This window comes from Carassius auratus, chromosome 7 (assembly GCF_003368295.1).
Source record: "Carassius auratus strain Wakin chromosome 7, ASM336829v1, whole genome shotgun sequence".
In the NCBI taxonomy this organism is placed as follows: domain Eukaryota; kingdom Metazoa; phylum Chordata; class Actinopteri; order Cypriniformes; family Cyprinidae; genus Carassius; species Carassius auratus.
In genome coordinates this window covers 23,265,072-23,375,679 of record NC_039249.1, presented here as the reverse complement: position 1 = coordinate 23,375,679, position 110,608 = coordinate 23,265,072, and the positions used below count along the sequence as shown (strand labels likewise).

Sequence of the window (110,608 nt, the reverse complement as noted above, 5' to 3'; positions counted from 1 at the left end):
GAAGGTCAACATGTGTCACAATGAAGCAGGTTAAATAGTTTATTATGGGCTTTCTATGCAACATTTAAACTGTAATATAATGAAACATACACACACGTAAACTTTAAACTATTAAAATTTCCCGAAGCCTGTTAGAACCAGCCAACAGACTGGGGGAAAAGGTTTACGACAGTACTGGATGTAAACCGGGAATTTTCATCATGAAACAATAAATAAAACAGCAAAATGTGACATGTGAAACATCACTTTTTACCCGACCTGCAATTTATAGAAATACTTTTCACTGTGTTTCCTTGTTACACAACAGCTTTAGTAAAGTATTATGGTAATAAGGTAAATCAGTAGCCTATATTAAAGTATTAGAATAAAAAAAAAAAAAAATAATAATAATAATAAATGTGACAATTTACTCCACTCTTTCTTCTATTGATGACAATCATTTTAAAACCTCCATAAAACATTTAAAAAACAATTCCAATGAAAAGTTATTTGAAAGAGGCCCATTTTTATCTGTATTCACATAAGAAAAACAGTGAGATGAGGGCATTTAAGTTTAACAAGACCATAATAGTTATTTTTAGTAATGGAAGGATGTACACAATTGTGATGAAGATGGTGAAGTTTAAGTGTCCCTCTATACCAGCTGTCCTGCTTTCTACATTCATCTCAGTTTTGTCAGCTTTTTGTGTAGCAGACGCAGCCCTTTTTGAAAAAGGAACATCAAAGAAAACCTGCAAAAGACCAGGACAAAAAATACAAATAAATCCTATACACACAAGAGTTAGTTAATACAAAAATTTAATGGCCATCAAATTCACTTAGAAGTTGCTGCTATAGAAGGTGCTCTGCCCATTTTTGTTGATTAATCCTATTCTAGGCACGGAACGTGTTATTTTGTTGTTTCCTGCTGATTAATGCAAAGCTAAGCCTCGCTTTGATCCGGTCTTAGTTGCTTCATGAGGATCTTTTGGCGGTTAGAGGCAGGAATCAAACCAGGTCCGTCTGACTGCTCTGTGGGCTGCATGAGTCATATCAGTCCAATTACCACATGTATTATTGCCTGTCAGAAACTTCCCCTCAGCACGGTTACCTGTTTATTAATACGACCACTGTTGGGGTAGTTTTGCTCACCACTCACATCAAATGAGCTCTTTTTTCATCTTCTTCCAAGAACAAATATTCAAAGTATGTGCAGGCAGATAGTTCATATGCATAAGGACGCATGTCAGTGGTTTAACACCAGCAAAACATTTAGCTTTTCAGTCATAATTCGCATAACATTTCTCCACACTGCTAAAAAATGAGATCCTGAGGGTGTCATTCCTGTCAAAACAGTGTAGACCATTTTTGAGAAGATGATTACTTGATAGGACAGGACTGCCACAGGGTGTCGAATCCAGACCAAGTGTGAGAATGGCTGAAAGCAACAAAACCTAAAATACACACTGACATTTGCAGTAAACTTCTCATAAGCATTTTCATGCTGTTGTGCATGCAGACTTCATTCACAATTTGACTGGTCAGCTTGTAAATGGTAGCTTGCTGCAATCTTTCAGAGTGGTTTTGCCACCCTCTAATAAGGTTTAGCTCTGGTTTTAGTTGAGGACATAACATATCTTCTGCCAAATAGCCACAACAAAGGAAGTCTGACATATTTTAATATTAAGTTCTCACTTTTAAGTTTCCTTTAAGATTACTGGCCTCTAGAAACTAGCTTCCTGAGCCACTAAAGGAGGTTGTTTGTATATGCAGTGAAGAAGAAGAAGATGGGTTTTGTCCTTTGAAGGCAAATCTCAAAGAATATGCAGGAGTGTTGTGTGGGAGAGCTCAGAATTCATTATCTTCCTGACTTATTCAAGTATTCTTCCAAACTCTAAGATCTTGGCACATTTGTTTTGGTTCAGAGATGTTTGTTTTCTCCTTTGGCTGGCGTGTCAGTGAGCTCCCACCCTTTTTCTACCTTATGAATCCTCCTGAGAGAGTCAAATTACCGGAAAGACCCTGCGTTGGAATTGATTTCGTGTGGGTGTGTGATTTCCCTTTTCCCTCAGGTGATCAAGTTAAGCGCATTACGGCCTGATTGCCTCTCTAATGTCGAAAAATGATAAGTGAATTAAGACCTGACATACTTGTGTCACATCAGCTTGGTGGATTCATTCTTAAGACTCTCCAGCCAGTCTTCAGCAGTTGTTATGATGATCTGAATGCTTAAAAATAGATTGGAAGGAGAAGAAAAAAATGGAAATAAAAATAAAAATAGTATTATAAACTATGTTATAACAAATTTCTGCATTAATAGTGGTGATTTTTCAATGATGCTTTCTGCAGGTTGCATCGTCACGTCAGTAGGTGGCGGCAAGTGTTTTAATAAGTATTTAACCAGTTCATTCATAATACTGATTTAATCAGGAATGATAGAATTAATTGGGACTATTTCAGACTAAGTGTATCACATCAATCATCACATTCAAGAACTTACGTAGTCCGAAATTTTGAGATTTCTAGTGTATGTTGTTAATTTGGCACCACTGTAAAATGAGCTGCACATTGTTTTGGTGCAGAGATCAGAATGTGTCTTTTGTACAGTGTTGCAATTTCTTTTTATGACTTAATTAGAAGCATCATATTTACTCAATTATTTTATCTGTTACATAGGGACTACTGAACAGACATTGAACAGGTCAGACATTTTAAAGTGTAAAGTATTAACTAATTATCTAAACATCAAAATAAAACTCAGTAAAAACTTTGAACTATGATGACACTGAATCATTCCCTCAACAAGTAATCCAAAAACATTGATCCCTTCAGTACCGACACACCACTGTGTAACTACATTGTTGGTGAAGCAAAACTAGACGATGTACTTTATCTAAAATTGCAATTACTCAATATTAAACTCTTGTTTATCGAGCCGAATAAAACTAAAATCACACTCACAACCCATGCTAAGGCAGTCAGAGCAATGATTAAATTCAGAAGAATATTCTTTAATCAAATCTGGTTTATGAAGGATAATAAAAAAACATGAAGTTTTAGAGCTTCAGCATAGCAACAGGGGGCTTGATAACCCAGAGAGAGGAAATATCTGCATCTGAACTGTCAATTACTCAGAGGGCTGTAACACTTTACCACAGCGCCAGAGGTCCCTTGTTAGTGCTAGACCCAACAACACAGACTCCCCATTATGACACGGGGAGGGAGTCAACACTCAGACCCAAAACACAAGCCAAACAGTCACGCTTCAGACAGCCTTTAGATCCTTAAACCCAAAATGGAGCTGATAAATGGGACTCAAGTCAGTTAATCAAGCTGTGAAGTGGCCAGTGGGTGATGCTTAGATGTCAGCTTGGTGAGAGACACAGAATCAGGTCACTTCACTGTGCAGCAAAGATTATCTTATGTGTCAGTGACGGCCACACTCCAGTCCACTGCTTGCGTCAGTCATTAGGCTAACAGCAGAAGCTTTGCCTGTTAGTGTGTTTCCTTAACAGATGCATCCATCAATGTCCTGGGCATCCTACAAGACAATCCACTATCACTACAATGCAAATCACTATAGCCATTATTATGCAAGCTGTTACAGCAGCAAGAGCCTATTTGTACCGGAACTGACCCATCTCACCTCTATCAGAAACACTCTCTAGAGAGCAAATGAGATGGTCAAGCACAAAGCAAAAGAGCAATTCGATTGTTTCTGGGTCTGGATGAGGCAAAGAATGATAAATAAGAGCCAAACAAGAGGAGCAGATGTGAACGAGCTTGTTTGATTGCAAAGTCTGTATTTGTCCTGACATACCTTAGGAGAAGATTAAAGGGAAAAAGTACACAGAGCAAAGCTAAGGGTACGAAACGCTTCTTTAAATAACACTGTGCAACGTTCTGTTCTTGCAGGTTTGGTAGGGGATCTTGAGCTCATATGTAATCATCTGTCTTTTAATCATTTTTAATCATTTTTTCAAGTTGATGAATAATTAAACTCTTCCATTTACATCTTTGCTTCTGAGGGATCAAAACAGCAGTGTGTAGCCCTTGAAGAATTAACAAGCATTGCTGACTTTAATGGGATTGACATTTGTCTTTTTAAAATGTTAGTTTTTTATTGACGTTGTCACATGCATATTGCATTGGTTTTATTTGTTCTACCAAATTGTCCTCGTTTCACTTCAAATACAGAAAGGGAAAGCTTTTCTACATCCATACTTTTTCTGCTCGGGGCAAAAAGTATGTGTTTGATATATTCACAAAATTGTTAAAAAGGCTGTCCGCACATACCGGGGTCCGCAGTCTGAGTTGTTGTGCGTCATTGTGAGGTAATTAGGGGTCTTTGAAAAATCTGCCTCTACTCGTTCCTGCCTACAAAGCTTTATTTGTTCTGATGAGGAGTTGCTTATCTCCGTAATTGCACTGTATAGCTATCGTGTGTGTGGCATTAAGCTTTATAATATTGCTTAACGACTCCACTTCCATTCCACCCACTCTCTTCAAATCCATTTTTAGACAAAAGCTTCACATCTTTAAGCTAACGCCAACATAACAGAATAAATCGGGCTGAGGGGGACAGAAAATGCCAAGAAATTCAAAGGAAGAACTTTGGGTGACTTCTGTGGTAAATATTAATAGAGGAATTCTTCTCTCCAAGAACACTGCTGTGTCAGAGACCTTTTAAAAGTCAAACTTGCTTGAAAAATAAACTATATAGAGTATATAATATATAGAGAGTTTTATAATAAAAATTATTCTAATTATTGACATTTTTATAAAGACCTTTTAAAAAACAAACTTGCTTAAAATATATTATGCATGTGTTATGTGTTACGTATTGTTCAGTTGCTCCATTTCCAGTCTGTATCCATTTTTGTTTGCGTTTGTTTTATAGAATTTTATAATAATATATTGTGTTATCTTTTATAACCAAAACAATCCAAGGTTTTTATTAAGCACAGTGGCTAAATGAACAAATAACTAGATGACACCCGATCTAAATATTCCCTCACAGTAATAGTAATGACTTTAAGAATTTCCTCACTGTTAAAATAGATAACATCAGAAATACAATAACAAATGTAGATTCTACAGCGTCTAATACTTCAGTTTCATCCATCGCACCCAAAGATAAACTGCAGTTTAAATAAAGAGATAAATAAACTTATCACTGTATCTAAACCAACAACATATTCATGAGATGCTGTACCCACTAAATTACTGAAAGAGCTGTTACCTGTAGCTGAAGAACCACTTCTCAATATCATTAACTCATCGTTATCTTTAGGTCACGTCCCAAAACCATTCAAGCTGGCGGTTATTAAGCCTCTTATTAAGAAACCAAAACTAGGTCCTAGTGAACTGGCAAAGTATAGGCCCATTTGAAATTGAATGAAAAATTATCTGAAAATTATCTGAAAAAAAAAAAAATATCTGTATGAAGAATTTCAGTCAGGTTTCAGGCCCCACCATAGCACAGAAACTGCACTTGTTAAAATTACAAATGACCTGCTTCTTGTGTCGGATCAAGGCTGCATCTCATTGATTATTTTACTTGATTTCAGTGCTGTGTTCGACACTAAAGATCATGACATACGCCTAGATTACAAAATTATACAGGTATTCAAGGACAGGATTTAAGATGGTTTAGATCCTACCTGTCCGATCGCTATCATTTTGTTTATTTAAATGGGGAGTCATCTTATTTTATTACCAAAATATGGAGTGTCACAAGGATCTTTCCTAGGTCCTCTGCTATTTTCAATATATATGTTGCCCCTTGGTAATATTATTAGAAAATGTGGGATTAGTTTCCACTGTTATGCTGATGATACTCAGCTATCTCAACAATACCAGATGAAACTTCTAAATTATCTAAGCTAACAGTGTGTTAAAAATGGGAAAAATTAAATTTGTATAAGACAGAGATATTAATTATTGGACCAAAACAGAGTTCACAGAATCTTGTAAATTACAGTTTGTAACTAGATGGATGTACTGTTACTTCCTCTACAGTCAAAAATCTGGGTGTTATATTAGACAGCAACTTTGAAAACCACATTTCCCATATTACAAAAACAACATTCTTCCATCTTAGAAACATTGCCAAGCTACGAAACATGTTACCTGTTTCTGATGCAGAAAAGATAGTTCATGCATTCACAACCTCTTGTGATGCACTGCTAGGTGCTTGTCCTGCATTTTCAATAAACAAGCTACAGGTAGGAGCAGCGCGTAGTAGTCTTCTACCACGCTACAATCCATCATGCTCCATTAGGTCACAAAACGCTGGACTTTTGGTAGTTCCTATGATAGCAAAGTCCACTAAAGGAGGAAGAGCTTTCTCGCATTTGGCTCCCAAAATCTGGAACAGCCTCCCTGATAACTTTTGGGGTTCAGAGACACTCTCTCTGTTTAAATCTACATTAAAAACACATCTCTTTGGCCTAGCATTCAAAAAATGCATCTCATAATTTTGGACTGCAGTTATATCTGATCAAATGTGGATTATTATTCTTTAGCTTGGGTTAAACTCATTAATTTTAATTGGTTGGAATAGCAGCTATGCTATTATGTCTCTGTTTGTTTCTCTGTTTTGCCTGGAATTTACACAAGCTTCAGTCTGGATCCAGAACACCTGAGATGAGATGATGTCACCCCCTCAGAGGACCCCAGATGATGCCAACCCTCATATAAAAACTGCTGTTAATAGTGTTCATCATCTGTTTGATTATGTCTTTAATTGATTTTTTTCCGTACATTTCTGCCATAAGCGCATAGAATGAGTCACCACTGATAAGCTACTACTAAATGTTCAAAAAACAAGATTTTCTGTAAAGTTGCTTTGCAATGATTTGTATCGTAAAAAGCGCTGTACAAATAAACTTGAATTGATTTAACTGAATATCAATAATTTTTCAAACAAATTTGCTTAAAAATTAAACCTTAAAAATCACTGGCTCACTAGCTCATAGAAAAAGTTGTGGACAAAAATGTCTTGTTGATGTCAGAGGTCAGAGGAGAATGGGCAGACTGGTTAGAGATGATAGAAAGGCAACAGTAACTCAAATAACCATTTGTTAAAACCAAGGTATGCAGAATACCATCTCCGAATGCACAACATGTTGAACCCTGAAGCAGATGGGCTACAGCAGCAGAAGACCACACCGGTGCCGCTCCTGTCAGCTAAGAACAGGAAATGGAGGAAAGAATTCGCACAGGCTCACAAAAATATGACAATAGAAGATTGGAAAAATGTTGCCTGGTCTGATGAGTCTCAATTTCTGCTGCTACATTCAGATGGTAAGGTCAGAATTTGGTGTAAAGAAAATGAAAGCATGGATCCATCCTGCCTTGTCTCAACGCTTCAGGCTGGTGGTGGTGGTGTAATGGTGTGGGGGATATTTTCTTGGCACACTTTGGGCACCTTAGTACCAATTGAGCATTGTTTAAATACCACAGCCTACCTGAGTATTGTTGCTGACCATGTCCATCCCTTTATGACTACAGTGAACTCATCTTCTGATGGCTTCTTCCAGCAGGATAATGCATCATGTCACAAAGCTCAAATCATCTCAGACTGCTTTCTGGAACATGACAATGAGTTCACTTTACTCAAATGGCCTCCACAGTCACCAGATCTCAATCCAGTAGAGCATCTTTGGGATGTGGTGAAACGGGAGATTCGCATCATGGACGTGCAGCCATCAAATCTGCAGCAACTGAGTGATGCTATCATGTTCATATGGACTAGAATCTCTGAGAGATGTTTCCAAAACCTTGTTGAATCTATTCCACAAAGAATTAAGGCAGTTCTGAAGGCAAAAGGGGGTCCAACCCGATACTAGCAAGGTGTTCCTAATAAAGTGGCCAGTGAGTGTATATATATATACAGTACAGACCAAAAGTTTGGACACACCTTTCTCATTCAAAGAGTTTTCTTTATTTTCTTGACTATGAAAATTGTAGAGTCACACTGAAGGCATCAAGGGCTATTTGAAGAAGGAGAGTGATGGGGTGCTGCGCCAGATGACCTGGCCTCCACAGTCACCGGACCTGAACCCAATCCAGATGGTTTAGGGGTGAGCTGGACCGCAGACAGAAGGCAAAAGGGCCAACAAGTGCTAAGCATCTCTCGGGGAACTCCTTCAAGACTGTTGGAAGACCATTTCAGGTGACTACCGCTCATCAAGAGAATGCCAAAAGTGTGTAAAGCAGTAATCAAAGCAAAAGGTGGCTCCTTTGAAGAACCTAGAATATGACACATTTTCAGTTGTTTCACACTTTTTTGTCATGTATATAATTCCATATATAATTCCACATGTGTTAATTCATAGTTTTGATGCCTTCAGTGTGAATCTACAATTTTCATAGTCATGAAAATAAAGAAAACTCAAAACACTTTGAATGAGGTGTGTCCAAACTTCTGGTCTGTACTATATATATATATATATATATACATAAACATGCACATACACACACACACACACACACACACATCAAAGACAGAACCAGTGTGCCTCAGATGCCTCTTCTGAAAACAAGGTTTCTGTCATCTTCACAGCAGCCAGGAAGAAATCAGGACAGGTTTGGGTGGCTTGTCACAGAGGATAGAGGATCTGCAAGATACAAAAGGGGACAGAATGATGAGTGTCAGCCAAGCAGTCATTAGATGGACTGCAAGTATCTCTCTAAGTGATTCAAGGAAGCTGTTCATTAACCCACCACACAAGTGTCTCACGTCAAGCAGCATCCTCTCCATCACTAAATTGAGTTTCCATCATCCAATGAGCATTTATTTGAAAAACAAGCGCTTCTTCATTTTGCCAGACTCCTCCACCAGCTCCACAGAAGCGTAATTACACAGCATAAATAATTAAAGAAGTGAGCGGCTGATTATTGCAGACTTAATGACTCACTCAGTCTCTCACTGACTGCTTTCCTCCATCGAGGACTGAGAAAGACGGCTTCAGTTCTGACGAGTTCAGCGCTCATGTGTTCTCTTCCCCTGCTGGCATTTCTCACTTCTCATGTCTGCAATTTCATAATTATACGTTTTATGGAATTATGAGAAGAATGTATTTGCTTTTCACCCATTTAATAGCGTTTGGGAGGCTAAAAAACTGGAAAAGAACATTTGGATGATCTGATCGCATTTCGGAACTGTCAGTTCCTTTGCTCAAATCAAACATTATTAAGGGTCAGACAAACATCTCATTATGTTCTTCATGTATAAACGAAGGCTCTGTAAAATCTTAGTTTTTAGGTGTTGTTGAGTATTTGAATCATCATTAATTTGACCTTGTAAAATGGACTAAATAAGCAATAAACAAGTAAGGCTAGACTCTATGTTGACGATAAGTAAACAAATAATGCCCTCTAGTGCTCAATGAAAATAACGAATACAAATTTAAAACTGTACTTTATATTAGATTCATTATGAGGACAAACTATTTCACTAAATGTTAACTTGAATTATGCAATATTTTGTAAAAAGCATATACAAATAGGCCTCATATTGTACATGCTGTGCGGCAAATTATGCTGGTGTGTGTGTTTGTGTATGAGATGTCTATATATATATATATATATATATATATATATATATATATATATATATATATATATATATATATATATATATATATATATATATATATATATATATATATATATATATCAACTTGTAAAAAAGATTTTAGACAATAAAAATACAGATTATGGTAAATTGGATTATGTCTTCAAATAGATGGGGGAAATATCTCTTCACCATCAGAGATACTGCACAAAGCAGAGACAGATCCTCACTAAATAGAGGTGATCACAGTCTGGCCACTGAAAAAAAAACACTGCAACTGACAAGCACTTCTTCAAAAGGAAGAAAGGGTCAGTGAGGTCGATACAGAGATCACACTTTCTCCACCTGCCATACATTTCATTATACAATAATGAAATAATTTGAAAAACTTTCCCATTTCATTCCACGTCAGAAACCGGTCAGAAAAAGATCAAATGCAGGTATTACTGAGGGTGGACAGTCATCAAGCTTCTGTCACACTCTCAGAAACCAATTACTGCTATGATCTTCATTTTTAACAGTTAACTGTACCAGAATATTTCAGCTTTCTGTAACAGAATATTCTTAATGTTCATTACTGTCTTTTTGAAAGTTTATTTTATTCTATTTTAATTATTATCCTTTATTATTATTTATATTACCAAAACTTGTAACTCAATTGATGTTTTCCCCCTCTGTTAAAGTTTTTATTGTGTGCACTAATATTTGGACAATGTTTAAAACAATCACATCAATAAAGAATGTTAACATTATTTGGAATAGTGATTAAAAAGTTCACTAAAGGGTTAGTTCACCCAAATAGCAAAATTATGTCATTAATAATTTACCCTCATGTTGTTCCAAACCCGTAAGACCTCTGTTCATCTTCAGAACACAGTTTAAGATATTTTAGATTTAGTCCGAGAGCTCTCAGTTCCTCCATTGAAGCTGTGTGTACGGTCTACTGTCCATGTCCAGAAAGATAATAAAAACATCATCAAAGTAGTCCATGTGACATCAGAGGGTCAGTTAGAATTTTTGGAAGCATCGAAAATACATTTTGGTCCAAAAATAGCATAAACTATGACTTTTTTCAGCATGTGCTTCTCTTCCATGTCTGTTGTGAGAAAGAGTTCACAACAAAGCTTTCTGTGATATCCGGTTCTTCAACGAATCATTCGATGTAACCGGATCTTCTTTAACTAGTTCACCAAATTGAACCGAATCGTTTGAAACGGTTCTCGTCTCCTTAAGCTGTTAACTTTTTTAATGTGGCTGACACTACCTCTGAGTTCAAACAAACCAATATCCCGGAGTAATTCATTTACTCAAACAGTACACTGACTGAACTGCTGTGAAGAGAGAACTGAAGATGAACACCGAGCCGAGCCAGATAACGAATGAAAGATTGACTTGTTCACGAGTCAAGAACCGGTTGCATCGGTTTTCCGATCACCAGTAGTTCTTTCGGACAGTTCGATTCAATAAACCGGTTGAAGAAAACGGTTCACCGGTTCTTTTGTGCTCGACGTAATGGAGTCATTGGCGATGATTGCCCTTGATTCAAGCCTTCGGTTTACCCGCGCTCATAACATTAGCACAGAATCAGTTCAGAATCAATCACCAAAAGAATCAATTCAGTTCAGACGCTCTGTGTGTCGGTGCTTCACGCTGAATCACACACGCGCAGTATCATCAGCTCCTCGATTCACGAATCGGACGCATCTGACAGAATTGACTCGTGAACGAGTCATTATCTGGCTCGCCTCGGTGTTCATCTTCAGTTTTCTCTTCACAGCAGTTCAGTCAGTGTACTGTTTGAGTCAATGAATTACTCCGGGATATTGGCAGGGGCGTAGCCATCTTTTCAGAAGTGAGGGGGACAGAAATTATATATATATATATATACATACATACACACACACACACACACACACATTACAATATAATATAAAACATTACAATAGAACATTTCTGTAATCCTACCAGTCAACAGTTTTTGAACAGTAAGATTTTTTATGTTTTAGTCTCTTCTGCTCACCAAGCCTGCATTTATTTGATCCAAAGTACAGCAAAAGTTGTAAAAGTTTTTACTATTTAAAATAACTATTTTCTATTTGAATATATTTTAAAATGTAATTTATTCCTGTGATCAAAGGTGAATGTTCAGCATCATTACTCCAGTGTCACATCCTTAAGAAATCAAATCATTCTAGTATGCTGATTTGCTGATTATCAATATTTAAAACATGAACACATTTTTTTTTTCAGCATTCTTTGGTGAATAGGAGGATCCAAAGATCAGCATTTATCTGAAATAAAAAGCCTTTGCAACATTATACAGTATATAATTCAAAAATATATCTTTTTTTGGAAAATAAATTATAGAAATGAATACTTTTATTTAGCAAGCTTTAAAATCTCAATAAATAACATTTTGAAATATATTCAAATAGAAAACAGTTATTTTAAATAGTCTAATAAAAAAATTCTGTTTACTGTTTTGCTGTACTTTGGATCAAATAAATGCAGGTTTGGTGAACAGAAGAGACTTGACTGGAAGTGGATATTATAGGCAACTTTAATTATTCTCTAACTTCTAGCATTTAATTATCTTAGAAATCTATAACTGCTGGACAATAGCAAATAATAATGATTTTTTTATATATATACTACAAACACTTATTTATCACATAATAAGGCAGAATAGTTTCTATACTGTAATAAATCTGTGTCAATTAGCACTGTTTTGTTGATATACTGTATTTATCACCTGCTGGAGATGACTTGAAAAACCATATATTTTCGCAATCGTATATTAAAGGGGGGGGGGGGGGGGGGGGGTTGAAATGCTCGTTTTCACGCAATACCTATAGAGTAGTACTGCATCCTTCATAACTCCAAAAATTCTTTAGTTTTATTATATTCATGAGAGAAAGATAGTCTGTACCGATTTTTCCCGGAAAAACCCGACAGGTGTTCTGTCGATTTGTCCTACGCTGTCAGATTTTCCTACCTCCCACTAAAACAGTGGGTACAACGAAAAATGCTACTGTAAAGTTATGATTTATTAATGTCTACACCTACCACAACCCTAATCATACCCTTACAGTACTGCAAATACAGTAATTATGTGTTATATTCGCGGTTGTAGCTAGAAGGGATACAGTTACAGGAAACCAACAATAAATATTAGTTTCTACCAATTAAATTGCGTTTTTATTAAAGTCTACACCTAGCCCAACCCTAAACCTACCCTTACAGTAATGCAGATCCATTAAATATCGTTGTTTAGCATGAGACAAAGGACGCGATATTGATGTGCGCGTGCGCAGTAAACCTCGGTAGGAAAATCTGACAGGGTAGGATAAAATGTCAGGACACCGGCTGGAGGCTTGACTTTTGGGCGGAGCTAAAGAATCACGAGCGCAAGTAGGCTTTTGCGTTGAGAGCATGTGGAAACTGTGACATTACCGTGAGGGAAAAACCATCATCCAAAACAAACCATGGCTAACAGTCAGATTCAGCGTATATTTATGATACAGAATCAGATCCCGAGGCTGAAACTGAACGAGAGCAGCAGCAGCAATGACTCGCTCCGAGCGGGGCTCGAACCCGCGTCTCGGCATGGGAGGCGGACGCACTAACAAGAAGGCAGAGATATTTGAAGCAGTTTTACTCACCGCATGCGGTTCCAACACACGATCGTGACCCTTTGGGATTGCATCATCCTTAAGAAATAAACGATGTGCAAATCCGTCGTCAAACTGGGCTTTGTTTGTAAAACAAGCATCTTCGAAATGCAGGGAACAAACACAAACACTTGCACAACTCCGTTGATGCTCTGTAAAAAAAAACTCCATCCACTGGTCCCTTAATGCTGTTTCTCTTTTGGTGATCTGTGCAGGGTTGTCTTGCCCTGGCAACCAAAAACACACTCCTTTTGTGACATTTCGCGACGCTCTCGCTCTGAACAGTGATTGTCTGTGCTCAGCCTCTCAGTGCTCTGCTATACGGGGGAGCGCGCGCATGCGCACTTAGGACCCATGTAAGTAAATTCCGCTCCATCTAACGTCACACAGAGCCATACTCGAAAAAAACTTTCCGAAACTTGTGACAAACCGGAAGGAGTATTTTTGGAACAGAAATACTCCTTCAAACGTACAACTTAATTTTTGAAACTTTGTCCATGTTTAGCATGGGAATCCAACTCTTTAACAGTGTAAAAAACTCAGTATGCATGAAATAGCATTTCACCCCCCCTTTAATGTCTTCTTGTTTCCAAAAATTTCAGTTGTTCTGTCAAAACAACTGTTTTCATTCTGCGCGAAAGCGCACTCCGGCTTCAAGGATGAATGAAACACACTGCACAAGTGTTTAGCGCTACATGAAGTTCATCTGGCCTTCTGGGTCCAAAAAAAATATCAGGTCATGCGCAGACTATCCTGTCTCTTTGACTTTAAATCTTTATTTATTCACACCAGCTCTTGAAATCCTCTATGCGAACACATTTGACTGAAAAAGTGCGGGAGACGAATTTCCATGATATTAAAAGTGGGGGGACAGGTCCCCCGTGTAATCTACGCCCCTGGATATTGGTTTGTTTGAACTCAGAGGGAGTGTCAGCCACATTAAAAAAGTTAACAGCTTTAGTCATTTGTGGATTAATGCGTATTTGAGACGCAAACTGTTTAAAATAATTCAGTTTGATTTGGTGAACTGGTTCAAAAAGATCCGGTTACATCTAATGATTCATTCGCGAACCGGATATCCAGACTGCTTTGTTTTGAACTCCCTCTCACAACAGACACTGAAGAGAAGACAATGCTGAATAAAGTCATAGTTTTTGCTATTTTTGGACCAAAATGTCTTTTCGATGCTTCAAAATATTCTAACTGACCCTCTGATGTCACATGGACTACTTTGATGATGGTTTTCTTATCTTTCTGGACATGAACAGTATACCGTACACACAGTTTCAATGGAGGGACTGAGAGCTCTCGGACTAAATCTAAAATATCTTAAATAAAATATTATAAATGGAGGTTTTACGGGTTTGGAACAACATGAGGGTGAGTCAGTAATGACATTGCTATTTGGGTGAACTAACCCTTTAAATTACTATCTATTTACTAATAACTATATCTATGAGATGTCTATCTTGTGTAGAATGATGATCTAAACTGCAGTTAGCAGCTGAATTTCCACTCATTATTTATTGTCCAACTAATTAAACAAACAAAGAAAAGCCTTTAATTTGTGTTTTCTTAATAAAGACAGTAAAATAAAAGAACTGCAGGCATTCAGCTGAAATCCATTTGCTTTTATGAAGTAGTGTGTGCAAAGAACCAAAACGCTCCCAATTCTCAGCTGACGTAAGAAATGTCTGGTGATAGAAATATTGATGAAGTCCCTTTCCACCTCACAGATAATTTAATAATATTACAGACATATTTTCCATCATTCATCATAATAAAAGTGATGAAAAAACAAAATATTTTTATATTTGAATAACATATTGCAAACATGCCTCTCTAAAGGCATTGGCTGTACTGCTCGGAAAGTTTAATCACATTGCCAGAAATGTTATAAGCAACAAACATGCTGAAAACAAGTAATCATCCTGGTCATTATGGGTTAAACTACATAACTGGCATGTCAGAGTACATCAAATCTCACTGTTTATGTTAAATGTCTTATACTGCACTGTAAAAAATTTCTGTAAATTTACAGCATATTAACAGCGTAAATATACAGTACTGAACTGTTTTCTAAAATTACGGTGTCTTACCGTAAATGCACACGTGATCGGTGGGAGAGGGGGAACCAAAGGCTAGCTGACGCATGGAGGAGCATGGTTTCAGTCAAAGTTTTATGGATTTCATCTCAAATTGAGGCTCATTTACAGGTAAGCAGATCAAAGTCTGAATACATTTTTATCTTAAACTGCAGCGTTTTTTTTAATGTGGGCACAATATTTGAATTTACCTTTGACAAATCTTGCCAAGACAGTGAACTAGCATGTATGCAATTTTTACAAATTTCTCCTGAAAGTTAAGTGTGTATGAGTGTGTTTGTGAAGGATTTGCATCGTTTTTTTTTTCCTGGTGTAAAATCCTGTAAATGTTAAACTTGTAAATAGTTAAATATAAAATACTTGCGTTCGCTGATTATTTAATTGGATATGAATTGAACATATTTGGCAACAAGATGAGCACATGATCGGTGGGGGAGGGGAGCAACGGTTAGCGTCTGATACCAGAGAAAAGTCTCTGTGAATAAAACGGATATTATCTCAAATATAATCTCGATTACAGATTGCAGATAACGAGGATATGAAGTAAGTGTGTTTTCCTGATTTTCTGAAACACTTATTTGCACAATTATATTTACATTTTGCATTGGCGCCAACCCAGTGTAGTTTAAAATGGAGGATTTGTTTTATTTGCATTAATGTTGCTAAGTTAGGTGCGTTTAAAGTTGGTAACTTATATATTATCCTTATATATTGGGAAATCGAAAATAGACCTGTAAACTTAATTTTACTTAGGAAGCATAAACTCATCGCCTTTTGCATGAGCACTTGACTGGATAGATGGAAAGAGTAACGTTAACGTTATGGTGAGAAACGTTTGTTTTTTTCGGAGTGACACATTAGTCTTTCAATATAAGTCGTATCTAAAACTAGTTAGAGTGTAATCTAAATATATTCGAACTTATTATTAATAAAGTGGGCTTTGTATGTGAGCACATTTTAATTTTAATTTTGCACTGGATTTATTGGCACAAATCTCTATATCACAGAGGAAACGTTACTTCATTCACTTACATTCTAACTTGTTCCTCAGCCTCAAATACAGTTTTGTGTGTGTGTGAGAGAGAGAGAACGAGAGTGTGTGTGTGTGTGTGTGTGTGTGTGTGTGTGTGAGAGAGAGAGAGAGAGAGTTAGAGAGAGAGGAAGAGGAGAGAGCAGTAGACAGAATATTTTTAAGTGTTTTTAATGAAAAGTTGGAGGATGTCCCTGGATGAGAACAAAGATATGGTACACCTGCTTGTCAAGATTCTAACGTTAATGTCCCACTTCCAGGAACATGAAGATGGACTGGTTTCACATGCAGATGTAAGTATTTAATTTTCTTCTTTCCACTTCACCACATTATATTATGTAATATTATTATTTGTGTATTGTGTGTTCTCTACAGGTTGCAGCATCTGCATCTGATGTTGAGAAGACACTCAATCTACCTGCCAATCCTCATCTGATTTTGCTGGGTTAGTGTGTCATTGCACATGATGAAGAAGAAACATTTACTGATGGCTGAGATATAAAATTGTTAACATTGCTGTTGTGCACAATTATTAAAATTGCTTTTTTTTTTTTCTTTTTTTTTTGTGAGTGTCCAGTCAACATTTTTGACTGCAGTTGCAAGTGTTTGCTGTGCACTACATCTTCAACCTGCAGTATCAAGAGGCGGCTTGTTGCACGTTAGAGTTTTTTCAAAGGTAAGTGTTTTCCTTTTTGCGTATGTTTTAATCACTCTCTTAGAATCTGTGGTAACACTTTATAATAAGTATACAGTAGTAAAGTAATAAATTATTTGCAAACTAGTTACCTCAACCTTTCTCCTGTGTTCTACTTGTGTTCTTCCATTTCAGTTTTTTCAGTTCATCATCTGAAACACTGTCAAATGTGGTTTTATTCGCATGCCAGACACGGAGAAAATAGGAGAAAGGCATGTAGATCCACATTAAATCCAAACGAGTCAGAATATATATATAGATCGTTTGCAAATGATTTATAAGTGCTTTATTACTTTATACTTATTATAAAGTTTTACAAAATTAATCTAAATTCTAAACCAAATTAATTAATCAGAATTTTGAAAAATGGTTATTATACACTTCGGTAATGTGTAATGCAACTTTCCTTAGATGATTCTATGGAATAAACCCAGAAAGAGGCTCAAAGACCTGCCTGTGGTCTCCAAGAAGACGGGGAAGGTGGTGAATAAGAAGTCCACTACAGTCAATCCAAAGGTTGCCACTCTACAAAAAAATCGAATGGACTTCAAATGGGACTTCATCTAGGCAAGTGAAGTTACACATACATTTTCATTAAATACAGTTCTTAATACAACTGATTTCACAGTTTACACACACAGAATATTTCTCACATTTAAACTTGTTTAACAAAAAAAAAAAATCAACATTTAAAAGTAGTCAGTTGAAAAAGACTGGTGTGACTCATTTTGGTTACTAACGTTGCGTCCCTGTAGTTTGCATTACATAAAATAAAATAATTTACAGCAAAGAAACGGTTTTATAAATAAAATCCACAAACCTATATTTGACCCCAAAAAAAGTTGTCAGTGGCACTGAGAACTACCCTGAAGAGGATACAGTCCGCACTCATTACAACCCCTATGTTGTTGCGACTGTTCAGTCCCAGGTTACACAAAAACTATCCAAACACACAAAAAAATTCGAGGTTGAAATAATATAATGATTTTATTAAAACCATGAATTATTATTATTATTATTTTTTTTTTTTTTGAGTACATGCACACTATTAATCAGTTTAGTTGGTCCACTAATGTTGCTCAAAGTCTGCTTAATATTTAACTTAACACTCACGAAGAAATTAAGTAAATATGTTTTATGATTTTTTTTGTTTTGTTTTAACTTTTTCAAATTACATCTTAATGGTTAAAATACATTTTAGAAATACGTTTTATTCTCAAATTCCATTTTTATTCCTGTTACAATTAAAACATGGAATAACAATTGTGTAATTATTCCTTAAACATCATTTTTAATGATTATTATTATTTTTATTACTATAATTCTTATTTGTATTATTATATTACTTTGAAAATGACATATTCTACTGTACAAAAGTGATATATTTCCGTCACAATCACATCAGATTAGACCGAACCTTTATTTTGAAGGATTGATGTGAAGACACTTGATTTTTTTTTTTTTTGTGTATGTGGGATAGAGCTGCAGCTATTGATTATCTTTTCTGTAAACTAATGTGACGTGTGGGTGGAGCTAAAGAATCACTAGCCAGTAGGCTTTTGCATTGAGAGCGTTTGGAAGTTGTGACATTAGCGTGAGGAAAAAAAAACATCATCCAAAACAAACCATGGTTAACAGTCAGATTCAGCCGTTTATTTATGATCCAGAATCAGATCCTGAGGCTGAAACTGAACGAGAGCAGCAGCAGCAACGACTCGCTCCGAGCGGGGCTCGAACCCGGGTCTCGGCATGGGAGGCGGACACACTAACAAGGAGGCAGAGATATTTTAAGCAGTTTTACTCACCGCCTGCGGTTCCAACACACGATCTTGACCCTTTTTCGTTGGGATTGCATCATCCTTAAGAAATAAACGATACGCAAATCCGTCGTCAAACTGGGCCTTGTTTGTAAAACAAGCATCTTCGAAATGCAGGGAACAAACAAAAACACTTGCACAACTCCGTTGATGCTCTGTAAAAATAAACTCCATCCACTGGTCCCTTAATGCTGTTTTTTTTTGGTAATCTGGCAGGGTTGTCTTGCCCTGGCAACCAAAAAGACACTTTTGTGACATTTTGCGACGCTCTCGCTCTGATCAGGGAATGTCTGTGCTCAGCCTCGCTATACGTGAGCACGCGCTCTTCCGGCAGAAGTGCCTTAGGACCCATACAAGGAAATTCTGCTCCATCTAACGTCACACAGAGCCATACTCGAAAAAAACTTTCCGAAACTTGTGACAAACCGGAAGACGTACAAACGTTCAAACGTACAACTTAATTTTTTAAACTTTGTCGATGTTTAGCATGGGAATCCAACTCTTTAACAGTGTAAAAAAACTTCAGTATGCATGAAATAGCATTTCAACCCCCCCCCCCCTTTAATCTAGTGTTCCCTTTTTTGATTAGCTAATTAATCCTTTGGATAACTTTACAAAAATTATAAGTACAACTTCTAACATAGTATTGCAACTTTTATTAATTAATACACTAATCCACATCGTGATTTCAGTTAGTGTACAACACTATTTTATTGTATTCATCACAAATGTGACAAATTCTGTGACCATCCACATTATTTGCCTAATTCCGTTTTCATGATTTGATTCCGTGATTGCCTCCATGTTTTTCACATCGTGGAAATCGTAGGGTCCTAAGTTTCTGAAATGTTTTATATTATTATGCAGTATACATGTTTTTTGTTACGTTCTATTAAAATTCTGCTGATGTTATTTTAACTTAAAAAGGATTTTTCTCAATGTTTATGTTTCAGACTACACCCCTCCCTGGCTACACTTGCATCAGAGTTGGTGACAGTTTTATGCTTCTGAAACGTTCTTGGACTGTTCTACAAATCCTTGCCAGGTTTTGACTTATTACACCAAAATAAGATTCTTGTTCAGAAGTTGTTTGCCATTTCTTAAAGGCTGTTTTTAGGGGAACGTACACTCCAAGCCCATGCCCATGCATTGTCGTACTCATAGCACAAAGCTAGACCTAAAATGGCTGCTTGTTTTGTGTTTTATATGGTCAACTTAAATTTGTTTAAATATGTCCACAGACTTCTGCAGGGTTCATTTTGCACATTGTCTGTTTTGTAAATTGGTTAATTTTCTTCTCTCTTCATCTCATCTTTCTCTAACACATACAAAGACTGACTCTTCCATTTTGATTGCTTATTTTTTTTGGAGAAAGCATTTGAATTATTGGTTGGGCACTTAAATAAATAGTGTTCTATAAGAAATACCCCCTTGGTCTTCTCTTTTCTGTCTATTTGCTGCCACTTTTTAGTATAAATGAAATGCCAGTTTGTGAATTTGTTAAAATACAGATATTTTTAATAAAGTTAATGATTGGCAAAATTGCCAGTTCTACGGTTTAGAAAAAAAAAAAAACTAGAATACAGTAATGATCCTGAAAAATTACGGTACACCGCTGGAAACCTTGCTGCCAGTATATTACTGTTAATTTACAAAAAAAGCTGTAATTCAGAAAACTGTAAAATAACGGTACACAGCTGGAAACCCTGCTGCCAGTATATTACCGTTAATTTACAGAAAAGCTGTAATTCTGGAAACTGTAAAATAACGGTACACAGCTGGAAACCCTGCTGCCAGTATATTACCGTTAATTTACAAAAAAGCCGTAATTCAGAAAACGGTAATAAAACTGTAAAATTACGGTACACTGCTGGAAACCCTGCTGCCAGTATACTACCGTTAATTTACAGGACAATTTTTTAATCAAACTGTAAATGTACTTAATATAATGCCATTTCAAGAAAGATTTCTCTGCACAACAAACATTGTCCAGTGAATAAAACATTCATTTAAATATATTAACAGCATATATTAATTTTAAGGCCTGTAAAAACTTTTCAGCCATGAACACTATGCAACAAAACAACACATCTGTGAAGCGAGTTTAGTAAAACACCACAATATCATTCAGTGAAACACTGGAACAATGAATAATTCAGTAGATTGGACCATGACTAACAGGTTCAACATATTTATTTAGGGGTCATTAATGTGGCATGTTTATAACACAGGACACCTAAATAATGCACCACTGTATCTCGAGGGGACAGTTTCTAGAAATGGACAAGAAAAGTGCACTCTCAACTACCAATATATTAACTGTGTATTTTCTCTAGGGAAACATTCACGCTGTAGTCTTGTTACACAGCCTCCTACAAGTCATACAGCTAAATGCAGAATAGATTATAGAAAAGAAAAGAATAGCTTATTATCTTTAATCATTCATCAGCACAAAGTATTTAAGAAAGGCTTAAATAATGGCAGGCCTTACTTTATATTTCACAGGGAGTCATAATAACCATATTTGGTTTATTTGTTTAATTTTAAAATTATTACTGTTAGTTTGCTTGAATATTCCCAAGTACAACATTTAATATGTTGATTGATTTTGACAGGTGACAGCAGATAAACTTATTTTGTGTATTTCACCATGATAATGTAAGAAATAGGTAAGTCTCAGATGGTATACCATGTTATATCTGATATGTTGTACCTGCATAACATTATGCTTTTTATTGCACCTCAGAGGGCATTGTTGTTTCTTGTCTAGATCAATTGGGACAGAGCCTAGATTGCACCGAGGAACTATACTGAACCCCTGGGGTTTGCCATGATTGACTGTAATCAAGAGAAACTAAACCCAAACATTAAGGCCTGGATGCCCTCATGAACTGAAATTCTGTGAACACTACATTCTGTGAACTACTAGCATCACTTTATTGTCTTGGCAGAAAGCATTCAGGATCACTGTTGTCCCTAAAGACAATGGAAGTACAGGGTCTTTAAATGAGTAATTTTCTAGTTCATTGACTTCTGATGTGAATCTGTAGCCAGTGATTCACATTTTGCAATTTATGTTTCTCATTTTCTGTAGACTAAATTATTGCATGTATTTCGGCAAAGCGATTTGTGATGGGTGTGTGTGTGGGTGGGGGGATGGGCTGCATGTTCCAATCAAGCTCACATTGACTATACGAATTACATTGCCCATAATGCATTTAGACAATTTGTATAACCCCACCCCCTATCACTGACTGAAGAGAAACACCTCAGCTGGCTGAACATCCTTGTCTAAGGTGTGTGTGTATAACTATAACTATAGATATATATAAAAGATGGAAGTATAAAATATAACGTAACCACTACAAAAGTAATTAAAAAATCTTATACAAAAAAATAAATAAAAAAGATTTGTATAGATCTGTCTTATTTATACAGTATGTGGGTGAAGACATAAACTATTATCATTGAGTCACTATGGAAGAAAAGTACAATCAATTCCATTTTCATCTTTAATTTATAATCTAGCTGCTTGTGTTCAGTTTGAATATTTGCTGAAAATTACTTTTTAATGCTATTTTCCAAGCTACTTCAGAACGGGTAAATCCTGATTCTAATCATTTTTTAGTTTTTGTTTGTTAGGGTTGTATTAAACAGATGCATAATGCACGAGGACAATAAGATGAAGAATATCCATGTTTATTGATAACACAAGACAAGCTTTAAAGATATTAATGAATAAACACATTAAAGCCATGCTTTGCTATTGTTTGTCATGCTGCATTTTTAATGCATATATATAATACATGAATGCTTATCATAAAGCTCGCACAAGTGATTCAGAATACAGATTTCCACCCACTTCCTCTTTCAGGAGTATGACTTTACAGCTTGAGGAAGGATTATGGATTTGCCACTTTTTGAATGACTCAGATGCATTTTAAGAGAAACGAGTTACAGTTAGATCCTCTGACACATTCACACAGTTTCCCAAAGCGTGGACCCAGTCTCATGGCGCAGCGGGACCCCACAGCACACTGAAGAGAGAGAGAGATCAGAAGATGATGATAATGTGAAGAATGAAAAGGAGGATATATAAGAGGTGGAGCAAAATGTACCTGTGGAATGCCACGTTTTTCTGAAGATGGTACATGAGGCTGATATCTTTCCAAAAGTGCTGTCATAGCCTCAGCCTATGCAAAAACATAAGTATCCATAAGTAACTGAATATGAAACATATTTTTATTTAAGATATGAATACAAATATTTAAAAAATATAGCCTAAATATAAACACAAACAAGGTTGACACTTCACCAACCAATTATTCAGTGTTTGGTTTACAGATAAATGGCCAAATAGGTCTCACCATTTCACACAGAAAATAAACAAATATAAAAATATGTATTATTTGGTAGCCTTCTCACCAGTTCCTTCTCCGTTTCATGCTGGGACAGCTGTATGTCATCTGTGAGTTCTTGGGAAGTTTGTCCAGAGCACATGACGGTGAAGAGCCCGACTATGATCAGTCCGGTCAGGATCTCTGAGCTCCTCATGGTCCTGAGTCAGTCACAGCACAGTGAGGTAAACACACACTACCTAACAGTTCACTGGCTGGTTTATAAACTGATATGCTCCGCCCTGACTTCGGTTAATGGATTATATCGGGTCAGCTATTGGGTAAAGGAAAGCCTATTTATTTTGCAGTGGCTGAGACATGGAACACAAAGACGCAGGTTATTGCATGTTCAGTAGGTAATTCTCCTGAATGCTCTCAGAAACTGTACCTTTGCAGGCATACTGCAGCTGTAGATGTACTTACATGAGTAGAGTAGAGTAGAGTAGAATAGAAAAAAAACATTTCATGAATTATAAGGAGGGGGGGGGGCATTTAGCCTATATTGACACGACTTACCCGTTAATATCTGACAACCTATTGTGATTTAGTCTTAAATGAAGCTCACACTGGTGCCAGATGGTCTTGAAGCGTCTTGGAGACGTGACCAGCAGGTTTTCTGGATTGAGTCTGTCTCAGTTTGTTCTGCTTCTTCATGTCACTCCAGACAGACATGAGGATGATGAAGAGATCAGATCTCGGTGTGGAGCACTGACTGTTGACAGACAAAAATCTCACTGGATTATTACAATTAATGGCAAAATGAATGTTTGGAAATGTAAACTGATATTTCCTAGGCTAATAATAATGTTGGCCACGGCTACTTTTATAGGCTAAAGAGTCTAAACGTTATATACATACATTTCCTCTTGATTTGTATTTGTTTATTAACAAAAGTAGCGTCAATAAAATATAACACTACTTCATTATGATTAATTTTGTGATTAAAAAAATTACAAATTAAATTCAATTACATTTAAATATAATGTAATTTAAATTAAGTACATGTAAATGTGTTTTTTTATTTTATTACGTTTAATAATTTATTATAGAAATGATTTTAAAACCAAATATTATATAAATGAATAAGTATTAGTTATCCTAAGGCCCTCTGCTGGAGAATCACAGAGTGCGGGGGCAGACTGTGACCCATGTGGGCAGCAGAGGGCGATGCAGTCACAGTTTTAAGAGTTTGGAGCTGATATTCTTGAGTTGGGTGTTTCCTGAAACGCATACTTCAGGATTTAGGAAGGAACACGCCCATGACATCAGTGGGTTTTCAAGAAAAAAAAGTCGCTGAAACTGTGCAGCAAAGTAAGGGGGCCAGAGGTGCCTTCTCGAGGTCTAAATATAAATCTCAAAGGACAGAGATCTGCATCGAGAACTCGCAAGGAAATAAGACTTGTAAAACTTTTGAGAAAACATGTCAACTTCTGACGAGACAGACGGTTTCCGTCCTAGATATGGGTGTAAGTATTAATGCGTTTTCTTCAGGCGTTCTCCTGAAACGTGATGCTCAGTGTGTTACAAGAAAGCTACTCATTTTCTCTAAATGCAAATGCTTTAATTCAAGGAGCGTGTCAATCAATTTATTTTGATGTTTTATATAACTGCACATTCTTTAATGCTCAAGTTTGCATCGGCATGGTTTACAACTTCCGCGTTATAATAGCTGTATGAGTAGGACACAACCGAGGATCACCTGGGCAACTTTTCTGAACTGCCAAGCGAGTTGTTGTTATTATACTTTATTTTACAAAAAACATTGACATCCTCATTCTTCCTCTCCGCTGAGCCGCAGTACTAATCAAGATTACATAAATTGAGCATCAAACGACTGTGCACTGCCAAAATTACTTTACTGTCTGTATATATATCTGCAATCTAGACAAGACCGTTTTAAGTAACGTTAGTCAAATCTAGGGCACAGTGAAGCTCTCTCTCTCACCTAGAAGGGTTGTTTTTATTACAAGAAAACCAGTCACCATAAAGGTTCCAATGAAGGTCAAACGTCACTCTTAAGTGACTCTGGCTCTGGTAAAAGCGTCTTTGTATCGCGCGCTGTTTATTTTTCCCGCTGGCCTTGAGTGAAACCCCCATTACAAACCGACTTTTGATGGGGAGTTAGTTACTTTGCTACTGTGAAGGCGGTTAATTGTTTCTGGTACTAATACAGTGTCCGTGATCTATTTTACTAGCCGACAGCTGCCGGACCACTTATTTTCTAAGTTTGAAATATAAAGTCTATCACGTTAGTGCAGTTAATTGTGATTCATACCAGTAAACTGGATTATTTGAATCAGTGCACTAAAGAATCGTCTAGATTCTCTCGCTGATTCATTCAGAGCGCTTTCAGCACGTTGCGTCAAGTATAGGTCTCGTGAATCGTTGACGTCTTATGAACGAGTCATCGAATCACTCACCCATCTGATTCGTTAAAAAACACTTGGTTGACTGAAACAAAGTTTAAACTACACAAGTTTTATCAAACTATTCGGTCAAAATAAAGTAAATACCAAGTTTAATGAATAAGTCACAGACTTTCAGCCAGCTTTGATCTGATGCAATGGTAGTAGTAGGCTAAATTGAGATAGTATAAGTAAATGAAAAATGTATTTTTCTATGTGATACCTGCACCAGGATATCCCCATGTATTCATCAGTAAACGTTAGTTCGGTTTTCTCTAGTCATTATGCCAGTGGTGCTTTTACACCTTCAAGTACTCTCTTTAGGTGACTTTAATTCTGCGTGGTTATCATAAACTTTTTCACGTTCAGATTTATTCCGCCCTCAGTCTTTGCTTTTTTTTTACAGGATTGACTTCCATGACAAACTGAGCAATCATTGTTTTTATTAATGTAGGTGTTGTAGTTAATTTTATCTGTTCACAAACTGCCATGCTCTAATTCAGTCTGAGAGACTTCAGTGCGTGGACATGAAGGAGAATGATTTGTACAGAAACAGATTGTTTCATAAATCAGTGCTATATTTCACTTATGGTTTTAAACTAGATAGTACTGAAGGGTAATGTAGGCTTTTGACCTATGAACAACAATCATTTAGTGGTTTAATCGTATAGTTTTATTATCTTATAGACTCTGTTTTTCTTTGTATGCGATGTAAAAATGGCATCAATAATTGTGTTTTTGGAATAGTATCACTGGAAATGACGTAGTATTATTATCCAAGGTTTGTCCTTATTATAGTTCAGTTCATGTCTGAACATGCAAACCTTTCATTTGAATTGGGATTCTTTGCAGCTTGTGGTAGCGGTGCAAAGGATTGTCTGAAGTTTCATAATTCAAGACTACAATACTGTTATGATCTTACTCTCATTTAAACATTAAAAATTCACAATTTTACGAACTACTCGCAGACTCCGATCAAATCCAGTGTAAGAGTTAGAGCTTCGCAGTCTTATTTATTTCCTTAATGTTGGTTTTCCAACAGAAGCTTGATTTAGAATTACGTATTAGATATTATTAGGTTCAAATTTGTTAAAGCTGCAAATAAACTGGACCATAGATCATATTCTTATATTCCTGCAATGCTCTAGAGACAGAAATTAAGGATTTTTTATGTACTAAGTCAGGATGTCGCCATATACATTTTTTTAAAGGCCTGAAAATGAGGCTGTGAGGGGCAGAAGTATTGTTGTTTAACAACATGAAGATTCTGTGTGATGAAACTTTATATGCAGCCTATGCTTTTAAAAATACTTTTAAGTTCGTTCCTCACAGCATCATTTTCATTCAAATAAAAATATAGAAATATGGCATCTACTCTGACTGAGGTCTTTCACAGACAAATATGTTTTTCCAAAATTTCCTTTTTTTTTTTCTTTGGAAATATGTGCAGCTACTTCCAGTACAGTAATAATTAGATTTATCTTCTTCTTCCACATGACATTAACCCCTACTGAGTGATTTCAGTATGGAATAAACCCAGATCTTAAGGTTGCTAGAGCTCAGGCATGCAAGACATGTAACACATTACAAAGTTTGCATAAACTGCTAAAACGCTTGGAGTGTAGATAGCAGTTGAATTACATTTTATTTTAACCATTTAACGCCACTTTATCTAGCGAGTATGTACAAGTATGTGACAAATGTATCAATGCTACCGTTCAAAAGCATGTGGTCGGTCAGTTTTATGCACTACAAAGATGCACTTATATGCTGGCCAAGAAGAGTGCCTTTATTTGCTCAGAAATACAGAAAATATTAATAACAGTAATATTTTGAAATATTGTTATAATTCTAGCCATTACTCCAGTCTTCATTGTCACATGATCCTTCAGAAATCATGCTGATTTGCTGCTCAAGAAACATTTCTTATCAGTGTTATCAGTATAAGCTTCACATCTCCATATCTCGAGCTCTCTGAAGTGTGTGTTTCACTCTCATATCTCGTTCAGCTGTTCTGGATGGCATGGAGCGGCTCACCGCTGAGGAGATGGACGAGCGGCGTCAACAGAACATGGCCTATGAGTACCTGTGCCACTTGGAAGAGGCTAAACGGTAAGAGATCAATTCTCCATTTCAGCCCCTCTGGCACTTTGACATATTAATTCAGTGTTTCGCTTCAAATGGCAGTTTAGCTTTCAGTTGGTGTTTGTTTAATGTCTCTGTGATGAATGGCTGTCACATGATTGTGGGTGTCTTCACTGCATGTCCCAGCAAGACCCACTGCAGTGAATTTCTATAGAGCCCAGACTCTCCACGAAGCTCTGAATTCTTATTTCAGTCTATGGGTTTATCCCTAAAGAGAAAGTTCACCCCATCAATTCTATCGTCATTTAGCTTTCTTTTTTCTTTTGATCATAAAAGAAGATATTTTGGAAAATATTTCAGGTCCAAACCTTAATTGGAAAACAGTTGTAAAAAAACTTATTTTGTGTACTGCGGAAGGTTGGTAGAACATGTGGATAATGACAGAAAATAATGACAGAAATATAATTTTGGGTGAACTATCCCTTTAATTAACTCAAAGATTGCAAAGAAAATTAGATATAAGAGAATAATTGTTCGGGGGAAAAAAATACACACTTGTTTTTCAAAGTCTCTTATGCTTACCAGTAGGGGTGCTCCGATCACGATCGGCCGATCGTTATGCGCATCTCGTCATTAAAGCCGGTTCTCTAATCAGCGGTTAATTCCATCAGGTGCATGATTTCACATCGAGCAGCTGTTACTACACAGAGCTGTTGTTAACTGAGAAGATGCGCAAATCCACGTTCATTTTCAGCGTTTATTGGCGCATCTTCTCGGTTAACAACAATGGCTCTGTGTAGTAACAGCTGCTCGATGTGAAATCCCGCACCTGATGGAAGAGAACCGGCTTTACTGACGAGATGCGCATAACGATCGGCCGATCGTGATCGGAGCACCCCTACTTATCAGGGCTGGATTTATTTGATTAAAAATACAGCAATATTATGAAATAAGACCACAATTTAAAATAGCCTAGGTTTTTATTTTAATGAATTTCAGCAGCCATTGCTCCAAGTCTTCAGTGTCACATGATCCTTCAGAAATCATTCTAATATGATGATTTGCTGCTTAAGAAACATTTCTCATTATTATCAAAGTTGCAATCAGTTGTGCTGCTGTTTATATATTATTATATATATAGTTTATATAAGATGATTTGATGAATAGAAATTTCAAAAGAGCAGCATTTCTTTGAAATAGACTTTGATAATATACATATTGTAACTGTCACTTTTGAACACTTTAATGCATGAATAAAAGAACATGTCTAAAAAAAAATATATATTTTAGACCACAAACTTTTGATTGGTAGCACCTACACGGCTAATGGGTTGTGGGTGTCATGGTGTTTCTTTGTGATTTATTTCTAATGTATTTTAGTGATTTGAAGTTGCTGCTGTCGTTTTAAGGGCATTGAAGATTGGGTTGGTTTAGAAAAGTAATAACACGCCTCTCATCAACAAGTCACACATTTTGAAGAACCACAAAAGATGTGAGGACACAGCAAAGTTTGATACTAAGGGTAGATATTAGTCTTTTCTCAGCTGTATTGATATATTCTTTGATCCTTTGGAGGTTACGGAGGCTATGGCCTGTCAGTGCACTCATCACATACACACAGACGCATCAGTGGTGCGAGAGGAAGTGAGTCAGTCCCTGTTGATTTCAGTATCTCACTCTGTAGCTGTGGCAACATGAGGTTGTCATAGAGACTGGTTCCGGTGTCTACGTGTTTGAGGGATTGAGTGCGTGACATAGTGGGAGAAAAAGAATCAGCACTGTATTCATCGTGGGTTCAGAATAGTCATAGTCTCACATGTGACCGTGGAGCACAAAAGCAGTCTTAAGTTGCTCGGGTATATTTTTAGCAGCAGCCAAAAATACATTGTATGCGTCAAAATTATAGATTTTTCTTTTATGCCAAAAATCATTAGGATATGAAGTAAAGATCATGATTCATGAAGATATTTTGTACATTTCCTACTGTAAATGTATAAAAACGTAACTTTTGATTAGTGATATGCTTTCCTAACAATTCATTTGGAAAACTTCAAAGGGGATTTTCTCAGTACTTAAGATTTTTTTGCACCCTCAGATTCCAGATTTTCAAATATATCTCGACTAAATATTTTCCGATCCTAATAAACCATACATCAATGGAAAACTTAAAATTGCACAGGTTTTGTGGTCCAGGGTAACATATTAGCATTCAGGTGTCCTCATAGGTTCTGCTGTAATACTGCATCTTTACAGTTTGACACGTTGCTATCCTTGACGTCATTTATCAGGCTTTTGCCTGGAGGAAGAGAGAAAGTTTTCTTCTCAGGCCTTGCTCCGTTGACAGTATTTGCCCTCGGGCCTGATTCAGAAATGCTGGAATGCTTAGAGTTTGCAGCGATCATGGCGTGCAACAGTCTGTGGTATGATGGGAATTTCACAGGTTTATATGCAGTGTCTGAAAGTGGCCAATGCTTGTGAATTTGTGTTAGCTGTTAGAATAACAAAGTGCAGATATTTCCAAAATGGCTTTTATCATTGGTTTATTTTCATATCACTGTCTGCTATAAAGCCTGAAAGCCTGCTGTGTGTGATGATGGGCTCAAGTGAATTGTGTGTGTGTCTGAGCTGTGCAATGCAAATTCTGCTCCTACAGTATTTTGTCCTCTCTATTTCCATCAGTCAACTGTGCCATTTCTTATTTTATACTCTTAAGAAAAATGATAATTTAATCATATTAGGGTTCTTCTGCTTGTAACAACAGCAGGACCATTATTTAAAAAAATTAATCTAAATAATCATTATTATTTTCATACTTAAACATTTTATTTTTTTAACCTCTTTATTTGTCTGGGTCTGTTAACAGCATCTAGCCTCTATTAGGGTTACATTAATAATGCTGGCAGCAAATTGTGTCAATAAGGGACTTTTATTTTGTTATTGACATGGAAAACTGTACCAAAAGTGAATAATTACTGTTTTGTTGATTTTGATTGCTTCCAATTGTCCTCATTTGTAAGTCGCTTTGGATAAAAGCGTCTGCTCAATGAATAAATGTAATGGTTTTTGTGACTGTGCCTTTTTTATACATAAACCCAAGTTAAAAGTTAAAAACTCTTAGCCCAAATTTAAGCATAGAATGGTTCTTCAGGGCTGTACATTTATAAGTTGAACTATTAGCCTAATAAATGTAAAGAGCCTTTAAATAACAAGTTTATTTTTTTTTAAGTGTATATGATCTTGTCTTGTAATTAGAATATTGTGAGCACAGAAGAAGGGGAACTGCTGTAAAATTGGGTTTTAAATAAAATTAAGAAGAGGTCACAGCTGTGCAGCTAGTATCGGATGGATTAGCCTTGGGAGTCGGTCATTTTTGGTAACCTAGCAGTTCAGATGCTTTTTGTTTTGTTTGTTCATTTTACAATTCTGTTTAGTGAAGTGTTCTTGGGGAATGTTGTCTAGCATGTCTCCGGTATGCTGTCTATTCAAAGTCATGCCCAATTCAACGTCTCCTGCATGGTCTTCCAAGGGAAACATACTTGGGTGATCTAAAGTGAATCTACTGAAAATAACCTGGAGTGACAGTAAACAAAGATGGCTTTGTAGATTAGGGTTGCATGATTCATTAAAATAGAATTGAAATCCCATTATAAATGTTTGAAAATGAGTTAATTTTAAAATGAATATTAGTATAGTAATTGTACAGTTGCATGTTATTTAGTCTCCATGATTTATATATCAGCATTTTTGCCAAATTGGGTGGACCCACAAACACGTCTACGCAAAAAATGACAGGCTAAAAAGATTTTTACTGTATTGTTGACGCTCTTATTTGCCATTGCCCTACAGGTCAACATCGAAGTGCAAAGCATCTTCTCTGTATGAAATCTCTGTGTCTCAGCAGCTTGCTGTAGTTTTTCGAGGTGTTATGCAAACCTCTCATTTCAGCTGCTGTTAATTGTAGGTTTCTGTTCTTTAAATGTGGAGAAGAGATCGATGCTGAGGATACAGGGAAGGAGCAACATGAGAGAGGGTTGTGAGAAGATAACCAACAGTGTATATGTTCCAGCACAGTTGTCCATGAGGCAGTATGGTTCACCGCTGCTATTACTGGCATTCATGCTGGAATGTGTGTATATTTGGTTCAGCCCTTCAGAACTGCCCCACCCCTCACATAACTTTATAAAGGTGTAGCCTATGTCAGATTCCTCTGTTATTTTCTTGTGCTAGTATCATGTTAATAAAAGTGATTCATTTCATGGTCTGCTTTTTCCTCAAGAAAAATGTTTAGATCAGATATATTAATATTTAGATACTTTTATGGCCATTACAGCATCTTATACTTAAATTGATGATTTGATCCAAAATGGAACACTTTGTTTTGAAAAGCATTGTGTTAATTTCTGCCTGTGTCAGACTGATAGCAGTTTTATTGCTGTAGGTTGCTAGGTCAATGTACTGTTGGTCAATAGTAGGCGTTCCTGTGTCTGCATATTATTGGTGGATTGCCTAACTTGGCCAAAGCTTTTAAAAATCCCAACAAAAATAATGTTTTGACAAGGAATCAGGAATCTTCTTCTGCTAAAAATTAATATACACTGTAAAACATATTGTATGTTTAACTTAAAGTAACTTGGTTGCCTTAGAGTTCATTGAAACTAAATATCTGAGTTAAAAAGAAAGTGATTGGTTTAATCAACAGAATCCTAAAGTATTACAATATTAATTAATAATACATTTGTTATAATGATTATAATTATAGTTAATTTATAGTTATAATAATTGTTGATTTTACAAGAAGAAGGATGTAGTGGACAATATTTGGATATAATTAGCTTTTGTTCATCTTTTCAAGATAATTTGATTAAAAATGCACTCATTTGTAATGCAGACAGGGATGTCATTTTTTGCTACATAACTATGTGGGCAACTTGCTCACAGTACGGTAACTTCTCAATGTCATTCTATTGGCCACTTCATGTCGCTGCTTATTTACATAAAGTTATACTTTTCAATGCATTTATGGACACGTCCACTTCACTTCACTTCACTTCACCAGAGTTACTGTTGTTCATGTCACTGGAATATCATTTTAGGTCACTTTATTCCTGCACATAACTGAGAGTTTGATGCCTTTTAGACTCCAGTTTCCAGCTGAATTGCTGCTCTCCACCACAAAATCCTCAGAACTGAATAGTATTTTCCACTATTCATTTTTTAATTTTCATGAGTGGAAAAATTGAAGCAGACTGAGAAAGGTCAGTTTTAATGACAGTTAGCTATGTCTGTCCAAATGTTTTATTAAATTGCCACACAAAAACAGCGACCTGTTTCTCTTAAAAAAGGGGGAAAAAACACCATGCAATTTCCTGTTGAGCTGCAGGTGGTCTTAAATATCTTCTCAAGTGCAGTAGAGGAACCACTTCTCTCTCTGTGTTTGTGAGGCTGTCTGTAGGGAATAGAGCTGTAATATAACAATACAGGGGATGTGGGGAACTGTGCATTACACTGCCGCTTCCTTACATCCTTTTAAAGATGCATTTAAACACAATACAACTTTGTCTGCATGAAATGGAAAATCACACTTTGTAGTAAATTAATGTTATAGATTTTATTGTGAATGATTCATCCGGGTATATGTTTTTTTTTTGTTTTTTTAAACCTTGTAATGTTCAATCAAAATGTCATAATTTTAATGAACGAACTTCTCTCCTTCTCCAATCAACTGCAAATCAACTGTTTTATCATCATGCATCATGCAGCTTGTTTCCTTGGCTCAACCTGAAGTTTCAGGTTGATTTTTTTTTTTTTTTTTTGTTTCTCATGTAAAGTATGTTCACCATGTAGACTTCCATTGCAAGTGCATCACTGACAACACGTTTCTTGTTTGTTTCAAACTGAAGGATGTGGCGGAATCATTCTGTGTTATTCTGTTATCAGTGGACACACAATATTCCTGTACAAGTGAACAGACTCGGCTGTATATTGTATGTAACATATGGGTGTAGTGGCAGCACTGCTAAATACTGAATCAGTAGATTCGATATTGTTGGCCATTATTTTAATTATGGACATTAAGTTTTACTGTTTGTTCAATAAATGTCAGAAACAGGACTTCTGTTATTTTGATAGCTCTGAGAAGCACATAACCACCCAGCAGATGCACACAATTTCTGATTCTTCATCTTATTTTCACTGTCGTTGTTTAATAGTTTTGTCTAAAAACTGGAAGGCAAATACTATAATAATTCTTCATATATTATTGGCATCTGCAAATACCCATTTTAAATCTTGAATGCATCTTGAAGTGTATAATAAACATTTAATGCTTCAAAACTCATAAACTTTAAATCCAGCTGTTAGATCTTGTGTTCGTTGCCTCAATAGAACCTTGTAACGCGTGTGTGATTTTCCTTCCGTTTGGAATATCTGAGCTGTGAGAGTCATTTAGCATTTCGTGCGCCACTGTTGAGGCTACCTGACGGCTGACGCAGACCTAAAATTCGAATGCATGTTTCGAATGTGGAATTTTTTTTTTTTTTTGAATAGTAGAAATTCTATTTTTTTTTTGACAGCCCTAGTAGCCTAAGTAATTAGTTGTTTTATATTAGGTAATATAGGATTGTGTGTTTTTATTCTTTTCGTCAATAAAAGTTCTATGAGTTTGAAATTTGTGATTTTGTTGTTGCTTGAATCGAATTAATTGTCGCAAATTTGAAAGTGAAAATCAGTGAAAATTACGCTACATTGTGTTTTGTAGCTGAAAACCTTTAACAATGTGTGCAAACAAACAAAAGTACAGATTAAAAGCAAAAGCTTTTTTTCCCCTATTATTTTACATGTTCTTGTTAAGGAACTCAGACATGTCATTGTCAGCATGATCGGGGGAAAGTCGGTTCCTTAGTTTGTTAACAATTAGGCCGGCCGTGGAGAAAACGCGCTCTGACGGCACAGACGTTGCTGGGACACACAAATAACGGTGTGCTAAGATACTAAGTTTTCATTTCACCATTGAATGGGATCCTCATCTGGTGGAATACATGGCTCCAGCAAGAACTGTTCCCACTCGTCTCAGCTAGATTCTCTGTAATCATCGCTGAAGAACTGGCTCAGCCTTTTCCGACGAGTGGGCATTGCTGGATCGTCTTCATCGTTGGTGGTGGCGGCTGCATCCGCGCCAAATGCTCTGATAATGTTAAAAAAGTATTTTTTTCTTATTACTTCTCTCATGTTTTCATCGAGGAACCTGAAATGTTTGTGCCGATGGTCTAGGGCAGACACGAAAAGAAGACTTTTTCCTGCATTCTCCAAGTTAGCAGTGTTTATTAGTTGCTTGAGATGCTGCAAAAATTTTATTGAGTTCGTTCTTTTTCTGTGATTCTCCACAGCATATTTCAAGGACTGTAAAAGACCACAGTTCTTATTCATTTATTAATTATTTTTTTACTTTCAGACATCTTCAAATATGCGGTAGAGAATCACAGAAAGTGACTGAATTAGGTATTTTTTACGCAAGCAAAAATATAGCGAAATTCGAATATCATTTTTATTTATCGAATAATTACAGCAGAACGACTATAGGAATGTTCGATTATCCATGCACACCCCTAGTATGTGTCCATTCAAGCGCAAGAAGACATGAAAGGGAACTAAATTCTGTCTTCAGAAAACTAAGTGAGGGTCTCTTTCTCTTGAATAGTTTCAAATGGCTTGAATGTTAAATTTGGGAAGACTTTGAAACACGTTCATCACAATAATGGTTAAACTTACAACTAATCCATGAATCACATGCATGCTCAACAAAGGGGCATGGTGTGTATAGATCAATTACGATTCGTTGAACCCCTAGTTACCTATAAATCACTTGCCAACAGCCGTGAGAGCGTAAATGACTGCAGTGAATGTAGAGAAAATGAATGCCTTTGGTGTCAGGGAGGGGAACCGATGACACTTTGCTCTCTTAACTTCTGCTGTGTGATATAATTATCATTCTACAGAAACATGAGGTCATTGTTCATTATGTGATTTACTTCAGTACGGCTCTCATTCACTCACACATTTAACAGCCTCTCCCTTGTTTGGTCAGGAAAGAGCCCACGCCTCTGTGTTTGGCCACCCCACCCTTCATTACCCGCTACTTTCCCTTCACAGGTGCTCTTCCAAGGAAAATGGCGGCATCCACTTTGCTTTGACTATAAGAATGATTGCCCTAGTCAGTATTTTTATTATAAATCTGAAGTTACTTTTTTATTTTTATTTTTTTTTTAGACACGTTTCATTTGGAAATCTTAGGGACAGTTGTGGCTTTTTCTGACATTTTCTGTGAGAATATGTGGGAGTGAGATTAAGGGAAAAAAGCCGTCCGTGAAGCACTTTTTTTTTCTTTTGAAATGCATAAATACTGTACAGGATCTCCTGACCCCTGGGTCACAGCTGTGATATCAATGAAACAAGCTCACACTAAGTCCATTGTCACACACTAAAATGAGGAAGGGGAGACAGCTCTTTTTAAAAGCACAACCCCATTTTGATGCCTCATCTTGTCTGTAATGTTTGGGAAATTGGAGATTTTGGCTGCAAGGTCCATTTCCTCTGCGCCAAATGCTTGGAGGAGCCCCAAAAGTAGGATCTTATGACACTTAAGCTCTTAAAATGATTGAATGTCATTTCATTGGGTAACTAAAATAAGTAATATTTGCATTGATATTAGGGATGTAACAATTCACTTGTTTCACAATGCAATATAATTCACTGTACTGATTTCACAATACAATTTTCTCACATATTTATTTTGAACAAATTAGATAAATCTCTTCATATAAACAAACGGAAGCTTTCCCTGTGCTCTTTTATATTAAAATTAGAGGCAACCACTGCATTTTGATACTGATTTAATACAGCAGGAACAATCAATTTTAAATCTGTTTTTATAAGATAGTTTGTATAATTTCAAAATTTGAAGCAAAAACAGAATTGTCTGATTTTTGTTTTATAAACACCTCCATCCAATTGTATAGGTGTTTGTTTAACATCTCAACCGATTTGAATTGTCATACATTTGCATTGATATTCAACTGGGTCGGGGGACACATTGTTACATCCATTATATTACATTTACTGTACATTGAATCATTTAGCAGATGCGACTTACAGATGAGAACATTAGAAGCAGTCAGACCAACCAGAGATCCACAACAATATACAAGTGCCATGACAAGTCTCATTTAGTCTAGTACAGAACACATAGCAAGGTTTTTTTTTTTTTTTTTTAAGAATATGATAGACAAGAAAAGGAAAGGTAAGTGCTAAATCCCTATTTGATATTTTAAGAAATATAGCACAAACCCACTTTTCAAGCAGGATATTTAGCAATAAGATGGTTGGTTGGATTTTAAATGTGTTCGAAACTTTCTGGTGTCCAAATATGACACATTTTATATCACAGTATGAGTAATTTATTTATTTATTTCACATTCATTTGTTGTTTTTTTTATTTGTTAATAAAATAAGATCAAAGATCAAACAACAGGACAAATACAATATATGGAATATTTTTATGCCTGTTCAACAGTAGCATTTAAGTATGAAACTGAATAAAATGTAAAATAAACTACATGGCTATATGAATTCAATTATATGCAGATTTTTATTAAAGCTACTGAAATTTAGTTCAAAACAGAGTAATTTTCGCTGTCTTTTGTTATTTGGTTAGCATTAGGGACTAGGGATGGGCATTTTGGGAAATTTCTCATTTCGATCATCGATAGGTTTCAAAAACGATTAATCGATTAATCGGGGGTGGGGCTTAATGCGGGGGGCGGGGCATAGCCATAATGTATATAATGAAAAAATCTGAAGATTGTTATGAAAATGAAAAAATAAAAATCTGACATGAAAATCTGTCTATGAAAACATGAACACCAACACATGATTATGACAGGTTAAATTATGATTATGATGAAGCAATGTTATTAATAAAGGAGCACGAAATATCTGCCTGAGGTGAAGAGTATACCAATAAACGGAAGATAATTCTATGACACATCCTATGATAAATCAGATAACTGAGATACAATAGCTCTGTCGTCTTCTTGGTTCTGCCTGCGTTGCATTTAGGTCTTACGGCAAGTGATTCAATGCTTGTCTGAGTTGCCGCTCTGTTATCGCCAAATATTTTATGTACACATTTTAGATGATAGTGGATTATATTTGTTGTAGATGTGTGTGACAGCTTGGCGCTGCACAGCTTACCCTGAACTGTATTTTCATCGTTCTTCTCAAAGGGAAACCAGCCATCACTTACGTGATTTTGAGGCCATATCTGTCTTCTAACGTCTTTTGAGGTATCAAGTGGGAAGCTAACCAATCAGAGATCAGGGCGCCGCCCAACGTGCTGCCATAACCAATAAAAAAATAAAATAATAATAATTTCGATCATCGTGTATGTGATCGATCATCGCTGTCGCGGTCGAGTATTTGAGTACTCGATCACTGTTGCACATCCCTATTAGGGACCCGGACCTCGGCAGGTTTATTAGGCTGCTGTCACTTTAAGACCTGATGCACAGAGTCAATATATTAATACACATCTGATCTCTATCTCTACTGTTTGTGAATACCCACCAAGATCTGCATTTTGACAACTTTTTTACACAATAAGTGGTGTATGAGAAGTCATTTCAAAATCATGTGCTATCTGAGAAAGGCAAATTTTTTAATAACTTGAATAACTTGCTTGAATATCTTGAAGCAATGTTGTGGATTTAATATCCCCAGTGCTTCCCATATGTATGTGTGATGTGTCAACGGTTAAAACTCTACATTTGAAAAAGACCCAGTGAAAGACTTGGCAAACATGAATCGGTTCATGGGGGTGTTTCTGGGTGGGTGCGTTTCAGACAGCGGCTTCCTGTTGAGAGGTGAATGGGCTCAGTCTGTGGCACCTGATCATGGAGGTCATCCTGCACTGAATTCCTCCGCTGCAGCTGACCATGTAATGGAGCACTTGGCTACTGCATGCTGTGTAATGCTCTCTTTCTTAGTGCTGGGGCTTTTCCTGTCTTTATCTTTCTCCCATAATCCAATCCTTTTTTTATATGTTTTTAATGGTTACATGAGCTGAAATGTAGTTCTTTTAGTTTTTGCTGTCAGTGAAAGACTGCTGAGAAAGGTTGGGTGAAAGTAGGTGTGCCTGTGCTTTTCTGCAGAGTCAGATATTTCAATGTGGTCAGATAAGCTCCCCCACTGATTTGCCTGTGCTTTGCCCAGCTGAACTGGTGCAGATGCAAGAATAAACATGTACAGCTGGTTGTTTCATGGTGTAATCTGTTTTTAGTGAGATTAACATTTAGATCATATTCATTAATAACTGATTTGAGAACAGCTGCTTAATTGCGTACTCGGTCTACAGTCTTCATCGGTCTGTCCAAGTATATGTGACACAATGCGTAATCGAATATTTGGAAGATTAAATGGACATCGTGGTCACTTGTTGCCAGTTAATGTGTACTTGCTGGATAAAGCCATGCTGCATTCACATTCTCTTGGTCTGTTTGTCTGACTTTGCAAAATAAGACAGGTATGATTTTAAATGAGCTAAAGAATTTACATAACTTTTTAAAGAGAAATTCTTGCTTGATCTAACTGAAATCGAAATTTTTAAATTGCAAGTATTTTGATCAGATGCAGAGATCAAAGGGGATTTTTAAACAGGAGCATTTTTAACGACTTATTTAGTTTTTATTCAATAATCTGAGATTTTTGTTGTGTGCAGATTTTTCAGGGTAATGCTAGTTTTTTGTAGGATAAACATCTTGGAGATTATTCAGGGGAAATATTAACTTATGAGCATAATTGTAACTGTAAATGGTGGAGCCGTGGTTGTGTGGACTCCCTCTAAAGGCTCCGCCCTCTCACACAGTGCTGTGCTGTGATTGGTGGAGTACATTTCTAGGAGTTTGCCCTTTTGAAGTTTTTTTTTGTTTGTATGAGCGAGGAAGTGACTGTTTGTGGTTTGCAGCTGTGAGGCGGGTGAAATTGTGTCAAAATTATGTTTACTGATGAGTGATGGTAACTGATAAGTATTTTGTCCTGTGATTGTTTTGCCAGAACAGGTCTCATCATACTTCAAATAAGGTTATATTTTTATCACTTTCTTGGAATCAGATATCTTGTTTTTGTTGCTGTGACTTTAAGACTCCTTTATCATGTCCTCTTCCCATATGACAAGTGGAACGGGGCTCACTGATGGGTTACAGATGTGTCTGGTCCAGTATAGTTTTTAACTGTCCTATCCACTGTTCCAGGATCACAAAAACATCTGCGCTGAAATCTGCCTCTCAAACTGTTAGTCAGTCTGCTGTTTAACAGACACTGCTCTTCTTCCTTCCTCATTATCACACTGTGGACCAAGTATCTCAGCACTGATTATGTGTCATTGTCATTTTTTTGACTTCATAGATCTAAATATGTTATATGAGGGTGATTAAAGTCACAGTAGTGTTTTATAGCAGCTCTAATCAGGGCTAGGTGATATAGCTATAGAATGAACTCTAAAACGGTTGAATGGATGAACTAATAAATGGATGAACTTAGCACACATGTGGTTTTGTTTACAATTTCTGGTTCACTTGCAAAAAGGGCAGTGTGAAAATGACTTGCACCAAAAAAACAACAACAACATTGTATTGACCAAAGCAAGTGGACTAGCAGACTTTCCTAGTTTGAAGACAACCTAAGATCTCTCTATTTTACATGATGTTCACAATATTCTGTCATTTTATATCATCAGCAAAATTATTGCGATAATACTGCTTCTATTCAATGTATCATCCAGCCCTGCTTTAATTTATTTGTAAAGATTGAGGAAAATTGGGAACTGTGTGATTCAATATTCTCACGACATGAAATGTTTTTCTTGGAGTGTTACAAAACAGAAGCGGAAAGCCCTTGTGTGTGTTCCTTGGGAGACCGTGAGCTCACTCTCACCTCTTCCTATTGGAATGACCTGTGAACTTGTGCGGCTTCACGCTTCCTGTGTCTCACTGAAAGGATGTCCTTTGTAGTGGATGCTGTTACACATTCTCAGATACAGTCTCAGTTATTTTTGGCTTAAGTTTGAAATGTTTCCAAATTGCATGTAATACATGAATAGTTTCATATATGGTAATATAGTTTAATATATGGAAATTATGGAATACAGGTTTTATTTTGAGTTCTAGGGCCCGTTAATAGCATAGACTTGGGTGTGTCTCCTCTGTGTGTGTGTGTGTGTGTGTGTGTGTGTGTGTGTGTGTGTGCGTGCTTGCGCAAGTGCAGGCATGTCCATCACGAAGAGCGTAAAAGTGTAAAAGAGAGGCAGGGAGAAGGCTGTTAGGCTGCTGCTATCAGTATGTGTCCTGTGTGGGCACTCATAGATCAGGTAGATGTGTTGCTATTGTTATTCAAGGCTGTAAGCTAGGGATATGCCGGTATCAAATTTTCATGTTGCCAATAATTGCTAATGCTTTTTTCACGGTATAGGCTATTATCATTAAAATATAATAGGTCATAATACAGTATAACAGGTTTAAAAACTTTTTTCTTTTAACAAAAATAACTATACAATGAAGCAATACAGAAATATATCAAGTTAAGTTTTACACAGATTAAAGTGCAAAAGAACTACAAATACCAATCTCATTAGTTAACCTTAGTTAATGCGTTAACATTCACAATGAGAAAGTTACGTTTGCTACAGAAGTTATCCAACTTTGTTTAAAAAAAATACAGTTTTCAGTTCATGTTGGCTCATTAAATAACACAGTTGCAATTTTTGGATTTTAACAACATGTTATTAAATATTGGAATACCTAAGATGAATGAATGTTTTGAATAATTTTTAATTGGCAGTTTATGTAAACTAAAGAATTAACTAATGTTAACTAATGAAGCCCTATTGTAAAGTGTAAACGAACAATAAAGAATCAAAACACTTTCAAACAATATTTAGGGTATTTTGTAGTCCAGATTAAAATATAAGAAAAAGTTTGAAAATAAATAGCCTAAATACTTAAGTATTTGGTACTGTGATGAACAACACAGCAAATCCACAAACTTGAATGGCTATTAAAATACATCTTAGAAAGTAGTGCAGCTGCTTTATTTATGGGGTTTCCAGGGCAATGGCTGCATTTTCTGCAGTTTAGCGCCATCTGCTGCCAGAGAGTGAATCTGCTTTCATTCAGCACGTCTCTCACTAGTCTTTTAGGCAGCATACATCTGTGTTCTTTTATTTAATTTTTTTACATTTATTTTTTAAACAAGTATTTTTAAAATGCATCCCAAATTCTGAATTCACGGTATTTAGAAGTGCTCACGATAACAATTTCGTTCATTTTCATTACTGTGACATATCGCATTACCGAATACCGGCACATTACCGTAAATGTCTACTGTCTACTGTAACCTTGTCTTAGATTTTTTTTGGCCCTCTCAAACATTTTGACATTGTTGAATGATGTTAGATCTCTGAGGCAGACTAGCAATTTGGCAATTCCTATCAAATAGGCGAGACTTGTGCCACTCAATGTTATGGCCCTGCTACAATGTAATGTCCACCACATTTTGGATTATGTATTGTGCGTTTTGCCTTGGTGAAGTAAAAGGAAAATTGAATTATGCAATAAATGGATAGTGCTTTGCAGCCCTCCATCTTGTGTGCCTGCTGACAAAAACAAAAAATGTATATCAGTTGAGTTTGATCATTAAGTTTAAAGGCTGATGTTTACTCTTAAGTGAAAGGTGTAGAAACCAGGCCATCACTTGTGGTTTTAAACTACTCTTTATGGTCACAACATGACAAAAACTTTTGAATTCCTTACACTTTTCCAGCCATTTTTCCTTAGAAAAATAAATAATTATCCTAATATAAAAATGAATTCCTTCGTTGCTTCTTGTTCTAATGAGTGATATTGTTTCAAACCATGAAACAGGTTTGTGTTGCCTGACTATGATGACATGTATCTTCAGCACAGTTTGCAATAAATATGTAGCTTGAGTTAGGATGCAGATGTAAATTTTTGTTCCTTATCAAAAACAGTAACATCTGTAAAATTGTAACAACTTGGTAAACATGTAACTATGTGGTTTCTAGGTGTTTGTAGGAAAAACTGTAGTATAAATACATTTAGTATAAATGCACAAATGATATAACTTAATCGCAAGAAATACTGTAATTATATCCCATTACTTCTTTAATACATTTAATACATGTCTACATTATCAATATAAAAAATTACTTGACTGAATAAATAAGCTTTCCATTGACGATTGGTTTATGATAGGACAATATTTGTCTGAGATACAACTATTTGAAAATCTGAAATCTGAGGGTGCAAAAACATTTTTTATAAAGAAAATCACCTTTAAAGTTGTCCGAATTATGTTCTTAGCAATGCATATTACCAATCCAAAATTACGTTTTTATATATTTACAGTAGGAAATTTACAAAATATCATCATGGAACATGATCTTTACTTAATATCCTAATGATTTTTGGCATAAAAGAAAAAACAATAATTTTGACCCATACAATGTATTTTTGGCTATTGCTACAAATATACCCCAGCAACTTAAGACTGGTTTTGTGCTTCTGTTTTGTTTTCACATATAGCATGTCTTTTTAAATTAATATGATATATTTCTTTGTTCATAACTTAAAAAGCTAAATCATTCTTTACGGATAATTTTTCCCTATGCTGTAGTTTTCAAGTCTTATTTGTGCATATGCATATTTAGGCTTTGTTTAAACTAATGCATTTTCGTTTTATAATGTATTAATTTCGTGGACATTTTGCTGTCTGCTGTCCACACTACTCCCTCGAAAACAAACTTTTAGAAACTTCCCGTCAGTGTCTTGTATGAATATGATGTGTCAGGTTCCTTACACAAAGATTGCTTTGTATGGCTTTAGAATAGTTAGAAGATATTGTATAAGTCAGATGGATTACTTTTATTGTACCTTTTTGTCCATTTCAGAGCTAAACTGCCCCCTAGGTACAGTCAGTTTGCACTGTATGTGCATTCTTCAAGTGTTCTACTTCCGTGTTCCTGTTTCAGGCTGGGAATATCATGAGGGCGAACTATGACTTTAAGAAACTGAGACGGTGAGCTTGCTGCTTTTCTAAAGCAAACAGAATTAGCCTTTGCAAAGCAGACAACTAGCATTATGTAAATGACATGGAAATTGCATGGTAATGGAAATTTGCATTGCCATCTATTGTTGCGTCACCCATCTGACCTGCAAGTGGAGGACAAACTTAGCAGAGCAAAATTTTATTTTAGTCTCCATCTCAGTTCCTGGTTTCTATTTTGCAGATGTTCAACATATGAAGTATGTTGGGTTTTGTTGTTTCTGTTCTAAAACAACACTTTTTTTTGGCCTTCATGGAATGTTTTTGTGTCCGCTTCAGCAGGTTGAAATGTACAGGAGAATGTTATCAATGTGATGAACATGTGAGTAGTTGGTATGTGGTATTTTGCCTCGTGTGATCAAACTTCATAACACATGAAGAAGAGAAGAGGGTGTGCCTTAATGTGCTCATTTTCATAGCATGAGTATCACCTATTGTACTGGTTCTTTTAGATGATCTAAGGTATTTGACTTTGTATTTGAGTACGTCCCCAAGAGGTTTAACTTATATAAAGGTATTCAAATGTATTCGAAAACTGTGCCAAACACTGCAAGTGCATTATAATAAAGCAGTTTAGCACATAGCATGTCTCTTTTATAACAAAATAAAGGCTCTTTTGGTATAAAACTTGCATCATGTACAGTAGTGTGCATTGCTTTGCTGAAAGTGCCATGTGTCTTTATGTTTCAGATGGATTGAAGCGTGTTTAAATGAGGATCTCCCGCCCACCACCGAGCTGGAGGAGGGCCTGAGGAACGGCGTGTACCTGGCCAAGCTGGGGAACTTCTTTGCTCCTACTGTGGTCTCTCTCAAAAGAATATATGACCGCGAACAAACACGCTACAAGGTAAGACTGAAGTTTTCAATAGCACTGATATGAAAATAGCAGACCGTTTGGATTCACTCGTTGCTTTCTTCTCTGTCCCACTTGTAGGCCACTGGGCTCCATTTCAGACACACAGACAATATCATCCAATGGCTGAATGCAATGACAGATAAGGGCCTCCCTAAGGTGAGGAGTGTAGATGGTGAACACCAGACTGCCTACTTCTTTCATTAGTGGCATTTCTTCTGCTTTATTGAGTCACTAACATGATAGAGCTTGCCTCTGAACCTCTTTCCCATGTTTGGCAACAATGCTGCATTCAATCTCATTAAATCCTAATGCATGTACTTGTCTGTCCCTGTCAGATTTTCTATCCTGAGACAACAGACATCTACGACAGGAAGAACATGCCCCGTTGCATCTACTGCATACATGCTCTGAGGTACCCTTTCACTGTGGGCTTATTCTCAAATCTCTTGTTGAGGAGAAATAACCAAGAGAAGTGTTGTTAGTAGCTTATATGTGTTGCAGTAGTTCAGTTGTGTTCATAATAGTAGAACTTATTGTGAAATTGTTTTGTTTTGTTTTGGTATGTATGCATTATTGCCACAGTTCTACATGCACTTATTAAAACTTAATTTCACTGTTCTAAATGGTTCTCTCATGCATTTAGCAGTGAGGTAAATAATCTTTATAGTGTTATAGAAGATTTTTCATGGATTCCACAAAAAAAATATGAAGCAGCACAACTGAACTGAGCACAGATGATAATATTAAAAAGGTTTTTTGGAGCAGCAAATCAGCATATTAAAAAGATTTCTGATGGATCATATGACACTAAAGGCTGGAGAAATGGCTGCTGAAAAGTCAACTTTACTATTATAGGAGATAATTATTTTTTTAAATATATTAAAATAAAAAAACTGATATTTTTTTATTGTAATATTTCACAATACTACTGTATATTTAATCAAATAATGCAGCCTTGGTAATCATAAGAGACTTCTTAAAATGGGCCAAACCCAGACTTTTAACGGTAGTATAAAAAAAAAAAAAAAGTATAAAAAAGTGACTCATTAGGTAGTCTATTCAGTTAGACATTTCCTGTTTAGTCTCATTCATTTTAGTGATTTTCCGCTTAAATGAACCAGTTCACTTTGAACCAAAATAATTTTAGAATTAGGGCATTTGTAGTGTTAATAGTTATATTTAGTGTTATTTTATGGGTTGAATGTCTTTTTTGTTGCAAATAAAAACTGTCTGCCTACAGATATTTAACTGTAAATAACTACTTGCAGTTTCAAAGTACAAAGTACAATTCAAGTACGATAGGTATACACTTGGACCCAACCACTCTCCTTTTTTAAGAAATGAATCGTGATAAAAGCGCAAGAGTATGACACTGTGAGATTTAATCTGCGTCTACACTCATCTCAGAATTAATGAGTCAGAAATAATGAGGAAACCTGTTCTGGTTTCTGTTGAGTCACTTAACATGAGGCTAGAGAATCCTGCCATTAGTAACTCTCGCATTACGGCTCAATGCAGAATTGACACTGGGCCCAAAGGCCATAAATCTGGCCTTCAGACACAGGAAATAACAGCATTCAGGGGCGAGAATCTGGCAGAGGCCTGGCGTGGGGTGAGGGGCACTAAATCCAGTCGGTCTTTGTAGTTGATATTGATGAAGGGATGTGTGTGTGAAACTTGAAAGCCATCCAGATAACATCTGACTCTCTTCCCAGTAGTGTCTTTTCCCGCACACACCTATGGAATAGGATAATTGTCCACTGGGAAATTTGTTTCTCATATTCACTTTGTTTTTTTTGCTTTTTTCAACAGCCTCTACCTGTTTAAACTTGGGCTTGCGCCCCAGATTACAGACCTGTATGGCAAGGTGGCCTTCACAGGTGAGTCAGCTCACTGTAGTATCATACTGAAGCTTGAGTTTGTTCAGTAACAGCTGGAAATGCCACTGTTCCCAGGAGCCGTGGTCAATGTGAAAATCATTAGCGATTGTATGTGCGTTTCCTGCCATTTTGGCTGGCCTGAAACTGCCTTCCAAGTCCATGGATGGAAAACATTATTTACCAGACATTTTGAGAACAATGTCCAGCCAATCACATCAAAGCAAGGAAAAATGCAAAGCCAAGATTACGTTACCATGCTTATTAAAGCGTGACATAACAATATTTATCCAGAGCCTGTCCAGTATAAAATAATGAATGAGACTTTCCACCGAGCCAAATAATCTCCATTTTTATGTTATTTGCATATTGTTTTTGTCTTTTCAGAGGAGGAGATCAACAACATGAAGATTGAATTAGAGAAGTACAATATTCAAATGCCAGCGTTCAGCAAAATTGGCGGGATCTTAGCCAACGAGCTATCAGTGGACGAAGCAGCCTGTGAGCACTGTTTCAAAGTCAATTTACTCTTGGCTTTTTGGCACAACTCCTTCTCTTGCAAACATAATTAACTAGACTTAACTCGGACAGCCAAGAGTTTAACAGCACAGTAATTACGATCTGTTTAACATTGCTTCGAGCTCAAAAGATCTGCATTATCTTCTGTTGCAACGATTCAGTGCACGCTGCGGTTATCGCCATCAATGATGCCATTGACCACGGAGTCCCCGAGGGCACTCTAGCTGCCATGAGAAACCCAAACGCCATGTTACTGCAGCTGGACGCAAGCGCTGCCCAGCAGTACCAGGATACCCTGTTCCAGGCCAAGACTGAGAAAGTGGCCAGCTCCCGAAAAAGAGTACGCATTTTGCTTTTACAGAGAAACATTTGCTATATTTGGGCAACTAAGGGTGTATTGTAATATATGCACACACTATCTCTATTCCAAAACTCACTGACCTGCCTAAGTAGATCGCATTTAAGGCATCAGAAGCGTGATGTGAAGGCTTTTTCTCTAAATAGACAGCAGAATTATGAAATAAATTTCATGTTGATAAACTTCACTGAAATGGATAACTAACTTTGATCAAATTCAGGCAGCATGGCATGTGCCTGTCATTGCTTTGCAACAAGACCACTGAAAATATATGCATTAGACATACTTGCACTTTATCCAGTACTGCAAAGTATCAATTACAATCAGTGTTGGGTGTAACGCGTTACAAAGTAACGCGTTACTGTAATAATATTACTTTTTTCAGTAACTAGTAGTGTAAGGCATTACTCGTCTGAAAATGGTAATATTATTACAGTTTTCCCAAGCTAGTTACTTGCGTTACATTTGCCAGTAGCACCTTCATCACACACACAAGGCACACAATACAGAGAACAGAAGGGAAGGGAAGGAGGGCGTGAATGGAACAGTGATTGGTCTGGGTTTGGCACGAGGTATCATTTACCATCACTGATTGGTCGACAGCCGGCAGCAGAGCGGCACGCTCAGACAGATGGGGAAAAATGGAAGCGTCAACAATGGCAAGCTCTTTTTCAGAGGAAGGTTCCCAGCAACAGAAAGCTAGTTTCGACGGGTGGAGATTCAGTAATTATTTTGTAGGGGTGCTCCGATCACGATCGGCCGCTCGTTAATGCGCATCTCAGTAAAGCCGGTTCTCTAATCAGCGGTTTATTCCATCAGGTGCGTGAACCATATGTTCATACAACCGTGCCAATAAACGCTGAAAATGAACTGGATTTGCGCATCTTCTCAGTTAATAACGGCTCTGTGTAGTAACAGCTGCTCTATGTGAAATCACGCACCTGATGGAATTAACCGCTGATTAGAGAACAGGTGTACTGACGAGCAGTAATATAAGTGAGTTGTGTAAACAGTGATTTATGTGACTTCAATTATTTCTTATTAAACTGAAATCGAAAAGTAAAAAGTATTTTTTGGAAAAACCACATCCTAGTGTTAGTCTTCATATGCTGATGAATAGTGTTAACACGGATATAGAAAAATAAGGAGTGCAAGAGATTGATTCCTAATGTCAGTTTATTTTTAATTAATACTATAGTAGTTCGGCTCCCTTTACATCTTTAACTACCCGTTAATTTATCAATTGAATGGGTGACCTATCCTCATTAATAGAGCAAACATTTGTCCCCCCTGAGAGAATTGGCAGGAGCCGCCACTGATAAAGACCCTAAAGAACACTCCTCCTTTGTATGTTCTCCCTCCATCTGATGCATCTCAGGCAATCATAGAGTAATTAAGAAAAAAAGATGTAACTAGTAATATAACTAGTAATATAACTAGTTACTTTCTCCAGGGAGTAATAAAGTAAAGTAAGGCATTACTATTTTTGAGAGTAATATGTAATATGTAATATATTACTTTTTTGAGTAACTAGCCCCAACACTGATTACAATAGCCCCATCTGATAAATAATTACATAAATATGCAAAATGGACTTTTTAACCCAATATTTATGCATGCTTTGTATGTTTAGTTCTTCTTGGTGTCTTTAGCTTGGCCAAATTCTTTTGTCAGATTATACTGGGATCAACTGTTAGAGCACTTTTTGTGTAGTCCAGTCAGTTTAAAAACTACTGCTAATCAGTTATTTCAGTATTATTTTTATATTATTACAGTATTCATTAATATTATGGAGTAGCTTTTATTTTATCATTTTAGTATAATTTTGGAAACACTTTAGTAAAGGGGTTGAATTCTCGCTATTAACTAGTTTCTTATTATCATGACTATTATTAACATATTGGCTGTTTATTAGTATTTATAAAGCACATATTATATCCTGAATCCTGCACAATACCTAAACTTAACAACTATTTTACTAACAATTACTAAGCATCAAATTAGGAGTTTGAGGCAAAAGTCAAAGTCAATGGTTTGTTAATGGTGAGAACTGGGCCTTAAAATAAAGTGTGACCATATTCCTTAATTTAAGTTTTATTCAGTTTGCTTATCCCTTTTATTTATTTATTTATTTATTTTTTCCCTCTGAATATTTCTATTGAAGTTAAATTTAATTTCCGTTTTAGTACTTCAGCTTCATTTATCAGCTTCATTTATCTTAATGAAAACTTAATCAAGTTTTTCATCTCATTTATTTCCAGCTTTTGTCATTTAACAAAAATAGTTTTAGATTTGATAAACAGGCTATCTGTTCATTGTGTATGAATTGAAACTAGTATGTCTCTAATGGTATAAATGTATGTTTGGTTGGTAGATTGGAGAGAATGCTGAGGCTGAAAGGGACGCTTATGATGAGCTGCTCACACATGCTGAAATCCAGGGGAACGTCAACAAAGTCAACTGTACGTACCTCAGCCATATCTACTTCCAGTTCTTTGTGTTCTTCTGAGGTTGATGATGTGATCTGAGCTCTCTGTGTTTGTGCTGTTTCTCAGTGACCAAAGCCTTGAATTCAGCAGAACAGGCGCTGTTGAGTGGTGATGAGGACAAGCTGTATGACGCTCTGCGATCCCCTGCGCTAGGCCTGCAGTCCGTGCAGGCTCCGAACAAGGCATGGTACCTCAAACAGCTGCTGGCCGATCGAGAGCTGAAGGAACAGGTAACAGCTTCTGCTACTCAGTGGGGGAAAATACACTTTTGTACTACAGTTTATAATTGTCCCTTGGAAATTCTAGATATGAAATGCATATGGGTAGTGTGGTGTCTTTTTTTTTTTTTAGAGAGTCCCTTATAACAACATGTGTGTGTAATAGTCCCTTATAACAACACGTGTGTGACAAACCCTAGGGCTCAGCAGAAATATATGCTTGTTATGGTGGTAACCATAATAACAGCAAAAACAGTTTATCCTGAAATAGCTGACGTGCCATAAAAGTACTTTGTTATTAATTATTTGTTACTTAACTCAAAAAAAAAAAAAAAAAAAAACATAAAATAGTGTAAACAAATTGTAGATATTAATGACTTCTCACTTAACCTGATTTTGACTTCTGAAGATAATATTGAATGTCTTGTTGAATGATTTTAGGGTGTGTGATGCTAAAAAATCATATTGTTTATTAATTGCCTGTATGTTACAGTGATCTTATAGAAACTATACAACGATCCGTAGCTGTATATAGCTATGTATATTTCAAGAAATATATCAAGTTTTTTTCTGTAAGCTAAACTCTCTTATGCTCACCAAGGTTACATTAATTAGATCAAGAACAGTAAAAACAGTAATATGTGTCATAATATGTATATTTCAAATAACAGTTTTCAATATCCAGTTTATTTTGAAATGCAGTTTATTCTGCAGTCATTTCTCCAATCCTCAGTATCACATGATACTTTAGAAATCATTCATATATGCTGATTTTCTGTAATTATTATCAATGTTAAAATTAGTTGACAATAATTATATCTGCTTAATGTTTTGTGGAATTTTCTACGATTCTATGATTGATGGAAAGAAAGTGGTAAAAAAAAATATTGGAACTAAATATTCGCAGTCATTTTGCTTATCTGTGTCAGCTTCAGCTTTCCTAATCATTGCATGTCATTGCATATAAGCTGTTCATTCTAAATTCTATAATCTCATCACATTCGGCTTGTTCCATTCTTCCTCATGCCTAGAATACCCCAGGAGAGCCTCTGATGAAGGAGGAGTTACAGATTGGAGTAGATGCAGCCAATGCACAAGCAGCAGACTATCAAAAATGTATGTACTTCTGTATCGCAACATTCTTTTGAACCTGTGAGTTGTTTGTGTTCAGAGTACAGTACATAAGAAAGACGCCAGTGCTTTCTTTGTTTCTCTGTTGTGTGTTCATGTGTTCATTTTTGCTGTCCTACGCTATCATCCTTTGAAAAGAACAATAAGATGTGTGTGTGTGTGTTTCAGTGCTGCGGGCTGTGGAGAGGATTAATGCTGCCATAAGAAAAGGTGTAGCAGAGGAAACAGTGAATGAACTGATGAACCCAGACGCCCAGCTGCCACAGGTTTACCCTAGTGCTGCAGATCTGTACCAGAGAGAACTCGCCAGCCTGCAACAACAGAGCGCAGAGGTTAAAACACACTCACATCCACACACTTTCAGCTCACCCTGGTTATTTTGCTGTCACCATCCCTCTAATGAGACATTAACTGCAGAAGAAAGTGAGCTCCCTTAATAATGCAGCACCCTAATGGTAATGGCCCCTAATAAATGTTCAATTTGAAGTTCTCTACGAAGGCACCAGCTCTTGATTTCGGTACAAATCGGTAGATTTCGGTATCTTACCAAGCTACTGTCATGATATTTTAATAAGAGCATCAAGTTTACAAATACATGGCACACATATATTTAGTAAATTGTTCTAATTTAACTTGAACTATGTGAAACAGTCAACCTATTTCTATTATTAATATTTCCGAATTTTTCACAATAGTACACAAATGATAATATTGTAAATAATCATGAACCATGTACACCAGTTGATACTCCTACATACGTGATGATATTATTGCTACCCATCATGAAATGGAAAAACAGAAAAGAACAACAACACAGTTTGTTGCTACTTCTGGTGCACAAAATCATGTTGGAGTAGATGTTTTCTTGAAAGTATGGAGGCCAATGAATAAAAAAATAAAAAGGTAATTGCAACTTCTCTCGCAATCGCAAAAATAATAGTCAGAATTGTGAGATTTAAACTCACAATTTTTACTTGTTTTTTTTCCTCCGAATCGTGATATAAACCTACAATTCTGAAAAAATTCCAGATTTGTGAGTTCAGAATTCACAATTCTGATTTTATTTCTTGTACTTCTGACTTTATAACTATAACTTAAGTTTACTGTAGATCTCTCAATTCTGAGAAAAAAAAGACAGAAGTATTAGAAGACAGTTGTATCACGCTATTGCGAGAAAAAAAAAAGTTGCTATTACCTTTAAAAAATAAATAAATAAAAATTATTTAGTGGTGGAAATGGGCTTTCATATGAAAGCCTGCTAAAAAACAAAACAAACAAACAAAAAACAAAAAACGGGGTGGTAATCAACAAGTTTTTGTTCAGTTTTGTTTACAAATCTGTTTCTGAGACCCTGCACTTGTATGTTGAGTGTGATTCATTGGCCAAAAAGCAGAAGTTAAAGATGAATTTGATAGCATTGACTGATGTTTTTTTTTTCTTTCTTTCAAACTTTTTATAGGTTTCACAATAACTTTATCACAATTTTTTTTAGTAGTAAAAATCTGATACCATGATATTATTGATTTCTCTCGCCTTGGCTGATTTCTTTTTTTCACTTGAGTTTGTCACAATGAATTATGGGCTTGCCTTCTCTGATACATATGATGCTGACATCAGAATAGGTCATATCTAAGTTGCTCACCTGTGCTGCCATTGTAAGCAGCTTACCAGGTTTTAGAACAGAGCAATAATTTACATGCGGTTTACATAAGTGGACGACCTGTACCGTTTAGTTTAGTTTGAGTGATTTTCATGCATTGCTTGACTGCGCAGGGCTCTTTGTCACACCCCGAGCTGCTGGTTGCTGTGGAGATGCTGTCCTCGGTGGTGCTGATAAACGAGGCGCTGGATGTTGGGGACAGGGCAGCAGTGTGGAAGCAGCTCAGCAGTTCCCTCACCGGCCTCAGCAATGTAGAGGACGAGTTCGCCCAGAGGTGAGAGTTTGGGACGGCTCAGACTGACATGACCGGTTGAAGTCAACATGCTATCAGAATTGGTCCTGTTTACTTTAAGACACATTCCTGGTCTTATCTCATATGCTTTATCAGTGCATGCTATTCATAAAAAATCGTATCTTTTCATTAAATAACAACATCTTACTCGGCCTCTGAAATGACTGTCAGCTGAAAGTCACTGGCTGCATGAGCCATTGGATCGTCAACTATTAGCCAAATAGCTATTTGGACACTATTTTACCCAACTCTCATTCGAGTCTGGCTCTATTCTTGAAAAATCAGGGCTCGTACTACATAACTTTTGTTAATGCTTAGAAATATGGCCAAATATGGAGGTTGTAAATGTGAGTGTTGATTTATCTCCTGGTTTTAGCCACTGTTTGTTGTTTCCCTGCAGGTATATAGATGAGTTGATGCGTCTGAAGGCAGCTTCGCGTGAAGAGGGTGGGGACTATCTCACCTGGAATGACATCCAGGCCTGTGTGGACCAGGTCAACAGTACTATTCAAGAGGAACATGAAAGTGAGCAACACATTCGTCCTAAATATGAATAGAAATGGATCTAACTCAGATAGTGCTGCATTATGGACCGTGTACATGTCCTCTTGAAACTTTAGGGATTGCTGCTATTGGTCTGATCAACGAGGCTCTGGATGACGGTGACCTACAGAAGACAATGGCTGCTTTACAGAACCCAGCCGCCAAGCTAACAGATATAGATCCATCTTTGGCCCAGCATTACTATGATATTCTGCAGCAGGCGAGGAGAGAGAAGGCCCACGTATGTATACCTTCACAGACCCACAACAATAACACAGCCTACATTCAGCATGTTGGGCCACTTCCACTGCTTTCATCTTCTCAAATACGATTCCGGTTTTTGTCTAGTTTTTGTTTCCTTTTGTCCAAATGCTAATTGAAGTTTATTTATTTTATTTTTTTAATGTTTGAAAACTGATGAGGATACGTAAAACTTTCTTACCGGTCATTGAATGAGTTTCGTGTATTTGCCCAACAGTTCAAGGGAAGTCTGAGGTCTAAAAGTGGAATGAAAAAAAATTTGGTGTTTTCTGATAGAAATTGTATTTGTGATTCAAAATGTGATTTACAAAAAGCACCGGGTTTGCTGTGCTTTTACAATAATAATAATAATAATAATAATAATAGTAAAATAGAGTATTAGGAATAATAAACAATAATTTACTTTTTATTTATATTAATATTATAGTATTAATATTAATTAATTTCATAATTTCCAAATATGAAAACATCACATTTTTTACTGAGCTGCTCACGTGTGAAAGAACACAGTGCTGTGCTTTACTGTAAAAAAGAGAATTTCTGTTTTATTTCTATTAATTCTGCAGCTCTATCTGAAAGTCGCCCTCTCTCATGCATCATGTGAGCTTCTCTTGACTCTAGTCTGATGACATCATCTGAGCTCATACCGTCTCATTCCTCACCCCCATACTTGGTCTGGCTTTTATTTGCCACCTCCCCTGTTCTTTTCATTAGAAAGCCCCTTACATCTTCAAATGACTATAATATGTGCAAATAACATTTGATTCATTTGATCTCTCACACCTCGTGTATCATATTTTTGCTTATGAAAATAGAACATTTTGGTCCTAATCTGAGGCTTACTGAAGAAGTGAATTAGGTTCTGTAGCATATTTCATCTTTATGTTTAGTCAGTGCTTTAGGCCATGCCTCGCGTGTTTCCTGGGGATGTGAAACTGAAACCTCAAGGATGCAGGTGAATGGACAAAGAGAAGACCATGGTTTACCACAGCAGTGTGCCAGTGTGGTTCACAGCAGAACTGACGACATCTGAGGCCGAGAGCACTCTTTAACAATGACAGCTTGAGAAAAAGTACCCAGAATAGTCTTTCAGAGGCATTACGGGGAAAAAAAACTCATCTAAAATCTGCCTCTCTTTTTGATTCACCCATATGAAAACAGTTCTTCTGAGTTTGATCAGTGATATTTCCCATTTATTTCTCGAACCACTCTTTTAATAGAGGATCACATGAACAGCAATTTTTGTCTCTTGTACTCATAATAGCTGTCAAAGTCACTGCTGAACTCATGCTACCCCCCAAAAAAAACATGGCTGGAAAAACAAAGTGTTTCCTTTCGCCGTGATTTGCACAAGCATCGGAAATAACAAGGCTTATGACTTTTTCTCTGCCTTAAAAGGGCAAAATTCTGGTCCTGTTAGCTGGCGTGGCTCCGTAAAGGGTTTTTAGCGCTGACATCACTCCTCCACGCTAACGCTTACGCTAGCTTGGGTCACTGTGAAGTGTAAAGCACTGCTAAAACAAGATCTCGCTTAACTGAAACAGGAAGTGGTGAGGAAGAAAGTTAGATTTTATATTTTTAACAAAAATCTCAAAAGATGGAGTGATGTGTGACAAGTCAGTAACAAGAAATTTCTTTTTGACTTCAGTTATCACAATTTATCAACAACAAAAAAAGTGACATTCTTGTAATGAGTAAAATATGAAAAGATAAAAATCACGAATTGTGTAATATTAATGAGCAGTTGATTTGATATACTTTTGTAACATCACATACAGTCAAGTCTGGTGACCCATACTCAGAATTTGTGCAGAATTCCAGAATTCGCTGGGAAGTTTATGTACAATGGTGTGAAATTCTATGCGTGCACACACTAACATACATGTTTTTATTACATTATTAATTTTTATGCTTTTTAGAAGTTCATCACTATTCACATAACATCCTGTTACATTCCCTACGTACGTGTTCCACAATGATTTTTAGCAAAGTTTAGCAGGAATAGAGGGAAGTGGTTCTTCTTTTATCATCCAGTGTTGTAAACAGTCCCAGAAGGGTTGGTAATGTAATCTTGGACATTACACCACACCCTTTTTCACTTCCTTAGTTACAGTTGGCAAACTTTATTCACATCTTTAGATCCTGATCACTTCTGCTCCACCCCACTGGGACACATTAAGTCCTGTTTGCGCTATAATAAAGCAAGCATTCATTTAATACAGACGATAAAATGCAATTCAGTGAAGCGGAGCCTGATCAACCCTGAAGGAACAACGTTTTCTTCTGTTGCACAATTTGCCACACCCTCAGGTTTGCTGCTGTACGTTTGCAAGAAAGGCGGGCAGATGCACGCAGCAAATCAGAGAGCTGCAAATTGTGCTCCGGAAACTGAGCTCAGCATGCGGTCAGGGACTATCATGATAGAGGAACTGCCCCACCTGCTGGTGGTTGTAATGAGTTCTTAGTAAGCATGTGTTTGCCCAAAATGAATGGCTCTCTGAAGCACTTCAAGAAGGCAACTACTATTTTCCTGAAAGTGAGTGTTTATAGAGTTATGTTGATGAATAATGAAACACTGTCTCTTCCAGTTCATACAGCATTTGTTTTTCCACATCATACTGTACCTGTTGACAGTTAAAAGGGTCATATGATGCAATTTAAAGTTTTCCTTTCTCTTTGGAGTGTTACAAGCTCTCGGTGCATAAAGAAGATTTGTAAAGTTGCAAAGACTAAAGTTTCAAACCCAAAGAGATATTGATATATTAATAAAAAAAGTTAAGAATCAACCAACGCAGTGCTAAAACGGTTCATTCGAACACGTCCCAACATGTCTACGTCATGATGTGGGAAGATTTGCATTACTCTGCCCAAATGTTCAAGCAAAGAAAGAAGGTGTAACTTTTATTCTCACTGTTGTCACCACCATGTTGTGGAAAAGCTGTGTTTCTCGTTGTGAAAGCTAAATTACTTTGTTTAGCCTCCAAAAGATGCCAAAGTCATTGGTTAAAGGGTTAGTTCACCCAAAGATTTATATTAGGCTGCATTTTACACACCCCTGAGGCATCCCTGGTGTATATGACTTTATTCATACTAAATCCAGTTGGAGTTATATAAACATTTTTTTTTTTTGGATCTTTCAAGTTGTTTAATGGTACTCAATGGGTGTTGCATTCCTTTAGTCCAAAAGACATTAAAAATCTCCCTACCATAAAAATATGACCCCTTCAAAACATTTAATTGAATTAAAGTGACAGTTGACTCCAAAATGTCATTATTTACTCACCCACATTTTTGACTTAAATCACAATAAACATTCCTCTGTGGGAAACAACAGATGTTTAAAAACATCCATACAGTGTCCATACGGTGAATGTCATTGAGGTGCAAAACAACACTGGATCCCACTGACTTTCATTGTATAGATGTAAAACTGCTTTTTTTTGTGATCCTGAGAAAGAAAGTCATACAGGTTTGGAACATGAGGGTGAGTTAAAGAAGTTTTGGGGTTAATTTAATTAACTGTCACTAATTCTATTAAAAATGTTTTAACTGTCAACAATTGTAATCTCACTACAGAGGGTTTGACTGACACCTAGTGTCCACATGAGTGTCAGTCCTATGTAAATACAAACAAATATAGTTGGAATTGCTTGATCATCTTTTTTTTTACTTTTTGGAAACATGGTTATTTTTTTGCTGTTCTGTTTGGTGGCACAGAATTCTAAACACCGTTACCATGGTCCTTAAAAATCTGCAATTTGTATCTGTAGTTCATGTAAATGTAGTTAAGTTACATTTAGCTAGATATATCTTATGAATCATTCAAATGCTTATGTGGGCATCAAAATACCTGCAAAAGTCATGAAAAAATGGAGATGAATTGTGTAAGTAATATTTGATTTAATTCTTTGAAATGGTTACTCGTTGGTAATTTACTTCTTGTTTCTTTTTTTCTTGTCTTTACAGGAATGCGGAGATCCTTCTGCAGTGCTTTGGTTAGATGAGATCCAGGATGCGATCTTAAGAGCCAACAAGGACTCAGAGGATGCTCTGCAATGTAAAAATCATATTTGTCTTTGTGTATTTATTTGTTTAGTCTGACTCGGTCTCGGTTTGAATATAAATATGATTCTTGTATAAAAGGATGATTCCTTTTTTTTTTTTTGGAATCTAAAGAATGATTTTTCCATTTCCCATCTTCAGTCTCCCAGGCGATCCAGTCCATTAATGAGGCGGTGGATAACAAGGACTCGTCTCAGACGCTGACAGCTCTGCGTTCACCTGCTGCTGCTCTGTACGGAGTCACTTCTGAATGTGCTCAGACCTACCAGGACGACCTGTTTCGAATTAAAGAAGACAAGAAAAAGGAAGGTAAGATGGGCTCTTGGGTTGATTCTTTGATATTTGGTACAAACCAATCTAAGTGCAATTTCTTTTTTCTACTCAAGTTTTTTTTACTATTTGGTGATAATACAACATGTCATATCATTTACACTTTGTGACGGAGAGAGTAATAGAGGTTTTTGGTAGGGGATAATGGCAGTGAATGGATGAAACACTGGGTGAAGGGAGGACACAACTACTACTATAACCTCAAGACCGGACAAGGCACCTGGGAGGAGCCTGCAGACTTTACTCCAAACAACACTCAGCTCAACAAGGAGGAAATACAGGTATCTTCATTCAGTATTTATTTTTACAATGCATTAAATAAATAAAATATATTACAACATGTTATGATATATTATAATATGTCTATTAATATAACAACTGTAATTTTACAGTTTTGTTGTGGTTTTAAAAAAAAAAAAATCTTCCTGATTAACTTACTGTGTCTTTGTAGTCTGTTGTGTCAGGAGTAACCACAGCATATAACCGAGAACAACTATGGTTGGCCAATGAGAGTCTGATCGCCAAGCTGCAGGCCCGGTGCCGTGGCTTTCTGGTGCGACGTGGAATGAAAGAGCGTCTTGGGTTCTTGAAGTCTCAGGAGCCGTCTGTCACATGCATACAGGTCTTTCTCCTCTTGCTTTCTTCACTTAGTCCTAAACTAGACCGGAAGGCATTCATGTAAATGATGACAAGAATAACATCAGTGGGTCTGGGGCCAAACCAATCGTGACCTTCTGGTTCTGTTTGAATTCTAGGCCCACTGGAGAGGCTATAAGGAAAGAAAGAACTACAATGACAGGAAGCAGTTCCTGAAGGATCACACTGATGATGCTGTCAAGGTGAGAAGCAGCATGACAAATACTGATGGAATAAAAGAGTCACACTTTTTGCATGATAAAATGTCAGGATTGTGCTTTAAATGTCAGGACTGGGTAATAGAGTAAATGGCATAAAAATGGCTGGACACCTCCTAATCATTGGGTTTTTTCAGTGAAGAAAAATTGTAATAATGTAAAATCTGTATTTGGATAAACATGATGTTTTTTCTGTAGATTCAGTCAATGGTCAGGATGCATCAAGCTCGCAAAAAATACAGAGATCGTCTGCAGTACTTCAAAGACCATGTGAGTTTTTAGTCCAAACTCAAGGACTTGTATGTTTTTCTGATTTCTGACTGCACAGTGGTCAGTCTTTAATGTCCTCCATTCAATTTTCTCATCGCAGATAAATGATGTGGTGAAAATTCAGGCTTTCATTCGAGCCAACAAAGCAAGAGATGACTACAAAACACTCAGTAAGCACCTCATGTACTTCTGTCAAATTCTGTTTCACATCCTCTCACTGAGAACACGCCTCAAATATCCATACACATAACTTGCTTTGTCTTTTGAAGCCATTTCATTGTTGTTTCTGATTATTGTTGAAACTTGAAGTTTACGTTTCATTAATGCTTTTTTATGTCACATCCAAAAATTATTTATTTTTGCACTTGCTGGTCACTTTCATGTCATACGATGAAAGTTAACCGTTTGGTTACCAACATTCTTCAGAATATCTTTTCTACACAATAAAGAAAGTTATTCAGGTTTGGAAATGACATGCGGAGGAGTAAAGGATGACAGAATTGTTTTTTTGGGTGACCTACTGTATATACCCAGTGTTGGGTGTGTTAGTTAAGTAATTAGTTACTGTAATTTAATTACTTCTGCCTTGAAGTAAAGTAATGGATTACTCTTATCTATCTGTGATTTAATTAGTTTCTTTTTATGTAATTGAACTTAATACTTTGTATAGACTGTAGAATATTTCTATACAATGCAATAGTGGATTTAACATCAAAATCTAACCTTAAAATTCATGCTTTTTATTTAACCTTCTCGCTTAAATTCTTAATTAAAATAAACATTGTTTTATGCGATGTATTAATGTCTTGTTCTGCAAGACCTTATTCTAAATCTTACACAATTCTTAAAATTAACAACTACTTTACTAAGTACTAATAAGCAGTAATTAGGAGTATATTAAGGCAAAAGTCATAGTCAATAGTTAGTTAATAGTGAGAATTGGACTCTAATATAAAGTGTGACCAGAATAATTTATATAGTTATCTATTATTCATTTGAAAGAATTAAAAGAACAGTTTCATGTCTATCCTTATATAATTTACTTGTCGAGGTTGATGTAGGATTTCTAAAGTAATTAGTAATAAGTAATTAAATACTTTTTGAAGAGAGTCATTTTAAAATAATCCTGTCTTTAACAGTCAACGCAGATGATCCTCCGATGGCAGTGGTTCGCAAGTTTGTCCACCTGCTGGATCACAGCGACCAGGACTTCCAGGAAGAGCTGGAACTGATGCGGCTAAGAGAAGAGGTGATCACCAACATCCGCTCCAACCAGCAGCTGGAGAACGACCTTAATCTGATGGACATCAAGATCGGCCTGCTGGTGAAAAACAAGATCACCCTTCAGGAGGTGGTCTCTCACAGCAAGAAGCTCACCAAGAAGAACAAGGGCGAGCTGTCCAACCTCATGATGATGAACAAGCAGAAAGGAGGACTGAAGGCTCTTAGTAAAGAGAAGAGGGATAAGCTAGAGGCATATCAGTTCCTCTTTTACCTGCTACAGGTAAACCTCATCAACTCTAATCCAAGAATGGTTTGAAAATCAACGTTACTGTGGTTCTGTTGATTTCCCTCTCTGTTTTCCTCAGACAAATCCAACCTATCTGGCCAAGCTGATCTTTCAGATGCCACAGAACAAGTCCACCAAGTTCATGGATTCTGTCATTTTCACATTGTACAACTACGCTTCCAATCAGCGTGAGGAATACCTCTTGCTCAATCTCTTCAAGACGGCCCTGCAGGAGGAAATCAAGTAGGAACTGCATTATATTCCATGTTTTATATACAGTGCCTTGCGAAAGTATACAAACCCCTTCGTTTTTTTTCACGTTTTGTTATGTTGCAGCCTTATGTTAAACTGCTTTAAAAATTACTTTTTTCCCCCACATCAATCTACAAAGCAAATAACAGGTCTTTGCAAATTATTAAAGATAAAAAATTATTCCATTGCATAAGTATTCATACCCTTATCTGGGACAGTTGAAACCATGTGCTTGTAAATGTTACCACATGTTGAGTGAAGTTAACCTGTGGCAAATTCAATTGAATGGGTATAATTTGGAAAGACACACGTCTTAGTAAAAGGTGGAACAGCTGATAATGTGTATTAGAGCAAAGACCAAGCCCTGAGGTTAAAAAAAACTAACTGTAGAGCTCAGAGACAGGATTGAATCAAGCCACACATCTGGGGAAGTGTTCAGGAAAATATCTGCTGCATTGAAGGTTCACAGTACCATGTAGCATCTATTATCCATAATGGAAGATATTTGGAACAACCAGGACTCTTCTGTTTTTGCTTTGCCATTATGGTGTATGAAGTGTATTGATGTGGGGGAAAAAAATATTTAAAGTAGTTTAAAATAAGGCTGCAACATAACAAACAATGAGAAAAAATATAAAAAATAAAACAAGCAATACTTTCGCAAGGCACTGTACTCTTTTAAATATTTATCAAGACACATTTGCATCTTTTACGATCTCCCAGTGATATCTGTCTTGTAAATGCAGATCAAAAGTGGACCACATCCAGGAGATCGTGACAGGAAACCCAACAGTCATTAAGATGGTGGTGAGCTTTAACAGAGGAGCCCGAGGTCAGAACGCACTCCGGCAGATCCTGGCTCCAGTCGTGAAGGAAATCATGGATGACAAGGCACTCAACATTAAAACTGACCCAGTTGACATATACAAGAGCTGGGTGAACCAGATGGAGAGTCAAACTGGAGAGGCCAGGTGTGTTTGTCCAGCACAATATTCTCCCCTCCATTTATGCAAAGATATTTTCAGTCATTTCTTTTGTAATTATGACAAAGCTGCTTGTTTTCAGACTTTTATTGATGTGTCAAATGAACATGGTTAATTCATTTAATGTATTAAATGGTTTAACTATGACGTGTAATCTTGTTTTGCAGTAAATTGCCCTATGATGTGACTCCAGAGCAGGCAATGAGTCACGAGGAGGTTCGAACCCGGCTGGAAGCCTCCATTAAGAACATGAGGACGGTCACAGACAAATTCCTCTCAGCCATAATTGTTTCTGTGGATAAAATCCCGTGAGTTGATTGAATCCCGTCACCTGAATTTCCCTCAGCGATCAAGAAATTCCATGCCTAACATCTATTTTTAGCTGCACCTACCATAAATTGTTCTTGAATATATGAAAATGACTTTTAGCAAGCCTAGATTTGAATATTCAAATACATGTCTGTTACATGAGCCGTTTCTTTGTTCATGTTTGTGTACAAGTCAGTATTACAACACTGTTAAAGAATGGCGCTGTGCTGCTGCTTTCATTTTACTAAAGCTAAACCTAAAATGACTTTTATATTACCTTTTCTTCACAAATTGGACTAAAAATAACACAATGAATTTATTGATTCTTTTATGAATCAATTCTTTAATAGGCTCATGAGCTATCATTCAAATAAATAATTCACTGAATCCACCTGGGCAGAATTACCAATTATGAATTTACTAAATGCTAACTCATAATAACATTTATTCACATTTGATTTGATATAATACAATAACTATTACCATGTTATTGTGTTTGAGCCCTTTATGGATCACATTATGAATGAAATATTTCTGAATGGTTGTAGACTTATTGATGTTCGCAATACTTCACGTTCAACTTGTGTAAGTCTCTGTGTGTGTGACTCATTTTCTCTGTAGATATGGAATGCGGTTCATTGCCAAGACACTGAAGGACACACTTAACGAAAGGTTCCCTGATGCCACAGAGGATGAGCTTTTGAAGGTTTGTTACATCACAGCAACGTTATTCCTGTGCAGCGTTTGGCTGTTGTAATTGTACGCGTCAGTCCCCAAAACAAGATGGTCTTTATTCAGATATCTCTGATTTCCTCTTTGCTAAACGGGCACCCGCTGCTTCTCCATATCAGTTCTGTCCCACTGTGGAACATTGTGCTGAATCCTGAGCACGTCTTTGCTCTTGTGCTTCACTTCTGTTGTGAAACTCCAGTCTTCTTACTTTGAATAATAAATCTGGTTTCAATTTCCTCTTCTGGTAAGACGTTCCTCTTTCTCGATTTCTCTCTATCTGTCCCACACCTGCTCTGTTTCTCTCGTTCTCTATGGCCTGGCTCCAGCACTCCTATTGGCCCTTGCTTATACCCTTTTCAAGAGGTTTTTGATGAGCACCCAAACTAGGTGAGCCACTTCTTTCTTATTCTTGCCTTGCTGCTTCTCTTTCTGTCAGTAATTTAGTTTACCCCCTTTGTAGAAGCAGAGGATCTTTAATTGCACAAAGAAAATTGCACAGATGTTGTGTTTGCTTACAAAAAGGAGGACATACTCATCCCTGTTATCTTTTAAGATTGTGGGCAATCTGCTGTACTACCGCTACATGAACCCTGCCATTGTGGCTCCTGATGCCTTTGACATCATTGATCTCTCGGCTGGAGGACAGCTGACCACCGAACAGAGGCGAAACCTGGGATCAATCGCCAAAATGCTGCAGCACGCAGCCTCCAACAAGATGTTCCTGGGAGACAACGCTCATCTGAACCCCATCAATGAATATCTCTCGAGCTCCTACCAGAAATTTAGGTACAAGTGACATCAAAGGGTTTCTGTTTGTTTTGTTTTATTATTTCAAGCAGTTTCTTTATTTCCATACTAATGCAAGGACTTTTCTATCTCCCAGACGTTTCTTTTTGTCCGCTTGTGACGTCCCATCCTTGGAAGACAAGTTCAATGTGGATCAATACTCTGACCTGGTCACCTTGACAAAGCCTGTGATCTACATTTCCATTGGGGAGATCATCAACACTCACACGGTAACCATCAGAGACATTTACTGTTGCTCTGTAAAAAAATGTATTGGGATTTTGACTGGGGGTAAAAACTTCCTCACAGATATTTTAGATAGTGGACCTTTTATACAGACGAAGTTTAGGTGGAATTTCACCTTTGTGACCTCCCCTTTTTTGGTAGAGATAACATCCAGTGTAGCTGAACCTCATGTATTGTGGTATCTTCTTTAGCTCTTGCTAGATCACCAGGATGCCATCGCTCCAGATCACAATGATCCTATCCATGAGCTGCTAGATGACCTGGGAGAGGTGCCCACCATTGAGTCTCTAATAGGTGAGCCTCTGAGCTATGCCTTAATGTCTCAGGACGCTGAGTTTCTGCTGAGTCACGAGTGATCGACTGTTGTTCCCTCGCAGGTGAGAGCCCACTCCCCGCTGATGATCCTAATAAGGAAATGATGGGTAAAACAGAAGTCTCTCTCACCCTCACCAATAAATTTGATGTTCCTGATGAGGCCAATGTTGAAATGGATGCCAAGACTCTACTCCTCAAGTAAGGACAGTGCCTTACTCAAATTCTTCTGTTACAAAACCGAGTGATGGTGGTTTCATTTCTAAGGCAGCATGCTTCCTTCCCAGAGAAGATAATCCACTAATGCAAAAACCTTTCCGCTATTTCCAACATTTGCATATGGTTTTCACAATTCACTGGCAGTTGGACTGTGTTTTCAGTGGTTGTAAAAATGAGTGATTTATGAATGCATGAATATAACCACATAAAACAAATAACCACTAGTATGTCTAGAAAACAGCAGGTTATCTGTGTCTAATTAATTAATTAATTATTTTGTACATCAATATTCATAACTGCCCATTTTAAAGAAACAGTGTTAAAAGAATAACATTTTGGTAAAAAATGATTGGTAATTCTCATTTTGCTTGGCTTGGATCTTATAAATCAAATCAGGTCGGGCTGTCACATCTGGTCTTGCCACGAAAGTTCAAATATTTCAGTGCGTACAAAGCCTTAAATCGGATCTAAAATTTTCACATACACATTGTTGGGACTTCATGCAGCTTCAGTACTACTCTTCACTGGAAATGAATGACTACCAGTATGTTGTTTGGTATTTGTTGATTATCGGAGTGAGTGTTAGCTAGGCAATCAATCGTAATTTAAATCTGCTGTGTAAAATGCCATTGTGAAATGCATGGAGATGTTGCCTTTTCAGGTCACTAGATTCTTGAACTAATATTTTTCTTTGCTAATGCATTTTTTTGCTAAGTACTTAACATGCATCCTTAACCATTCATCTTTGTTTTTTTAGCACCAAGAGGCTCATAGTGGATGTGATCAGGTTTCAGCCAGGAGAGACGCTCACTGAGATTCTAGAGACCGTAGCTTCACCAGAGCAGGTACTTTAAATGCAAAAATGTACTATTGAAAAACTTCATCATCAAATCAGAGTTGTTTGTATTCAAATCTGCATTTATTTTTGGAATAGGAAACCGAGTACCAGCGTGCCATGCAGCGAAGAGCTATTCGTGATGCTAAGACCCCGGAGAAGATGAAGCAAGCCAAACCAGTTGTAGATGACAGCCTTACCTTACAAGGCAAGAAGGACAAAATCAAGAGCAACTTGCAAAGACTAGGAGAGTTGGGCAAAGTCCACCCAGAGAAGAAATACCAGGATCTTATCAATGACATCTCCAAGGTACCATTCCTATGTCCTTTGGGATTTTCAGAATGTATATGAATTTCGAATTCACCATAATGCATCTTGATTTATTTGTTGATAATATTTGTAGGACATCCGGAACCAGAGGCGATACCGTCAGCGGCGAAAGGCAGAATTGGTGAAGCTTCAGCAGACTAATTCTGGCCTCAACTCCAAAACCAATTTCTACAATGTGCAGATCGACTACTACAATCAATACATCAAGACCTGCATGGACAATTTAGCCAGCAAGGGCAAGTGAGTGGCAAGCGTTTGGAGTATTTACTGTCCAGTTCAGTTCATGTCGTTATCTTTGTTTGAATAATTGCTGTTGAGCTCTTAGCTTACGGTCATGGAAATAACCATTTTTTCACACACACACACACACACACACACACACACACACACAGAGTTTCTAAGAAACCTGGAGACAACAAGGCGAAGAAGAGTAAGCAGGTGTCACAGAAGTACACAGCAGCCCGTCTGCATGAGAAGGGAGTGCTCATTGAAATCGAGGATCTGCAGCCAAATCAGTGAGTTTCAACTTCTGGCCATGCCTTACAGTACTATATGTTTATGTTTATGCATTTCCTGTAACAATGTGCTTGTTTCCTATTTTTACAGGTATAAGAATGTGATTTTCGAGATCTCGCCATCTGAGGCTGTTGGCGTGTTTGACGTGAAAGCTAAACTTATGGGAGTCCATTTGGAGACATTAATGTTAGAATACCAGGTGATAGTTCTCTCTTGATATTTTTTGTCTCTATCTCATGTATTTCAGAAGGAATGTTTGATTTTTTTTTTTTCTTTTAAGAACTTTATATGTAATTTTTATATGCACTTTATTTTAAGGTCCAATTCTCAATATTAACAGACCATGTCATAACTATGACTTTTGCCTCAATAAACTCCTAATTTGTTGCTTATTAATAGTTAGTAAGATATTTGTTAAGTTTAGGAATGGGTTAGGATTAGGGATGTAGAATATGGTCATGCAGAATATGTGCTTTATAAGTACTAATAAACATAAATAGGCATGCTAATAAGCAAGTAGTTAATAGTGATAATCAGTCCCTAAACTAAGTGTTACTATATATTTTTTTATGTCTTTAATAACAGGACCTACTCCAGTTGCAGTACGAGGGGGTGGCAGTGATGAAGCTGTTCGATCGAGCCACTGTAAATGTTAACCTCCTAATTTTCCTGCTCAACAAGAAGTTCTACGGCAAATAAACTCAGAGGGTCTTGATAGACCGTGTCATACAAAGTGAAGCCCAGACCCCATTTGTCTTTAAAGTTTAGATGTCTTTCCTGCACTACTCTGAGTTTCTTGAAGGATAGATTCCTTGAATGTACATTATTAAATTTGTCGTAGACCACCAACCTGTATCTTCCAGATAAGTAGCAGTTTACTGTTTTCTGTTTTTACTGAGATGTAAGTGTCCAAAAGAGTATCAATAGTAGTTTGCTTTATCTTTTGCAAACTGTGCTTGCATGAGCTTTGAATACTGTATATGTTATATGTAAAATGAACCTTTTTATTACCTAATCTATTCTTAGGGCGAAACAATTTTAAAATTGTTTCCAAGTATCCCTATCGTGTAGGAGAGTAATGAGTGTTATAGGCACATTCCTCCAAATGTTACCAAAATATATTTATCAGAGCAATTTATGTTTCTTTATTTGTACAAAAAAAAAAAAAGTAAAAGAAAATGGCAATGAATAGGTATACGTCATTGGCTGGTTGAAAAATTAGGACTAACTTTTTTTTCAAAGCATTTGGACACTTAATGCTGGATGAGTTTTACGTTTACGTCCCTATAATTTTTGTAGCCATGTGTCCATTTATTTTTTAAAGGGGCCTTAACTTGAATTAACCATTGGGAAAATTTGTGGAGAATCCTTATCATATCAACACATCATGCTCATAATGTCAGTCCATCTCATTATTGTCTGTTCAAATAATGTCTCATACAATATGTAATAGCTGAATAATGGTTACATATTTGTACTGATCAGTGATGCCGGTTTATACACTCATTATGTTGAGAAAATGCAGTGATGATATAATAAACAGATTCATTATGAAATTTAAAAGATGTACAGACATTTTTCTTTTAGTTTTATTTTTTAAATTTTATTTTTTGTATTTTGCAAAGATCATTCTCACATGCTCCTCTCTTTTCTGAGCATGACAAGACAGCAGTGGTGATATCATCCTCCTTTTATCCCTTTTGCCCCAAATACTGGTCTTCTTAGAACTGCCACAATGGAGGTCTTCTTTAAGTATAAAGGAACTATAGACTGAACAAATGTTGCATATGTCTGCACATGCCTTCAAAAAAATAATAAAGGGGGGGGGGGGGGGGTAATGTGACAGCCCAGAGCCTTTAGTAAAAAAGATCAATAGAGGAAGATTTCCAGGAAAATGGTACTGTCCTGAACAAAAAGGAAGATTGCTGGGTAAATGGTACTGTCGTGAACAAAAAGGAAGATTTCTGGGTAAATTAACAGAATTGGCTGGAAGCAGTCATAACAATTACTCTCATAGACAGCTCTATTATTTTATTGAGGTCATAATGTGGATTTAAATATAATTTCATGTGTTAGGAACTGAGAGCATCTGACCTAGCTCAGTGCCCGTTTCACCGTTTACCCATGATGCTTAGTTTGGCTATGAGTGCATCTCATCTTAAGTCTGTTTATCAATGTAGCCAGTAACAAAATCCACAAACAGAATGTTTCCAGCAGCTACACAGAAAATAAAGTAGAGATCCCATTGAGGTAGCAATACAGTTACTTAATATAGAAGGTGATTTAGCTAAGCAGCACCAAACGTCTCGTAGAGCTGGTCTTGCTGGTTGGCACTTGCCTTTTGTAGAAGGGAAGGGAGTAAGAGAACAAAGTATTAAAAAGCCTTATTGTATACACACACTACTGTTCAAAACTCAAGGGTCAATATGATTTGTTAATGTTTTGATAAATATTAGGTAAAAATTGTAATATTGTGAAATATTACAATTGCAAAGTTAATAATTATTTTCTATTTAAATATATTTTAAAATGTAATATATTCCTGTGATGGCAAAGCAGAATTTTCAGGAGCCATTACTTCAGTGTCACATGATCCTTATTTATTTATTTTTTTCTGGAAACAGTGATATATATATATATATATACCGTAATTCCTCAAATAAAAACCGGTAGTCAAATAAATGCCAGGCCTCTTATAGTGGCCAGGGCGTGATCAACACGGACAAATAAAGGCCGGTCTTAAATAAAATCCGGGGGAAAATTTGTGCAGCATAGCCAGATAACGAACATACACGCCCACTGCCAGAGCATTTCTCATACTCGAGTCTAGAACCGGTTGCATCGGTTTTCAGATCACCAGAACACTGAACCGAGAACCGTTTCTGTCGGACGCGTCCGATTCGAGAACTGAGGAGCTGATGATACTGCGCATGCATGATTCAGTGTGAAGCAGACTGACACAGAACGTTTCTGAACTGAACTGGCTCTTTTGGTTATTGATTCTGAACTGATTCTGTGCTAATGTTATGATCTCTGTCCACTGGAACGCTATTGCTTTTAATTTAAAACGGGTTATTTAAAACAATTACTTTTCAAACAGATGGAATTAGAAATAAAGGCCTGCCTCTAATAAAAGCCTGCTTCAAATAAAAGCTTGTTACCTTCTGCAGTACAGGTAAATAAAGGCCCCAGCTTTTATTTGAGGAATTACGTTATGTTTGTATGTAAAAGTCCTTACTGGAATATATACTTATGATCAATAATATGTCCTTTATTGATAAAATAACTTTTTTACAAGAACAGATAGATGTAATCAGTATTTCAAGACATGTTTTATATATAGATAGATAGATAGTGGTCATTAATTCAGAGTTTCTACATCCGTTTAACCTAATACAGATAAACAGATTATCTAATATAGAGGAAATTTTGAGTTTTCATTGCTATTTCTAATAATTTCTTGATGGTACTTATACAGTAAATAATATTGTTGTGTGTATCCCTTTAAGAGAACTCCACTGCCTCCTTGTGGACACAACTTAAAAAAAATTGGTGTACAGTTTTGGGACAGGCTTGTGTATTTTTTTCCTCGGCTTGTTTTCACTAGGAGTTGACAAAACAAATGTGTGCCGCGGAGTCACGAGTCGGTGGGTCGCAGTTCAGGTGGATCTAGAGGATGGACACGGGGAAGAGAGTCCGGAGGAGTACACGAGGACTGCAAGATCCGATTTCACCGCTGCATTTCACGATCAGTAACATCTAAACATTTTCTCAGACTCGTATGTCAACAGCGGTCAGTGAGTGTCTGATTGCCGAGCTTGATTTGTTACCTTGCTGCGAAGTTGCTGTCGCGCTAACGTTAAGTTACCTGTTTATATGAGTTTTACATTGGCGCGACCACTTGTTGAAATCTCACGAAACCAAGTTCAGTATTGGGGGGAATAAGATTGATTGAATTGACCATTCAAGTGGGCCGTTTGAAGAGTCGAAGGACTATTGCCATTTACAGTTCGTTTGTGATATTTTGATTGTGTCATATCGCTCATTAGCTGCTTAGCTGTCACGGCTGACTTTATCCTGGAAGTTACCTGACCGAGCAATATCAATCAATTACACACATTTAGACAGTTATATCACCAACTGTCTATCTTAATTCATGAATAATGGTGGGCTCTTAAATATTTATGCGGAATAACAAAAATAAAAAAATAATTGGAATCGTTCTCGTCAGAATCTAAAGTAACGTTATTTAGCTCGCTAGCTAGAGTCGTTACTGAACTTGTTTCGTAAATCCAAGTGAAATATTTAAGCTTTTCTGTTTGGCATTGCACAGTATTACACCTTTTTTCCTATTTCCCCCATGATACAAAATAAAAGCTGGTTTAAGTTAATGAATCCAAACGAAACTAAACTTGAATATTGAGCGATGTCCAGTTTCCTGACAAACTTTTAGCAAATTCGTTTAATCGCCTTTATACACTTATTGGCGTAACGTTACAAGTTATACCTATATATATACACATCTTATTTACTTTTCACTTAAGCTGAATTAAGTCCGTTAAATTGTTAAAAATACGGTTTCATCGCGTTTCCCAACTCATTAATGGTGGCAAAGCTCTTATCATTAAAGCAACCCCGTCAAACCTCTCTAAAGCATCTGGGCTGTACCCTTACACGCATTTAAGACATGGAAGGACAACTTTAACACATTTGACTTCTGTATCGACAACATTCAACCGTCAGTTCCCTGCGAAGTTGATCTCGAAACTCTGCGGCCCAACCATGTCTGGATCCCCGGGCTCGAGTGGCTCCAACCCGCGGAAGTTCAGCGAGAAGATCGCGCTGCACAACCAGAAACAGGCGGAGGAGACGCGGGCCTTTGAGCAGCTCATGACAGACCTCACCGTCTCGAGGGTAAGCACAGCCTAATTTAGTAATTACCTGGTTCTCAAGATTTCATACGTCAAATACGACTGCCTAAATTTGTCCTATGCGGCTGCCTGAACCACAGTGAATGTGAAATGCCCGACACATCGAGCTCATGAGGAGGGATGAGGATGCAGTGGCTGACTGCTGTCATTCACTCCGCATGCATTCATATGGACATCATGACAGGGCCGATGCCTTCAATTTGTCTTCACCTGCTGAGTCGTTAATTATATTTTGCCTGAGTTGAAAGTTGCAAAAAAATTTTTTTGTTATTTGAGTGCAGATGATTGTGATAGATTTTGTGGCACCCATAGTTTCCAGCCAAGATGCCATACTTGCTACACTACTATAAAACTGTTTTAAATAACAACATACACGACTGATTGAGCACTGAAACAGCAGTGATGTTACAATAGGTGGGCATGCATTTGGATATGTTGGGTGGGTAGCTAAATGTTGCCTGTAAAAATCTTTCCAAACATTTTATGCAAGTTATTATTTGGAGTGTGAGAAATGTATAGCTTGTGCATAGTACATTTGCAGCTGTGCAAAGGAGGGAGTTTATTTCTATGCACTAGTAATTGATAATGTACAGTCAGTAAGTGGTTATTGGAAATTAAACCCAACATGGCTATCAGACCAAGGTTCTTATTAAATAAGGTTAATATGACCCCTTCAAGATCTTATTCAATTTGTTGAATTTTATTGTAAAATAATAATACTTTTCTTATTCATTTACAAATAGCTTTTTTTCTAAACTCAAGGTTGCTTTACAGAGTTGTTGGTTTGGCGATAGTAACCAGTTGACTGTACACAATCTTACATATTACATATCAGCTTACCAAATAAATCTATAATAAGACAACACAAGTTATATAGTGGTTAGTTATACAGTGTTGACCTTGAAAATGATCATAATTCCGAAATACTTTACCACTGGTTGTAGCAACTAAAGCCTGGGTCACACTACAGGATTTTTAGCCCATGTTTCCCCGCCCAAGAATCGGAGCAAAAAACTTGAAGAGCACCTCGATCCGTCCTGATGTTTGGCGTAAACTATCTGGTAATGCGTGGAATTCACAGATCGAATCTTGCCGCTCCCAATCTGCTTGCACACAAATCGGGCCAGTCCCGATCATATCAAACATGTTTGATTTTTAGGATTTAAATCTGTATGATGACGGCTATATGATTACGTCAGTAAGTTACTTTCACAATAGCCAATGCGCGACCAAAAAACAGCTGCTGTACAGCTTCAGTTGGATAGTGGAGACGGAGGAAACTGCTTCTTGATATTTTATAGTAACACGACTGTCTGTATAATGTGTTGAAAAGGTATCACAACCGTAAGGAGAAAGAGAAGTGCTGGAGTGAAATCGCCTCCGTTTTGAATTGTAGTTTGTGAGTGCAAAAAGCTGCTTGCATGCTAGCTAACATATGTACAATAAATATCACTTAAATAGTGATGATCTGCTGCTTGGGATCACGTGAGGCGCTCCCTCTGGCATGATAATCTCAGTAATATCTTGTAGTGCGTGATGCACCATGATTTTCAAATCTTGTAGTGTGTGCAAGTTTAATATTTGAGGGAAGATAATCTGCAAAGATTCTCTTTGTGTGTGCTGCAAACCAGATTTCATAATCGGTTAGGATTTTAAAACTGTAGTGTGAGCCCAGCATAACCAGCCAGAATCATGTCAAGTCAACAAGAGAGTGTGTGAAAACCAATCAGCTCTCTTAAAAATAAACATTCCAAAAAGACTCCTGTGCAGCGGTTGGGTGTTAAGGGTTCTGTAGACGCCAGTAAAAGTCCTTGAAATTAAGAGAGCTTAAACTTGACTGATTTAATATGCCCACCTTGAGAAGATTCACTAATAGTTTGATTTCATACAGCTACTGTAGTAACTGTAGTAGCTAGGCTGCTTTGCATTTTCAGTTTAATTTACATGCACATCTGGTAAACATTTAAAGGTCCTAATACATCATGATTACACTGGTAATGTTGAACATCATCCTCTATAGCTTTAGACTGAACAGTAAATAAACAAATTCAGGGTGCTTAAAGGGATAGTTCACCCAAAAAGGAAAATTATCTCATTAATTACTCACCCTCATATCGTTCTTATCCTGTAAGACCTTCGTTTATCTTCGGAACACAAATTAAGATATTTTTTATGAAATCCGAGAGCTTTCTGAAACCGCCAATGAACTACCACATCCAAGGCCCAGAAAGGAAGAAAGGACATTGTTAAAATGGTCAAAGTGACATCAGTGGTTTAAATGTAATGTTTATCATACATTTAAATTTTTTGGGTAAACTATCCCTTTAACTCTGAGTTGTGGAAAAACATTTTTAGAGTTTGGGTTATGTTTTAGTTTTTGCTGATGCGTGCAATAGATTTTTTTTAGCTTTTCAAAGTATGGTTTAGAGAAGGGTTAAGAAATGTCAGTCATGTGTAGTGGTTTAACTATAGGTCTTTCACCAGTGGGAAATGGTTTAGCAGAGAGCAGCTCTGCCTCAGACAGCGCACTGTCTCTGTGTAGAGTCTGTAGGCGGATGAATGAATGAATGAATATGATGATCTGCCAGTTCATTATTTGGCTGCCTTCTTTTCTAGGGCACAAGAACATGTGGTTGTGTTATAGTAAGTGTCAGAGTTTAACGTCAAACCTGTTTACAAACAATCTGCATTGACAATGGAATGAGCCCTGGAGGAAAATGCTAAAAATAATAGCAAGTTTGTGACCAAAAAAAAGCATTTCTTGAATTGTATACATTTTTAAACATTGTGTTGTCACAAACTACTCAGTACTACATACGTAATTCGGAATGGGCTGATAGCCAAATTGTGAATATTGTGAGAATTGTGTTTGTTAGTAATTAACCTTGTTCGTGGCAATGACAAATGAATATTTACTGTTGCCTGTGTGGCAGTGATCCCAAAGGAAGCAGCCGAATCTGTCAGTGCTTCTGACTGTGATGAAATGACTAACTGTGCTTCTAGCATTGCTTGATTTCTCTTGAGCCACTCAAGTAAACAGCAATGCCACAGTGTTTACACTTTATACTTTTCGAGGAAATAAAGAACTTACAAATGACTTAATTATATTTATGGTGTCTGCACATTAAACTGGTATCAACAAAGAGAGCGTTTGACACTTTTTTTGTTGTTGTTTTTGGTCATGCAGTTGTCATTTTCTAAAACAAGAAAAAGCTTATAGAAACAGATTTGACAACTTCAGGCTTTTATGTATTGGAGAGATTTGGCACAAGGCAGCGAGCAGATGTTTTCAGAGCAGTAGTCACCCTTTCAGTTTTTAGTAGGACTTAATACACAGAAATGTAAACACAGCTTTGTTACATCACTTGTTGTCTATAAGCCCACTACATGTTTGCATGCAGGAAGTCGTCCAGCTGCAGGCGCGCTGGCTGTCCGTGTCCGTTGGCAAGTGCTAGTGGATCAAGGTGTCTCTGTTATTTTTAGACATCAGCACAGTTTTTCGGTCTTTCACACATTCATTGGTGAAAGTTAACAATAAAACAAGTTGCATGAGAAAAAAATTGGAATAGGGAAACCAAGGAACTCTCAATGTTTAGCTTAATTTTTATGTAAAATAATGAAAAAAAGGAGTCTGGAGGTTGTACTGTAGTAATAATAACAATGCGTGATGTTGATAGGAGAGGAAAAGCATAAGCCTATGCAAGCTGCCCCAGGGAAATCCTCTGGCCCTATAAGCAGCTTGGTGCTGCTCCACAGCTGGGGTGTCATTGTTTTGATAAAGGCATACACTGAAAGGCTGGATGTGACCCCAGAGTGTGTGCTGAGAGCGAGGATCTGTGCTTGTTTATTAACAAGCCCATGTTTCTAAGCTGTCTGCCAGGAACAGTGTCAGCAATGGCTTTGAAGTAGCATTTTTCTAAGTGCGTGATGTGAGTGAGGGAGTTTTTTTATGGTGTGTTTTTTTATGGCCAATCTTTTTAAACACAATAATCTACAGCAAGGTTATGTTAGTAGAGGCCAGTATGGGCAAAGCATGATACATGAATGTGTTTCCCACATCTAAATAGGAATGCCCTGTTCATTTAAATAAAGTTGGCATTTAAATGATCAAGAAAATGGACCAAAAACACTGACGCAGCATGCTCTTCACAGATTTTTGTCCAATCACATGCTCCCTCTAATACTTCCTGTCACCAGCTAGCAGGTAGAAAAATATGGTTCATGGTAACTAATGTTTTTTGGATTTTTTTTCAACAATCAATAGGACCAATACAATACAAGAAAGTATAAGTTAAAATAAGAAAGAGCCAAATGTCTAACTGTATGAAATAGCTAAGCATTGGTTTTTATTAAAGCTACTAAAGTTCTTCAGCCAAGAGCACTGAGAATGTTCTCTTTATTTAGCTTACTAACATTAAGGACACAGACAGCAATAGGTTTATTAATCTGCTGTCATTTTAAGATCTAATGTAATGAAGCACATCTGATTTTCTCTCAACTGTTCGCATAAAATGCACTTTAGACTTCATAGGCTGTGTTTCTGACAGTTTAAGTGGAATAAGCGCAATTACATTAATTTCCAACTTGACTGCATTAGACTCAATTGTGAGTGAAGACTGAGACACTTTTACAACATATGTACCATTTCATTGTACAAAAGATCTTTCACTCATTCCATTTCGTCACAACTTTAAAGAGCAGCTCTATTTGTTAGCAGCATAGTGTGGGCAAAATATAACACAATTTGGGGACATTGCTTCTGAGTTTGTAGTGTTTGCCTACCTTGTTTCTGTTTGTACTGTATGCATTTTTAATAATTTCAATTTTCTTTGTTTAATTTATTTCACAGATGTCTAAGCAGCCACGTGAGATTTAAAATATTTATTAAATTGCAATTCAAATGGCAGTTCCAAAATCTGTCAAAACAAATACAATATATTTCAGATGATGCAATTATTATTATTTTTTGTCATATTAAACAGTCCTATATCTAAGCAGTGTGTATTGAAGGTCTATCTTGAAAAAGTGTTTTGGAATTAAAAAAACGGACTCGAGCTTCTGTGTAGTAACCCATTGAGATCACTAAATGAGGTCAGTCTTTGAGATTCAAATTTTGTCCTTTGGTTAGTAGGAGGAAGGAATGCCTCCTGATTTGCTTGTGCCTGATCAGAATTGATAATTTTCATTGCTTACCCTTGCCGCACAACAAAATCCACACTGTCCTCCAGCTTGAGCTCAGAGGTACACTTAAAACCAAACACTCCTTTCCAAGAATTTCCACCCCAGTTAAACACACAGGTTCTGAAATGCTCGGCGGACTCTCACTCTCCTTTCTTTTTCAAATGCAATCACTGTGTCTTCCTCTTGATTAAAGGTGCAGTTCCAGAAGGTCCAGCAGCTCCGTCTGTCACAGAACCGGGCACAGTACTACGGTGGCTCCCTGCCCAACGTCAACCAAATAGGCAATGCCAGCACTGATTTCCAGGTACCCGAGTTGCCCTTCATCCACTTATCTAAGTCCACTAAATCTGTCCAGCAAGTCATGTTCATTTAGGAGAAGATAAGCCCCAGCCGTATACTCTGCTTCTCTACCCTCAGATAAATGATGTCAAGAGATGGTAATTGCAAACCTTTTTCTTAAAAAAAACAAAACAAAGAGTGTATTTGTCCCCACCTCTTAGTCTGCCCTCACTTCACCTACTCCTTCAGTGCACTGCTTTCCCCACGAGTACACTTGATACAGCGGGGAGATCCAAGAACCAAAGAACTGTATCTGTGTCTATCCCCTATGGAGAGGAGTGTTGTATACCTTCAGGTGAAAGTGCTCTTGTTGCATCGAATAAAGCTTCTTTGAGACATCAAGCAGTGATCCCTACTTTTTGTCTGCCATGAGAAACCAAACCTAGAAGCTTTACCTTTGGAGTAGAGTGAATTCACCTGGGGACACAAAGCTAATGGTGGCACTTTTAAATTTACGTGTGTATATTTTGTTTGTTTATTCTGCGTGTTCTGAAATACGGAGACGCTGATATCTTTTTACTATTTATTAAGTCACTTATGACACCTTTTTGCATTTGTTAGGAAAATGTTAACCAAGGATGTGTTTTTCTACAGGGGACTTTTCCCTCCGGGCTGGACTCTGTGCGAGGGACCAGACACCATGGTCTGGTGGAGAGGGTCCATCGAGACCGCAATCGGATCAACTCACCGCACCGCAGGCCCATTGACAAACACGGGCGGCAGATATCCTTTGAGTTCACTAGTGTAAAGCCTTTGACGAGTAAAAGAGTGATCTGTGAGGGTCTTTACTTACTCTTGCTAGAAGATGCATCATTATTATGAGCTCACAATGTTGCATGTGTCATGCATGTTGACCTTTGCTCATGTGGGCAGCTTTTTTGAGGCTTCAGGCTGTGTGATGATCCTTTATGTATTGATATTTCCAACTGCTGCACTGTGGGTGTGAATGAGTGGGTAACTGCAATAACCTGCTGTTTTCTTCCACTCATTTTTTTCTTTTCTTTTTTTTTTTTATCAGTGAGAACCGTTTAGAGATTTGAATATCAGTACTCTGGTGTCCTCATTAGTGGGTGATTATCAAACCTCGCCGCCGATCGTATTGCGCATTCTGCCGCTAGCTCTGCATTCATTCAGCACGCAGGTTGATGAAGTCACTGGCTATGCCGGCCCAGCCGGTCTTTTATCCTCCTCCTCGGTTGTGTAGTTGGCAGATTTCTTTCATAAATTTTTCAGCGGTTGTCTGTAAGCTTAATCGTCTGTTGGCTCAAAGATAATCTCGGTCTGCAGATTAATTACAAATAAAAATGCCTATGTGTTTCCACACTGTTTTGAAGATGTGGAATGCATGAATTGTCATCCACTGATCTAGTTTTGAAGCCACACTGAGGTTTTGAATTATGTAGTATCAGAGTAAGAAGCTAGTCCTTAATATTGGGATAGTTTGGGAATAATCCACTTGCTCTGATGCCGTGCCATATGGAGAGACAACAAAGGCAGCGCGAAGGAGACAGAAGAAGAAAAGTGTGGCGGAGTTGAGTTACGTAAGAGCTTTGAATGATGGGTTCAAAGTAATTCCACACGGTTTGCCACTGCCGCCCTTGTTCTTTGAGCGGGAAAAGGCATTTGTGACCACAGTCATGCTAAAAACTGCAAGACCTGTTTGTCAGAACTCTGTCGACTCTGTGCTCTGTGAATTGAACCACTCCCTCCCCAAGAGCTGAAGATATTGTTGCTTATTCTCGCGGGTTCCTTCAGAGTCTCTTATGATTTATTTATTTTTGTCCATTGACATTGATTCATTTTTGATTGCTCACATTTATTGCTAAACACTTGTTTCTTTTTGTCTCTTAAACCAAAAATAATTTTAATGGGCTGTTACTGTCTTCAAATCTCTTTGCTGTGGGCTCAAAGCTTTCATGTTTTGTTGTTGTTGCTGCTGCTTTCAGTTTGAGAGTTCAGCATGTGTCTCATCCCTGTCAATAAGAAGGCTTATTAACTCTCATTAATCTGATGCAATAGAGAGTCCATATTGAGTTCCATTCTAACTCGTTCTTTAGGGACTTGATTGTGGTGCATCACTGTTTCTCAAATTAAAGATTTAAACAAACCCCTGAATGTTTAACTGTGGAAACTAACTTGTCCTTCATATTTTTTAATAATGGTTTTTGCATTTACGTTTTTGCTTTTTATATGCCACTTATATGTTGCTATATGGGGGCAGCTGTGGCCTAATGGTTAGAGAGCTGGACTAGTTACCAGAAGGTCGCCGGTTCGAGTCTCCTACTGGCAGGAGTTGTAGGTGGAGGGAGTGAATGAACAGCGCTCTCTTCCACCCTCAATACTCATGGCTGAAGTGCCCTTGAGCAAGGCACTGAACCCCCAGTTTCTCCCTGAGTGCTGGATCTATAGATGCCCACTGCTCCAGGTGTGTGTTCAGGGTGTGTTCACTTCTCACTGAGTGTGTGTGCACTTGGATGGGTTAAATGCAGAGCACCAATTCCGAGCATGGGCTACCATACTTGGCAAATGTCACGACTTTCACTTTCTTTCACTTTCACTTACATGTAAAAAACTACAGTACAATCTACATTTAATCTTATCATCAAAGACATTCACCCACTTAACATTTCATTTTCATGCCAATCTAAATATTAGGAAGGATGCAAAGCCCAAATTTGCTTTCACTCTGTTTTTTTTTTTCCTTTAGTGCCAAATGTCCCTCACGGTGTTGGCTTGTTTTGCTCTCATCGATTGATCCACATTTGCCAAGATTAGACTCTCTCAAAGACTCGCTAGCCAACTTCCTCCAAACCCATGTAGTTGCTTTCGAGCCGCATATATCACGCCAGATGCCTTGGATCTTGCTTTGTCTGTGGAGTGTTTCTGGAATGATGTCTAGCTGGAGGACGAGCGGTGTGGGTCGAGTGTGAAATGTCAGAGAGAAAGGTTAGCTCACCCACGCCATCCTGGAGCTTCCGAGACGAAGGTGCTGTCACAGCCACCCTGTCTGTCCACACCGCTTCAGCAGACATGGGCTAATTAGATTTTAGGAAGGATCCCTTGTAATCCAAGCTGTCTGGCTTATGTCATCATTGCTTTCCCCCTCCCAGTCTGCGTATCAACAACAGTATTCACAAAATGTCACGCCAGGGATTTCATACATATGATTGCGGTGTTCGAACGAGGAGGCCAAGGATGGTTTTTCTGTGGCCTGGATCTGACTGCTCATTGGTTGGTTATTCTGTGTTGTGTCATGGTGAGGGTCATGAGGTGGGCTTGTGGTTGAAAGGTTGGCATGAGGAGCTCAGTCTCTCATTACTGCAGCAGAACTGATGACTAGGTTTTCCAGGCCTTGGCAGATGTTGTACAGACAAAGACTCTGTCCTGCTTTCTGCCTTGTAAATCCACCCCTCCTCCCATCTGGATGTGAGAGTCTTGGCACAGAGGGACATGACGAGGCAGCATTGTCAACATTGGTCTCAGTTGAGGAAACAATGTTTACTCAAGGAGTTCTTCAGCTGGACTGTTTTCGCTACTATAATTCCTGTAACTTTTCTTAGAGTGTTAAGTGGATTTGGAAAGCACAAGGGAGATTTGAAAAGGGTCTTATCAAGACAAATCAGGTGAGATCAAAGTTTTGTGTAATATGAAATCATGATCTCCACCCTTCTGCAGTCTGAGAAAATCTATTGAAACTAATCTAAAATGCAAAATACAACTTGGAACTCAGTTGTACCTGCCTGGGCTGCTTGAAACATTGTCCACTAATCACAGTAAGGTAACAAGAAGAAAGTGTGATAGATTGAATTAATATTAAAGTCTGAAGTCTTCCGAAGAGACAGTTTAAAAATTCCAAAGATAATGTTTCGAATTTATGAGAGGAGCATTGTTTTCCAGCATAATTGATCATTGAGTTGCATTTAAAATTCTAAATTTTGGGAATGTGCAGTGTTACAAAAGCTTTCCATTTCAAATGAATGCTGTCATTTTGAACCTCCATTCATCAAAGAATCCGGTTTCCCCCAAAATAAGCAGAATAGCTTTTCAACACTGATAATAATAAGAAATGTTTCTTGAGCAATAAAAATCAGTATATTAGAATGATTTCTAAATAACCATGTGACGTTAAAGACTGGAACAATGGCTGCTAAAAATTCAGATTTACCATCGCAGGAATAAATTGCAGTTTAAAATGCATTCAAACAGAAAACAGGCATTTTAAATTTTAATAATATTTCACAATATGAATGTTTTACCGTTTTCTGATCAAAAGACTGCATCCTTATAGCGCTTTTCCACTGCGTGGTACGACTCGGCATTGTTCGGGATTATTTGCATTTCCACTGCAGTTTAGTATCACTTTAGAGTGAGCGCGATTATTCACATGTCATTATGGTTGTGACGCCGCTACTGCCACGACTCCTAAAAAAACCTTTTTCATTCTGTGTCGCCACATCAAGCTCTCGCTGGATCTGCTCCTTTGCTATGAATGAGAGGAACGTCTGTACTTCCTCAACTGACAACAAAACTTTTTGTGCTCGTTCAAAACAGTTGCGTTCGATCTTTCATTAAATCTAGCAGTTCTGTTGTGTTTGTGTCGCGAGTTCAGTGAAGCAGGTAGTAAAGATTCTCTCCGGCCAATCCGTGATCAGAAGAGTTTACACGTCACGTTTTAGTAGCGGTACGGTTCACTTCGAACCTCAACCGAGGTGATACTCAAAAAAGTACCATGTACTGTAACCACTGGAACCCCCCCCAAAAAAGTGGAATGTACCGAAGCCGTACCATGCCGTGGAAAAGCGCCATAAGTGAGCGTAAGAGATTTCTTTAAAAAGCATTGAAAAAAATTTCATCGACCCCAAACTTTTGAACAGTAGTGCAGAGATAAAAATACAGTAAAAGTCAAAACTAGACAGAGTCTGGAAAATGGTCTTGATAAATGAACATGTTTTTGAGATTTATACCTTCTATATAAACAAAGACCGAAGCATATGTTTTTGTGAGATTTGCTTGTAAAAGCTTCAGAGGATTTCCTTGACTGAACTACGCTGAGAGCTCTCCATATGGAACGATGTACCTTTCTCCTCCCCCTGACAACAGCTGGAGAAGGTGAGTCCTGCCCTTAAAATTATTAGGACTTACATAGTCCTGCACACACCCATTCACCACCCACAAATATGTGTCTGTGCATTCATTACATACATTGTTACGTTCTACTTAATGATCATATCTCCTGTCAGTTGCAGGGCAGAGTGCAAAGATGATGTTATCTTGAAACGAAGCCTTTCGTAGCAACATCAAGCAGTGTTGCGAGAGAGATCGTGTCACATTAGAGGGAGTGTTAATGTGTGTTTTGCATTTGCATACGCTATCCCCACAGATGCCTGAAAAGAAAACAGTAATGACACATTTGTTTTTTTAGCGCATCCGCAGCGATAGATAAGACTTGCAAAAGGTTAGAGAAAACAGAAGTGTTCAAAGAGACATACGCACGTTGTTTTGTCATTTTCGACTCTGAGGGAGATTATAAATCCTTTCTCTGACCACAAACGCTCACGTTTGCTCTGCACAAATGTTGCTCTTCTTGGTTCAGCCCCAGTGACCCATAACAATTGGACGGTTTTCCTCATTTGTTTTGCCGAGGAGTGAATTGCAGCCAGTAATAAAAGGCTTAAGGAAGCTTCTCCTCATCATAGTCATGTTTTGAATGCAGGCTTGGCAGGCAGCCAGTATGCCTTCTTACCTGGCCTCCATGTTGACTCTTCAACTTGTAAAACTTTCAGAGTCCACGCCCTGTGGCATTGTTTACACCTGAAAACTGGTTGGCCTGATCAGCTTTGGCACAGCCTTCTGTTCCCACTGTGGCGAAACACTGCTGTGACGGCCATATGCCATAGAGCAGCTCACATACGACACGACACACAAGATCCAGGGCTTTAACTGATTTATTTTATTGCTTTCAGATTAAAATGCGAAAATAAACTAAAGTTCAAACACTGATGTATAATTGTTTGTAGGAATAGTTTGGAATTATTAAAGTTTAGTAATATTTTTGAAAGAAGTCTCACCAAGGCTGCATGTATTGCGATTTATTGTAAATAAATTTGTGGAAAAAAAAAAGTAATGAATTCCTTTGATGGCAAAGCTGAATGAACTTCAGTGTTAAATCATTCTTCCAGAATTCGAACGCAACATGTTTTCTTTAGCCTGTAATGGTTTTCTGTGTGTAAAATGCTTAATGCGTTAAATGCATTGCATTCTTATTATCGGCTCATTTTCTTGTCTGTACATAGAATACTGTATTAAGAATGTTTACGAAGTTTTGTCTTTTAAAAACACTCTCTTAAAGCATTAAGACACGTTAAGCGTTTCCTTATAACAATCTGTAAAATGCTTTATGCGTAATTTAACACATTGCGTTCTTATTACAGGCTTATTTGCTTGGATATACATTGTATGATTTGCTAATTATGTGTATAATGAGTTTGGTATTTTAGAAACACTCTCAGTAAACGCATTAAGCAACTTTAAGCATTCTAGAATGTCCGTCAAAGTTGTGTTTTTTACTATAGCAGTAGCCTCACAATGCATTTTGATCATATTTAAAAAAATCAAGCTGTCATTGTTAAAATAACTGCTTTTGTTATGTCGAGATCAAGAGAAAATTGAGTCGTGATCACCTGAAAACAACCCGTTGTGTCGAGATCAAGAGAAAATTAAGTCGTAATCACAAGAAAACAAGAAAGAAAGAAAATTATGCATTAACATTTTTTTTTTATAATAATGCATCAATTTAACATTAATAAGAACCATTATTACTTAATAAAAGCATCGATAATAATTGATAATAGCTGAGTAACAAATCAGCATATTAGAATATTTTCTGAAGCATCATGTGACACTGAAGACTGGAGTAATGTCTGCGGAAAATGTTGGCTTTGGCATTGGATTAAATTCGTTTTTTAAAATGCATTCAAATAGAAATATAATTTATTTATAACAATGTCACTATATCACTGTTTTTGTAGAACTTTCGATCAAATATATTCAGCTTTGGTGGGCATAAACATGAAAAAAACATTAAAGAAGCTCTAAACACTAAAAGAAATCATGGTTATTCCAAACGTCAGTGCTGTAGTTGGTGTGTACAGAAGCAGATGGGGGTAGCAGAGGATAATGCTCACATGGGGAGTTTAGCTGAATATATGATCTTAGGCAAACTTTTAGAGCTTCATTATAAATGCATAAATAGTGAGCGGTTCACTCCACTTCAAGGGGTGTCTCAGAGGCTTCTTATGAATTATGAAACATAGGATTCAGAGGATCAAGCACAGTTAGATCTTCACCACTACAATGTATATATCTGAAATGTTTGCAATGCTTTCCTGTTTAACCTTTTGAATTAAATCCAGTTTTCTTCTCTTCTTCAAGAGTCTTGTCATTGTTTGTTCAAATTGTGTCCTGGTGAAGCCTGAATACTAACCACAGCATTTCTCTCTGATTCTAACCGTCTCTTTTTCTTCCTCAAGGATGAATGTTGAGCTATTCCTCAGATCACTTCTCAGTGTAAACCGCGCTAACTAAACCTGCCAGATCTTTTGCTAGCTACCCCTCAGAGCCGCCCTCCTCCATCCCCAGAACAGATTGTGAGCTCAGCGTGTTTGTAAGCCCTCCTCCCTCTTTGCTCTGGACCAGATTAACATTCGCTAATGACCGTGGTCCATGTTTTGGTTTGGTTTTAGTTTTATTCCGGTGTGCCCGTTTGACCTAGCACAGATATGTGTGATTGAATTGTGGGTGTGCTGCTGTGTCTTTTTTTCTTTTAGGATCTTGTGCTCTAATATCATCTCACGTGAATAAACGAAGAGCTGAACAGATGTTATCTGTCTGCGTGGACATTAGATTAGGAGGAGTCTGGGAGCAATTGCAAATGATTTTTGGCCTTTTTAATGATGCTGGTGGTGTTTGTGAAGTCTGCCGTTTGTTGTCTGACAGTGTGACACGGCATAGATTTACTAGTGTTTGGTTTGTGCTCTTATAAAATGGCTCAAGGGATGTCTGCTTGGATGTTTGTGATGCTTTTACGCATGTTAAGTAAGTAAGTGAGGCATAAGGAACTAGTTACTGCTTTGCTCAAGGGAGAAATCAAGGCCATTTGGCAATAAATTGGTGATCATGGTTTTAAGGGCAGTGTTCATGAAGGTTAAAATAATAGATTATTTTAATTATTTTCCATGTTAGTAGATGTTTAATATTCAGAAAATATTGGGGTTAAACTAATTATATGAGCATTATATTCTGAGGCTTGCAACAAAAGGAAAGCTTTTCAATTAAATGTTATTTAAAAAAAAAAAATACATTTACATAAATAGCCTGTGTAACAGGTTGCAGATGTAGCCTAAATTAAACTATCACTCGGCCGCCTCTAGCTAGATTAGGAACAAATGATCGCTGCATAAACACCTTGGAGAGCCGCTTCTGGGATGGTTTAGAAACATGCTTTAATAATCCTAACACCAGCTCGGGATCCTGTGTTTGAGCCGTGACGGCCCGCAGATTTGGGCATAGCGAAGTGCCAATAAACGTGTTCATTCCTTCCTCTGTACTGCTAGTTTAAACCAAATAAACATGACTGAACATCTCATGCCTGATGTAATTGCTCAATCAGTGTTTCAACCGCGAAAATGCATTAACAATACAGCGTGGAAATAAAATTTCACATAGCATTTAATTTACCTCAGCAAGTCATCAGTGTTCACAGCTCGTTAGTTCACTAGAGAAATGACGTCTAGAGAGGAGCATTTTGATAAATATTACAACATATACTCATTATATTTTACTAAACCTAATAGTCTTAATTATTTAATGTATGTTTAAATGAATCTGTTATGAAACATGCTGTGATAGCCATTGTGTAATTTAATATATTTTAACAAATAGCTTAGAGATATATGCATTTTGAGTGTTAGTCAAGTCTGCTTTGGCAATTCTTCCATGTGTACAATGGAAATTACGTTAATCTCAGACCCTTGATGCATACAGAAAACACTAACAGTAGAGCATAAAAATACAGTTTGTGTGTGTGTGTGTGTGTGTGTTGATCATCTGTTTAAAAACAAATAGTAATTAAATTTAAGTTTGGGTTTTGGGAATTGTTACCTTATGTAAAAGGGCTCCCTATAGTTTTAAGCATAAGCTGAAGTAGATTTTTATCACTAAGAAATTTTAATTGTAACTCAGTGTATTTTAAGAAAGAGACACTTTTTTTTACTAAACCTTAAAAAAAGCTTAGTTTTTACCCCCTGCTGTACCGAAATAATACTGAACCGTGAAGTTAAAACTGAGGTGCGTACTGAACCATCATATTTGTGTACCGTTACACCCCTAATATATATGTATATGTGTATGTGTGTATATATATGTGTGTGTGTGTGTGTGTGTGTGTGTGTGTGTGCGCAAATATATAAAGTGTTTTTGTAAATAAATGTTTTTAATAATGAAAATCTCCCTAGCTTTTGAAAGCTATTGTAGCATTTAATACGGAGTAAATGAGCACTGGCTGCTAGTATGATGAGTAGTCTGCAGGGGATTGCTCTTGGTTCTCTATTGGTTTAGAGGAGTGCAGTATGAGGTGTTTGGGCAGCAGAGGATGATTTTCCTGCTTTACTGGAGTCTCATCCTAATTTATGCCCTGGAGGGACTGTTTACAGCTCTCTCAACACATCTGTGATGTATTTCCTACCGCAGCACACACTGGGTAAGGGTTAATGAGCTGAAAAAGGCGTGAACGCAGCTCCTTAACCCCTTCCGTCCATTCACCACACAACTTGGTGTAATCAGTGCTGACTTCTGTTGCTTATTCACACAATAACCTGGTGTATGGATGACGGATGTGTTTTGAGTTCAGTTCACAGGGCCTCACATCTACCACCAGAAAAGGAAATGTGAGTGGACTGAGGTAGCATGTTGCCAATAAAAAGATATTGTTGGCATTGAAATTATCAAGAGGAAGACCGGCTGATACTGTAGCATTAATATAAAGTGTTTTGGAGACTTCACGTCCATTCCTTTCAACTTTTTTCTTTGACTATTCTCACAACATATTCTCACATGGATTTGTGACCCTTATAGTACTAACATTTAATGTGGTGTGCGATCTGAATGTCAGTGTTTTAGTTTGCCCCAGTGCTCCGTTGCGTCCGTAGGGACGACAGTGCTACTATGATACTTTCAGGCTCAGTGCTTCCAGGGGTACAGCTGTCCCTCTGGTGTCTGGGTAAACAGGGCTGGTTCTGAATCCTGGGCAACTTCCATACGTTTCCCTGTGGAGCTCAGCTGGACTGGGTCAGAAACACGGGTCAGCGCTGCACTCTTAGTCCCACGCTCTCCCATCCTGGATCTGAGCCTCTGCTCTTCCCAGACAAGAATTCCTCTGGGAGGTTTTCTAGAAAGGCATTCATTCTGACTCAAGTGTGATTCAACAGCGATAAGATTTCATTAAAGAATCTCTCCGTTTTTGGTGGTCTGCCTGATGCCAGTTTAAAAATATCTGTTTTTCATGTTGTCTTTGACCACAGGTCAGCTTTAAATAACAATCTGTTTATGAATCCTTTTCTAGCAACTTTTACCAAGACCTGCTTTTGTTATGAGTCTGTATAATGCTATATTGCTAGGTAATTGCAACGTTTTTCTCGCAATTTTGAGTTAACATCTTGCAATTTGTGATCCAAATCATTCAGAATTGCATGATACAAACTAGCAATTCTTACTTTTGTTCTGAGAAATAAAGTCATAATTGCCCCTTTATATCTAGCAATTTAGTCTTTTAGGGTTCAGCCAATACACGATGCCATTGTCTATTGTTGATGGCTGTTAGACATCATGATGTTGAGTTGACATTGTGATCCCAATTGGCTATCGTGTTTGGAAAGAAAATTGTGTACTATGGAACCCATAAAGGGTATAAATATGAGATGGGATGAAAATATATATTACAGTTCTTTCTTTTGCAGTAATATCATAGGGCAATTACACTGTATAAAAATTGGGTGTCTCAGGGAGCCGCTTATTCGTGGCATTGAAATTTACCTTCACTTTCGAGATTCATGACTTACCTCACATTTTACAAGATTAGATGTTATTCAGTTGTGCTGATGATCTGCAAATCATTCGCCATCGTCCTCCGTCATCAGATGATGTCATTGTTCATCGCAATGTTTCACTGTAGACATCGCCAACCCTGCTGGCTTTATTACTCAATTTTAAGATTTAAAATCGCAGTTGTAAGAAAAAATTTCAGAATTGTAAGATAAGTCATAAATAACAATCCAACAATATAGTCAACATAATTGTCTTTTAGGTGAAAATCCTGCATCCAATTTTGCCTTGTTTGTAATCCACGTTAAAGTATAACTTGTGCATAGTAAAAGTATAACCGAGTGGCACGACTTGCCTAAAAGGACTTTGAAAATACGCATGACAATCGCAGCTTCTGTCTAATCGTGATTTTTTTTTTTGCCTTTGCAATTAATTTTTTTTTAAAATTGTGCAGTTACCAGTACTTTGTGTTCCCTCGACCCATGACCTTGCTGTAGAAAGCACCATGCTTTACCCAAGCAACCACATAGCAATTCTTGCGTCATGAAAGCAAGTTCCACAGTCAAGTCCTGGACTCATTTCCTTTAGAAATAGTCTCTGAATTGCTTGGCTGTCACAAAGATTAAGGTTTTAATTCTTGTCGATAGCATTTGTGGCCAGTAAGATGTATTTGTTTGTTTGCTTGAGTCTATATCCTGATTTCCTAATGTTGTTGCTCTGCTGAGGTGTTGCCTGCGTGTTTCTCTTGGTTCATTAACCATTCAAGTTATTATAGCAGTTTTGTTTGCTCTCAGACGTGGCAGCTCCAATCTAATTGAAGCAGTAAATCAGTGCTGCACAGTATTAGACTAACCTGAGGGAATAGGCTCTGATTTCTACGGCTCTGTTTTCATTTTCTTGAAGGTGTCACAGAGGAATTTCCACCCTGCTCGCTCTCTTCTCTCTTTGTCTCTCTCGCTTGCTCGTCCAGCTGTACTAACCCCTGAGCCAGGGCTACAGACTCAGTACAGTAGTGATTAACACGTGACTGTTTCCATTTCTAAAGGGAGCAACCGCCATGGACCGAAGAGAAACGACCCGGATTTAGATTAATATCACAGCTTAACAGGTGACCTTTGACTTTCAAGTTCCCCTCTCACAGATCTCCTCTGGAACTGTCTCCCTTTTTTTTTATTTCTTTCCGTCATCCCCTGCAGACCTCCTTATCTCAGCCTGTTTTGATTAAAACTGTTTCTTGATCAAGTCTTCATACAAACAGAATGATTTCAAGCCAATCACAGATGCTGTTTCTCCACTCAGCCGGCTATTCTACATGAACTAATGTCATTGTACCAAACTAATCCAAACTGGGGATCATTATTTCTACTAATGTTTTTTTATCTCTTAACCTCACTCATTATTTTGATGTAGAGTGACTTCACCCTTGAACTATTGCTCTACAAATAGAAAAAAGGACCTTTTTTTTTACGTCACCTGAGAATGGTTTAAAGGTCAGACAGACCTGATAAAGCCGAGAGAAGCGCTGGAGTACAGTAAGGTGCTCTTGAGAGTGCTCTCTTCATGTGTAGTTGCTTGATGAAGGCAGTGAGCGAGGGCAAAGGGTCATGTTGGCATGGCTCAGCTCGGCTCAGCAGTTTTTTTTTTTTGTGGCTCACTGACTGAGTTGTTTTCCTCCTTTCTTCCTCTCTCCTTCTGCCACAGAACAAACTCTGACTCAGCTCTGCACACCAGTGCCATGAGCCCAAACCCACAGGATCCTTTCAGCAAGAACCAGCAGATGGGCAGAGGACCTCCTCAGCGAAACGGTGAGCTCGGACTCCTCCTCCGCCTACTTTTAAAAGCCATTGTTATTGCATGGCATAACAATGCGGTTTAAACAGAAATGCAGGGGTCAAATGGATTGTACAGTGTCATCATGGATGACAAATCAATGATTTATACCAGACCCAAATCAACCGGTCCCACCCGTAGTTCAGCGTGTTTGCATGACACAGCTGGAGCTCACTGTCTTCTTGTTTGTCTAGTCGTCTTGGTTACAAACAGACGTTTCGGATGGTATGCTGAAAATGGCTGACAATCAGCCCGCCCAGGGTGCTGTTAAAGGATGTTCCCTCTACCCTTATTCTTCTGATTTCTAGAGCTCTTGAAAACAAATTAATGTACAGCCCCACGAGCTTTATAGATGCAATAGTCTGGCTCGTACTCCACTAAAAACACACGTAGCCAGAGTTCACAGACACATGCTGCAGTGAAGATGTTTGTTAGACTATAGGATTATGTCATAGGGTGGGACGGTCAGTGTTTCATCATTACAGCAGTGAATGTCTGGCAGAAAAGCTTATGGATGTGCTGATACAATTATGTATTGATCTTTATTACATGACATTTCATCAGCAGTTCAGGTCCTTTTGTACATTATGTATGTTTATGATCTGCTTGTGTATTACTGATGTTTGTTACATATAAACCTTGCTTTGCAGCTTGTTACATCACATCCCTTTCTAATATTCCCTTTCACGTGAAAGCTTTACAGGATTTACATGGTCATGACGTGAAGAGTTTATGTAACATTACACAGATCGAGTCTAATACAGTAATCTCATGCCAACACATACACAACTGTTCACGTTCTCTTTCTTTCTTTCTTTCTTTCTTTCTTTCTTTCTTTCTTTCTTTCTTTCTTTCTTTCTTTTTAATATAAATTAATACTCTTATTCAGGGAGGATGCATTAAAGGGTTATAAAATGCTTTTTGTACTGTTCTCTGAGGTCCACTTATAATGTTTTCAAGATTTTTACATCAAAAAACATCATTTAGAAGTAATAGTCCATTTTCTGTAACGTTTTGACCGCCTCATCAGAACGCTCTGTTTGAATAGGCATGATGGATTGTAGACTCAAAAGTAAACGCCCACTGCTATGATTGGCTAACAGTTGTCTATGTTTGACAGTCTACATCCTACGCAGATGAACGCTGCTGTGTTTTAGGTTAAAAACTCATAAATGCTCAGTACACATCAAATGAACTTTAATAACATACAAACCAGTAGTGACCATGTAATAAAAAAACACTGTGTTGCAACATTACTGAAGGGTCCAATATAGTCAACATAATTGTCTTTTAGGTGAAAATCCTACATCTAATATTGCCTTGTTTGTAATCCACAGTAAAATTAAGTGAATAAAGGACCAAGTTCTTACTGACGCTGTTTGGAACTGCCAGATAATCGAAAATAGGCAAAGAGACGGGAGCTTGTTGCAAAAACCATGCCCACCTAGCTTGACGGTGGTGACAGCAGTGGTAATCCACCTGTCACTCAAGTGGCCACGCCCTTAATTATTCAGAATTTTAAGGGTTAATTTAAACAATGAGTTATAAAAAAAAAATACCCCCCCCCTCACAGCTGACATGAAGGGCAAAATTAGCTATGTATACCAAAATCACTTTTTGTACAACTCTATAAACATACTTTTTCTGCTGTAAAGTTAGGTATTTTAACATTGGGAGTCTATTGGACAGAGACAGAGTTTTAATCACTTCTGTGTTGGTTTCACGAGAGAGACCGGAAGGTTGCCACTTGGTTTTTCCACAACTTGCCACTGCACAGTGTTTTGTTGTTTTCAGAGCCATCTTCAGCGTTTGGTTTCTGCGTAGACCTGTGTTCGCCTCTCTCATTATTTTCACTACACTACTAAACAGGCAGCAATGTAGAAGTAGGTGGTACGAAAAAATTCAATCCATTTTCTTCTGCATAGTTGGTGTTTAGCCATACTATTTTGCTGTTTTGGCATATTGGCTTTAATATAAAATGATTTTAGACTAACGAGGAAGATTTGAGTTCTGAAACTTACAGGACGTTTTATAGTACAATGGCCTTTTATATGTCAGAAGATCAAGGGAATTTGGATTTCTCATTTCAGGACCCCTTTAAAACAAATGTTCAGTTGGCCAGAGAGGGATTAATCTTTTTTGAATCATTACAATATTGTTGTGTGGGACACCGTGAGCTCAGAGACTGCAAGCTAAGCATTTAAAAACTCACACTACATACTAATGGTGTGCTTTGAATGAATAGTGCTCTTAAAGGGCTGGAGAGATAATGTAGTAATCTCACATGAAATGGAGTAGAGGCTTAAAAGGGTATTTGATACATCATCACAGATTGCCTAGCCCATTTACATTTTCTTTGCAAATCTACTGTTTTTCTTTTGTTTTGTTTTTTTATAACTTAGGTAGGAGTCAGGTATTTTCTCTTAATCTACACTCTGTTCATTACTTGCTCTCTCACAAATTGATTTGCAAGCATTTAGGCTCTAGTTTGCAGCTCATCTCTATAAAAGGCATCTTTGTGTATAATATCTTTATGCAGGATTAAATAAGATAGTGAATGAAGATGTGAAGCAGCTGTGATGTTCACATTAACACTGACATATGGAGCACTGTAACTCAGAGGATGTCTGTGGCCCAGGGCAGTTGTTTTCTCAGATCGAGCCGATAAGATACAGCTTCACTTAAGGACGTGGCAGACACCAGGCATTTAATATATGTCTGGCATCTCATCTGAATTATGGACACAGTTGACTGTGTGGAGGTGTGCAGTGAGGCTCACGTAATGCGAACAAGTACAAACCAGCCTCTCACATGGGACCAAAATTTGTCTCGCTTCCGCTATCACAGTGGTCTCATCCCAAACCTGCCAGCCAACTCAACTGTGTGATGCAACTGTGCTATTCATGTGTGGATCTCCCAAAAGCATTGTATTGTAACTGTGTGCCACGTTCAACCGCTTGACTCTGACCCTACTGGGATTTATGATTTGACACCAGCTATAATAACAAGTGCTGTTTTTACTTTTCATATAACAACTGATTTGGTGCAAGATTTTGTTATATGGGTAATTCTAGATACATTTATTGCAGATAATGTGCTTTAACATAAGATACATTTACACTAAGACATTGGACTCAAACTCAACTCCTGGAGGGCCACAGCTCTGCACAGTTCTGCTCCAACCCTAATCAAACACACCTGATCCAGCTAATCAAGGTCTTCAGGATTACTAGAAACTTCCAAGCCGGAGTGATTTGGAGCTAAACTCTGCAGAGCTGTGGCCCTCCAGGAATTGAGTTCGAGACCACTGCTTTAAGATAAAAGGTGACCAAACTCTGGACTCAGGCCAACGTTTTTCTGTTCTAGTTGTCTTTTTCCGTCAGCCGTGGCATTGAATGAGACCCTCAGTGAGGGGGAAATGAGGTGTCGCCGTACTTTTTGTTTGATTCATTGTGCGTCGCAGTTGGGCGTCTGAGAGCGGCAGCTTTGCTGGTTGATCTGGCTCTGGGCCCACACTGTATCGGTTCTGGGCCAGCATCAGCAGAGGAAGCAGAAAGGAGGTTTGTTTTCCACAGGATCTCTGTGGTGCACACAAAACAATGCCTCTCCATTGATTCATTTTGTGCGTGTGGTCACAGATTTCTCCCGATATAATTTTTTTTGTCCTCTCCTTTTTCCCCCCCTCATGGGATGTTCCTTAAAGAGACAGTGGACATTAAGAAGCCTTTTTTCAGTCCACCACTCCCGCGGGGGAGTTTGAGCCCCTGTCTTCAGCGGGGTGGACATGTCAATGAATAAAATGTTTGTGAGAAGACTGAACTGAACTTAATGTTCAAAGGTTTGTTGTCAGATAGCTTTGTTTTGTTTGTTTGAATGAAATCAATGCTTTTATTTAAAAAAATAAAAATAAAATGCTTTTCTTAAAAAAAAAACTGATAGTAAATAGATTTATAATTTTCAAAAAGAATCCTGAAGAGAAAAGTTGTTTCCGCAAAACTATAAGCAGCACAATTGTTTGCAGTATGATAATAATGAGAAATGTTTCTTGAGCAGCAAATCCTCATATTAAAGTGATTTCTAAAGGATCATGTGACACTGAGGACAAGAGTAACGGCTGCTGAAAATGTAGCTTTGCCATCACAATAAAAAATAATTAAAAATGTCTTATTTTCAATGTAATTGTTTAATATTTCATAATATTCATTTCAAAATGCTTGATGAGCATGAAGCTTTAAAACATCTTGTCAACCCCAAACGTTTCTAGTTACTTTGCTGGAGGCGGTTTCTTTTTCACTCCAGGCATCCGAGGAGGGTGAAGGATCTGTGTGAAAGATCAAGGAATAATTAATTACTGTTAATGCTCAAGGATGATTCATTTGAGAATGGATATTAGACATGTGATCAATTTCGTCTGGTTTACGTAAAAGCTTGCGTTCATAATATTTTAGTGATGCTTGCTAATATGTTGTGTTAAATCATCAGAGAGACAGTTAACTATATTGAAAAGAGTATTTTTATGTTTATTTTTTTATGGCATAATCCAAATATACAACAGAGAAACAAAATAAGAAACAAAGGGAGAAAAAGTAGAGGGGGTTGTTTGTCCATTTCTGTTTTCACAATTATCTTCTAAAAACGTATAAGGTTTTCTGGACCTTATACATTATATTTAATGTGCTCCCATGGCCCCAATTATATTTAATGTACTTTTAGGTGCTTTTCCCATCTTATTTTTAATTTAAACTTCAATTTGTTACATTGTTACTTTTAGTATGAGATGTATTTGCATCTTTGATTTTGTGGAGGTTCTGGTTTGAGTCCCTCATTCTGAAAGTATATTGTTCTGCTATTTCTTAATAATCAATTTACCAAGAATAATATTCTCAGGGCATATGATTACATTTATTTGTGCAGTGACTTCATACCTGTTGTTTTCATTACACTCATAAAATATTATTTTCACCACAGTTATGCCTTTAAGGTTTTGATGATTGAGAAATAATTACTTTCAGTGCTTCAGACTAATTCATGCATGGATATTAGACACATGATTCATTTCAGGATTTATTTTACATGAAAGTTTTCAATTAAAGTGTTAATCATGCCATGTCACATGTGATGTGTTTATATACCGTTTATTACATCAGCAGTGGTTCACTTAGCCATTTTAATGCTAATATGCTGAAAGACATGGGTCAGTGCCCAAGTGCACATGCTTTTTTTTTTTTTTTTTTGAATGAATGAATGAATGAGTGGGTGGAGAAATTACACGTGAGAATGCAAAATGATTACCTGCTCTTTGATCTAATTGGCCTTTCTTTTTCTCTGTGTGTTTGTGGTCATACAGCAAGCATGAATGAAGCAGAGGTGGACAATACTGGAGACGGTGAGTGTGCTGTCATGCTTGTTGACACCAAAGAAAGATTCACCCGTTTAATGACATCATCAGCCCTCACAGTACTCCGCTGTGGTTTGCTGTAGTGGGCTGATGGATGGTGTTGGTGTCCCCTGCTGGCGGTCCCACTCAGATTACATGTCTCTCTTATGGTTTATGTTAAGATAACTTAATAAATCCCACATTTTGTGTGAGTTGTGCGATGCAGATTAAGTATTTATTTTTACTAACAGGGATGATTTTAATTATTTAATGAGACGCTGTCATTTTTCCTTTGCAGTGTTCTCATTTCCTGCTGTCCCTAATGAGGAGAATCTGCTTGGAGTGAATAAGCCACTGCCCAAACAGTTATGGGAGGCCAAAAAGGTGAGTGCATGTGGGCTGGGATGTTAAATGCAAAATTATCTGTAGTAAGGGGTTAAAAACACATTTCGGTTGTGACCAAAGAAATGTGTAAAGGCAGCCTAATAGACCTCTTACTTGATATTGCTAACAAAATAAAGAGCTGTGTTCAATCGCATGTGAGTTTTTGATTTGACCATTGATTTGACAATGATTGTGTAATTAAGTTGAAATCTTTTGGTTATGCATTTTGTATTGTATTTGATGCATACACCTTTTACCCAGTAATCTCACTGATGATGTTTTGCTTTGTTTCTTCTAAATGTGTCTCATAAGCCAATATACAGTAGTATTATGCCTGCTATTTATTCAGTCATTGCCTAGCTTTAATCTAGTCAAGTTGATAGCTTTGGTCTTGTTGATGAAGTAATAATATTAAAAGTCAGCATGTAAAAGAATTTCCAATAGTTTTTCTTCCCAATTGTAACGTATATTCTAGCATTAAATCTTCTCGACCTAGTAAAACATGTAGATTGGAATTTTATTGTCCATCAGGATCATTGATTGGATCATTGTCGTTTGTTAATTACTCAGTCGTTTTGTGTGAATGATTGAAGCTTGGAGACGTTATTACTCAGCCCTTGCGTCAGTATACACGTCATCAGAGAAGAGATGGGATTTGTAAGGAGAGAGGCATGTTAATGTTTTAACAGGGTACTGTTTTTTTTTTTTTTCTCTTTGAAAAACGAATGTGTGTGCGGATGCTGCAATATTACATGAACACACAGGAATTGTCAGTTTTGATTTCATGGTGACTTAAACAGAATTTTTGTGCTGTTGATTATAGAAAAAGTTGTATATTGATTGAAGTACGATGCCATTTTGTCTTACTAGCTACAGTATCAATTGATTGTCTGTAGACAGTAGGCTGTTAAATGTATCTCTGGGAGTGTGGATGTGTAATACACGTGTTGCCTGGTTGCAGGTGCAGTCTCTGTCCTCTCGGCCAAAGTCCTGTGAAGTGCCTGGAATCAAGTAAGTCATGAGAAATTTGTGTGTGAGTGTCCATGGTTATTGGTTGCTTGCTAGATATTTACTGTGCGTTTTAACATTGTCCCACTCTGTTTCTCTGCAGTATATTCCCATCTCCAGAGCAGAATGCCGGTTTGTCTCACTACCAGGGCACGTTAAACACTGGCGGGTCTCTTCCTGACCTCAGTAACCTGCACTTCCCCTCTCCGCTGCCCACTCCGCTGGACCCCGACGAGGCTGGATATCCCAACCTGAGCGGAGGCAGCAGCACCGGCAACCTCCCCGCAGCCATGATGCATCTGGGCATCGGAAACTCACAAGGTCAGTGGGTTTACTATTTGGGGCATTAACAGACACATTAATACTTGTACTGGTTTTCACACATACGTAATCCCATTCTCGCACAGTCGAAGACTAAAAAGAGCTTTTGTTTGGGACCAAATCGTTATTCAAGGAGGCTCGTTTGCTGTTAAAGCATCTCCTGGCTTTAGAAGAGCCTGGCTGAACACTCCGGTCTTTGTTTAACGGCACACTGTAGGCTTACACTGTAGGCGCTTTCTGGGGAATGAATGCCATGTGTTTTCTAAAGGGCCACATCCATGCAGAAGACCACAGCTCTCCTCCTCTCTCTTCGCCATCTGATCGCTCTCTTTGACTTCCATTCTCTCGAGCTTTATTCTTTCCATTCGCTCTCATGTCTGGGAACAGAGTGTGCTGGGATGTTTCTGCTGCCCGTTTCAGCTGTGCTGCTAGCTGATTGGCCGACCCCCAGAGACACAGCTGACCTTTAACCCCTGAATTGGCAGCTCATAAACAGCTCTTTTCTCTCTCGCTCTCGCTGGTCCAGTAACCTGCAGACAATTGCTCAGTGTCTTTTCTGAGGAGTGGACATCAGGACAGGAGCCTGTATGCACGCAGTGACTCATGAAGCCATTATTGGTTTATCTCGGTTTCATTAAGGCAGTTCAATAAGTACTTTTGGCCTTTGGAGTTGATTATGTCATGTTTGTTGTCCTCCTAGGGCTGTCATCCTCTCTAAGCAACCCTTCTATCCAGGCGTCCCTCACCAACTCTCAGCTGCACTCGTCTCTTAGCAATCCGTCAATCCACACGTCTCTGCGTCTCTCCTCGCTGTCCAACCCTCCTCCGACAGGCATGGCGAGTTCACCCAGGAGACGGCCGGCCCCCATTAGTCCCCTGACACTCTCTCCAGGGGGCGATCAGAGGCGAAGCCTGAGCAAGCAGCTCTCCCCGACAATGTCGCCCTCTCTGTCCCCGATCACACAGGTGAGAAATGCTCATTAAATCTCCTCATCCAGTGTCTCACATTCTCTGGTGGTATCTTCCTCATCCAGAACATCACTAGCTGCTTGTATTAAACTGCTTACAGGGCTCCAGTGTCTAATGTTGTTTGACATCTCTGGACTGCAGACTAAAAAAGCTTAACAAATGTAATTATGCACTACCATTTTCTGCTGTGAATGCAGAAAGGCAAACACTCAAATGTGTGTTGATACATCACTACTGATTTAACCACACAGCACAGATCTATTATGTACATGGTGTGAGAGAATAGGAAAGGCTTGTTTACTCTTAGTCTTTATATAGTGATCATTTTTGACCCTGCAGTGGTTTGTAACAGATTTCTGTGTTGAGTTCAAATGGTTGCTCTGTGCAACACTGTTCAAACTGGTTTGGACTTTGTGCCACATCCATTTGAATTCAACATTGAATTCTCTGCTACAAATTAGGGCTGGGCGATATATCTAACGATATTGATCATGCGCATCTGGTTCCGTGATAAGCGCTAAATCGCCATCACCTGCTTTCACCTGCTACGCAATATCGCGTTCATTATCATGATCATATCGTTAGATATATTGCCCAGCCATACTACAAATGGTTGAAACCTTCAAATTTCATTTTATACGGTCATGTCATTCCATTCAAATAAAATAATACAAAATATTGTGAAATGCAATTATTGATTTATTTTATTTTTTTGTATATAAAACACAGTTTATTCCTGTAATGACTAAGCTGAATTTTCAGCAGCCATTACTTCAGCCATTCCAATAATCTTACTTTAAAACATTCTAATCTTCTGATTTTGAAGAAACATTTATTTTTCGTAAACATTTGGAACGTTTGAATGGTAGTGTACGAGCAATTGAAGTTTAGACCCTGTAGTTAATACCAAAATAATGTTTTTGTAATGTACCAAATCGGAAGCTTCGCTGTATAATTTAGAGCAAGAACAGTGGAAGCAAGATGGAAATCAAATTGAATGAAAAGCTTGGTAATCGAAATGCAGTCTAATTGAAACCAGGCCCGGTTATTCATTTTGAAGGAGATCTTTTCCAAACAACGGCTGTTCATAATTACCATGTCTGTCATGCTGCTAAAATGAAAATAAACAGTGGTCCATATGACCTGTATAGCATCCTCAAAAATCAAACATCATCATTTTTTTTACGAAACACAATTCCAAACCAGATGCTAGTGCCATCTGTCAATCATAATGCCATCACTCATGTATTTGTGTACTTTTTATATAGTTTGTGGAGCCTTATTCTTAGAAATGTGGCAGCTGGTTTATTGTTCATTTTTGCCAGGAACAGGGTGTTCTGCAGCATACAGGAGCCACGCTCCCAGTCAAATGATTTTAAGAACTTTCCCGTTCTCTTCAGGGGGTTGCTTTGGACACCAGCAACTTGCCGATGGAGCCTCCCCCTCCCTACCCCCTTTACCAGCAAACCCAGCAGCCCCTGCAGCAGCAGCAGCCTCCTCAGACCCATCCGTCTATGCAGCAGAGCTCCCAGCATCCAGGGGTGCAGCAACGAGCAACAGGTGGCCAACAGCAGCAGCAACAGCACCAGCCCGTGTCCCCGCTGCAGAACGTCCCACTCGACTTTAATTCCAGCGCTGTGAGTTCACTTTGTAACATTAGTAGAAGCAGGCATCTGAGGGGAAAGACACTGTTACAGATGCTGGTTATTCTTGACTGAACAGAAAAACACTGAATCTTGTTTTTATTCGCAGCACAACAGCTTGGGAGCATTTTTCAACGATCCCTTTATGGAGCACCAGTTTTCTGGACGTCAGTCCAAGTGTTCGTCCTATCAGGTAAATATAGAACATCTTGAGGCGCACTCTGATTCCCAAGTTGATCATGTTTTGTAACGAGTATTGTGTGTGTGTTTAAACAGCAGGATCAGTATAATATGTTAGAGAATGTCATGAGCTCTATGGCAGGAGGATTTGACCCCTCCTCCAACCTCTACTGCTCCCAGACTGCCCTCATGGGCTTGGGTGGCAGTCATGGCAACCTGCAAGACCACCTCCAGATGAGACCCAACATGCTGTACTCTAATTGTGGAGGAGGAGTGCCCAACATCATCCTTACAGGTGCAGAAGATTCGATTCTTAAAAAGAGTTTCATTCATGGACTTGTTTTGTGTAACTGCCAATAAAATGGAAATAACAAGGAAATGTCACATTCAAAAGACATGCTAGTTGTTCTTCGCCTAGTCCGCTGACTACAGTGGGCTCCAAATTATTATGCAAGTGAGGATTTCAGTAAAATACGCATTCATAGAAAGTGTTTGTTTGATTTCTTGCATCTTTTTAGATAACTGATATCAGTCTCAGTCAGGTTTGATGAATAGTTTTCCAGGTAAATGGTGAACCTACTGATTGAAGAGTGTGTTCCACATTATTAAGGAAGTCACAGTTCTCATGCAGTATGGAGAGGAAGAAAGATCTTTCTAAAGATGAAAAGTATGAAATAGTGAAACATCTTGCGAAAGGCATGAAAACATCTTTCAAAAACTGATCAGAGATTATTAAACTGTCAAAAGATTTTCGAGTGATTTAGAGCGCAGAAGAGCTTGAACAGATTAAAGTTTATTAAGGAAGCTTTCAGTCAAAGAGCTTGATCAGCTCTTGAAACTCATTTTATTATAAAGGCAGCTTTAAAAAGCAACTGTTGAGCAGCAAACAGGTGTTTGAGACTGCTGGCTGGCAGATGAGCATTGTATTTCAGCCAATCATAACTCATCTTCATGTAGTTAACCTCTCCATCCTCTGGTGAAGTCTCTAACAAACCTGTCTGCGATTGATACCGGTTATTTTAAAAGATATGAGAAATAAACAAACAAAAAAAATTAAAACTGAATATTTTACTGAAATCCTACTGATATGTCCTTTTTTTCTTCTTTTTTTTCTCTCTAAAGTTTTAAACCAAAATGAATTCCTGTTATGGCAAAGCTTCAGCTGCCGTTACTCTAGTGTCACATGATCATTTTGATCATGAACGTTTTGGCATCTCAATTCATTTGTTTTGAAGTGTTGCAGTCTTTAAGTAGTATGTTAAGACCTCTATACTGTTTTCCATTCCATTGCATGCCATTTCGCGGATGTGCAATGTAATGTATGTAAATCCCCCTGGAGAAACGCATCCAATCGAGGCCACATCAACCAGAACCAGATAGATCATGAAGGGATGTCTTAAGACTGATTAATTGACTAGTCATTTAGATGACCCACTGAAAACAAACATTACAGTTTGCACATCTCTTCCTGTACTCACTCACAATTCTGTTGTCTTTCATTCTGTCTCTCAGACGACTCCAATCCCAGCCTGTCTAAGGACTTCAGCAGTGTGTTGTCCGCAGTGCCCGGGTGTTTGGACTCAGAAGGAGTTTTTCCACTGGAGGATGAACTACGTATCGAGCCGCTCAGTTTAGACGGACTGAGCATGCTCAGTGACCCCGATATGGTCCTCCCTGACCCCTCAGTAGAGGACAGCTTTCGCAGCGACAGACTTTAAAGAGCCACATTATGCATGTATGCATGCATACAAGTCCATGATGACTAAAGCACAGAAACTATAGCACTCAGACTTCTTTAAACCATAAAAAGATCTTTACATTTTCCTAAACACAAAAGTGCATGCATAAACACTACATATTGATATAAAGCGAATCGTCATGCTCGTATGAGTCACCCAGACGCCGTCTCTCAGTGCTCAGCATGCTCCATCTGCCTCCCAAGACGCCGCTCATCACTCAGCAGATGTGTGAAGCCAATCTGGATGCTTCACATCACATGCTTTGATTTGTAAAGACAATGAAACAAACAAACATGAACCTGCCGTCTATCCACTCCTTGTGCTGAGCGACAATCAGAACACAGAAGCCATAGCAATGCCAAACTGATGACTGGATAAGGCTGTTGCATTGCTGGTCTATTTCAAAGCCATGCAACCAAAACAAAATGAATGTGCTTGTTTTACACATTGCTTTTGGATGTTATTTGAAGGTCACAGCAGCTTTCAGTGACGTTTCGACAGCAGCGGAAGGATGGGACGGTCCTGAATGCAAAGACGGTGAAAAGATGACAATATGACGTGTAATGGAACAGAAGGAGTCGACAGCCGGCCTAATACCAGCCCATATTGATGCACCAAATGCTGTGATACAAGACACCAGCAGGATGGGTTGAGCTTTTCCCCTCGCCTCGCCACGCAACCCAAACTCTTTATCAGTACCAAGACCAGAACAGGTCCTGAACCGTCTGGTTCGGGCTACTGAGTAGCAGACACATCTAAATTAACCAGCAGACTCTGGTGTCACTGCCTGAAGCTTGGAGCATGCGCTAAGCTAACCGCATGATAATGCTGTGATTTTCTGACCAATCATCGATCACTTTACTGGCACGTATGTGAGCCAAAGCCACTCTTAACACGCTCAGTCCATCCTTCAGAATGTGGCCAGTCCCCCTTATTCAAATGACAGATTGAATTGAGTTGCACCTCTCCTCCTGCACAGTCGCGTACTATAAAGAGAGGAGAAGTGAAGATGATGTGTATAGAGCGTTATTTTGCATATTTTTTGTATACAAAGATAAAAGAGCGCTTTGCCACATATATATGCCTCACAATTTTCTGACTAGAATGTATTTTTGAAACCGAAAAAGGGCAAACTGTTTACAAAGGTAAAATTTAAGAACTACGAATTGTGAGTAGGCGCTGAACTTTTTATGATTTTTGGTATAAGTCTAAAAGAAAAACCTTTGTATCGTGCTGGCATTGATCCAGTCCATAGTTAGTGAAGCTTTGGCTATGCAGATCTTTAGCACAGGACTGTCTCAGATGGCTGGAACAATCTAGACCATAAAAAGGAACTATTTTGCTTGTATATTTACTATATCTTTGTGCTTATTTCAGATTTTATACAGAATTGTAATGCGGCTTCTGATATGTCCGTTGTATTTGTACTTGTTAATCTGTTCATGTTCTCTCCTTTTGGAATTTTGTTGTGGACGTCGTCTTTTGTGAAAGTTTGTTGTGATGGTATTTCTCACCGTTGTTCAGTATGGGCCCTCTCTCTGCAGCTCTGATCCTTGTGAGGGGTTTTATGAAAAAAAAAAAAAACGTCTTTAAGAGGTTTGATCTGTGGACGTGGAACACATGTATCATTGTTATTGCTCATGTTGAAGTTTGCACTGATCTGAACAAAATTAATCTTTTGGTTTTAAGCAGTAGTTTTATTTTGGCGAAGATGTCATTTGCGATGAGGCGAAGACGTTGTCTTTTCAGCATGTTATGCATGTGAATGCAGTATATTTTGTGAATTACTAGATTCAAATGACCAAATATTTTGAGATGAAGAAAGATATCTAAATATAGCTCAGGAATGCTTTTTTTTTCACCATATCGTGAGTGGTTTTATGCCCATCTCTTGCCTCTTGACTGCCAGATCCAGGTAAAAATGTTCTAATGTTTTAACCGAGGTCCAGAAATCCAAAAGGCACTCTTCTCTGTGTTGTTATCTGTGTAGCTTTCTATTCCACTTCTGGAGGTTGGTAATAGAAAGCAATAACAATGTTATCTGTGTGCCATGTCCAAAATTTGTTTTGTTTTGTTTTTGCCATGTATTTTTGCATTCATCCAGGTCATTTTAGAGTTTTGAGTTCAAAAGCATCTTGTTGGTCAAATCAATTAAGTCGCTTTTACTACAATTCATACTTCTTTTTTTTTTTTGTGCATTGTTTATTGTGGTCCAAGTAGGTGAGAAGAGAAGATGATTGACACAAACAGAGATTAAGGTGTGGTGACATTAGCAACATTTGGTGGGAAAAAAGGTCTATTATCAATGGTGTAGCGATGTATGAAGCACAAAAGTCACTTTCAAACCAAGCAGTTTTCTGTTGTTTGCAAAAAATCTGTGTGGCCAACTACAAACTCAACTTTTGCTGAAATTCCCTGTTGAAATGACTGGATTTAGCCCATGAAAATTAGCCAAATGTTGTAAATGTGACCCCACCTTTATAATTTTCTATATTTAAGCTTTCGTAAAAAAACAAACAAAAAAAAACATAATAAATCTGCTCCCCTATGTACAAAAGGCAAAACAAGATTGGGCTTTCACCCCTGCAGCTGCAGTTTCTTTGTTTTGTAACGTTGTTCTTTAGGTGTGTTTGCACCTGTTATAAAAGAACATGATGTTTAAGAGTCAAGCAGGCAGAAGTGTTGAGATTGTTTTGAGAAAAAAAATCTCTTTATATAACTAACATTTTTTATCGTTTCTCGTTCTGTCATCTCAGTTACCTCTGAAGTTTTTATGGATATTAACAGTGGCATCACATTTTAAGAGATGAGACGTTCTTCAGTGGTTTCATTGGGTCTGATGGTTTGTTTCTGTCCCATCACTCTCTCACTCTCTCTCTCTCTCTCTCTCTGGGAGGAGGTTTTATCTTCTCCTGCCTTATTCTTGCTCTTGACCACTTGCTGTCCCTCTTGAGTGTACTGTGATAACTTTTATTTTTATTTTCAGTTTCCAGGCCCTGTGCTCAAATGGCTAAAAAAAGGTGTTTATTGGCTTTTTTTAATGTAGTCTTCATAATAAGATATTATTAGTTTTTTTCTTTTTGTTTGTTTATAGAAGGAATCCTTTTTTTTCTTTTTATGTTTTTGTTGTCTTTTTGTCACCTTTTTTTAAAAAATTGTACAGTTATATTATTTAAAAAATATTTTCTTGTCCACTAGTGTTACTTCCTTTTTTTTTTCTTTTTTTTTTTTGTAATATACCATATTCAAATCTTTCTTTTTCTGATATTACAGATTTACTAAACCAGTGGTTTTCAATCCTAAACCTAGGCACCCACATCAGCACAAATGTTGTATATCTTCCTTATTTAACACCTCTGATTCACATCAGCAGAAGAAATCTATGAGAGATATACCAAATACACAGTGCTGTGAGTTTCCAGAACCCAGATTGAAAACCTCTGTACTTTACCACAAGGCGTTTGGTTTGTGAAGTATGTTATAGTGCTTTCCTTTGATTTAATATAAACCAATAAAAGATTACTGGCTCAGACATCTGCTGTGGATTTTCTTTTTTGTGACATTAACTTACTGGAGGCAGACATTTTTTCATCTCTCCCACTTGTTGTCCTTTTACGCTAAACCACTAGATGGAGGCAGCGAGACACCCGCGCTGTGTAGATTAATTTGCTTCTAAAGAAAATGACTTGAAAGATTGCTCATTTTGAGCGAAATGATCAGAGAGAGATATTAAAATCACTAAGCTGACGTAAGTAGTAAGAACCCCTGACCTAGAAATGAAAATTTTGTCATTATTTACTCGCTCTCATGCGTTTCAACCCGTTTTGAAAATAATGAGTAACCAAAAGGTTTTAATGACCACTAACTTCCCATTGTAGCAACAACCACAACAACAACAAAACAAAACCAGATGACAGAATTAAGTATTGTAATAAGACTGTATTTTGATGCTATGAAAAGCATAAAAAAACACTTAAAGGGTGAATGAGGGTTTGGATTCCTGTGCATCCAGATGAAATCTCATCTGCTTTGATCTCGTTGATCTACTAGACTCTGGTATCTGCTAATCCATAGCTTGATGCCATCAGATATGATATAGTGCTGGTACAAACCGATGTGGGCTGGTCCTGTCTAGATGTTTTTATAAGGTGTGAACAATCTGTCTGCTTCAAATGCAGCGAAGCGTGTAACATGCCTCAGTTATGTGGAGAGATGCCCTGGCAAGCCTTTCATTACTGTGATACAGTAGGCTACTCACGATAATGGATTTTAAAACACGGCTAGCTTAGTAATAACATGTTGGACAGCCGTGAGAGGAAGAACATAAGAGCATGCTAATATCTTTTACCGCTGGAATTCACATAAACTCATAAAAGCCAGCTATCGCTCCCTCAACTCTTGTTTACTGAAGCCAAGCTGAATTTTCTTTCATTGTTGTTTTTTAATTAAGAGGAAGTCAAGATGCTGTGTTCAGAACAAACCGTTCTCACCCATGGCCTTTTGAAAGTCTGATCGTAAGACTGTGTGCTTGATATTATTTCAGATTCTTTCTTTTTGTATACTTGGTAACCTATGGTAATCATTTTTATTTTTATTTTTATTTTTTTCCACTGAGCTCATTCTTTCAGACTGGGTGTTAACTGAGGTCTAGGTAGCAATTAAACCTACCAAAAACGGAGCCGGGGCCCATATGGGCCTCTGCAAACTTCCAGGGCAAGTCTTAAAACATAAATCATTTAGTTATATTAAAAATCTTAAAGCTCTATAAGGCAGACATGATAAAAACTCTGGGTGTGGGTGACAGAGAGAACTTAACAAAAGAGTGAACCATATAAAACATCCCTGGAGATTCCTTATACAGTCAAAAAATGTACATAAAAATCCCAGCAAGCACTGGATGTCAGTGTGATGTTGTGCTCCAGTGTTGGACATGAAACATGAAAATTCTGCTTGACTTCCAAGTCTCCCTTTGTCCCAAAGACCCTACTATCTAAGCTAGTATTCTGTTTTAATAGAACAAACTAAATATAATGCCATTTTAATGCTGTACATCTTTAATTGTGTGTGTGTGTGTGTTTGTTTGTTTAACTTAACTGGGATCTGAAACTAAAATGTAGGATCTATAAATATTTCCCCTCTTAATAGCAGCAAGATAAAATACCTTTCTAATCTCAAGCAGGGAGTGAGAGAATTCAGATATTAAGAAAAAGTTTATTTACATTGCTAAGTTATGAAATTAATCTAAGGTCACTTCAGATGGGTCAGTGTTTTCGTGGGATTTGTAATTTTCCCGTCAGAATGGTGGATACCACCCCCTCTGCATGTCCCTTCTTAGCTTAATGAATGGTTAATTTTGTCATTTTCAAGTTATTTTATTATTATTTAGGAAGGATGCCAGCAAATCCTTCCCTGCAGACCATTGACCTCTGACTGCAGCTGAATGTGATGATGACCACACACATAGACGAAATCTTAACAGCTTTAAATCACACATTCAAAGTAACCAGGCAAGTTCAAAGTTCTTACTAACTTTTATATTTTGTTATTGTGTCGATAACCACTCACACTTCAACCCTCACTGGGCTTGTTAAATCAGTTCAACCCCTCGGGTGTGTGCTGTAGAGATTTAGCCGAGTTCTTTTGGGAGCTTTTCTTTACACTCACTAATTGCTTTGCCTCATCCTGCACTTAGCTCTCAGCTCTCTGCACTTGGACAGCCCCTTCATCCTCAAGAGCCACATGTTTCTTTTGACTTAGTCATCTCTAATAATTCTTGAAAAATTTGTGCTGCCACAAATTCCTCCTTACTTTTCTGATTTATTAAAAATAGAGTGATTATTATTGAGTTAAATGTGATGTGAATATTGTTTATATGGATTAAACTCTGTATATATGACTAGTGGAATCTCTTTTGTCATCAATAACAAAGCGTTAGCTCTACTTCATCATGTGTCCTGTATCTCTCAGTGGACTCTCTCTTGTTTAATACAAAACCAACTGATGCCATCTTCCAACTCAGTTTTCAACTACGGTACTGTAAATGACCTTAGAGATCTTCACCACTAATATTACTGTATTATTGTTGCAGTTTTTAGCTTGTTGCTAGACTGACAGTTGTAAGGACTGTAAGGAGTTGTAATGGACTATTTTTTTCTTGGTGGAAAATATATTTAATATAAAAAAGTAAATAATGCACAAATAAGATTATAAAATAATTTCAACTTAAAATCAATATTGCATTTCCCCAAATTAATTTATTTGATATAAATAGATATGCAGTCAGCCGGTCATTATTACAAAATAAACATGATGAGGTACCATGTGGAACGAATCTCTCACAGATTGTTCAAGTCTGACTGACAATGTGCTCTGTGTTTCATTGTTGGCATTATTCAACGTTGGAGTGACATCTCTGCATCCCTGACTTTAAGGAGGTTTGATCTTGGCTAATTATTCAGTCCGGCCAGCCTGATTTTAAACTTGTTGCAGGGCCCCTGAAATCAGTTTTTTTCCTGATGAATGTCTTGTCCTTGTTAGAAGTCTGGGAGGTAAGTAAGCACGACCTGATTTACAGTTACTTCCCGGACACACAGGTTTTGTCATTCATTTTCCACCCAGTATTACAAACAAAGGGGCGAGAGTCTTTTCCACAGGTCATTCAGACACCCTGTGTGTGGACATGACTGCTCTTTATCAGACTTCTGTTTCGTTCTGAATGATGTGTGATTGTGGCTGTTAGCTCAACATAAACATACAGTAACAACAGCAAGTCCATCAATAACCTTTTCCAGGGATTTATTTCAAACAGTAACACTCACTGGCATAAATTTAGCACATAGTCATCCGGCTGCTTCTTGGATTACAATATACTGGCTTAGTGGGAACAGAAATAGCCAACACTGATGTAGGATCAGTTAACAACCACAAAAATAATGCACTGGAAGTGCTTGCAAATGTATTGATAATAAATACTTCATTTAGGAACTGATATATGTGGGAAGTAATTGAAAAATTCTTTGAAAGTAAAATTGAAAGGTTATTTTCCTGTGATACTTAATCTAGTTAATTTCTCTTAAAGAATTTAACTTTTTCGGTTTGTCAAACTGTGGAAATCCAATTAATTTCATGCCAGCTATTGCAAGCATTCTTACAGATCTTGTATGTTATGACAAAACAGGCAGATTTAACCCATTAGTGTGATGAAGATACAGCCAACTGAACAGACCGGCATGCAAACAGAGGATTGTCTGGCATAAACGTGTCCACAGACACAAACACTGACACTGTGTAATCACGGACATGACCTTGTGTTGAGTCAGAGCACAGCTGTGTTTAAAAACATTGTGTTTTATGAAGATACTTAGGAGAAGTTTATTCACCCCAATCTCCTCGGGTCCCCTTCCCTTTCCTGTATGTAAAATCTCTGTGTTTCCCAAGGATCCCATTAAGCAAACGGTGGAATGGCTGAACTTGGGTTTAATTCTCCTGTTATCAGTAAATCTCTACAAAAAGATGCGTGATATAGTGATAGAATCAGGGAGGGGAACTCCATAGTTTATCATGACAACTCTCGGGATATAGTTTGCACAGCCATGCTACTGTGAGATCATGTAGCCGTGGCGCTGCTGCGCAAATAGCATACATGAAATTACCCATAGCAGATCTAGACAAGTGGAGCTGGGGAGGTGGAGGGTTTCACTTCAGGACCAGGGGTGCGTTCAACTTCACTTTAGACATACACTCACAAACTTCCCTTCTCCACCACTGTTGAAGTGCATTCTACCACATCAAGTGGACAAGGGACAGACACTCAACCCCTAGATTTTAACTGAGGGAGCGAATCAACAAGGTATACTTCAGGAGCTCCATATACCATGATGCAACATGATTGTGACGATATGGCAGATGACGTTAAATTTATCCCACCACACACAAATAAATTATTTTGAGAAATAAATGCATAATAATTGTGGCTACCTTAAACTGACTGTTTATTAAATAAGCTGTGTTTCCATCTAAAGTTGTGAATTTAACTTGTTTGCAAAATTTAAATGTCGCATAAAACATTTCCAAATAAGCACTGTTTCCATCCAAAGAGTCTAAGAAAACAAAATCATCACTTCCTGATAAAGTGGCACTAAATATCACTAAGAAAAGTGGGAGAGGCCACAGAATATAATAATTTTCATATTTTATAAAATGCCTCTTAGAGCGAGCAGATGAAACACAATAAATGCGGTCATTGCTTTTGGAGGTGGATGCCTCCTGTTTGGGAATGCAGTTGTGTAAGACAGTTCTGGGAGGCAATTATACAAAAATACTTTGATGACAGACTTTGATCAGGCATTTCAGAATGACCATAACAACATTTCAGATGCTGTGCAACAAGATCCATCCTCTGTTTAGTCAGGTTATGCCGTTCCATAGAACTTTTTTGATGTGCATAGAGGAATTTATTCAGAAAATGTGTTTCCATCTCGCATTATTTGCATGAATCCTTTTTTGCACAAAGACAAAAACCACCTAAAGTTAGCGTACAAACATTTTTTTTCTGATGTGATACTAGATAATGTCATTATTTATTGAAGGGGTTCTCACTATGTGTTTTATGGCTACAAGGGAAATTCCCTTTCAAGGCTGTATTTGTGAATGACATTTGATGGTAATTTGTTTAGAATTTTTTTAAATCTTATTTTATTCTTGCCTCCCACACTCTTTTTCTGTCATGGTGTTTGTGCACATTTCTGGTTGAGATGGTGGAAAAAACCTCTCACACATCTGCTGCCCTCTGGGCTTTCACACTGTGAGATTATTCCAGCTACTAAGCAGCTGTTCTATATTTTAACCTTTAGCTGATGATCCTCCGAGATTTCATTCCAAATCACTCAGCTATTTACATCTTGATGAGGAGAGCCTCGTACGA

At 37.5% G+C, this 110,608-nt stretch overlaps 3 protein-coding genes and 1 long non-coding RNA gene across 5 annotated transcripts; 3 read left to right on the top strand and 1 right to left on the bottom strand.

The window, feature by feature from the left end:
* The first annotated feature begins 15,741 nt into the window (after nucleotides 1–15,741).
* LOC113106271 (uncharacterized) lies at nucleotides 15,742–17,604 on the top strand. The gene is made up of 5 exons (XR_003292464.1): nucleotides 15,742–15,881; nucleotides 16,629–16,661; nucleotides 16,744–16,813; nucleotides 16,946–17,044; nucleotides 17,474–17,604. It is a non-coding gene; the product is annotated as an uncharacterized LOC113106271 (long non-coding RNA).
* A 4,958-nt stretch (nucleotides 17,605–22,562) lies between these two features.
* LOC113105309 (cocaine- and amphetamine-regulated transcript protein-like) lies at nucleotides 22,563–23,477 on the bottom strand. Its single transcript, XM_026266357.1, has 3 exons — nucleotides 23,305–23,477; nucleotides 22,998–23,072; nucleotides 22,563–22,916 (listed from the first exon to the last, which is right to left on the bottom strand). The coding sequence occupies exons 1-3, from the start codon at nucleotides 23,431–23,433 to the stop codon at nucleotides 22,809–22,811; spliced, it is 312 nt and encodes a 103-aa protein (XP_026122142.1). The 5' UTR covers nucleotides 23,434–23,477; the 3' UTR covers nucleotides 22,563–22,808.
* Nucleotides 23,478–24,696: 1,219 nt separating this feature from the next.
* LOC113106269 (ras GTPase-activating-like protein IQGAP1) lies at nucleotides 24,697–68,249 on the top strand. The gene is made up of 37 exons (XM_026268001.1): nucleotides 24,697–24,742; nucleotides 27,691–27,793; nucleotides 44,627–44,783; nucleotides 44,871–44,948; nucleotides 45,128–45,204; nucleotides 46,605–46,672; nucleotides 47,057–47,170; nucleotides 47,350–47,528; nucleotides 49,921–50,008; nucleotides 50,102–50,265; nucleotides 51,285–51,369; nucleotides 51,553–51,716; nucleotides 53,158–53,318; nucleotides 53,737–53,861; nucleotides 53,957–54,120; nucleotides 58,107–58,197; nucleotides 58,344–58,511; nucleotides 58,671–58,813; nucleotides 58,984–59,154; nucleotides 59,288–59,371; nucleotides 59,585–59,656; nucleotides 59,757–59,826; nucleotides 60,796–61,160; nucleotides 61,246–61,409; nucleotides 62,165–62,389; nucleotides 62,569–62,709; nucleotides 63,332–63,416; nucleotides 63,996–64,228; nucleotides 64,326–64,458; nucleotides 64,666–64,768; nucleotides 64,852–64,987; nucleotides 65,763–65,850; nucleotides 65,940–66,149; nucleotides 66,244–66,410; nucleotides 66,563–66,685; nucleotides 66,777–66,885; nucleotides 67,272–68,249. Exons 1-37 carry the CDS (start codon nucleotides 24,697–24,699, stop codon nucleotides 67,383–67,385), a joined length of 4,968 nt encoding a protein of 1,655 aa, XP_026123786.1. The 3' UTR covers nucleotides 67,386–68,249.
* Nucleotides 68,250–70,230: 1,981 nt separating this feature from the next.
* On the top strand, nucleotides 70,231–105,217 carry LOC113106268 (CREB-regulated transcription coactivator 3-like). 2 transcript variants are annotated; one of them, XM_026267999.1, is made up of 15 exons: nucleotides 70,231–71,600; nucleotides 76,992–77,102; nucleotides 77,732–77,860; nucleotides 82,185–82,246; nucleotides 89,280–89,342; nucleotides 89,936–90,039; nucleotides 95,412–95,450; nucleotides 95,740–95,825; nucleotides 96,787–96,836; nucleotides 96,937–97,154; nucleotides 97,855–98,120; nucleotides 99,524–99,760; nucleotides 99,876–99,959; nucleotides 100,043–100,241; nucleotides 101,459–105,217. In XM_026267999.1, exons 1-15 carry the CDS (start codon nucleotides 71,469–71,471, stop codon nucleotides 101,662–101,664), a joined length of 1,986 nt encoding a protein of 661 aa, XP_026123784.1. In that variant the 5' UTR covers nucleotides 70,231–71,468; the 3' UTR covers nucleotides 101,665–105,217. The 2 variants fall into 2 exon arrangements, with proteins under 2 accessions (XP_026123784.1, XP_026123785.1); XM_026268000.1 differs by lacking the exon at nucleotides 89,280–89,342.
* The last annotated feature ends 5,391 nt before the right edge of the window (nucleotides 105,218–110,608 follow it).

Bases quoted from the DNA above. Each gene is read 5' to 3' on its own strand.
- LOC113105309 (XM_026266357.1), bottom strand. From the start codon at position 23,433: ATGAGGAGCTCAGAGATCCTGACCGGACTGATCATAGTCGGGCTCTTC. The intron at 23,073-23,304 runs GTGAGAAGGCTA...GTTTTTGCATAG, and splicing joins ATGAAACGGAGAAGGAACTG to GCTGAGGCTATGACAGCACT. The intron at 22,917-22,997 runs GTACATTTTGCT...CTCTCTCTTCAG, and splicing joins AAAAACGTGGCATTCCACAG to TGTGCTGTGGGGTCCCGCTG.
- LOC113106268 (XM_026267999.1), top strand. From the start codon at position 71,469: ATGTCTGGATCCCCGGGCTCGAGTGGCTCCAACCCGCGGAAGTTCAGC. The intron at 95,826-96,786 runs GTGAGTGCATGT...GCCTGGTTGCAG, and splicing joins AGTTATGGGAGGCCAAAAAG to GTGCAGTCTCTGTCCTCTCG. The intron at 100,242-101,458 runs GTGCAGAAGATT...TCTGTCTCTCAG, and splicing joins GCCCAACATCATCCTTACAG to ACGACTCCAATCCCAGCCTG.
- LOC113106269 (XM_026268001.1), top strand. From the start codon at position 24,697: ATGTCAACTTCTGACGAGACAGACGGTTTCCGTCCTAGATATGGGT. The intron at 64,769-64,851 runs GTGAGCCTCTGA...GTTCCCTCGCAG, and splicing joins CACCATTGAGTCTCTAATAG to GTGAGAGCCCACTCCCCGCT. The intron at 66,411-66,562 runs GTGAGTGGCAAG...ACACACACACAG, and splicing joins AATTTAGCCAGCAAGGGCAA to AGTTTCTAAGAAACCTGGAG.